The sequence below is a fragment of the Staurois parvus genome, unplaced genomic scaffold, assembly GCF_062004578.1.
Source record: "Staurois parvus isolate SC_StPar_1 unplaced genomic scaffold, SC_StPar_1.0 ptg001284l, whole genome shotgun sequence".
Lineage (NCBI taxonomy): Eukaryota > Metazoa > Chordata > Amphibia > Anura > Ranidae > Staurois > Staurois parvus.
Genome location: NW_028319080.1, coordinates 196 through 144,374, shown reverse-complemented (window position 1 = coordinate 144,374; position 144,179 = coordinate 196). Strand labels below are relative to the sequence as shown.

Sequence of the window (144,179 nt, the reverse complement as noted above, 5' to 3'; positions counted from 1 at the left end):
AGCTGTATTGGGATGGCTGATTTCCTTTGGAAATGTATAACTTACCCAACTCACAAACCATCTTATATTTTATAACTTCATGATCTTCAGTTGAGTGGTATGCAGTACCCAACTTTGTTGAATAGATCTTGGTGTGTGGGTATATTGGAAAAAAGAAGGGGGTAGCCACCTAACATGACACGTAAATATGTATCATATGGATATCTCCGTCTCACTAATAATTAGTGTGGATTTATAAACCCAAAAGCTTTACATAAAACATAGCAGCATGACAAGTGCAACACTGCTCACAAAGAGTGGTTATTAGAAAATCCAAGCGGAGTAATATAATAAGTGTTTAACAAGCAAGTTTTATTTGATCACATGGATCATATTGAGGTTAGACAGAGACATGGTAAACAAATCTTTATAAAATCACTGAATTAAAAACATTCGGCGTCTCCAGATCTAATAGTATCCGGCAATCAGGAATCCACATAAGGCAATAAGGTTCCTACTAGATCAGAGGATTTCCATATTTTCCATATAATGTCTGCATGAGGGGAGCATTCTTCAAAAACTGTTTCGGTGACCACCACAATGAATCGAATGACCTCCTGAAAATGGAAAACCAGAAAAAGACCAGGAAATCCTCTGATCTAGTAGTTAGGAACCTTATTGCCTTATGTGGATTCCTGATTGCCGGATACTATTAGATTTGGAGACGCCGAATGTTTTTAATTCAGTGATTTTATAAAGATTTATTTATCATGTCTCTGTCTAACCTCAATATGATCCATGTGATCAAATAAAACTTGCTTGTTAAACACTTATTTATATTACTCCGCTTGGATTTTCTAATAACCACTCTTTGTGAGCAGTGTTGCACTTGTCATGCTGCTATGTTTTGTGTGTGGGTATATACCTTTGATAATATTTCAGTTGATATTTGCCACACTTTTCTTTTGTATCTTAACCCCTTCCCGCCGGCGCCTCCCAGCCCTTTAAGAGTTTCAGATGCTGTGAGGCGGGGCGGGTGGGGCGTGGTTTAGGAATCATATGACCGCCGTGACGCGTCATCACGGCATTCACATGATCGGGAAAGGTCCCAATCGAAAGAGCGGACCGGGACCTTTCCGTGAATATCACACGTGTGCTGGGAGCGCACAGGGCGCGCGCTCTCAGCACATATGTTTTTTGCTACATGAACGTAAATGTGCGGCCGCTCGGCGTCTAGGCCCAGAGGCCGGGAGGCCGCACATTTGTGTGCGGCCGGCGCAAAGGGGTTAAATTAACAGAGTCTCTTCTTATGCTGTTTTTTTTTACTTTCAAGGAAACCTGTCTTGCAGAAGACCCCCATCCATTGTTGGGTAACTAGGGCAAACAGACTGGACTGGAGTTTAACCTCAGTATTCAGAAGCTGATTGTGATAGTTCAGAGGATTTGTTTGGGGATCACACACCTTCCAAGGTTTTTGGGAGAGCTATAGACAACAAGGTCTTAGTCCCATGATTGTCAGTTATGGTGCTGTGTTTGGTCATCTGCAGAAATACAAATGGTGCTGTTTAATCGTATTGTCTTTTAAACAAGTCTCTTCCACTCATTGGTTATGGTAGCTTGCTGGAAGGTCACCTGAAATCAACCATTTAACCCATGACAGTCAGCTTTTCAGATGTTCTTTTCGGTAATATCATTTTCCTTAATAAATAGTACAAAAGTCATCACAACTCTGATTGATCTCAAGAAGGGCTCTGATTGGCTGATCTCACGCTGCTCTATGATTGGCTGATCTCACGCTGGTCTATTGTTCTGCCCATATTGTTGAATTAAATGTATGTAATATACTGTAATGTTATGTGATGGTGCTGCCATCTAGTGGTTTGAGTTATTATGTCTAGTTATAGCCGGATTTCTAGGAAGTGGTAATTTTCACATACAGTAACCTTCAACCTGGAAGTTCCTGTCCTCCATTCGGTGACTACTTCTAGTTCTAACAAGCAGCATACAGTGAGCTCTGAGCTATTCCTGGACTTATGGTGGAATTGTCCGTGAGTACACTCACTGATGGGATGAAGCTGTACAATGTTTAATGTACTGACACATATGTTTTGTTTGTGCTTATGTTGTAGTTTTACAGAACAAAGAATACATCCAGATCTGATGTCTCGCGTTTCTTGACTTCTGAATTATTGTTAGACTGTCTGACTAGTGTTATCCAACAGTTCAATAACACGAAACACAGCATCTCTGATTGGCTGATGTCACGCTGCGCTCTGATTGGCTGATGTCACGCTGGTCTCTGATTGACTGATGTCACGCTGGTCTCTGATTGGCTGATCTCACGCTGGTCTCTGATTGGCTGATCTCACGCTGGGCTCTGATTGGTTGATCTCACACGGGGCTCTGATTGGCTGATCTCAAGCTGAATTCTGATTGGCTGATGTCACGCTAGACTCTGATTGGCTGATCTCACGGTGGGCTCTGATTGGCTGATCTCACGCTGGACTCTGATTGGCTGATCTCACGCTGGATTCTGATTGGCTGATCTCATGGTGGGCTCTGATTGGCTGATCTCATGCTGGGTTCTGATTTGCTGATCCCATAGAGTGCTCTGATTGGCTGATCTCACGGTGCGCTCTGATTGGCTGATCTCACGCTGTGCTCTGATTGGCTGAACTCACGTTGCTTTCTGATTGGCAGATCTCACGCTGGGCTCTGATTGGCTGATCTCACACTGGACTCTGACTGGCTGATCTCACGCTGGGCTCTGATTGGCTGATCTCATGGAGTGTGCTGATTGGCTGATCTCACGCTGCGCTCTGATTGGCTGATCTCACGCTGCTCTCTGATTTTCTAATCTCACGCTGGGCTCTGATTGGCAGATCTCACACTGGGCTCTGATTGGCTGAGGGGTTTCCTATACTTTCTGCATAGCGCTCATAGTGTCACCAGCTATCTAGCGGAGTGCTCTGATTGGCTGAGGGCTGCGTTACACTTGGTGTGTTTCTTATGATAGTCCGCTCCATCTAGTGGCCGTATTGATGTACTTTCCTGTTTGTTGTATTTCAGGAGAATTCCGCATTGTGTCCTCTAGATGGGGCTGGCGATCACAATACACAACAAGTGTATCTCAGCCCTCAGCCAATCAGAGCTTTCTGCGATATCGCTGGTGACACAATGAGCACCATGCAGAAAGTATAGGAAATCCCTCAGCCAATAATAGCCCAGCGTGAGATTAGCAAACTACAAAACAAGTCCCCGCTGTGTAATGGAGGTGATGAGGGGGGGTCCTAATCTGGATGACACCACTGCTGATCCATGGATAGAGTACAGTTAGAGTTACCAGCCGAGGACAGGAAGTGTGTTGCTGGTGGGATCACTGGGTGAAAATGGAAAAAAAAAAAACTAATGCAGCCGCCACATCTAGGGACTGCGGAGCTGCAATGCCGGACATCTGGGGTTTAGATAAACTTGAAACGTGTCCAGTCTGTGTATGTCCTGTGATCTCACACTGCTCTATGATTGGCTGATCTCACGCTGCGTTCTGATTGGCTGGCAGAATTCACGCTGGGCTCTGATTGGCTGATCTTAGACTGGGCTCTGATTGGCTGACCTCAAACTTGGCTCTGATTGGCTAATCTCACGCTGAGCTCTGATTGGCTGATCTCACACTGCGCTCTGATTGGCTGATCTCACACTGCGCTCTGATTGGCTGATCTCACACTGCGCTCTGATTGGCTGATCTCATACTGCGCTCTGATTGGCTGATCTCATGGAGTGCTCTGATTGGCTGATCTTACGCTGCGCTTTGATTGGCTGATCTCACGCTGTGCTCTGATTGGCTGATCTCATGGAGTGTGCTGATTGGCTGATCTCACGCTGGGCTCTGATTAGCTAATCTCATGCTGCTCTTTGATTGGCAGATCTCACGTTGGGTTCTGATTGGCAGATCTCATGCTGGGCTCTGATTGGCAGATCTCACACTGGGCTCTGATTGGCTGAGTGTTTTCCTATACTTTCTTCCTAGCGCTCATAGTGCCATCAGCGATCTCGCGGAGTGCTCTGATTGGCTGATGGCTGCATTACATTTGGTGTGTTTCCTATGATAGTCGGCTCCATCTAGTGGTCGTATTGATGTACTTTCCTGTTTGTTGTATTTCATGAGAATTCCGAATTGTGTCCTCTAGATGGGGCTGGTGATCAAAATACACAACAAGTGTAACTCAGCCCTCAGCCAATCAGAGCTTTCTGCGAGATCGCTGGTGACACAATGAGCACCATGCAGAAAGTATAGGAAATCCCTCAGCCAATCAGAGCCCAGCGTGAGATCAGCAAACTACAAAACAAGTCCCCGCTGTATAATGGAGGTGATGGGGGGGGGTCCTAATCTGGGTGACACAGCTGCTGATCCATGGATAGAGTACAGTTACAGTTGTCACCCGAGGACAGGAAGTGTGTCTGGTGGGATCACTGGATGAAAATGGGAAAAAAGAAAACTAATGCAGCCGCCACATCTAGGGACTGCGAAGCTGCAATGCCGGACTTCTAGGGTTTAGATAAACTTGAAACGTGTCCAGTCTGTGTATGTGCTGTGATCTCACGCTGCGCTCTGATTGGCTGACCTCAAACTTGGCTCTGATTGGCATATCTCAGGCTGGGCTCTGATTGGCTGATCTCAGGCTGGGCTCTTACTGGCTGATCTCACGCTGGACTCTGATTGGCTCATCTCACACTACGCTCTGATTGGCTGATTTCATGCAGGACTCTGATTGACTAATCTCAAGCTGGTCTCTGATTTTCTGATCTTACACTGAACTCTGATTGCCTGATCTCATCCTGCGCTCTGATTGGCTGATCTCATGCTGGAGTCTGATTGGCTGATCTCATGCTGGGCTCTGATTGGCTGATTTCATGGAGTGCTCTGATTGGCTGATCTCATGCTTGACTCTGATTGGCTGATCTCACGCTGGTCTCTGATTGGCTTATCTCACGCTGAACTCTGATTGGCTGATCTCACACAGGGCTCTGATTGGCTGATCTCATGTTGCGCTCTAATTGGCGGATCTTACGCTGGACTCTGATTGGCTGATCTCACGCTGAACTCTGATTGGCTGTTCTCATGCTGGACTTTGGCTGATCTCACGCAGGGCTCTAATTGGCTGATCTCACGGTAGGGTGATTGGCTGATCCAAAGCTGGGCTCTGATTTGCTGATTTCACGCTGGGCAATGATTGGCTGGTTTCATTTAGTGCGCTGATTGGCTGATCTCACACTGTTCTCTGATTTGCTAATCTCACGATGGACTCTGACAGGCAGCTCTCACGCTGGGCTCTGATTGGCAGATATCACAATGAGCTCTGATTGGCTGAGGGATTTCCTATACTTTCTGCATAGCGCTCATAGTGCCACCAGCGATCTCTTGCTTCACTCTGATTGGCTGATCTCACGCTGGACTCTGATAAGCTGATCTCACAGTGGGTTCTGATTGGCAGAACTCACGCTAGGCACTGATTGGCAGATCTCACGCTGTTCTCTGATTGGCAGATCTCACGCTGCTCTCTGATTTGCTGATCTCACGCTGCTCTCTGATTTGCTGATCTCACGCTGGGCTCTGATTGGCCGATCTCACGCTATCTTCTGATTGTCAGATATCACACTGGGCTCTGATTGGTTGAATGATTTCCTATACTTTCTGCATAGCGCTCATAGTCCCACCAGCGATCTCGCGGAGTGCTCTGATTGGCTTTACATTTGGTATGTTTCCTATGATAGTCGGCTCCATCTAGTGGCCGTATTGATTTACTTTCCTGTTTTTTATTTCAGGAGAATTCCGCATTGTGTCCTATAGATGGGGCTGGCGATCACAATACACAACAAGTGTAACTCAGCCCTCAGCCAATCAGAGCACTCCTCGAGATTGCTGGTGACACAATGAGCACCATGTAGAAAGTATAGAAATCCCTCAGCCAATCAGAGCCTAGCGTGATATCAGCGAACTACAAAACAAGTCCCCGCTGTGTAATGGATGTGATGAGGGGGGGTCCTAATCTGGGTGACACCGCTGCTGATCCATGGATAGAGTACCGTTAGAGTGTTCACCCGAGGACAGGAAGTGTGTTACTGGCGGGATCACTGGGTGAAAATGTAAAAAGAAAAGAAAACTAATGCAGCCGCCACATCTAGGCACTGCGAAGCTGCAATGCCGGACTTCTGGGGTTTAGATAAACTTGATACATTTCCAGTCTGTGTATGTCCTGTGATCTCACGCTGAGCTCTGATTGGCTGAATTCATGCTGGGCTCTGATTGGCTGATCTCTCACTGTGCCCTGATTGGCTGATGTCACGCTGGACTCTGATTGGCTGTTCTCACGCTTGACTCTGATTGGCTGATGTCATGCTGCGCTCTGATTGGCTGATATCAAGCTGGGCTTTGATTGGTTGATCTCAGGGTGGGCTCTGTTTGGCTGATCTCACGCTATGCTCTGTTTGGCTGATATCAAGCTGGGCTCTGATTGGCTTATCTCATGAGTGCTCTGATTGGCTGATCTCACGCTGTCTCTGATTTGCTGATCTGATGCTGGGCTCTGATTAACAGATCTCACACTGGGCTCTGATTGGCTGCAAGTTTTCCAATACTTTCTTCCTAGCGCTCATAGTGCCATCAGCGATCTTGCGGAGTGCCAACGTAAGATCAGCCAATTAGAACACAGCGTGAGATCACGGGACATACACAGATTGGACACGTTTCAAGTTCATCTAAACCCCAGAAGTCCAGCATTGCAGCTTCACAGTCCCTAGATGTGGCGGCTGCATTAGTTTTCTTTTTTTCTCCATTTTCACCCAGTGATCCCACCAGCAATACTCTTCCTGTCCTCGGGTGGCATCTCGAACTGTACTCTATCCATGGATCAGCAGAGGTCACACCCAGATTAGGACCCCCCCCCATCACCTCCATTACACAGCGCGGACTTGTTTTGTAGTTTGCTGATTGGCTGAGGTATTTGCTTTACTTTCTGCATGGTGCTCATTGTGTCACCAGCGATCTCGCAGAGTGCTCTGATTGGCTGAGGGCTGAGTTACACTTGTTGTGTATTATGATCACCAGCCCCATCTAGAGGACACAATGCGGAATTCTGTTGAAATGCAACAAACAGGAAAGTACATCAATACGGCCACTAGATGGAGCCAACTATCATAGGAAACACACCAAGTGTAACGCAGCCCTCAGCCAATCAGAGCACTCCACGAGATTGCTGGTGGAACTATGAGCGCTATGCAGAAAGTATAGGAAATCCCTCAGCCAATCAGAGCCCAGCGTGAGATCAGTGAACTACAGAACAAGTCCCCGCTATGTAATGGAGGTGATGAGGGGGGGGGTCCTAATGTGGGTGACACCGCTGCTGATCCATGGATAGAGTACAGTTAGAGTTGCCACCCGAGGACAGGAAGTGTGTTGCTGGTGTGATCACTGGGTGAAAATAGAAAAAAAAGAAAAATAATGCAGCCGCCACATCTAGGGACTGCGAAGCTGCAATGCCGGACTTCTGGGGTTTAGATAAACTTGAAATGTTTCGATTCTGTGTATGTCCTGTGATCTCAAGCTGCGCTCTTATTGGCTGATCTTACACTCGGCTTTGATTTGCTGATCTCACACTGGGCTGTGATTGGTTGATCTCACGCTGCGCTCTGATTGGCTGATCTCACGCTGCGCTCTGATTGGCTGATATCAAGCTAGATTTTGATTGGCTAATCTCACGCTGGGCTCTGATTGGCAGATCTCACACTGGGCTCTGATTGGCTGAGGGATTTCCTATACTTTCTGCATAGCGCTCATAGTGCCAACTGCAATCTCGAGGAGTGCTCTGATTGGCTGAGGGCCGCGTTACACTTGGTGTGTTTCCTATGATTGTCGGCTCCATCTAGTGGCTGTATTGATGTACTTTCCTGTTTTTTGTATTTCAGGAGAATTCCGCATTGTGTCCTCCAGATGGGGCTGGCGATCACAATACACAACAAGTGTAACTCAGCCACATTGAGCACCATGCAGAAAGTATAGGAATTCCCTCAGCCAATCAGAGCCCAGCGTGAGATCAGCGAACTACAGAACAAGTTCCCGCTATGTAATGGAGGTGATGAGGGGGGGGTCCTAATGTGGGTGACACCGCTGCTGATCCATGGATAGAGTACAGTTAGAGTGTTCACCCGAGGATAGGAAGTGTGTTGCTGGTGGGATCACTGGGTGAAAATGGGGAAAAAAAGAAAACTAATGCAGCCGCCACATCTAGGGACTGCGAAGCTGCAATGCTGGACTTCTGGGGTTTAGATAAACTTGAAATGTTTTGATTCTGTGTATGTCCTGTGATCTTACGCTGCGCTCTGATTGGCTGATCTCACGCTGCGCTCTGATTGGCTGATCTCACGCTGCGCTCTGATTGGCTGATCTCACGCTGGGCTCTGATTGGCTAATCTCACGGTGGGCTCTGATTGGCTGATCTCACGGTGGGCTCTGATTGGCTGACCTCACGCTGGACTCTGATTGACTGACCTCACGCTGGGCTCTGATTGGCTGACCTTACGCTGGGCTCTGATTGGCTGATCTCAGGCTGAGCACTGATTGGCTGATCTGAGGCTTAGCTCTGATTGGTTGATCTCAGACTGGGCTCTGCTTGGCTGATCTCACGCTGGGCTCTGATTGACTGATCTCACACTGGACTCTGATTGGCTGATCTCACGGTGGGCTCTGATTGGCTGATCTCACACTGGGCTCTTATTGGCTGATCTCACACTGGGCTCTTATTGGCTGAACTCTGATTGGCTAATCTCAAGCTGTACTCTGATTGGCTGATCATAAACTGCGCTCTGATTGGCTGATCTCACACTGCACTCTAATTGGCTAATCTCACGGTGGACTCTGATTGGCTGATGTCACACTGGACTCTGATTGCCTAATCTCACTCTGGGCTCTGATTGGCTGATCTCAAGTTGTACTCTGATTGGCTGATCTCAAGCTGCTCTCTGATTGGCTGACCTTAAATTTGGCTCTGATTGCCTGATCTCACGCTGGGCTCTGATTGGCTGATGTCACACTGGACTCTGATTGCCTGATCTCACGCTGGGCTCTGATTGGCTGATCTCAAGCTGCGCTCTGATTGGCTGACCTTAAATTTGGCTCTGATTGGCTGATCTCACACTGGACTCTGATTGGCTGTTCTCACACTGGGCTCTGATTGGCTGATCTCACACTGGGTTCTGATTGGCTATTCTCAAGCTGTACTCTGATTGGCTGATCATAAGCTGCGCTCTGATTGGCTTATCTCATGCTGGACTCTGATTGGCTGATCTCACGCCGGACTCTGATTAGTTGATCTCACACTGGGCTCTAATTGGCTAATCTCTCACTGGACTCTGATTGCCTGATCTCAAGCTGTACTCTGATTGGCTGATCTCAAGCTGCGCTCTGATTGTCTGACCTTAAATTTGGCTCTGATTGGCTGATCTCAGGGTGGGCTCTGATTGGCTGATCTCAGGGTGGGCTCTGATTGGCTGATCTCAGGGTGGGCTCTGATTGACTGATCTCAGGGTGGGCTCTAATTGGCTGATCTCATGGTGGGAGCTGATTGGTTGATCTCACACTGGGCTCTAATTGGCTAATCTCACTGTGGACTCTGATTGGCTGATGTCACACTGGACTCTGATTGCCTGATGTCACACTGGACTCTGATTGCCTGATCTCACGCTGGGCTCTGATTAGCTGATCTCACACTGGGCTCTGATTGGCTGATATCATGCTGGGCTTTGATTGGCTGATCACAAGCTGGACTCTGATTGGCTGATCTCAAGCTGTGCTTTGATTGGCTGATCTCAAGCTGCGCTCTGATTGGCTGATCTCACTCTGGGCTCTAATTGGCTTATCTCAGACTGGGCTCTGATTGGCTGACCTGAAATTTGGCTCTGACTGGCTGATCTCACACTGCGCTCTAATTGGCTGATCTCTTGCTGGACTCTGATTGGTTGATCTCACGCTGGACTCTGATTGGCTGATCTCACGCTGGACTCTGATTGGCTGATCTCACGCTGGACTCTGATTGGCTGATCTCACGCTGGACTCTGATTGGCTGATCTCACGGTGGACTCTGATTGGCTGATCTCACGCTGGTCTCTGATTGGCAGATCTTATTGAGTGCGCTGATTGGCTGATCTCATGCTGCGCTTTGATTGGCAGATCTAATGCTGCTCTCTGATTGGTTGATCTCATGCTGGACTCTGATTGGCAGTTCTCCCGCTGGGCATTGATTGGCAGATCTCACGCTGGGCTCTTATTGGCAGATCTGACGCTGGGCTCTGATTGGCTGATTTCATTGAGTGCGCTGATTGGCTGATCTCACGCTGCTCTCTGATTGGTTGATCTCATGCTGGGCTCTGATTGGCAGATGTCACGCTGGGCTCTGATTGGCAGATCTCACACTGGGCTCTGATTAGCTTAGAATTTTCCTAGACTTTCTGCATAGCGCTCATAGTGCCACCAGCGATCTCGCGGAGTACTCTGATTGGCTGAGGGCTGCTTTACACTTGGGTGTGTTTCCTATGATCGTTGGCTCCATCTAGTGGTCGTATTGATGTACTTTCCTGTTTGTTGTATTTCATGAGAATTCCGCATTGTGTCCTCTAGATGGGGCTGGCGATCACAATACACAACAAGTGTAACTCAGCCCTCAGCTAATCAGAGCTTTCTGCGATATCGCTGGTGACACAAAGAGCACCATGCAGAAAGTATAGGAAATTCCTCAGCCAATCAGAGCCCAGCGTGAGATTAGCAAACTACAAAACAAGTCCCCGCTGTGTAATGGAGGTGGTGGGGAGGTCCTAATCAGGATGACACCGCTGCTGATCCATGGATAGAGTACAGTTATCACCTGAAGACAGGAATTGTGTTACTGGCGGGATCACTGGCTGAAAATGGAAAAAAAAAGGAAACTAATGCAGCCGCCACATCTATGGACTGCGAAGCTGCAATGCCGGACTTCTGGGGATTAGATAACCTTGAAACGTGTCCAGCCTGTGTATGTCCTGTGATCTCACGCTGCGCTCTGATTGGCTGATCTCACGCTGCGCTCTGATTGGCTGAATTCACGCTGGGCTCTGATTGGCTGATCTCAGACTTGGCTCTGATTGGCTGATCTCACACTGGACTCTGATTTGATGATCTGACGCTGGGCTCTGACTGGCTGATCTCACGATGGGCTCTGATTGGCTAATCTCACACTGGGCTCTGATTGGGTGAGCTCTGATTGGCAGATCTCATGCTAGGCTCTGATTGACAAATCTCACACTGGGCTCTGATTGGCTGAGGGATTTGCTATACTTTCTGCATTGCGCTCATAGTGCCACCAGCTATCTCGTGCTCTGATTGGTTGAGGGCTGCGTTACACTTGGTGTGTTTCCTATGATAGTCGGGTCCATCTAGTGGCCGTATTGATGTATTTTCCTGTTTGTTGTAATTCAGGAGAATTCCGCATTGTGTCCTCTAGATGGGGCTGGCGATCACAATACACAACAAGTATAATTCAGCCCACAGCCAATCAGAGCACTTCGGGAGATCGCTGGTGACACAATCAGCACCATGCAGAAAGTATAGGAAATCCCTCTGCCAATCAGAGCCCAGCGAGAGATCAGCAAACTACAAAACAAGTCCCCACTGTGTAATGGAGGTGATGGGGGGGGGGTCCTAATCTGGGTGAAACCGCTGCTGATCCATGGATAGAGTACAGTTAGAGTTGCCACCCGAGGACAGGAAGTGTGTTGATGGCAGGATCACTGGGTGAAAATGGAAAAAAAGAAAACTAATGCAGCCGCCACATCTAGGGACTGCAAAGCTGCAATGCCGGACTTCTGGGGTTTAGATAAACTTGAAACGTTTTGAATACGTGTATGTCCTGTGATCTCACGCTGGGCTCTGATTGGCTGATCTCACGCTGGACTCTGATTGGCTGATGTCAAGCTGGGTTCTGATTGGCTGATGTCTTGCTGGGCTCTGATTGGCTGATCTCAAGCTTGACACTTTTTGGCTGATCTCACACTAGGCTGTGATTGGTTGATCTCACACTGGACTCTGACTGGCTGATCTCATAGAGTGAACTGATTGGCAGATCTCATGCTGGGCACTGATTGGCAGCTCTCACACTGGGCTCTGATTGGCTGAGGGATTTCCTATACTTTCTGCATAGCGCTCACAGTGCCACCAGCGGTCTCGCGGAGTGCTCTGATTGGCTGAGGGCTGCTTTTCACTTGGTGTGTTTCCTATGATAGTCGGCTCCATCTAGTGGCTGTATTGATGTACTTTCCTGTTTGTTGTATTTCAAGAGAATTCCGCATTGTGTCCTCTAGATGGGGCTGGCGATCACAATACACAACAAGTGTAACTCAGCCCTCAGCCAATCAAAGCACACCGCAAGATCAGCGAAATACAAAACACGTCTCCGCTGTGTAATGGAGATGATGGGGGGGGGTTCTAATCTGGGTGACACCGCTGCTGATCCATGGATGGATAGAGTACAGTTAGAGTTGCCACCCGAGGACAGGAAGTGTGTTGCTGGCGGGATCACTGGGTGAAAATAGAAAAAAAAGAAAACTAATGCAGCCGCCACATCTAGGGACTGCGAAGCTGCAATGCTGGACTTTTGGGGATTAGATAAACTTGTAATGTTTCCAGTCTGTGTATGTCCTGTGATCTCACGCTGCGCTCTGATTGGCTGATCTCACGGTGGGCTCTGGTTGGCTGATCTCATATTGCGCTCTGATTGGCTGATCTCATTCTGGACTCTGATTGGCTGATCTCATGCTGGACTTTGATTGGCTGATCTCACGGTGGGCTCTGATTGGCTGATCTCATGGAGTTTGCTGATTGGCTAATCTCACACTGCTCTCTGATTGCTGATCTTACGGTGGGCTCTGATTGGCTGATCTCACTGTGGGCTTGGATTGGCTGACCTCACACTGGGCTCTGATTGGCTGTCCTCAGGCTGTGCTCTGATTGGCTGATCCCAGATTGGGCTCTGCTTGGCTGATCTCACGCTGGGCTGTGATTGGCTGATCTCACGCTGGGCTGTGATTGGCTGATCTCACACTGCGCTCTAATTGGCTGATCCAATGCTGGACTCTGATTGGCTGATCTCACGGTGGGCTCTGATTGGCTAATCTCACACTGCTCTCTGATTGGCTGATCTCACGGTGGGCTCTGATTGGCTGATCTCACTGTGGGCTGGGATTGGCTGACCTCACACTGGGCTCTGATTAGCTGATCTCAGGCTGTGCTCTGATTGGCTGATCCCAGATTGGGCTCTGCTTGGCTGATCTCACGCTGGGTTCTGATTGGCTGATCTCACACTGCGCTCTAATTGGCTGATCTAACGCTGGACTCTGATTGGCTGATCTCACGGTGGGCTCTGATTGGTTGATCTCACGGTGGGATCTTATTGGCTGATCTCACACTGGGCTCTGATTGGCTGAACTCACACTGGGCTCTGATTGGCTGATCTCACACTGGGCTCTGATTGGCTGATCTCACACTGCGCTCTAATTGGCTGATCCAACACTGGACTCTGATTGGCTGATCTCATGGTGGGCTCTGATTGGCTAATCTCACACTGCTCTCTGATTGGCTGATCTCACGGTGGGCTCTGATTGGCTGATCTCACACTGGGCTCTGATTGGCTGATCTCAAGCTGCGCTCTGATTGTCTGACCTTAAATTTGGCTCTGTTTGGCTGATCTCACACTGCATTCTAATGGGCTGATCTCACGCTGGACTCTGATTGGCTGATCTCACGCTGGATTCTGATTGGCTGATCTCATGGTGGGAGCTGATTGGTTGATCTCACACTGGGCTGTAATTGGCTAATCTTACGGTGGACTCTGATTGGCTGATCTCACGCTGGGCTCTGATTTGCTGATATCACTCTGGGCTCTGATTGGCTGATCTCAGACTGGGCTCTGATTGGCTGACCTGAAATTTTGCTCTGATTGGCTGATCTCACACTGCGCTCTAATTGGCTGATCTCACGCTGGACTCTGATTGGCTGATATAATGCTGGAATCTGATTGGCTGATCTCATGGGGGGCTCTGATTGGCTGATCTCATGCTGCGCTCTGAATGGCTGATCTCACGCTTCGCTCTTATTGGCAGATCTCATTGAGTGCGCTGATTGGCTGATCTCATGCTGCGCTTTGATTGGCTGATCTCACGCTGCTCTCTGATTGGTTGATCTCAGACTGCTCTCTGATTGGTTGATCCCATGCTGCTCTCTGATTGGTTGATCTCCCGCTGGGCTCTGATTTGCAGATCTCACACTGGGCTCTGATTAGCTTAGCGATTTCCTATACTTTCTGCATTGCGCTCATAGTGCCACCAGCGATCTCCCGGAGTGCTCTGATTGGCTGAGGGCTGCGTTACACTTGTTGTGTTTCCTATAATAGTCGGCTCCATCTAGTGGCCGTATTGATGTACTTTCCTGTTTGTTGTATTTCATGAGAATTCCGCATTGTGTCCTCCTAGATGGGGCTGGCGATCACAATACACAACAAGTGTAACTCAGCCCTCAGCCAATCAGAGTCGGTGACACAAAGAGCACCATGCAGAAAGTATAGGAAATCCCTCAGCCAATCAGAGCCCAGCGTGAGATCAGCAAACTACAAAACAAGTCCCCGCTGTGTAATGTAGGTGATGAGGGGGGGTCCTAATCTGGATGACACCGCTGCTGATCCATGGATAGAGTACAGTTAGAGTGTTCACCCGAGGATAGGAAGTGTGTTACTGGTGGGATCACTGGGTGAAAATGGGAATAAAAAAGGAAACGAATGCAGCCGCCACATCTAGGGACTGCGAAGCTGCAATGCCGGACTTCTGGGGTTTAGATAACCTTGAAACGTGTCCAGCCTGTGTATGTCCTGTGATCTCACGCTGCGCTCTAATTGGCTGATCTCACGCTGGGCTCTGATTGGCTGATCTCGCGGTGGGCTCTTATTGGCTGATCTCACAGTGGGCTCTGATTGGCTGATCTCACTGTGGGCACTGATTGGCTGATCGGCTGATCTAACGCTGGGCTCTGATTGGCTGATCTCATACTGGGCACTGATTGGCTGATCTCACAGTGGGCTCTGATAGGCTGATCTCATGCTGGGTACTGATTGGCTGATCTCATGCTGGGCACTGATTGGCTGATCTCATGGAGTGCTCTGATCTCACAGAGTGCTCTGATTGGCTGATCTCAAGCTGGGCTCTGATTGGCTAATCTCAAGCTGGGCTCTGATTGGCTGATCTCACAGTGGGCTCTGATAGGCTGATCTCATGCTGGGCACTGATTGGCTGATCTCATGGAGTGCTCTGATTTGCTGATCTCAAGGAGTGCTCTGATTGGCTGATCTCAAGGAGTGCTCTGATTGGCTGATCTCAAGCTGGGCTCTGATTGGCTGATCTCATGCTGGACTCTGATTGGCTGATCTCATGCTGTCTCTGATTGGCTGATCTCACGCTGGACTCTGATTGGCTGATCTCACGCTGGACTCTGATTTGCTGATCTCACAGTGGGCTCTGATTGGCTAATCTCACGGTCGGCTCTGATTGGCTGATCTCATGCTGTGGTCTGATTGGCTGATCTCAGAGTGCTCTGATTGGCTGATCTCATAGAGTGCTCCGATTGGCTGATCTCATGTTGCGCTCTGATTGGCTGATCTCATGCTGCGCTCTTATTGGCTGATCTCAAGCTGCTCTCTGATTGGCTGATCTCACGCTGGGCTCTGATTGGCAGATTTCATGCTGAGCTCTGATTGGCTGAGGGATTTCCTATACTTTCTGCATCGCGCTAACAGTGCCATTAGCGATCTCGCGGAGTGCCCTGATTGGCTGAGGGCTGCGATACACTTGGTGTGTTTCTTATGATAGTCGGCTCCATCTAGTGGCCGTATTGATGTACTTTCCTGTTTGTTGTATTTCAGGAGAATTCCACATTCTGTCCTCTAGATGGGGATGGCGATCACAATACACAACAAGTGGCCCTCAGCCAATCAGAGCTCAGCGTGAGATCAGCAAACTACAAAACAAGTCCCCACTGTGTAATGGAGGTGATGAGGGGGGTCCTAATCTGGGTGACACCGCTGCTGATCCATGGATAGAGTACAGTTAGAGTTGCCACCCGAGGACAGGAAGTGTTTTACTGGTGGGATCACTGGCTGAAAATGGGAAAAAAAAAAGGAAACTAATGCAGCCGCCACATCTAGGGACTGTGAAGCTGCAATGCCGGACTTCTGGGGTTTCGATAACCTTGAAACGTGTCCAGCCTGTGTATGTCCTGTGATCTCACGCTGCGCTCTGATTGGCTGATCTCACGCTGGGCTCTGATTGGCTGATCTCGTGGTGGGTTCTTATTGGCTGATCTCACAGTGGGCTCTGATTGGCTGATCTCACAGTGGGCTCTGATTGGCTGATCTCATGGAGTGCTCTGATTGGTTGATCTAACGCTGGGCTCTGATTGGCTGATCTAACGCTGGGCTCTGATTGACTGATCTCATACTGGGCACTGATTGGCTGATCTCATGGAGTGCTCTGATCTCACAGAGTGCTCTAATTGGCTGATCTCAAGGAGTGCTCTGGTTGGCTGATCTCAGGCTGGGCACTGATTGGCTGATCTCATGGAGTGCTCTGATTTGCTGATCTCAAGCTGGGCTCTGATTGGCTGATCTCATGGTGGGCTCTGATTGGCTGATCTCATGCTGGACTCTGTTTTGCTGATCTCACAGAGTGCTCTGATTGGCTGATCTCACGGTCGGCTCTGATTGGCTGATCTCATGCTGTGGTCTGATTGGCTGATCTCACAGAGTGCTCTGATTGGCTGATCTCATAGAGTGCTCTGATTGGCTGATCTCATGTTGCGCTTTGATTGGCTGATCTCATGCTGCGCTCTTATTGGCTGATCTCAAGCTGCTCTCTGATTGGCTGATCTCACGCTGGGCTCTGATTGGCAGATTTCATGCTGAGCTCTGATTGGCTGAGGGATTTCCTATACTTTCTGCATCGCGCTAACAGTGCCATTAGCGATCTCGCGGAGTGCTCTGATTGGCTGTGGGCTGCGATACACTTGGCTATCACAATACACAACAAGTGGCCCTCAGCCAATCATAGCTCAGCGTGAGATCAGCAAACTACAAAACAAGTCCCCACTGTGTAATGGAGGTGATGAGGAGGGTCCTAATCTGGGTGACACCGCTGCTGATCCATGGATAGAGTACAGTTAGAGTTATCACCCGAGGACAGGAAGAGTGTTGCTGGCGGGATCACTGGGTGAAAATTGAAAAAAAAGAAAACCAATGCAGCCGCCACATCTAGGGACTGCAAAGCTGCAATGCCGGACTTCTGGGGTTTAGATAAACTTGAAATATGTCCAGTCTGTGTATGTCCTGTTATCTCACGCTGCGATCTGATTGGCTGATCTCTAACTGCGCTCTGATTGACAGATCTCACGCTGAACTCTTATTGGCTGATCTCATGCTGGACTTTGATTGGCTGATCTCATGCTGGACTCTGATTGGCTCATCTCACGCTGGGCTCGGATTGGCTGATCTCATGGAGGGCTCTGATTGGCTGATCTCATGGAGTGCTCTGATTGGGTGATCTTACGGAGTGCTCTGATTGGCTGATCTCATGGAGTGCTCTGATTTGCTGATCTCACAGAGTGCTCTAATTGGCTGATCTCAAGGAGTGCTCTGATTGGCTGATCTCAAGCTGGGCTCTGATTGGCTGATCCTACGGTGGGCTCTGATTGGCTGATCCTACGGTGGGCTCTGATTGGCTGATCTCATGCTGGACTCTGATTGGCTGATCTCACGCTGGACTCTTATTGGCTGATCTCACAGTGGGCCCTGATTGGCTGATCTCACGGTTGGCTCTGATTGGCTGATCTCACGCTGTGGTTTGATCGGCTGATCTCACAGAGTGCTCTGATTGGCTGATCTCACGCTGCGCTCTGATTGGCTGATCTCACGCTGGGCTCTGATTGGCAGATCTCATGCTGGGCTCTGATTGGCTGAGGGGTTTCCTATACTTTCTGCATAGTTCTAAAAGTGCCAGGAGCGATCTCGTGGATTGCTCTTATTGGCTGAGGGCTGCGTTACACTTGGTATGTTTCCTATGATAGTTGGGTCCATCTAGTGGTCATATTGATGTACTTTCCTGTTTGTTGTATTTCAAGAGAATTCTGAATTGTCCTCTAGATGGGGCTGGCGATCACAATACACAACAAGTGTAACTCAGCCCTCAGCCAATCAGAGCACTCCGCGAGATCATTGGTGACACAATGAGCACCATGCAGAAAGTATAGGAAATCCCTCAGCCAATCAGAGCACACCGCGAGATCAGCGAAATACAAAACAAGTCCCCACTGTGTAATGGAGGTGATGAAGGGGGGGTCCTAATCTGGGTGACACCGCTGCTGATCCATGGATAGAGTACCTTGCTGGCGGGATCACTGGGTGAAAATGGAAATAAAAGAAAACTAATGCAGCCGCCACATCTAGGGACTGAGAAGCTGCAATGCCGGACTTCTTGGGTTTAGATAAACTTGAAACGTTTTGAATCTTTGTATGTCCTGTGATCTCACGCTGCGCTCTGATTGGCTGATCTCACGGTTGGCTCTGTTTGGCTGATCTCACATTGGGCTCTGATTGGCCGATCTCATGTTTGGCTCTGATTGGCTAATCTCATGGATTGCGCTGATTGGCTAATCTCACGCTGCGCTCTGATTGGCTGATCTCATGCTGCTCTCTGATTGGCAGATCTCATTCTGCTCTCTGATTTGCTGATCTCAAGCTGGGCTCTGATTGGCTGATCTCAAGCTGGGCTCTGATTGGCTGATCTCAAGCTGGGCTCTGATTGGCTGATCTCAAGCTGGACTGTTTGGCTGATCTCACGCTGGACACTGATTGGCTGATCTCACAGTGGGCTTTGATTGGCTGATCTCACGCTGCGCTCTGTTTGGCTGATCTCACGTTGCGCTCTGATTGGCTGATCTCATGCTGCTCTCCGATTGGCTGATCTCACGCTGGGCTCTGATTGGCTGAAGGATTTCCTATACTTTCTGCATAGCGCTCATTGTGCCATCTGCGATTTCGCAGAGTTCTCTGATTGGCTGAGGGCTGCGTTATACTTGGTGTGTTTCCTATGATAGTCGGCTCCATCTAGTGGCCGTATTGATGTACTTTCCTGTTTTTCTCTGATTGGATGATCTCACGCTGGGCTCTGATTGGCTGATCTCACGGTGGGCTCGGATTGGCTGACCTCACACTGGGCTCTGATTGGCTGACCTCACGCTGGGCTCTGATTAGCTTATCTCAGGCTTGGCTCTGCTTGGCTGATCTCAGACTGGGCTCTGCTGGGCTGATCTCACGCTGGGCTCTGATTGACTGATCTCACTCTGCGCTCTGATTGGCTGATCTCACGCTGGACTCTGATTGGCTGATCTCACGGTGGGCTCTGATTGGCTGACCTCACACTGGGCTCTGATTGGCTGACCTGACGCTGGGCTCTGATTGGCTGATCTCAGGCTGAGCTCTGATTGGCTGATCTGAGGCTTGGCTCTGATTGGCTGATCTCAGACTGGGCTCTGATTGGCTGATCTCACGGTGGGATCTTATTGGCTGATCTCACACTGGGCTCTGATTGGCTGATCTCACGCTGGGCTCTGATTGGCTGATCTGAGGCTTGGCTCTGATTGGCTGATCTCAGGCTGGGCTCTGATTGGCTGATCTCACGGTGGGATCTTATTGGCTGATCTCACACTGGGCTCTGATTTGCTGATCTCACACTGGGCTATGATTGGCTGAGCTCACGCTGTATTCTGATTGGCTGATCTCATGGTGGGAGCTGATTGGTTGATCTCACACTGGGCTATAATTGGCTAATCTCACGGTGGGCTCTGATTTGCTGATCTCACACTGGGCTCTGATTGGCTGAGCTCTGATTGGCTGATCTCACGGTGGACTCTGATTGGCTGATATCACTCTGGGCTCTGATTGGCTGATCTCAGACTGGGCTCTGATTGGCTGACCTGAAATTTTGCTCCTATTGGCTGATCTCACAGTGCGCTTTAATTGGCTAATCTCACGCTGGACTCTGATTGGCTGATATGCTGGAATCTGATTGGCTGATCTCATGGGGGGCTCTGATTGGCTGATCTCACGCTGCGCTCTGATTGGCTGATCTCACGCTTCGCTCTTATTGGCAGATCTCATTAAGTGCGCTGATTGGCTGATCTCATGCTGCGTTTTGATTGGCTGATCTCACGCTGCTCTCTGATTGGTTGATCTCATACTGCTCTCTGATTGGTTGAACCCATGCTGCTCTCTGATTGGTTGATCTCCCGCTGGGCTCTGATTTGCAGATCTCACACTGGGCTCTGATTAGCTTAGCGATTTCCTATACTTTCTGCATTGCGCTCATAGTGCCACCAGCGATCTCCCGGAGTGCTCTGATTGGCTGAGGGCTGCGTTACACTTGGTGTGTTTCCTATAATAGTCGGCTCCATCTAGTGGCCGTATTGATGTACTTTCCTGTTTGTTGTATTTCATGAGAATTCCGCATTGTGTCCTCTAGATGGGGCTGGCGATCACAATACACAACAAGTGTAACTCAGCCCTCAGCCAATCAGAGCTGGTGACAAAAAGAGCACCATGCAGAAAGTATAGGAAATCCCTCAGCCAATCAGAGCACAGCGTGAGATCAGCAAACTACAAAACAAGTCCCCGCTGTGTAATGGAGGTGATGAGGGGGGGGGGGTCCTAATCTGGATGACACCGCTGCTGATCCATGGATAGAGTACAGTTAGCGTTGCCACCCGAGGACAGGAAGTGTGTTACTGGTGGGATCACTGGCTGAAAATGGGAAAAGGAAACTAATGCAGCCGCCACATGTAGGGACTGCGAAACTGCAATGCCGGACTTCTGGGGTTTCGATAACCTTGAAACGTGTCCAGCCTGTGTATGTCCTATGATCTCACGCTGCGCACTGATTGGCTGATCTCACGCTGGGCACTGATTGGCTGATCTCGCGGTGGGCTCTTATTGGCTGATCTCACAGTGGGCTCTGATTGGCTGATCTCACAGTGGGCTCTGATTGGCTGATCTCACAGTGGGCTCTGATTGGCTGATCTCATGGAGTGCTCTGATTGGCTGATCTAACGCTGGGCTCTGATTGGCTGATCTTAAGCTGAGCTCTGATTGGCTGATCTCATACTGGGCACTTATTGGCTGATCTCATGGAGTGCTCTGATCTCACAGAGTGCTCTATTTGGCTGATCTCAAGGAGTGCTCGGATTGGCTAATCTCAAGCTGGGCTCTGATTGGCTGATCTCATGCTGGGCACTGATTGGCTGATATCATGGAGTGCTCTGATTTGCTGATCTCAAATAGTGCTCTGATTGGCTGATCTCAAGCTGGGCTCTGATTGGCTGATCTCATGGTGGGCTCTGATTGGCTGATCTCATGCTGGACTCTGATTGGCTGATCTCACGCTGGACTCTGATTTGCTGATCTCACAGTGGGCTCTGATTGGCTAATCTCACGGTCGGCTCTGATTGGCTGATCTCACAGAGTGCTCTGATTGGCTGATCTCATGTTGCGCTCTGATTGGCTGATCTCATGCTGCGCTCTTATTGGCTGATCTCAAGCTGCTCTCTGATTGGCTGATCTCACGCTGGGCTCTGATTGGCAGATTTCATGCTGAGCTCTGATTGGCTGAGGGATTTCCTATACTTTCTGCATCGCGCTAACAGTGCCATTAGCGATCTCGCGGAGTGCTCTGATTCTTATGATAGTCGGCTTCATCTAGTGGCCGTATTGATGTACTTTCCTGTTTGTTGTATTTCAGGAGAATTCCACATTCTGTCCTCTAGATGGGGCTGGCGATCACAATACACAACAAGTGGCCCTCAGCCAATCAGAGCTCAGCGTGAGATCAGCAAACTACAAAACAAGTCCCCACTGTGTAATGGAGGTGATGAGGGGGGTCCTAATCTGGGTGACACCGCTGCTGATCCATGGATAGAGTACAGTTAGAGTTGCCACCCGAGGACAGGAAGTGTGTTGCTGGCGGGATCACTGGGTGAAAATTGAAAAAAAAGAAAACCAATGCAGCCGCCACATCTAGGCACTGCGAAGCTGCAATACCGGACTTCTGGAGTTTAGATAAACTTGAAACATGTCCAGTCTGTGTATGTCCTGTTATCTCTCGCTGTGATCTGATTGGCTGATCTGCTGCTTGGCTGTGATTAGTTGATCTCAAGCTTGACTCTGATTGGCTGATCTCTAACTGCGCTCTGATTGACAGATCTCACGCTGGACTCTTATTGGCTGATCTCATGCTGGACTCTGATTGGCTGATCTCACGCTGGGCTCGGATTGGCTGATCTCATGGAGGGCTCTGATTGGCTGATCTCATGGAGTGCTCTGATTGGGTGATCTTACGGAGTGCTCTGATTGGCTGATCTCATGGAGTGCTCTGATTTGCTGATCTCACAGAGTGCTCTAATTGGCTGATCTCAAGGAGTGCTCTGATTGGCTGATCTCAAGCTGGTCTCTGATTGGCTGATCCTACTGTGGGCTCTGATTGGCTGATCTCATGCTGGACTCTGATTGGCTGATCTCACAGTGGGCCCTGATTGGCTGATCTCACGGTTGGCTCTGATTGGTTGATCTCACGCTGTGGTTTGATTGGCTGATCTCACAGAGTGCTCTGATTGGCTGATCTCATGCTGCGCTCTGATTGGCTGATCTCACGCTGGGCTCTGATTGGCAGATCTCATGCTGGGCTCTGATTGGCTGAGGGATTTCCTATACTTTCTGCATAGTTCTAAAAGTGCCAGGAGCGATCTCGCGGATTGCTCTTATTGGCTGAGGGCTGCGTTACACTTGGTGTGTTTCCTATGATAGTCGGCTCCATCTAGTGGTCGTATTGATGTACTTTCCTGTTTGTTGTATTTCAAGAGAATTCTGAATTGTGTCCTCTAGATGGGGCTGGTGATCACAATACACAACGAGTGTAACTCAGCCCTCAGCCAATCAGAGCACTCCGCGAGATCACTGGTGACACAATGAGCACCATGCAGAAAGTATAGGAAATCCCTCAGCCAATCAGAGCACACCGCGAAATCAGCGAAATACAAAACAATCCCCCGCTGTGTAATGGAGGTGATGAGGGGGGGGGGGTCCTAATCTGGGTGACACCGCTGCTGATCCATGGATAGAGTACAGTTAGAATTATCACCCGAGGACAGGAAGTGTGTTGCTGGCGGGATCACTGGGTGAAAATGGAAATAAAAGAAAACTAATGCAGCCGCCACATCTAGGGACTGCGAAGCTGCAATGCCGGACTTCTGGGGTTTAGATAAACTTGAAACGTTTTGAATCTTTGTATGTCCTGTGATCTCACGCTGCGCTCTGATTGGCTGATCTCACGCTGGGCTCTTATTGGCTGATCTCACGCTAGGCTCTGTTTGGCTGATCTCATGTTTGGCTCTGATTGGCTAATCTCATGGAGGGCGCTGATTGGCTAATCTCACGCTGCGCTCTGATTGGCTGATCTCATGCTGCTCTCTGATTGGCAGATCTCATTCTGCTCTCTGATTTGCTGATCTCAAGCTGGGCTCTGATTGGCTGATCTCAAGCTGGACTCTGATTGGCTGATCTCATGCTGGACTCTGTTTGGCTGATCTCACGCTGGACACTGATTGGCTAATCTCACAGTGGGCTTTGATTGGCTGATATCATGCTGCGCTTTGATTGGCTGATCTCACGTTGCGCTCTGATTGGCTGATCTCATGCTGCTCTCCGATTGGCTGATCTCACGCTGGGCTCTGATTGGCTGATCTCACGCTGGGCTCTGATTGGCTGAAGGATTTCCTATACTTTCTGCATAGCGCTCATGGTGCCATCTGCGATTTCGCGGAGTGCTCTGATTGGCTGAGGGCTGCGTTCCACTTGGTGTGTTTCCTATGATAGTCGGCTCCATCTAGTGGCCGTATTGATGTACTTTCCTGTTTGTTGTATTTCATGAGAATTCCGCATTGTGTCCTCTAGATGGGGCTGGCGATCACAATACACAACAAGTGTAACTCAGCCCTCAGCCAATCAGAGCTGGTGACAAAAAGAGCACCATGCATGTACTTTCCTGTTTTTCTCTGATTGGCTGATCTCACGCTGGGCTCTGATTGGCTGATCTCACGGTGGGCTCGGATTGGCTGACCTCACACTGGGCTCTGATTGGCTTACCTCACGCTGGGCTCTGATTGGCTGATCTCACGCTGGGCTCTGATTGGCTGATCTCACGGTGGGCTCTGATTGGCTGACCTCACGCTTGGCTCTGATTGGCTGACCTCACGCTGGGCTCTGCTTGGCTGATCTCAGGCTGGGCTCTGCTTGGCTGATCTCACGCTGGGCTCTGATTGACTGATCTCACGCTGGACTCTGATTGGCTGATCTCACTCTGGGCTCTGATTGGCTGATCTCACACTGCGCTCTGATTGGCTGATCTCACGCTGGACTCTGATTGGCTGATCTCACGCTTGACTCTGATTGGCTGATGTCACGGTGGGCTCTGATTGGCTGAACTCACACTGGGCTCTGATTGGCTGATCTCACAGAGTGCTCTTATTGGCTGAACTCTGATTGGCTAATCTCAAGCTGTACTCTGATTGGCTGATCATAAACTGCGCTCTTATTGGCTGACCTTAAATTTGGCTCTGATTGGCTGAACTCACACTGGACTCTCATTGCCTGATATCACGCTGGGCTTTGATTGGCTGATCTCAAGCTGGACTCTGATTGGCTGATCTGAAGCTGCGCTCTGATTGGCTGATCTCACTCTGGGCTCTAATTGGCTTATCTCAGACTGGGCTCTGATTGGCTGACCTGAAATTTGGCTCTGATTGGCTGATCTCACACTGTGCTCTACTTGGCTGATCTCTTTCTGGACTCTGATTGGCTGATCTCATGCTGGACTCTGATTGGCTGATCTCATGGCGTGCTCTGATTGGCTGATCTCACGCTGCGATCTGATTGGCTGACCTCACGCTGGTCTCTGATTGGCAGTTCTCCCGCTGGGCATTGATTGGCAGATCTCATGCTGGGCTCTGATTGGCAGATCTGACGCTGGGCTCTGATTGGCTGATCTCATGCTGCTCTTTGATTGGCTGATCTCACGCTGCTCTCTGATTGGTTGATCTCACGCTGCTCTGATTGGTTGATCTCACGCTGCTCTCTGATTGGTTGATCTCATGCTGGTCTCTGATTGGCAGATGTCACGCTGGGCTCTGATTGGCAGATCTCACTCTGGGCTCTGATTAGCTTAGCATTTTCCTATACTTTCTGCATAGCGCTCATAGTGCCACCAGCGATGTCGCGGAGTGCTCTCATTGGCTGAGGGCTGCGTTACACTTGAGTGTGTTTCCTATGATCGTTGGCTCCATCTAGTGGTCGTATTGATGTACTTTCCTGTTTGTTGTATTTCATGAGAATTCCGCATTGTGTCCTCTAGATGGGGCTGGCGATCACAATACACAACAAGTGTAACTCAGCCCTCAGCCAATCAGAGCTTTCTGCGATATCGCTGGTGACACAATGAGCACCATGCAGAAAGTATAGGAAATTCCTCAGCCAATCAGAGCCCAGCAAGAGATCAGCAAACTACAAAACAAGTCCCCACTGTGTAATGGAGGTGATGGGGGGTCCTAATCTGGGTGACACCGCTGCTGATCCATGGATAGAGTACAGTTAGAGTTGCCACCCGAGGACAGGAAGTGTGTTGATGGCGGGATCACTGGGTGAAAATGGAAAAAAGAAAACTAATGCAACCGCCACATCTAGGGACTGCGAAGCTGCAATGCTGGACTTCTGGGGTTTAGATAAACTTGAAACATTTTTAATATGTGTATGTCCTGTGATCTCACGCTGGGCTCTGATTGGCTGATGTCAAGCTTGACACTTTTTGGCTGATCTCACACTAGGCTGTGATTGGTTGATCTCACACTGGACTCTGACTGGCTGATCTCATAGAGTGCTCTGATTGGCTGATCTCACGCTGGGAACTGATTGGCAGATCTCATGCTTGGCACTGATTGGCAGCTCTCACACTGGGCTCTGATTGGCTGAGGGATTTCCTATACTTTCTGCATAGCGCTCACAGTGCCACCCGCGATCTCGCGGAGTGCTCTGATTGGCTGAGGGCTGCTTTTCACTTGGTGTGTTTCCTATGATAGTCGGCTCCATCTAGTGGCTGTATTGATGTACTTTCCTGTTTGTTGTATTTCAAGAGAATTCCACATTGTGTCCTCTAGATGGGGCTGGCGATCACAATACACAACAAGTGTAACTCAGCCCTCAGCCAATCAGAGCACCCCTCGAGATTGCTGGTGACACAATGAGCACCATGCAGAAAGTATAGAAATCCCTCAGCCAATCAGAGCCCAGTGTGAGATCAGCGAACTACAAAACAAGTCCCCGCTGTGTAATGGACGTGATGAGGGGGGTCCTAATCTGGGTGACGCTGCTGCTGATCCATGGATAGAGTACCGTTAGAGTGTTCACCCGAGGACAGGAAGTGTGTTGCTGGCGGGATCACTGGGTGAAAATGTAAAAAGAAAAGAAAACTAATGCAGCCGCCACATCTAGGGACTGCAAAGCTGCAATGCCGGACTTCTGGGGTTTAGATAAACTTGATACATTTCCAGTCTGTGTATGTCCTGTGATCTCACGCTGAGCTCTGATTGGCTGAATTCATGCTGGGCTCTGATTGGCTGATCTCTCACTGCGCCCTGATTGGCTGATCTCATGCTGGACTCTGGCTGTTCTCATGCTGGACTCTGATTGGCTGTTCTCACGCTTGACTCTGATTGGCTGATGTCATGCTGCGCTCTGATTGGCTGTTTTCAAGCTGGGCTTTGATTGGTTGATCTCAGGGTGGGCTCTGATTGGCTGATCTCACGCTATGCTCTGTTTGGCTGATATCAAGCTGGGCTCTGATTGGCTTATCTCATGAGTGCTCTGATCTGATGCTGGGCTCTGATTAACAGATCTCACACTGGGCTCTGATTGGCTGCAAGTTTTCCAATACTTTCTTCCTAGTGCTCATAGTGCCATCAGCGATCTTGCGGAGTGCCAACGTAAGATCAGCCAATCAGAGCGCAGCGTGAGATCACAGGACATACACAGATTGGACACGTTTCAAGTTCATCTAAACCCCAGAAGTCCAGCATTGCAGCTTCGCAGTCCCTTGATGTGGCGGCTTCATTAGTTTTCTTTTTTTCTCCATTTTCACCCAGTGATCCCACCAGCAATACTCTTCCTGTCCTCGGGTGGTAACTCGAACTGTACTCTATCCATGGATCAGCAGAGGTCACACCCAGATTAGGACCCCCCCCCCATCACCTCCATTACACAGCGCGGACTTGTTTTGTAGTTTGCTGATTGGCTGAGGTATTTGCTTTACTTTCTGCATGGTGCTCATTGTGTCACCAGCGATCTCGCAGAGTGCTCTGATTGGCTGAGGGCTGAATTACACTTGTTGTGTATTGTGATCGCCAGCCCCATCTAGAGGACACAATGCGGAATTCTCTTGAAATACAAAAACAGGAAAGTACATCAATACGGCCACTAGATGGAGCCAACTATCATAGGAAACACACCAACTGTAACGCAGCCCTCAGCCAATCAGAGCACTTCGCGAGATTGCTGGTGGGACTATGAGCGCTATGCAGAAAGTATAGGAAATCCCTCAGCCAATCAGAGCCCAGCGTGAGATCAGTCAACTACAGAACAAGTCCCCGCTATGTAATGGAGGTGATGAGGGGGGGGGTCCTAATGTGGGTGACACCGCTGCTGATCCATGGATAGAGTACAGTTAGAGTTATCACCCGAGGACAGGAAGTGTGTTGCTGGCGGGATCACTGGATGAAAATGGGGAAAAAAAGAAAACGAATGCAGCCGCCACATCTAGGGACTGCGAAGCTGCAATGCCGGACTTCTGGGGTTTAGATAAACTTGAAATGTTTCGATTCTGTGTATGTCCTGTGATCTCACGCTGTGCTCTGATTGGCTGATCTCATGCTGCGCTCTGATTGGCTGATCTCACGGTGGGCTCTGATTGGCTGATCTCACGGTGGGCTCGGATTGGCTGACCTCACAGTGGGCTCTGATTGGCTGACCTCACGCTGGGCTCTGATTGGCTGATCTCAGGCTGAGCTCTGATTGGCTGATCTGAGGCTTGGCTCTGATTGGCTGATCTCACGCTGGACTCTGATTGGCTGATCTCACGGTGGGCTCTGATTGGCTGATCTCACACTGGGCTCTTATTGGCTGAACTCTGATTGGCTAATCTCAGGCTGTACTCTGATTGGCTGATCATAAACTGCGCGCTGATTGGCTGACCTTAAATTTGGCTCTGATTGGCTTATCTCACGCTGGACTCTGATTGGCTGATCTCACGCTGGACTCTGATTGGCTGATCTCATGGTGGGAGCTAATTGGTTGATCTCACACTGGGCTCTAATTGGCTAATCTCACGGTGGACTCTGATTGGCTGATGTCACACTGGACTCTGATTGCCTGCTCTCACTCTGGGCTCTGATTGGCTGATCTCAAGTTGTACTCTGATTGGCTGATCTCAAGCTGCTCTCTGATTGGCTGACCTTAAATTTGGCTCTGATTGGCTGATCTCACACTGGACTCTGATTGGCTGATCTCAGGGTGGGCTCTGATTGGCTGATCTCACGGTGGGCTCTGATTGGCTGATCTCACAGTGGGATCTGATTGGTTGATCTCACACTTTACTCTGATTGGCTGAATTAACACTGGGCTCTGATTGGCTGATCTCAGACTGGGCTCTGATTGGCTGACCTGAAATTTGGCTCTAATTGGCTGATCTCTTGCTGGACTCTGATTGGTTGATCTCACGCTGGACTCTGATTGGCTGATCTCATGGAGTGCTCTGATTGGCTGATCTCACGCTGCGATCTGATTGGCTGATCTCATGCTGCTCTCTGATTGATTGATCTCACGCTGCTCTCTGATTGGTTGATCTCATGCTGGACTCTCATTGGCAGTTCTCCCGCTGGGCATTGATTGGCAGATCTCACGCTGGGCTCTGATTGGCAGATCTGACGCTGGGCTCTGATTGGCTGATCTCATTGAGTGCGCTGATTGGCTGATCTCATGCTGCGCTTTGATTGGCTGATCTCACGCTGCTCTCTGATTGGTTGATTTCACGCTGCTCTCTGATTGGTTGATCTCATGCTGGGCTCTGATTGGCAGATGTCACGCTGGGCTCTGATTGGCAGATGTCACGCTGGGCTCTGATTGGCAGATCTCACACTGGGCTCTGATTAGCTTAGCATTTTCCTATACTTTCTGCATAGCGCTCATAGTGCCACCAGCGATCTCGCGGAGTGCTCTGATTGGCTGAGGGCTGCTTTTCACTTGGTGTGTTTCCTATGATAGTCGGCTCCATCTAGTGGCTGTATTGATGTACTTTCCTGTTTGTTGTATTTCAAGAGAATTCCACATTGTGTCCTCTAGATGGGGCTGGCGATCACAATACACTGTGTAACTCAGCCCTCAGCCAATCAGAGCACACCTCAAGATCAGCGAAATACAAAACAAGTCTCTGCTGTGTAATGGAGGTGATGAGGGGGGGTTCTAATCTGGGTGACACCGCTGCTGATCCATGGATAGAGTACAGTTAGAGTTGCCACCCGAGGACAGGAAGTGTGTTGCTGGCGGGATCACTGGGTGAAAATAGAAAAAAAAGAAAACCAATGCAGCCGCCACATCTAGGGACTGCGAAGCTGCAATGCCGGACTTCTGGGGATTAGATAAACTTGTAACGTTTCCAGTCTGTGTATGTCCTGTGATCTCACGCTGCGCTCTGATTGGCTGATCTCAGACTGGGCTCTGATTGGCTGATCTCACGGTGGGCTCTGATTGGCTGATCTCACGGTGGGATCTGATTGGCTGATCTCACACTGGGCTCTGATTGGCTGAACTCACACTGGGCTCTGATTGTCTGATCTCAAGCTGCGCTCTGATTGGCTGACCTTAAATTTGGCTCTGTTTGGCTGATCTCACACTGCGCTCTAATTGGCTGATCTCACGCTGGACTCTGATTGGCTGATCTCACGCTGGATTCTGATTGGCTGATCTCATGGTGGGAGCTGATTGGTTGATCTCACACTGGGCTCTAATTGGCTAACCTCACAGTGGGCTCTGATTGGCTGATCTCAGACTGGGCTCTGATTGGCTGACCTGAAATTTTGCTCTGATTGGCAGATCTCACACTGCGCTCTAATTGGCTGATCTCATGCTGCTCTCTGATTGGTTGATCCCATGCTGCTCTCTGATTGGTTGATCTCCCGCTGGGCTCTGATTTGCAGATCTCACACTGGGCTCTGATTAGCTTAGCGATTTCCTATACTTTCTGCATTGCGCTCATAGTGCCACCAGCGATCTCCTGGAGTGCTCTGATTGGCTGAGGGCTGCTTTACACTTGGTGTGTTTGCTATAATAGTCGGCTCCATCTAGTGGGCGTATTGATGTACTTTCCTGTTTGTTGTATTTCATGAGAATTCCGCATTGTGTCCTCTAGATGGGGCTGGCGATCACAATACACAACAAGTCTAACTCAGCCCTCAGCCAATCAGAGCTGGTGATACAAAGAGCACCATGCAGAAAGTATAGGAAATCCCTCAGCCAATCAGAGCCCAGCGTGAGATCAGCAAACTACAAAACAAGTCCCCGCTGTGTAATGGAGGTGATGAGGGGGGGGGTCCTAATCTGGATGACACCGCTGCTGATCCATGGATAGAGTACAGTTAGCGTTGCCACCCGAGGACAGGAAGTGTGTTACTGGCGGGATCACTGGCTGAAAATGGGAAAAAAAAAAGGAAACTAATGCAGCCGCCACATCTAGGGACTGCAATGCTGGACTTCTGGGGTTTCGATAACCTTGAAACGTGTCCAGCCTGTGTATGTCCTGTGATCTCCCGCTGGGCTCTGATTGGCTGATCTCCCGCTGGGCTCTGATTGGCTGATCTCACAGTGGGCTCTGATTGGCTGATCTCAAGGAGTGCTCTGATTGGCTGATCTCAAGCTGGGCTCTGATTGGCTGATCTCATGGTGGGCTCTGATTGGCTGATCTCATGCTGGACTCTGATTGGCTGATCTCACGCTGGACTCTGATTTGCTGATCTCACAGTGGGCTCTGATTGGCTGATCTCATGCTGTGGTCTGATTGGCTGATCTCATAGAGTGCTCTGATTGGCTGATCTCATGCTGCGCTCTTATTGGCTGATCTCAAGCTGCTCTCTGATTGGCTGATCTCACACTGGGCTCTGATTGGCAGATTTCATGCTGAGCTCTGATTGGCTGAGGGATTTCCTATACTTTCTGCATCGCGCTAACAGTGCCATTAGCGATCTCGCGGAGTGCTCTGATTCGCTGAGGGCTGCGATACACTTGGTGTGTTTCTTATGATAGTCGGCTCCATCTAGTGGCCGTATTGATGTACTTTCCTGTTTGTTGTATTTCAGGAGAATTCCACATTCTGTACTCTAGATGGGGCTGGCGATCACAATACAAAACAAGTGGCCCTCAGCCAATCAGAGCTCAGCGTGAGATCAGCAAACTACAAAACAAGTCCCCACTGTGTAATGGAGGTGATGAGGGGGGTCCTTATCTGGGTGACACCGCTGCTGATCCATGGATAGAGTACAGTTAGAGTTGCCACCCGAGGACAGGAAGTGTGTTGCTGGCGGGATCACTGGGTGAAAATTGAAAAAAAAGAAAACCAATGCAGCCGCCACATCTAGGGACTGCGAAGCTGCAATGCCGGACTTCTGGGGTTTAGATAAACTTGAAACATGTCCAGTCTGTGTATGTCCTGTTATCTCACGCTGCGATCTGATTGGCTGATCTGCTGCTTGGCTCTGATTGGCTGATCTCAAGCTTGACTCTGATTGGCTGATCTCTGACTGCGCTCTGATTGACAGATCTCACGCTGGACTCTTATTGGCTGATCTCATGCTGGACTCTAATTGGCTTATCTCACGCTGGGCTCTGATTGGTTGATCTCATGGAGGGCTCTGATTGGTTGATCTCATGGAGTGCTCTGATTTGCTGATCTCACAGAGTGCTCTAATTGGCTGATCTCAAGCAGGGCTCTGATTGGCTGATCCTACGGTGGGCTCTGATTGGCTGATTTCATGCTGGACTCTGATTGGCTGATCTCACGGTTGGCTCTGATTGGCTGATCTCATGCTGCGCTCTGATTGGCTGAGGGATTTCCTATACTTTCTGCATAGTTCTAAAAGTGCCAGGAGCGATCTCGCGGAGTGCTCTTATTGGCTGAGGGCTGCGTTACACTTGGTATGTTTCCTATGATAGTCGGCTCCATCTAGTGGCCATATTGATGTACTTTCCTGTTTGTTGTATTTCAAGAGAATTCTGCATTGTGTCCTCTTGATGGGGCTGGCAATCACAATACACAACAAGTGTAACTCAGCCCTCAGCCAATCAGAGCCCTCCGCGTGATCGCTGGTGACACAATGAGCACCATGCAGAAAGTATAGGAAATCCCTCAGCCAATCAGAGCACACCGCGAGATCAGCGAAATACAAAACAAGCCCCCGCTTTGTAATGGAGGTGATGAAGGGGGGGGTCCTAATCTGGGTGACACCGCTGCTGATCCATGGATAGAGTACCGTTAGAGTGTTCACCCGAGGACAGGAAGTGTGTTGCTGGTGGGATCACTGGGTGAAAATGGAAATAAAAGAAAACGAATGCAGCCGCCACATCTAGGGACAGCGAAGCTGCAATGCCGGACTTTTGGGGTTTAGATAAACTTGAAACGTTTTGAATCTGTGTATGTCCTGTGATCTCACGCTGCGCTCTGATTGGCTGATCTCACGCTGCGCTCTGATTGGCTGATCTCACGCTGGGCTCTGTTTGGCTGATCTCACATTGGGCTCTGATTGGCCGATCTCATGTTTGGCTCTGATTGCCTAATCTCATGGAGTGCGCTGATTGGCTAATCTCACGCTGCACTCTGATTGGCTGATCTCATGCTGCTCTCCGATTGGCTGATCTCACGCTGGGCTCTGATTGGCTGAAGGATTTCATATACTTTCTGCATAGCGCTCATAGTGCCATCTGCGATTTCGCGGAGTGCTCTGATTGGCTGAGGGCTGCGTTACACTTGGTGTGTTTCCTATGATAGTCGGCTCCATCTAGTGGCCGTATTGATGTACTTTCCTTTTTTTTGTATTTCAGGAGAATTCCGCATTGTGTGCTCTAGATAGGGCTGGCGATCACAATACACAACAAGTGTAACTCAGCCCTCAGCCAATCAGAGCTTTCTGCGAGATCGCTGGTGACACAATGAGCACAATGCAGAATGTATAGGAAATCCCTCAGCCAATCAGAGCCCAGCGTGAGATCAGCAAACTACAAAACAAGTCCCCGCTGTGTAATGGAGGTGATGAGGGGGGGCCCTAATCTGGGTGACACCGCTGCTGATCCATTGATAGAGTACAGTTAGAGTTATCACCCAAAGACAGGAAGTGTGTTGCTGGCGAGATCATTGGGTGAAAATGGAAAAAAAAGGAAACTAATGCAGCCGCCACATCTAGGGACTTAGAAGCAGCAATGCCGGACTTCTGGGGATTAGATAAACTTGAAACCTTGTCGAATCTGTGTATATCCTCTGATCTCACGCTGGGCTCTGATTAGCTGATCTCACGCTGCGCTCCTATTGTCTGATCTCACGCTGGAATCTGATTGGCTGATCTCATGCTGGACTCTGATTGGCTGATCTCATGCTGGGCTCTTATTGGCTGATCTCACGCTGGGCACTGATTGGCAGATTTCACGCTGAGTACTGATTGGCAGATCTCATGGTGGGCTCTGATTGGCTGATCTCACGATGGGCTCTAATTTGCTGATCTCACATTGGGCACATTGGGGTATAGATCAGTAGCGGTGTCACCTAGATTAGGACCCCCCCTTCACCTCCATTACACAGCGGGGACTTGTTTTGTAGTTCGCTGATCCCACGCTGGGCTCTGATTGGCTGAGGGATTTCTTATACTTTCTGCATGGTGCTCATTGTGTCATTGAGATCTTGCGGAGTGCTCTGATTGGCTGAGGGCTGAGTTACACTCGTTGTGTATTGTGATCACCAGCCCCATCTAGAGGACACAATGTGGAATTCTCCTGAAACACAACAAACAGGAAAGTACATCAATACGGCCACTAGATGGAGCCGACTATCATAGGAAATACACCAAGTGTAACGCAGCCCTCAGCCAATCAGAGCCTCCGCGAGATCACTGGAGGCACTATGAGCGCTATGCAGAAAGTATAGGAAATCCCTCAGCCAATCAGAGCCCAATGTGAGATCTGTTAATCAGAGCGCAGTGTGAGATCAGCCAATCAGAGCGCAGGATGAGATCAGACAATCAGAGCACTCCATGAGATCAGTCAATCAGAGCCCAGAGTGACATCAGCCAATCAGAGCGCAGCGTGACATCAGCCAATCAGAGCGCAGCGTGAGATCACAGGGCATACACAGACTGGACACGTTTCAAGTTCATCTAAACCCCAGAAACCGGCATTGCAGCTTCACAGTCTTTAGATGTGGGGGCTGCATTCGTTTTCTTTTTTTTTCCATTTTCAACCAGTGATCCTTTCTTTGGTCACATGACATTTAAACCCACAAAGGAAATGCTGGATGACTTTTCTCTACTTGATGCTGTGATCATAGGTATAAATGGGAGCAGGTAGCTGCATAATGCACAACATGTGTCAATTGATTGCCGGCCCTGCTATAATCAATGTCCTAGTGCAGCCTTTTTCAGCTAGGGTGCCCTGGCATCCTGGGGTGCCTTCAGGTTTCTTCAGGGGTGCCTTGGCAAAACTCCTAAAATTGCCCCAAAATTGTATACATGACATTGAGTGGATCACGCCCGGCTCCTCTCCATCAGCAGTGGGGTCACAAGGGAAAAAAACATTGCAAGGAGTATTTCCTTTGGAAGATTAAGTCACCTCCAATGTTGGGTGCCCTACATGTGTGGCTGTCACTGCATTATGTAATACTTTTGATTTCGTTTTTTAAATTTTATAATGAAGTGCCTCAAGATTGTGCATACTTTTTACAGGGTGCCTTGACTCCAAAAAGGCTGAGAAACACTGTCCTAGTGGTAAAGTATCTCCACTCAGGGCTATCACCTAGATCACATGGTCTCTGGCTACCAATCCTTACAACATTGCCTTGTACTGCACTGAATCTCTGTGTTGAAGAAGCCATCTTGGTAGGGGCAGGGCTTTGCTTCCACATGGCAGAGCCTCCAGCAAGCAGAACAGTGAGCACCACTGTAGTGGCATCACTTCAAATCTCTTGAGACCAGCAGAGGCAGCAGATCTCACACTGCAGATATACAGCTATAAGACCGTAGGGTCTGGAGTTCCAAGACTGGCAGGGAACTGCTTCGGCACAATTGAAATGTATAGATGTTCCCTATAACATAGCAAATCTTTACTTTTGAGTTCAGGTCTTTAATACAACATCAGTTCATCCAGCTGCATTGGAATCAGGGCCCAGCAGACTTCTTGTAGGACTTACAGATGGATATGAGATAGCAAACCAAGACCTCCTGGTTATATAGACCAAAATGGCAGTCCTAAACTGAAAAATATTGTTCGCCTTCTATGTTCCTGAAACGGGAAGGATGAGTGTTTGCACCGCACATTCTCCATTTGTTCTGTGTCCTGTAAAGACGGGAGAAATGTATACTTTATTAGAGATACTATAGCTAGTTCCATTCTACACAGATACAAATACAATGCTCTCTATAAAAGGTAACTTAGGAAATATGAGTCTACCTGGAGCTCTCTACCAGTCATAGTTCCAGAACTAAAACCAAAAGCTGAAAAGGTGATTGCAATAAGGTGAGTGGCCAGACCTGATCTAGTAGCTCTCCAGTTGGTGTCTGTCTGCCCCATGTTGGTATTGTGTCCACTGTAGCATTTGAATTTTGCAGAACACGTTAGGGATTGGCCATAGAGGGATTGCTCTGATGCAGTTGGCCAACTTAAACATGTATTGCAATATATGAGAGCTATAAATCCCTGTCCTATATTGTGTAGTACCCTCCAGTGTGCTACTAGTGTTAGTGGAGGTACATTTATGGTGGTGTGACTCATGCTGTGTGAGTCTGTAATATATATATATATTTTATGCTGTGTATAGCAAGTAGACTACCCTGAGACAGTACCCGGGTAGCAGCCAATCTCTGGTTCTACATGCTACACATACCTGATACTATTTCACATACCTGAGAATTTCTTCCATAGGATGAGTCCAAGAACACCAATAAATACCGCAGCAACAACAAGCCCGACAATGAGGCCAATATTAGGATAGCTGTCACCATGAGAGCCGTGATCCTTATGTACTTTGTACCCTACGGAAAATGCAAAATAACAGGACATATGATTGAAGAGTACCCGAAGGGGTTTTGCATTTTTCCAAACACAAAGAGTGAAACATCCTTAAGCCTATGGATGGAGGCAGGAGGAATAGAATGAAACTTTTCAGAATGATGAAAATCACTTTATTAGAAATGTCTCCATCAACAGGGGTATCACAATGCACCTAAGTACCTGCATTTGTGTTTTTAAGGGCCAGTCTTCCTATAGAGCACAGGTGTCAAACACAAGGCCCGCGGGCTGAATCCGGCCCTCCAGGGCATTTCATGTGGCCCTCGTACCTCTCCTGTAGCTGTGGCACCCCCATCATTTCCACGTTCTCCTTGTCTCAGTAGTCGGAGGCAGAGAGGTGTACAAAACTCCTTCTACAGAACCTGCACCTCTCTGTGCAACCACAGAACCCCCTCATCCCTGCCTCCCCTGGTCTCAGCATTGAGCAGACTCTGGCAGCTGTCTCCAGCCCTCCTCTGGTCCTCCTGCAGACCCTGCACTTTCTGCTTCCCAGCTTCACCCCCAGCTTCTTCCCAGCTGCGGAAACAGGTAAGGGAGGGTGGGGTACTTTTGACTTCTGATGGAGGGGGGGTGCTCTTGACATCTGATGTAAGACTGGTGGGGTGTCCTGGACATCTGCTTATAATTGTGAGAATACTACAACTCTATGCCTGTTGAAAAGGACGCACACCATGGGTGTCATCCACAAGAAGCTTTATTAGAGACAACTCAGACAGAACACCATAGCAGAACCATTTTCTGTCTCTGCAATCTCCAATAAAATTCCTTGTAGATGATACCAGCGGTGTGCGACCCTCCTTTTCAGACTGGCATCATCTGCTACAGGACCGGGAGTGGGAGCGGGCTCCATGCTGGTCTGTACCCGCCTCCTTCACAGCTTAAGTCTGAAGTCACCCACTTCCGTAACAAGATTGACGATATCCGTAAGGACATTGTCAACTCGCAAATCTACCTCCCCACCCCCGTCACCCCTTCTTCTCCCCCCTCCTCTGCCCTCACAACCGCACTGCCCTCCACCTCTCCCAATGCCCTGCCCACCGTAACCCCCCCCCTGCACTGCACTCCCTCAGCCCTGTCACTACTGAGGAAGTCGTCAAGGTCCTCTCAGAAGCCCGCCTCACTACCTGCCCCCTGGACCCTATCCCCTCTCAACTCCTCCGGTCACCCCCCTCTTCCCTCATCCGCTCCCTCACCCACATCTTCAATCTCTCCCTCTCTACTGGCGCATTCCCCTCCCCCCTAAAACACGCACATATCACCCCCATCCTCAAAAAGCCCTCCCTGGATCCCGCTGACCCCAACAACCTCAGACCCATCTCCCTGCTGCCACTCACCTACAAGCTCCTTGAGTGCATAGTCTACGATCGCCTAAGCGCCAAACTTATTGACAATAACCTCCTTGACCCATTACAGTCCGGCTTCCGTCCCCCTACACTCCACCGAAACTGCCCTCCTCAAAATCACTAACGACCTCCTAAACACCAAAGCCAAGGGCGACTACTCTGTCTTCCTTCTCCTGGACCTCTCTGCGGCCTTCGACACAGTCGAACACCCCCTCCTCCTTAATAAACTACTCTCCCTTGGCATCAGAGATACCGCTCTCTCCTGGTTCTCATCCTACCTATCCCGACGCTCCTTCAGCGTCACCTACAATGGCACCACCTCCCCCTCCCTCCCCCTCTCTGTTGGGGTCCCTCAAGGCTCTGTCCTTGGACCCCTTCTCTTCTCCATCTATACCTCCTCCCTGGGCACACTCATACACTCCCATGGCTTCAATTATCACCTCTATGCTGATGACACCCAAATTTACCTCTCCACCCCTCTCCTCACCCCCACTATCTCCGCCCACATCACTCACCTCCTAAACGACATCTCAGACTGGATGTCGCTCCATTTCCTCAAGCTCAACCTCTCCAAAACCGAACTCCTCGTCTTTCCCCCTGCCCACACCCCCCCCCCCATCCTATCCATCACCACCACCAACACCACTATCATTCCCGCCCCGCAAGCCAAAGCCCTTGGCGTCATTCTTGACTCGAACCTCTCCTTCCTGCCTCATGTCAAATCACTTACAAACACCTGCAGGCTCCATCTCCGCAATATTGCCAAGATACGTGCCTTCCTCACCCCAGACACCACCAAACTTCTAGTATACTCCCTCATCATCTCACGCCTTGACTACTGTAATTCTCTTCTCACTGGCCTACCCAAGTGCAGGCTCTCCCCGCTCCAGACCATCCTGAACTCAGCGGCCAGACTCATCCACCTCACCACCCGCTCCACCTCTGCCACCCCCCTCTGCCTCTCCCTCCACTGGCTCCCGATTGCCCAACGCATCAAATTTAAACTTCTAATCCTGACCTACAAAGCCATTCATAACACTGCCCCTGACTACCTCACCAACCTGATCCCCAAGTACCACCCTACCCGTACCCTTCGCTCCTCACAGGACCTCCTTCTATCCTGCTCCCTGGTCTCCTCCTCCCATGCACAATTGCAGGACTTCTCCAGATCCTCCCCTATCCTCTGGAACTCACTGCCCCAATCCATCCGACTGTCGCCTTCCCTCCCCACATTCAGGCGCTCCCTCAAAACCCATCTCTTCAGGGAAGCCTACCCCACCCTCACCTAATGGCCATTCTCCCTCATTCCTCCCACCACTTCATCCCCCTCAGCCACTTCATTCCCCTCAGCCACTTCCTATTGTTCCACTACCCCCTCCCTCCTAGATTGTAAGCTTGAAAGAGTAGGGCCCTCTTACCCCTCGTACGCTGTCTGTTTTTGTTGTACTGTTTCATGTATTGTCCCCCTATTGTACAGCGCTGAGCAAACCCTTTGGCGCTATATAAACCCGATGTAATAATAATAATAATAATAAGTCATTACTATAACCAATAATAATGGAATGCAGAGGAAAGTATTTAATATGTTAAAGAAGAGACACATTTATATAGTCTCACAGATACAACCGGCCCTTTCAGGGCAACCACAATGCTGATGCAGCCGGCGATAAAAAAATGGAGTTTGACACCCCTGCTATAAAGGAATGTGCCTGTGTATTAAACAGAGGAGCTCCGTATAGACAGGAGGAATTGTCATTCTCAATATTCCACTGAATCCGCTTCAGTAAAAGTCTGGTTTATTCAGAGCACCATGAAATGCTTAGAACAGGCTTGTCCAACCTACAGCCCAAGGGCCCCATGCGGTCCAAGATGGCTATGAATGCGTTTTTTTTTTAAAGAATTCTTTGTAAAAATGCATTTACACTTTGTAAACACATGTGGCCGAAGAAACATTTGACAGTGTCAATCCCCCTAAAATTCTCCCACTCCTCACAATCACGCCTCATTCATGTCATCAGTGTTCAGCAGCACCGATATTTGTGAGCAACTCTCTCTCCCCCCTTTCCTGAGCAGGCCATTTTTTGCGATACAGCGCTGTTCTACTTTAACGGACAATTGCGTGGTCATGCAACGCTGCACCCAAATGAAACTTACGTCCTTTTCCCCCCACAAATAGAGCTTTCTTTCAGTGGTATTTGATCGCCTGTGTGCTTTTTTTTTTTTTTTGCGCTATAAAAAAAAAAAACAAAAAAAAAAAAACGACAATTTTGAGAAAAAAAAAAACACAGTATTTTTGATATTTGTTATTAAACATATCCAGTAAAAAAAAATTAAAATCTAATTTCACCATAAATTTAGAGCAAAATGTATTCTGCTACAAAAAATCCCAATACATGTAAATTAATTGGTTTACATGAAAGTTATAGCGTTTACAAATGGCGGTATAGATACTGGGATTTTTTTTTTTTTACTAGTAATGGTGGCGATCAATGATTTATAGCAGGACTGCGGTGAGCACTCTGACACTGGGGGGAACTGACTTGGTGTCACTGACATCCCCAGTAACACCAATACGTGATCAGTGCTTAAAAAAACCCACTGACACTGTACTAATGGCACTGGGCAGGAAGGGGTTAACATGAGGGTCAATCAAAGGGTTAACTGTGTGCTGGGAGTGTTTTACTAGGGAGCAGTGTGTGTGGGCTTCACTGTAATCACATTTGCATCCATGTCCCGGCCGCAAGAAGAGGCATCGGATAGTGCGGCATCGCTTCTGGGTCGTTACCAAAAAATGGGAGAGGAGAGCAGTGCAGGCAGAGTGCATTCCGGGAAGAAGCGGTGCTTTGGCATGGATATGTACTCCCCTTCTCCACCCTGCTGGAATCTGTTCTCTGCGCAGGCGCACTGCAGCGAGAGGCGTGGCCACGGCTGGCTGATGTGATGGTCAGGTGACTGGCCAGCGCCATATTATTATTATTATACAGTATTTATAAAGCGCCAATAGTTCGCTCAGCGCTGTACATTACAAATTAAAAAATCTAAAGATGCCAATACAATTGTGCCTCCATTCTGCAGGGCACAGGAAGACTTCAATATAGAGTCAGCGGCAGCGATGACAGAAATGGAGGCGACAAATGAATGTGATGATCTGGGACCTGGTCGTCCCCAATAGGTAACGGACACGCGGCACATCCCTTTGGTCGCTTCTGAGACACAGGTGACACCATGGGAACATCTGATACAGGTGAGCTACAAAATGTAACGGTCCTAATCAGGGGTGGACTGACAACTCATGGGGCTCCCAGGCAATAGGGGATCATGGGGTCCTGTGTCCTTGCCCACACTCAAACAACACCCAAAAAAGACTATGAAAAAGGTACCAGGGGCTTCTCATGGGGCCCCCTACTGACCCCGGGCCCTCAGGCAGTGCCAGAGTTCCCAAATGGTCAGTCCGCCCCTGGTCCTAATGGACGTTACTGCTACATTGGTTGGCTACTTCAGGGTTCAACTAAACAGTCAAATGTTAATCATGTAGATAATGCTAATAGGAATATTGCTGATACTGCTGCAGGTGTTTGGTCGCCATCTAGTGGATCTTTTTCTAATGACGGTTGTACTATTGATCACACTGCAACTGTATCAGTATTTCCCAAACCTAATGTACCTAAATCTTGTTTAAAAGAATCTTTGCCATGATTTATTTCACCGCTTGGTTTTCATCTAGCTAGTGGAGTTAAAGACAAAATATGGCAGGGTGATTTTGTTGATACCCTTTCCCTTCTTCCATGTTCTAAGGTATATCTTAAAAAATGTGAGTTAGGGACCTTAGATTGTACACCCCTTGAGGGTTAGGGACTGATGTGAATGTTCAATTAATATGTAAAAGCGCTGCGTAAATTGATGGTGCTATATAAGTACCTGAAATAAATAATAAATAAATCAGAAGAGAAAAAAAGGACAGATCAGAAGAGTACCGCAGGAGGCCGGTGGCTCGTTCTTTTAACAATTGGCTTCAGGCATTTTACATTTTTTTCTAGTGTGATGTGCGAAACGTATCCAGATAGGAGTTCTGGTCTTTTTCACCACATTGATATTATTCTGGAAGCATATAAAAATTTTAGCGGAATTTCTTGGTTTGTGTATGACGAATCTTTTTGAAAGAAATTGGCGGTTCACCCTTCCTTGCAGTGGGGTACTAAAGATGTGAGTTTGTGGCTTAATCTTTTTTCTACCCCAACGATCAACCTTTGCGAAACCACAGCCTACAAACCCCCCGCAACCAATACCCCTTACAGAAAAGGAATTTGTTTTTCCTACAATGATGCAATATTCAAATGGACAGCTTCATGCAAATATCGACATGAGTGTGCCTTTTGTTACAGAGCACATCCCATTGCCAAATGTTTCAAAAAACTAGTCAATAATCCACACCAATTGGGAAGGGAAATCTTTTGTAAAGGCAATGTCCCCGGTGAAACTGGATGCACTCACCGGGGTAGGTTGTACTTTAGTGCCAAATATAAAATCTGTGGACAGTTTGCATAATATTGTACGCAAAAAATTGTTTAAAGAATTACACGCAGATAGGTTGGCTGGCCAGTTTTCTCCGCCTTTTCGCGATTTTAGAATATCTCCGCTATGTATTAGCCCAAAAAAGGAACCGAATGAATATAGGTTAATTCACCATCTGTCTTTTCCAAAAGGGTATTCCTTAAATGATCAGATTTGTTCGGAGATTGTTTCAGTGTGTTATGCTTCTTTCCAGAAAACTTTAAAGAAACTTAGGCAATTAGGTCCAGGGGCACTTTTAGCTAAAGCGGACATCAAATCTGCATTTAGATTGTTGCCGGAACACCCTAGTTGTTTTAATTCTTTAATTATTTTCTTTGAAGAATTCTTTTATTTTGATAAATGCCTCCCAATTAGTTGTTCTATCTCCTGTTTTTCTTTTGAGGCTTTCTACTTTCTTGGAATGGGTCATGTCTCAGGTGTTGGGTTCTGATTCATTGATCCATTAACTTGATGATTTCCTTTTTTTGGGCCCGGCGGGGACTGAAGGCTGCAGTAAATTATTAACTGATTTTCTCTATGTTTGTGATCATTTTGGAATTCCTCTTGAGCATGAAAAAAAGTTTTTTCCATCGTGTTGTTTGGATTTTCTCGGTATCACTATTGATACTTTGCATATGGAATTCAGGCTCCCAGCTGAAAAAATATGGAAAATCAAATATTTACTAATTATCTTGATTCATAAAAAGAAAGTAACCTTGAAAGAATTGCAGTCTGTTCTGGGCCTCTTGGCTTTTGCCACAAGGGTTTTGCCTGTCAGGAGAATTTTCTCTTGCAGACTTAATCTGGCTGTCAGACACCTCCTGGCGGTATCTCTAGCAACCCACAGCGCGAGGTTCCTCAGGGCGCGGGGTCTAAGTCCCAATCTGCTTATTCACCAGGACCCCTGATGGTGGGGATGGACTTGGAGAAGACTGAGACCAGGTCGCGACCCCTGAGTACGTCCGGCAGTGGTAGAGAGCACCGACAGAGGCGTGTGGGAAATAGAGCCTAATGTGAAGAGGCTGGCAGGCCTAGCAGCATGGAATGATCCGTGCGGGATGGATGGACAGTCAGAGTAATGTAAGGCGTAGTCAGGCAGGCCGGGTCAGCAACGTGCGGGCAGCGAGGTACTAGAAGAGCAGACAGAGATTGGTCAGGGTCACGAGCCAGGTTCAACAACTAAGGGCAGGAAGGTACCGGAGGAGCAGGCAGAAGAATGGTCGGGTCAAGCAGGAGACAATCAGCAGGGTCAGGATCAAGCAGAGGTCGGCAACAGGAAGCTTCACAAATCAGATCACAGGAACAGGACAATAAGACCAAACAGCAATGAACATACCTTCTGTCCCATTTAAATAGCACGCCCTGCGCTGTCATTGGCGCCAGGCGCGTGTCCGCAATCGTGAGTGCGCATAAGGGGCTGCTGCGATCGCCCAAGTCCCGCTGCCCGCTGGCTAGAGCGTATAGGTGTTCTGCGCATGCGCTGCCCGGTGTATCGCGGCAGAACACCCGATCCCTGACAGTGGCTATGTCCAGCTTGAAATCTCGTCCTCCCATGTTAGGGTGTCCCATGACATGCGAGAAGACATGTTGGCATGGTATCAATTTTTAGACCACTTTAATGGAAGGACAGTCTGGCAACAAGATTTTGTTTTTGATGCAGACATGCAGCTTTTCTCGGATGCTGCTGGGTCTCTTGGTTTTGCAGCCATTTGGCGTACGCATTGGTGTGCTGAATTCTGGCATTTTACATGGAGATTGACGGGTTAAAGAATATAGTCCTTCTTGAACTTTTCCCTGTTGTTGTTGCGATCAAGTTATTGGGGTCCTTTTTTTAAGAACAGGCATATTTTTCTGAGTTCTGATAATAAGGGCGTTATGTATGCTATAAATTGTCTCTCTTCTAAATCCCCACCAGTTATCGTCTTAATGCGCTATTTAATTTTCAAGTGTCTTAGTTTGAATATTTGGTTAAACGACAAACATGGTGCAAGTAAGAGTAATGTTATGGCGGATTCTTTGTCTCGCTTTCAGATGACAGAATTCTTCAAATTATTTCCAGAAGCAGATGCAGTCGGAATAGCTTATCCTCATTTGTGGGATCTCATTTAGCTGGCATTAATAACTATATTAAACATTCATTGGCTCCTTCAACAATGGCTGGATATGAGTCGGCCTGGCTCGGAAACCTGGGAGGCATCTTTGTGGTGCGACCTCCCACCCGCCCCTTTCCATCGCGGCCAATTATTATTGGTAAGTATCATATTTGATGATGGTAAAATACATAAGTATGTAAATTGAACAAAGTTGTATTGTTAATGAGTATGGCTGATAAGTGTTGTGTTAATAAGTACAGCTTGAGTCGTAGTGACTAATCTGGGGGTTTGAGTAAGATTAATTCAAGTAAAAATGTTTTACAATTATTAGTAAGCTAAATATGTAAAAAATAAAGTGTTATAAAGAATGATATTTAACCACTTGAGCTCCAGAGGATTTACCCCCCTTAATGACCAGGCCTCTTTTTGCAACTCGGCGCTGCACTAATTCAACTGATAATTGCGCGGTCATGCAATGCTGTACCCAAACGAAATTTACGTCCTTTTTTTCACACAAATAGAGCTTTCTTTCGGTGGTATTTGATCATCTGTGCGCTTTTTATTTTTCACGCTATAAACAAAAAAAGGCCAAAAATTTTTAAGAAAAACAATATTTTTTAATTTCAGTTATAAAAAATATATAGTAAGCTCAAAGTTGGTTATAAATTTAGGCCAAAATGTATTCTGCTACATGTTTTTGGTAAAAAAAATCCCAATAAGTGTATATTGATTGCTTTGTGTGGAAGTTATAGTGTCTACAAACTATGGTATAGATACTGCAATTTACGCCATTTTTTTGCTATACAGCGCTGCGCTAGTTTAACGGACAATTGCGCGGTCATGCAATACGGTACATAAATGAAATTTACATCCTTTTTTTTTCCCACAAATTGAGCTTTCTTTCGGTGGTATTTGATCGCCTGTGCGGTTTTTATTTTTTGCGCTATAAAAAAAAAGGCTGACAATTTTGTTGGAAAAAAAACAATATTTTGGACTTTTTGCTATAAAACATGTCCAGTAAAAAAAAATTTAAAAATCAAATTTAGTCATAAATTTCTGCCAAAATGCATTCTGCGACATGTCTTTGCTAAAAAAAAAACCAATACGTGTAAATTAATTGGTTTACGTGAAAGTTATAGCATTTACAAATGGCGGGAAAGATACTGGGATTTTTAGGTTTTTTTTATACTAATAATGGCGGCAATCAGGGACTTATGGCGGCAATCAGCGACTTATGGCGGGACTGCTGGACTGCGGCGGACATTCTGACACTGGGGGGGTACTGACTTGGGGTCAATGACATCCCCAGTGACACCAATATAGTGATCAGTGCAAAAAAAAAATACTGACACTGTACTAATGGCAATGGGGAGGAAGGGGTTAATTTATTTTTCAGGGAAGGGTTATCTGTGTGAGGGGAGTGTTACTAGGGGGCGGGGGTGTGTGCTGGATGGGGACAGGCTGATCGGGAGAGAGAAACTCTTCTGTCCTGATCAGCTTGTCCTCGAGCTGTCAGGGAAGTGACAGAAATCACAGCTACTGCAGCTGTGCTCTCTGTCACTGATTGCCGCCGATCGCTGGGAGATAGCCGGTAAGGACCGGCTGTGACCCGGCTACTGACATCCGCGGCTGTGATTGGCGGGACAGGTAGGGCGGCGGCGCGCCTCGCGTGCGCCGCCCTACCTGTTTACAAAACACACATTTTAAAACGTGGTTTTGCCTGCCCGTGTCGCCCTGCTGCCGTATTTCTACAGTGGCTGGGCGGCAAGTGGTTAAACCAATAATAAACCGGCTGCGGCCAAGTTAGCACCAAAACAATAAGAGTTGTGGTCTTTATTGTATAGAATAAAGAATACTGCCTACAGTCCCATAAAAACAGCTAGAAAGTGATGATGTCACTGGGTCCCAAAAGCGGTGTATTTACATTTTAATTTCTTAAATGTTGATTGGGAACAGGGATAGAGGGAACAAGGGAAGGTATGCATACACTGCACTCAAGCTCAATGGTTTTCCTCTTTAAAATCTCAAATAGAAAGCCTAGAAAGTGAGTGTTCTTCTCTACAGCATCACTTTCCTTTACTGTGCCCCTTGAATCTATTGGCAGCATTTTACATGAGACTTTAATTGGGCTTTAAAGCTGAATTCCAGGTATGGATAGTATAGCATAGTTACATTCCTCCACTTTGGACCAATGTACATATATGCCATACCTGTGGGATCCTTGTGGAAGCTGGAAATCTTTAGTGATCACCTTTGTATTCCGGGTTCCATTCACAGATATTCACATTCAAACACTGAAAGATGTTACTTGGTTGCAAAAAAAACCCAAAAAACAAACCAAACAACAACATGATTTTGCAGTAGTTTAGGTCTGGATTAAACTCACCCCAGAGAATAACGACTGTCTCCTGCAGGCTGCTGTGATCCACATGACAGGAGTAAGTGTCCGGCTCCCTGATCTGCACATCAGTGCTAACTGTGGTCTGATAGGTGCCATCAGGGTTGGGAAGGATAGGATTGGTCTGATTTCCAATCATTGTATCGATTCCATTCTTTATCCATTTTACAGTCACAGCTTGGGGATAGAATCCATACACCTGACAGTGAAGCTTGGTGACGTCACCCAACTTACGTCCTGAGACCTTTACCATTGGTGGGACTGGAAGAATCGGAGAGAAAAACATTAAAACATTGGCTAAATAGTGTCAGAGTGTGAGTACACAATACAGTATCTACCCGAAGTGAGTCCACCCCTCACATTTTTGTAAATATTTGATTCTATCTTTTCATGTGACAACACTGAAGAAATGCCACTTTGCTACAATGTGACGTAGTCAGTGTACAGCTTGTATAACATGTAAATTTGCTGTCCCCGCAAAATAACTCAACACACAGCCATTAATGTCTAAACCACTGGCAACAAAAGTGAGTCCACCCCTAAGGCTGGCCATACACTATACAATTTTCTGGAGAATTTTGCTTTAGATTTACCAAAAAATATATGAGGTTAATCCTAAATGACACTTTCAATTGTATCCAATCAGACAGGACCTTGCACTACATAGTTGAAGGTAATTCTAACAGAAATTGGGCAGAAAACTGTATAGTGTATGGCCAGCCTAAGTGAAAATGTCCAAATTGGGCCCAAAGTGTCAATGTTTTGTGTGGTCACCATTATTTTCCAGCACTGCCTTAACCCTCTTGGGCATGGAGTTCACCAGAGCTTCACAGGTTGCCACTGGAGTCCTTTTCCACTCCTCCATGACGACATCACGGAGCTGGTGGATGTTAGAGACCTTGCGCCCCTCCAACTTCCGTTTGAGGATGCCCCACAGATGATCAATAGGGTTTAGGTCTGGAGACATGCTTGGCCAGTCCATCACCTTTACCCTCAGCTGCTTTATCAAGGCAGTGGTCATCTTAGAGGTGTGTTTGGGGTGGTTATGTTGGAATACTGCCCTGCGGCCCAGTCTCCGAAGGGAAGGGATCATGCTGATTCAGTATGTCACAGTACATGTTGGCATTCATGGTTCCCTCAATGAACTGTAGCTCCCCAGTACCGGCAGCACTCATGCAGCCCCAGACCATGACACTCCCACCACCATGCTTGACTGTAGGCAAGACACACTTGTTTTTGTACTCCTCACCTGGTTGCCACCACACGTGGCAGCGTTGACAGCATGAAGAAAGTACTGCAGATAACCAGCAATTGTTAGAGAACAGATTTGCACTGATGATCAGTACCCAAATGTGCCACCCACTTGTGCCCATCAGTGCCACCCATCAGTGCTGCCCATCAGTGCCCAACAGTGCTGCCAGTCAGTGCCCAGTGCTGCCCATCAGTACCGTCTATCAGTGATGGCTAACAGAGCCCATCTTTGCTGCATATCCGTGCAGCATCATCAGTGCCGCCTATCAGTTCCCATCAGTGCTGGCTAACAGTGCCCATCTTTGCTGCATATCAGTGCCAGCTCATCAGTGCCGCCTATCAGTGCCCATCAGTTCTACCTATCTGTGCCCATGAATGCTGTCTATCAGTGTAGCCCTATCATCACACATCAGTGAAGGAGAAAAATTACCTGTTTGCAAAATTTTATAATAGAAACAAAAAAAAAACTTTTAAATATAGTGCAAAAAATAAAAACATCCAGCGGTGATTAAATACCAAAAGAGAGCTCTATTTGTGAGAAAAAAAATGATAAAAATTTAATATGGATACAATGTTGCATGACTGCGCAATTTTCATTCAAAGTGCAGCAGCGCTGAAAACCAGCCTGGGCAGGAATGGGGTATTAGTGCCCGGTAGGCGAGGGGTAAAGCACTCACCCGGGCTACATAATCTACATTTTGATAACAGTAATGCAGTAAATAATATTTCCAGTGGTGGGCTGTGTGATGCTATGCGTCACTGTGAGGGCCAGTGTTCACATATCTTCACCAGTATCATTTTTATTTCCTGTACATAGATTTTATTTCACATTCGTTACAGACCTACAAAAATTCCCCGACTGCTCCATGCCCCGAGGGCCTACAAATGCCAATAGCCATTAGCTGACAGGCTGAGCAGGCCATTTTTCAGAAGGCATGGGAAGAGATCTATGATGTAGGCGGCACCAGTAGACACGTCCATCCAGGCTTGGCAAAGTATTTGCTCTCTTATTATCCCTTGATTGCTGGGGGGTTCTGCAGTGCCCCTCTGCCACCTCCCTCCATAAATGCAAACAGTCAAGCAATGGGGTTGATTTACTAAAACAGGAGAGTGTAAAACCTGGTGCAGCCGGTGCAAGGTAGCCAATCAGCTTCTAACTTCAGCTTGTTCAATTAACCCCTCGCCCTCCACAGGGTTTACCCCTTTCCTGACCAGGACATTTTTTGCGATGCAATGCTGTGTTACTTTAACTGACAATTGGGCGGTCATGCAACGCTGCACACAAATGAAATTTATGCCCTTTTTTCCCCAAAAGTAGAGCTTTCTTTTGGTGGTATTTGATCACCTCTGCGGTGTTTAATTTTTTGCACTATAAACAAAAAACACTGACAATTTTGAGAAAACAATACTTTTGACTTTTTGCTGTTAAACATGTCCAATAAAAAAAAAAATTTAAAAATAAAATTTCGTCATAAGGTAAAAATGTATTCTGCTTCATGTCTTTGCTAAAAAAAATCCCAATACGTGTCAATTAATTGGTTTACGTGAAAGTTATAGCGTTTACAAATGGCGGTATATATAATTGAATTTTAATTTTTTTTTTACTAGTAATTGCGGCGACTAGCGACTTATAGCGGGACTGCGGCGGGCATTCTGACACTGGGGGGGGGGGGAACTGACTTGGTGTCACTGACATCCCCAGTGACACCAAGACAGTGATCAGTGCTACTAAAAAGCACTGACACTTTACTAATGGCACTGGGCAGGAAGGGGTTAACATGTGGAGTGAACAAAGGGTTAACTGTGTGCTGTTTCACTATGGGGGGCTGTGTGTGTGTTTCACTGTAAGCACACTGCTATGCAGAGCCGTACAAAGCAGTGTGCAGGAGCTGGCCGGGGGAGAGATCTGTGTAGTTTATACACAGGTCTCTCCCCCATCAGCAATCACCAGGTGTTGGTGAGTAATCACTGGCTGGCGCCCGGTAACTGACAGCCGAGGCCGCGAACGGCGGCGCGCCCCCCCTACCTGGAACTGCAAAATCGCATATATAATACATGATTTTGCGCACCCGTGCCGCCCTGTAGCAACATTTCTGTATAGGGCAGCTCAGAGGCGATTAAGTTTTGACAAACATCCTGGAAGCTGATTGGTTTCTATGCAGAGCTGCACCAGATTTTGCACTCTCCAGTTTTAGTAAATCATCCCCAATCTGTCCCCGTATGTTCAGACACGGGTCAGCTGGCACACATTTTGGGTTTGGCCTTTGGGTGAATAGTTCATGACTGGACATCCAACCTCCCTCTAATATCTATGGTTACTGGAAGTGACTGAATACAATGAAAGGAATGGTTTAGTTTCTTCTCAGTCTACATAATTGTCAATGAATTTCTCTGATTTCTCATATCAAGTCCATGTGTGACCGACTTTAGTATGTAAAGTAGTTTATATCTATGGAAAATTATTTTTTCTCTAATTTTGGAAATAAAATAGGGAAGGCTGAGAAGTGATTGTTTTTTGCTGTCTGAGTCCCATTGGACTTTTCTGTACTTTTAGTTCCAGAGGTGCAGCAGGAAGTGAGGAAATCTCTCCAGTGTGCAAGAAAAAACCCACTTATGCAGGCCATACATGGGTCGAATTCTGAACTAATTATCTTTAGAAAATCAGAAATTTTGTGCATTTTGTAATCCAATGGCGCCACCATTGATTTTGAAATTTGACCATCCAAGCCTTCAATTTCACCTCCTGTTGATACAGAAAGAATTTTCGTGGCCAAGAATTTTCTTTTCTTTCCAGGTAGCAGCTCACACTCATTTCTTTTTCAGTTACATTTCTCACACGATTCTCCCATCATTAATTAGAAATTTGTTCGCCTTTCAAAAAATTTCCAAAATGCCCGATCACTCAAATTCGATGGTCACACGAAAATTGGCCATTTCTGTAACCCAGTAATGGTGCGAAATTCAAACGACAATTCTTAGAAAAGATTTTCGAAAGAAAATTCTTTCGGAATTTGACCCGTGTATGGCCGGCTTTAGGCTGGCCATACATTATACAATTTTGAGAATTTTGCTTTAGATTGACCAAAAACATAATGAGGTTAAACCTAAAAACATTTTCAATTGTATCCAACCAGGCAGGCCCTTGCACTACACAGTTGAAGGTAAATCTAAAGGAAATTAGGCAGAAATTTGTTAGAAAATGGTATAGTGTATGGCCAGCCTTATGCAGGCCATAGATGGGAAGAAAACCGGCCGATTTTATCTTTAAAAAAATGAAAAATCGGTCGTTCAAGCGACCAACGTTACCGGGAATGGTAAAAAAAAAACCCGGCCGATTTTCATCCCGTCTACAGCCGGCAAAAAGCGTCCCTGCAGAGAGCTCCGCTATTTCTTTGACATTTATAGCGGTTGCAACAATGTATCTATTTGTATCCATTTAGGATACAGATGTTTTTATTCGGAAACAAATAGATACAATGTTGCAACCGCTATAAATGTCAAAGAAATAGCGGTGCTCTCTGCAGGGACACTTTTTGCCGGACTGGAATTCTTCTTCTTCATCCTCTTCTTCATCTTCATCCTCTTCTTCATCCTCTTCTTCATCTTCTTCTCTTTATCCTCTTCTTCATCCTCTTCTTCATCCTCTTCTTCTTCATCCTCTTCTTCTTCCTCTTCTTCTTCTTCTTCATCCTCTTCTTCTTCTTTTTGTCTTCCTCTTGCAGGTCACTGCTCATGCGCAGATTTTTTTATCGGTAAAAAGATCAGCCAATTTGCCCATAATTGCCGCGAAAATCGGCCGATCTTTTTCCAACTTTACCGCTGAAAAAAAAATATCGCCCAAAATACCGAAAAACGGCCGACCTATTAACCCACTAACGATCCGAAAATCAGCCGATTTTATTTTTAGCCGAAAAATCGGCCGATTTTCAACCCATCTATGGCCTGCATTAGTGTCCTAGTAAAAAGGACAAAGAAATATTAAAGCTTCCCAGTGGGGCCGCATACAGCAATAAACATTTAGCAGCCTGCTCTATCCAGAACTAAAAGCATTTATTCTACAAGTGGCAATACTTTGATATGACATCTATTATGTATGTAATGCAGTCACCTGAGCTTTTCATATAAAGTCTCCCAAGTCTGAGGAACGTCTTCAGAGTCTCAATACATTCATTCTCCAGGTATTTCTTGTTCTTGTTTCCTTGACTCTCCTCCGGACTGTTCCATCTCTGTGTAGTGATCTCAGCTTCATACCTGGCCGGGATCCAGATCCCTCTCTGTGTGTCCAGATACATGAAATATCTGCCATCATATCCGATCTGTTCATACCCCAAGACAGTGCCGTCATCACTCAGCATGCAGCCGTGCATTGACTGGAGGATGTGGATCCCTGTGTACAGCATGGAACATGTTACGTCTTGTATGTTTTCTGTGTAAGAGGTTATGATAGGTTTAGCAGGCTGAATAATGGGTCCCAGTTACAAGGTGTGCCTAAAGTCATTCCATCCCAATCTAATACTTCAGTTAAGGCCGGAAGGAAGACCACCAAATCACCCATTTTATTTCTGTCTTTCTGGTCATCTGGGTGCTGCATCTCCCCAACTCTACTTCTCCTTTGTGGACTCCCAATACTCCAGCCACATTCTTCACACCAGAAAAGGGAAGTCAAAAACAGCAGTGTGAGCTTCTTATAATATGAATAAAAATATATTAACCAGAGGATTTCCCCCCCTTCCTGACCAGGCCATTTTGGCGATACGGCACTGCGCTACTTTAACCGTCAATTGTGCGGTCATGCAACGCTGCGCGCAAATTAAATTTACTTCCTTTTTTCCCCATGTATAGAACTTTTTTTTTTACGGTGGTATGTCTGTTTTTTATTTTTTGCGCTATAAACAAAAAAATGGGCCAAAATGTATTCTGCTCCATGTCTTTGCTAAAAAAAAAAATCCCAATATGTGTAAATTAATTGGTGAAAGTTATAGCGTTTACAAATGGCTGTATATATACACCGGAATTTTTATTTTCCTTTTTACTAGTAATGGTGACAATCAGCAACTTTTAGTGGGATTGAGGCGGGCATTTTGACACTGGGGGAAACTGACTTGGTGTCACTGTCCCCAGTGACACCAATACAGTGATCAGTGCTAATAAAAAGCACTGACACTGTACTAATGGCATTGAGCAGAAAGGGGTTAACATGTGGGGTGACCAAAGGGTTAACTGTGTGCTGTTGTACTGTGGGCTGTGTGCAGGGGCGGACTGACAACTCATGGGGCCCCCGGGCAATAGGGGATTATGGGGCCCCTGTGTCCTTGCCCAAACTCAAAAAAGCCTATAAAAAAGGTACCAGGGGCATCTCATCGGGCCTACAAAAAAGGAGGGTTGTGAAAAGAGATTCACAGGAAAGCGGCTACATAATGAACAGAACGTGACACTTAGGAAATAATTTCCAAAAATTATGCTTTATTACACATATATAAATATGACATATGGGCATTTGCCCTGGTTTACCATCACCTCAGTATGAGACAATACACACAGACCTAAAACCATTAAAAATGACACCAAAACCGGTCTAAATGTATGTGCAACAGGGAAAATGGCTACATGAGTCTAGTGTCCCTGTAGCACAAACACACAGGTGAACACTTCCCTAGGGAGGTGTATCCAAAAATTATGCCATGGGCATACCATAATAGAGGATGTAAGGGATTAAGCAATAGCCATAATGGCAAATCCCTATCAAGAAATCCAAAAATTATGCTATAAATGTGTATCACATGTATGCAATAGAGCAAGCACAATATGCGTCAAAAAGGAGAGTAGCAGGCCTCAGGCCTGTATGAAGGAAGACATAAATGTCAAATATTTTACACAATACATTTCTGTGCCGGCACAAGTGGTTGGGGCCCATTCATCTGTAATAAAGATAGCTGTTTCCTAGAGCTCTTAGATGGGAATATACCCCATTTATTTCCAGGATGGAGGAAAAGATGCACACAGCAGCACTCTGCTTGAAATGGTTTCTTCACCACTACATGTGGACTATACACCACTTTTGTAGGAAAAAACAAGACACATCCCAAAGATTCTTCTGCCTGTTGAAATATATATGGTGGTATATCTTGTTTCCTATACAAGGCACCATGATGTCCCCATCCTGTAGTGAAACAAACTGACGAAGCTGAGTGAGATACGCCCATCGGCGAAACGCGTTGACGTCATACGTCAGATACGTCACTTCCGGTCATGCGCACTAGGTGGAACGCACGCTGACCCATAAGGAGGAAGCCATCTTCACAAGCCATGAGGCAAGCCTAAGCAGCACAAGCGCCGAGAAGGGGCTGGAACCCGCGGTATATCGGCGGATGTCAGCGGTGGTTCCTTGGCCGCCTTGGCCCTGTATGGCAGTACCTATGAAGGACTTCTCTTTCATTCCTGTTATCCATAGCACAGGTGGTGAGTGGATCGTTACAGGACATTAGATATATGGTCCTCTGTGATCTATATGACCTATATATCTTCCATAGAGTGTCAGCTCTGTCAGTGACTTCCCACATATTGTTTGTTTCACTACAGGATGGGGACATCATGGTGCCTTGTATAGGAAACAAGATATACCACCATATATATTTCAACAGGCAGAAGAATCTTTGGGATGTGTCTTGTTTTTTCCTACAAAAGTGGTGTATAGTCCACATGTAGTGGTGAAGAAACCATTTCAAGCAGAGTGCTGCTGTGTGCATCTTTTCCTCCATCCTGGAAATAAATGGGGTATATTCCCATCTAAGAGCTCTAGGAAACAGCTATCTTTATTACAGATGAATGGGCCCCAACCACTTGTGCCGGCACAGAAATGTATTGTGTAAAATATTTGACATTTATGTCTTCCTTCATACAGGCCTGAGGCCTGCTACTCTCCTTTTTGACGCATATTGTGCTTGCTCTATTGCATACATGTGATACACATTTATAGCATAATTTTTGGATTTCTTGATAGGGATTTGCCATTATGGCTATTGCTTAATCCCTTACATCCTCTATTATGGTATGCCCATGGCATAATTTTTGGATACACCACCCTAGGGAAGTGTTCACCTGTGTGTTTGTGCTACAGGGACACTAGACTCATGTAGCCATTTTCCCTGTTGCACATACATTTAGACCGGTTTTGGTGTCATTTTTAATGGTTTTAGGTCTGTGTGTATTGTCTCATACTGAGGTGATGGTAAACCAGGGCGAATGCCCATATGTCATATTTATATATGTGTAATAAAGCATAATTTTTGGAAATTATTTCCTAAGTGTCACGTTCTGTTCATTATGTAGCCGCTTTCCTGTGAATCTCTTTTCACAACCCTCCTTTTTTGTATGCCTCTTTTGGCTATTGAATGGAGACCATACATTGGGTGACACGTTAATTTATCTAACAACCTCTTAAATAACTATCTTAGTGCATCTCATCGGGCCCCCTACTGACCCCGGGCCCTCAGGGGGTGCCCGAGTTTTCCAAATGGTCAGTCCGCCCCTGGCTGTGTGCATGCTTTCCACTATAAGCACACTGCTTTGTATGGCTCTGCTATGCAGAACCATACAAAACAGTGTGCACAAGCTGATAGGGGAGAGATCTGTGTTGTTTATACACAGGTCTCTCCCCCGTTGGTAACACTTGGCGATCACAGGGGAGCGGCGAGGAATCACCGGCCGGGACCTGGTGAATGACAGCCAAGGCCACAAACGGCGGCATGGGTAGGGTGCGCACGCGTCCCCTACCTGAAACTGCAAAATCACGTATATATATGGGGTTTTGTGCACCCGTGCTGCCCTGTAACAGTATTTCTGCTATAGAGCGATGCAGAAGTGGTTAAAGCAGAACTAAACCTATAGTTTAAATCAGCTAAATACATGTCAAGTGCCTCAAAACAAAAAGGTGTTCAAAGTCTTACCTGGATTTCATTAGAAAGCAGCCACAGCCTTGGTAGAAAAGCCTGTCGCCTTGCCAGATGCCATAGAGTGGAACCCTTGCCCTTGGTGTGGAAGCAGTGGTGTCTTTGAAGAGGTCTGACACACGTCCTGCTAAGTCAGATGAGTCCCCTTCAATCAGCAGGAGGCATGAGATTTGCTGATTGGAGAGCTCTAGCTCTTATTCAACCACGTTGGACCTCTGCTGAGAGACCACTGCTTCCACACAGAGACCAATGGTCCCACATTGCTGACAGGGGACAGGATTTTCTACTAAATATGAGCCTGCATTCCAAAGAAAGCAAATTGTAGATGTAGCACCCTTCTAGTTAGACTGCTGGGAACATTTAGTTTTTGGCTCTTTCTGTAATCAGAGGAGCAGTGATGGTTTAGTCTGGTTTGTTCAGGGCTGCACAGATTAGGAGTTTGATTGCTTCCCTCTGCCTCTAGAAGAATATTCTAGAGCAGTGGTTCTCAACCTGTGGGTCGCGACCCCTTTGGGGGTCGAACGACCCTTTCACAGGGGTCGCCTAAGACCATCGGAAAACACATATTTCTGATGTGTAAAGAGCAGCTACTGTGTAGAAAGCAGCTGCTGTGTTGAAAGCAGCTACTCTGTTAAAAGCAGCTACTGTGCTGAAAGCAGCAGTGTTGGAGGTAAAACGACACTTCATGAATTATAATTAATGGGTAAACAATTTTATGGCTGGGGGTCACCACAACATGAGGAACTGTATTAAAGGGTCACGGCATTAGGAAGCTTGAGAACCACTGTTCTAGAGTTTAGGGAGGTAGAATTCAACTGACCAGCATAAATGTTGAGTGGAGCCTAGCCAATCCCTGGGGAGGTGTGCCCAGATGGTGGCTGGGATGCTGTTAAATTGTCTGGAACCCTAGAGCGATGGCCCTCTTCCCCTGTTTTGGAATGGAGCTTCAGAGGGCTGTTTGCCCCGGGGGCTTCTCTGGACTGGTTGCTGGACTACAAGGAACTGAACCTATGGACTCATCCTGCCTCAGGACTTGTGAGTAGAGCTTTTATTTGTGCTACAAGCTAACTTCATGGTCCCCAGCTGTGAAGCTATAGACCAGGGATGTCAAACTGGCAGCCCTCCAGTTACAAAACTACAAGTCCCATCATGCTTCTGCCTTTGGGAGTCATTCTTATAACTGTCGATCTTGTCAATGCCTCATGGGACTTGTAGTTTAGCAACAGCTGGAGAGCCACCAGTGTGACACTTGTGCTATAGACTGTTCCAGTCTACCACTGCTTGCCTAGCTCCCTTGCTTCAGCTTCTAGAAGAATTTGCTCTTGCTCATAGGAAGTAAATAAAAAAACAAGACAAAGGAGACCCGCGTTATACCATATTGGGTTTTGAAATACTACATCGTTGGCCTTCAAAAGTGAAAATAAAGTCATAGGTAACCTTCGGTCTGGTTGAATCTGCTCATTGCTATCTGCACATTTTGCTTGAAGATAGGCTCCTGTTTTTGATTCAGAGTTGTGCCTCTGTCCCAATATTCAGGTTCCAGATTCTTCATCCAGTCAACTTTGGGAAGATACTGACGGGTGTCACTGTTATAATTCTCTATCTCTAGGTCATCCAAGTATCCAACCACAGAGTAAACAGGCAGTCCGGATCCCGGAGCAGAGACTCCAGTGATATAATACTTGAGTGAGTGACTTTCTGAGGGATAAAGAGAAGACATTTTATGATGTGAGATAGAAGGCTATAAAATATGAAAATATTAAAAACTACAATTTCTTTGTTCACAAATATGGAGAGAAGTTAATGCTATTTAGGCTCTATGCACACTGGCTTAATAAAGCTCCCAGTGGAGTTTAGTGTTTTGCCTGTAGAAGCAACTCATGTTATCCTATGTGTCCATGCACATTAGGTAGTCTTGAGGCATTTTTTGAGCCCAGAGTTTAGAGGGAGAAAAAAAATCTTCTATTTTGTGTTTCTGAGAGCGTTTTTCTGGCAGAATGTTTACATAGGCAAAGCTGTGTTCTGTCATTCTCCTCGCAGATCAGTGGGTGCCGGCGCTCATCCATTGGCTGGCACCTGTTGATCGGCTTCTGTGACAAATCACAGCAGAAGCAGCATGTCGGGGGTAAGCGTGCGCCCCTCCCTCCACACTAGGAAGTGCAAAATCAGGTTTCCATATGTGATTTTGCACAGAATGGCTCCCCTCTAGCAGTAAATCTGCTATAGGGCAGTCCTAAACTGGTTATTTATAGCTTTATTATCTTTGGCCGTGAGCAACATAGGTTTTATTTTTAGTCTTTTAAGCTTATTGCTTATGGGAATATATTTTGCAGTGTGTTTGCATACGGTAGTTTTGAAGAATTCCCATTTCTGTTCAGTGTTCATCGATGCCGATATTTCCTCGCAGTCTAAGTCTTGGAGAGCAGCTCTCAGCCTTGAAAATTTTGCTCTCTTAATGTTGAGAGTTTTTATCTTCCCATATGTGCTTGCTGTTTACAGCTAACAATGAATGAAATAATTGTATGGTCACTGCTACTCAGATGTTCTTTTATATGAACATCTTTATATTAGTAATAAGCTCTGCATTGTTTGAGATCACCAGGTCCAGCAGAGCATCATTCCTAGCTGGGGCCTCTATGAACTGTACCATAAAATTGTCCTGTAGTAGGTTTATACATTTTTGCCCTTTAACTGTTCCTGCAGTGCCATTACTCCAGTCAATTTCCGGGTAGTTAAATCCCCCATTATCATCACTGTCCCAGCCCTTGCAGCCCTTTCTATCTGTGCAAGGAGCTGAGTCTCCACCTCATTAACACTGGGAGGCCTATAACAAACTCCAGTGATTACCTTACGCACCCCCATGTGCAGTTCCATCCATAATGCTTCAGCCTCATCACACTCTCCATCTACTAGGTCCTCTTTCACACTCGCTCTGAGATCACTTTTCACATAGAGACAGACACCACCACTTTTCCTATTTACTCGGTCTCTCAGAAAGAGAACATAGCCAGGAATATTAATGGCTCAGTCATGTGAAGAATGAAGCCACGATTCAGCAATACCAATTAAATCATAGTTCTCTTCATGCACCAACCTTTCAACTCACCTATGTTGCTTGGCAGACTTCTGGCATTGGTGAACGAACACTTTAATTCATGGTCACATTTTGAATGCAAATTTTCCTTTTTTTTATTTTAGTACAAATGGTACCAATTCCAATGGTTGTTTGTAACATGGGAACCTTCTTATCACCTTCCATAGCCCTCCACCCATCTTTCCCCATTCCACCCACCAATAAATACTGACCCCTGTCTGATCTGTCTACCCCATTATAATCTAATTCTCCCTCCCCCCTCGATCCTAGTTTAAATACTCCTCCAGCCTCCCCATAAACCTCTCCCCCAGCACAGCAGACCCCCTTCCATTTAGGTGCAAACCATCTCTAGCATATAGGTTGCACCCCAATGAAAGGTCAACCCAGTGCTCTAGAAACCCAAATCCTTCCCTCTTACACCAGGTCTTCAGCCATGCATTGAGTTCTCTAATCTCCCCGTCTTTCCTGAGTTGCGCATGGCACAGGTAATATTTCAGAGAATATCACCTTGGAGGTCATTCCCTTCAACTTGCAGCCTAGTTCTTTAAATTGATTCTTAAGGAGCCTCCACCTTCCATGTATTCTGTCATTGGTTCCAACATGGACCAAGACAGCTGGGTCATGCCCACCCCACCCAGTAATTTATCAATCCGGTCCACCACATGCCGAAACCTGACATCAGGGAGACAGCAAACCATTCGGTTGAGGCAATCCTGGCAACAAATTATTCTATCAGTCCTTCTGATTATAGAATCCCCTACTACCTCCGGCTGTCTAGGCCTTCCAGCACTACCCTCACCACCCCTCCCAGATGGTCTGCCCTCCCGGCTGTCAGGGAGAGCAGTGACATCCAGGGCTGCCACCCCTGAACTTGCCACCCCCACATCTTCACCCAACTTGGCAAATTTGTTTGGGTGCTGAAACCCAGGGCCGGCCTTCCTTTTCTGTGAGCCCCTACCACTCCCTCTCGTTACAGGAACCCATCTTCCTACCTGATAATCCTGATTAGCTCCTGCGCCCTCCACATCAATCCCATAACTACCTGCTCAGTAAGCAGAAGACCCCTTTCAAGGTTGTCGGTTCTGCCCAGTGTTGCAGCTTGCTCCTCCAGATCTCTAATGTGACCGAGCAAAAGGAGGATGAGCATGCTCAGAATGAGTTCTACAGAAAGTTATATAGTACCTGGAGCACCTGTGAACAATTACCCCCTCTGCTTAATTAGCAGACCATTGTGGTGTGGTAAAAAACACCTGTTTTTCCTTGGTTCTTGACAATCCTAAGCTTTCCCACTTCACCCCTTCCTGAGGCCTTCGCCCACTGCTGTGGGAAAGCTTAGGATTGTCAAGAACCAAGGAAAAACAGAGGAGTCTTTTACACTCAATGAAGAGCAGGCCAGCCTTCAGGATATAGGAATCAAACCAGCGCCATCCTTTGTTACTGCGCCAAGGGAGCATCCTTTTCAGTTACAGAGTGTAGGGGGGGGGGGGGGGGGGGCAGACACTGACAGTATTTACTGAGAGCTTAACAGAGCCACCAGGGAAGGTAGTTGAGAGGTGCTTCATCTTATCGGATGATCCAAAGGGAACCCCAGATGGACAGAGGTGCCCAGAGATGTTAGACAAGTCCATAAGAGGATTCCATTTGAGACCTTGAGATGTGAAGAAGTCTTCTATATGCATATTGGAATTATGCATCTGGTAAGTTTATAATTCGAATATTTGATCACCGGAAGACACACGAAGGATCACTATATCATACATTTAATACATAGACTTTGGCACTTTTTTCTGACACTAACCAGTCACCCATATATGCACTTTTATTACTGTTGTCTTGTTTATCTGATATCATTTATTAAATAGGTTTATGCTCATATTTATCTTTTTGAATATATTATTTCGGCACTATTTGCTTTTAGCGCTGCGCCTTTTTGATCTATTTGTGGACATCTGACCATCACACAACGGCTGGGTTCCCACACTTTTCTTTTGTGCGTTTTGGGGGGTTTCTGCTTGTTGCACACAGTGCAGCTCTTCTACTTGAATGGTGTGACAAGTTCCCCAAAGAAGCTCCAAATCTGTTGTTGGAGCAGAGTGGGATGCGTTTTCTTCACTGCACATTTTGCTGCATTTGTAGAATGATCAGCAATTTACAGATGTGAACAGGACCTCAAGCTAGACATACACTGATTGAGATGTGTCCAGTTCAGCAGGGACCAGACCAATGTCGATCGGTTTGTAGGCATCCTAAGCAGAATTCAAACATTCGATCAACCTCTGTCAAAGGGACCTGCTTGAAATCTTTTCATTGATCAGTGGCTGCCTCAGTGGTCCTTTTGTCAGAATACAATGCTCAGGCATGGGGGTTTCCTCCATCTCATTTGTGTGAATGGAGGAAACTGCCAGTTGTTTTTCACTCAGCCCACTAGCTGAACAAAACACTATCAATCTACAGTCAGGTCCATAAATATTGAGACATGGACACAATTCTAAAATTTTTGGCTCTATACACCACCACAATGGATTTGAAATGAAACGAACAAGATGTGCTTTAACTGCAGACTGTCAGCTTTAATTTGAGGGTATTTACATCCAAATCAGGTGAACGGTGTAGGAATTACAATAGTTTGCATATGTGCCTCCCACTTGTTAAGGGACCAAAAGTAATGGGACAATTGGCTTCTCAGCTGTTCCATGACCAGGTGTGTGTTATTCCCTCATTATCCCAATTACAATGAGCACATAAAAGGTCCAGAGTTCATTTCAAGTGTGCTATTTGCATTTGAAATCTGTTGCTGTCAACTCTCAAGATGAGATCCAAAGAGCTGTCACTATCAGTGAAGCAAGCCATCATTAGGTTGAAAAAACAAAACAAACCCATCAGAGAGATAGCAAAAACATTAGGCGTGGCCAAAACAACTGTTTGGAACATTCTTAAAAAGAAGGAATGCACCGGTGAGCTCAGCAACACCAAAAGACCCGGAAGCCCACGGAAAACAACTGTGGTGGATGACTGAAGAATTCTTTCCCTGATGAAGAAAACACCCTTCACAACAGTTGGCCAGATCAAGAACACTCTCCAGGAGGAAGGTGTATGTGTGTCAAAGTCAACAATCAAGAGAAGACTTCACCAGAGTGAATACAGAGGGTTCACCACAAGATAGAAACCATTGGTGAGCCTCAAAAACAGGAAGGCCAGATTAGAGTTTGCCAAAGGACATCTAAAAAAGCCTTCACAGTTCTGGAACAACATCCTATGGACAGATGAGACCGAAATCAACTTGTACCAGAGTGATGGGAAGAGAAGAGTATGGAGAAGGAAAGGAACTGCTCATGATCCTAAGCATACCACCTCATCAGTGAAGCATGGTGGTGGTAGTGTCATGGCGTGGGCATGTATGGCTGCCAATGGAACTGGTTCTCTTGTATTTATTGATGATGTGACTGCTGAAAAAAGCAGCAGGATGAATACTGAAGTGTTTCGGGAATATTATCTGCTCATATTCAGCCAAATGCTTCACAACTCATTGGATGCCGCTTCACAGTGCAGATGGACAATGACCCAAAGCATACTGCAAAAGCAACCAAAGAGTTTTTTAAGGGAAAGAAGTGGAATGTTATGCAATGGCCAAGTCAATCACCTGACCTGAATCCGATTGAGCATGCATTTCACTTGCTGAAGACAAAACTGAAGGGAAAATGCCCCAAGAACAAGCAGGAACTGAAGACAGTTGCAGTAGAGGCCTGGCAGAGCATCACCAGGGATGAAACCCAGCGTCTGGTGATGTCTATGCGTTCCAGACTTCAGGCTGTAATTGACTGCAAAGGATTTGCAACCAAGTATTAAAAAGTGAAAGTTTGATTTATGATTATTATTCTATCAGTGAAAATGTGTTTTTATATAATTTATCCAAAAAATAAAATATAACTCGTGAATTTAATTCCTACATATATCATCCAATATTCATCTTAATCCCTCAATGTTTTTATGAAAATTGTTAAATAGTCCACTACTAAATAAAAGTCCAAAAAAAATATAAATCAATAAAAATCCACTCAAAAAATCAGGCCAATTCTTCCACCAAATCCACCTCAAAAAAAAGAAAATTCATATAGTGCATTACCTTTTAAAAAATAAAATTATCAGCTTCATATAAAGAGAAACCGTGAAAAAACGTGAAAAAAACGTGATTAGGCAGTGAAAATAAAGTGTATATAACACTCTTTAGTGCCACACCAAAACCAATTCAAACAGGTGTACACTTCTATTTGCTGTAAGGGTACCCTTACCAACCATCCACATAAAGTATGCCTATCACATTCCAGGGACTGCACAAACTAGACCTCATATATATCCTGTTGCCACGACACTCTCTGGGCTCCTCAGACACTCTGCTCTCAATGTCTCCAAAAAAACATATAGGACAACATAGTGTAATACCGCCAATCAAATTTGTAATCTGAATTTTTATTCCAAACTGCTCACATGGTAAAACTTTAAAAACCGCTTTAGGGAAATAGAAGGAATCTCACAGCCATCCAGGAAAACGTCCCAATGCGCTTACACGTTCTTTTCCCTTCTCCAAAATGGCCACTAGTCGACTTCCGGTTCCGGTATACGTCTTGACGTCACTTTCCCTTGACGCGTTTCGTCATCGACTTAATCATGATAAGTAATGCACTATATGAATTTCCTTTTTTTTGAGGTGGATTCGGTGGAAGAATTGGCCTGATTTTTTGAGTGGATTTTATTGATTTATATTATTTTTGGACTTTTATTTAGTAGTGGACTATTTAACAATTTTCATAAAAACATTGAGGGATTAAGATGAATATTGGATGATATATGTAGGAATTAAATTCACGAGTTATATTTTATTTTTCGGATAAATTATATAAAAACACATTTTCACTGATATAATTTTGTACACCTTTAGGGAAGGGTGTTGATTTGTGTTGTAGGGGAGTCACAGTAATTGGAGGTGATTATTATTCTGTCCCATTACTTTTGGTCCTTTAACAAGTGGGAGGCACGTATGCAAACTGTTGTAATTCCTACACCGTTCACCTGATTTGGATGTAAATACCCTCAAATTAAAGCTGACAGTCTGCAGTTAAAGCACATCTTGTTCATTTCAAATCCATTGTGGTGGTGTATAGAGCCAAAAATGTTAGAATTGTGTCGATGTCCCAATATTTATGGACCTGACTGTATGTCCAGTTTTACTATATCTGGATACCCCTCCAAACTAAGGAGTTGAGTGAAGGATGCTTGGTAGTGCTGCAGCATACAAAGACACTATAGACAATTGTCCACTTGTTTGGAGTTCTTTCCTTCATAAGGTGATTTTATAATGTTTGCAATATTATTATACAGGATTTATTATTATACAGGACAATATATATTATATACCAGATTTAAAGAATAATAATGATTTACACCTGTATAATTTAGTAACCATAATAGATTTTCTGTGACTCAAGAGCAGAATATTACATACAAAAGCTGTTAAGTCACCTTAGGCCCTAGAGGGAATATACACAAATTCCGTGTTGCTGGGCGGTGACCAATAATTATGTTGAATGTAAGACATTTAGCCCCACAACAACAAAAAAAAACATCCTAGATACAATTGGGCACTCCCTATCTTGTGACAACAGTTTGGGGGAGGTCCGTTTCTATCCCAGCATGACTTTTTTTATATTTGAAGGTTTTATGATGGTATTTAATAAAGATGTATATTAACTTTTAATTTACTGGTGCCGGTTAAGTCCCTTTCTATTGGGGGGTTTCTCCATATATCGCTTTCTATTCCAGCATGAATGTATTCCTGAACTCAGCGGCTAGACTCATCCACCTCACCAACCGCTCCACCTCTGCCACCCCCCTCTGCCCATCCCTCCACTGGCTCCCGATTGCCCAACGCATCAAATTTAAACTTCTAACCCTGACCTACAAAGCCATTCACAACACTGCCCCTGACTACCTCATAAACCTGATCCCCAAGTACCGCCCTACCCGTACCCTTCGCTCCTCACAGGACCTCCTTCTATCCTGCTCCCTGGTCTCCTCCTCCCACGCACGACTGCAAGACTTCTCCAGGTCCTCTCCCATCCTCTGGAACTCACTGCCCCAATCCATCAGACTGTCACCTTCCCTCCTCACATTCAGGCGCTCCCTCAAAACCCATCTCTTCAGGGAAGCCTACCCCACCCTCACCTAACGGCCATTCTCCCTCATTCCTCCCACCACTCCATTCCCCACAGCCACTTCCTCCTGTACCACTACCCCCTCCCTCCTAGATTGTAAGCCCGAAAGAGTAGGGCCCTCTTACCCCTCATGCGTTGTTTGGTATTGTTGTACTGTGCCATGTATTGTTCCCCCCTCTATTGTACAGCGCTGAGCAAATCCTTTGGCGCTATATAAACTCGATGTAATAATAATAATAATGCAAAACCAGCTCCATAAAGACAAGGTATGATTATGGAGGTTTGCTTTGGAGGAACTCAAGTGGTCTACATGGATCCCTGGCCTCATCCTTACTGAACACCAATGGAATGAACTGGAATATCAGTTGAAAGTCAGGTCTTCTTATCCAACATCAGTACCTGATCTTACAAATGTTCTTTTGGCTGAATGGGCACATATTCCCACAGACAAACTCCAAAATCTTGTGGAAATCCTTCCCTGAAGGGAGGAGACTGTTAGGCCCCTTTCACATTAGAGGTTTGATTGGGTCCAGATTTCTGTCTTTTAACAGGACCTGATTGGATTCTCCATTCTCCTCTATGGGGAGTCGGATGTAAATGGACCCGTGTCCTCTGGGTCCAATCCAATGCAGCAAAAACAGGAAGGAGATCTGTTCCCGTCTATGTGGACCGATCGGATCAGATGGTAGTTGGATGTAAACAGACAGCCGGTCTGTTTACATCTGACTGCCCATAGAGCAGAGCGGGCTGTGTCTGTGTCCGCTTTGCATAAGGAGGATAGACAAGGACCCGTCGTCCGGCCACTCCTATCAGCTCAGCAGGGGATCAACGGACGGATCCCCTGCTGAGAAAAAAAACAGATCCGGCCCGTGTGAAAGAGGCTTTTAAGTCTCAAACAGCAACCAACTCCATATTAAAGGCTAAAATTACAATGACATAAAATAACTAACAATGAGGTTCTATAACTTCTTCAGCTACGTGATCTGTCCTTATATTGTTCTTTTTACATTTTATTGAGTTGTTAAAACATTTGAGGCACTCACCAGAACATACAGCTGTCACTTCTAAAATTAGGAGTAGAATCATCTTCATCCTTCTGCAGGGAAGTTCCTGTGTGAACCTTACACAGCGTCCTCAGTGCTTTGAAATCCCCTAATTCCAGGAGGGTCTGATGTAGATATAAAAATCCAACCAAGGCAGGCCCAGCAATACAAGAAGAGCTGTAATTTCTGTGCTTAGCCAGCAATATAACTCATGAAGTGTAAAACAGCCCGATTTTGGAAGTTATTAAAAATGTAAAATAAACAGTCCCAGTTAATATTCCTAAATTTAAATGCATTGAGTTCTTCTTTTCCAAGATAAATAGTAGAATAATGTCCAAGAACAAATGTTCTTCTCTTTCTCAGTCCTGTCGTATGGCTCAAAAAAACGTCTTTAAAGCAGAAATAGGGAAATGTGTTTTATATTTCAGCACCATGGAACCCGTCTAACTGGAGAAGCAGGAATCAGCTTTACTCAGGGCAGTCATACAGTTCGGTTACTAATTACCTTCACACAGAAGGGAAATTCTCTGCTGTAGACTATGGACCAATAAATAAATAAATAAAAAGCAGGCCATCATCAGCTGCCAAGCAGGAAATATAAACACTAAGAAGTTTAGGAAAAAGGTGACAGTGACACTTTTTTCCATTAAAAAAAAAAATATCTTAGTATGAATTCACTAAAATTCAACACATACAAAATGCCATTGCTTTGTGTTATTTGTGCAACTGAAATAATTTTTAATTCCTTCCAATGCATTGATCTACTTTGGGAAGATTTATTTGACACATGAATTATTATTACGTACATAAACTTAGATCCTGCTTACTGTATATCACCGAACTTGTCATCAATCAGCCCCTTCATAGTAGACTACAATCCTTGCAGCTCTATTGACGCATCCAAGGGAATGTGTAACTTGTTTTGATGCAATGGGGGAGATGTACTAAAACTGGAGAGCACGGAAGTGGGTGCAGCTGCACATCGCAACCAATCAGCTTCCAGGTTTTGTCAGAGCCTAAGGCTGGGTTCACACTGATGCGGTGCAGCACATCGCATGTGATTCGCATTGGAACCGCATCGCATTCCTGTGCAAATCACATGTGAATTCTGTGCGGTGTGATTTGAATCGGGTAGAAGGGGCGTGTGCCCTACCCGCGCCACCATTGACGGCCTCAGCTGTCGATCACTGGGTCCCGGCTGGCACGCGGCGATCGCCGAGTATCACTAATGGGGGAGAGACCTGTATGTAAACAATACAGATCTCTCCCGTCAGCTCCTGCACATTGCTTTCTATGACTCTGCATTGCAGAGCTATACAAAGCAATGTGCTGACATAGTAAAGCGCACACACAACACACTGTAAAACAGCGCACAGTTAACCCTTTGATCACCCCTCATGTTAACCCCTTCCTGCCCAGTGTCATTAGTACAGTGTCAGTGCTTTTTATTAGCACTGATCACTGTATTAGTGTCACTGGGGATGTCAGTGGCAGTTAGTTCCCCCCCCAGTGTCAGAATGCCTGCCGCAGTCCCGCCATAAGTCACTGATTGCCGCCATTACTAGTATATATAAATAAAAAAAATTCCAGTATATATACGGCTATTTGTAGACTCTATGCCTTTCACGGAAACCAATTAATTTACACGTATTGGAATTTGTTTTTTTGCAAAAACATTTTGGCCTAAATTTATGACAAAATTAGATTTTTTAAATTTTCTTACTGGACATGTTTAATAGCAAAAAGTCAAAAATATTGTTTTTTTTTTCTCAAAAATATTGTTTTTTTTTTTCTCAAAAAAAACCTCAACTTCCCTAATACCATGGCAGACAAGTTCACTTGAAGACTCGCAGAGATTTCACACATCGGTCCTTCCACTGCCCCACTATAGGACCCTTCTCAGCACAGACTGACTATACTGGAATGTGATTGGTCGATAGAGATTACTGCATGGCGTCCTTTCTCTAAGTGGTGCCTTACTGAACAAACCCAGTGTAGTTATTTGTGCCACCAGGGACCCCATCCCACAAATCAGAAAAATATACAAACTTGTTTAGAAAAGATTTGACAGTGCAAATATGTAAAAAGGACATTTGCAATCATCTAAACATATCAATGTATTAATATACAATTTATCTTGATAACATTACAAATTTCTGCATAGATAACTACCAGATTCACAAAACAGTTTTTTTTTTGTTTTTTTTTGCAGGAAAGTAACGATGTTTACAAATAAAAACTGTCAAATTATTTTATAGAAATCTGTACTTGTAACTTGTTCATGCAGATTTGGCAATATATCTGTGAAGGGTGAAATGTATCCAGGTCATGGTATATCTAGCGGGGGTTAGCCTAGGTTCCCACTATGGATCACACAGGGAAGCACACTGCATTCTGTACAATTCACGTGATTCAGTGCAGTGCAAGCTGACCAGTTCATTTTGAATCCGCTCAAATGACACCGAAGTTCTGCACCAAGTCTGGAAATGCACTGCAACCAGATCACGTGGTCATGTTGTACCCTGCAATCTGGCGCAGGATACGCACTGCATTTGTGACCTGTGTTTGTGGTGTCATCAACATTGCACTAACCCCCCTGCAGATCACAAGGGCAGTGCAGGTAGAATGCGGTGTGGGGAACCCACATGGATGGCGGATTTCCTGCACCTCATTCTAGTGTGAACCGGGCCTTAGTCACATGTAACCAGACTTGTTCTGTAATGTTTACATTTTACAGCCATCCAAGCAGCGTCTCACATTGAGCAAAATGTAACTTAAAGAAGAATGATCACTTTTTTATACTAACGAGTTCCTGATGAGACAAAGTAAATGCAGCATTTTCCCATCTCCTTAGGTGTCCTGTAACACGAGCAGTGATGATGGGAAGGATGCCCCCCCTTGGCACACAGCTGCCCAACAACACCACTAGCAAGGAGACGGCTGCTTTCCCTACGACTGTCTCCAGATCCCAGCTCTTGTCTGAGGCAAGCACCAGCAATAACAATGCCGAGGGAAGGGAGGCGACACACATCACCTTCTGCATTCCTCTTGCCTGTGCTTGCCTTGGACATGTGCTGTTAGTGGGAGGCAGGTGCTTGCTATCAAAGCAGTCATCTCCTTGCTCGCTGTGTTGTGGGGCAGCCATGCACTAAGGGGGGGAGGGGCACCCTGTCTAACATCACGGCTAGTGTTCTGGGGCACCAAGGATGATGGGACACAGGACTACATGGACTCTGCCCTAACAGGAACTCCGTACTGTAAAAGATAGTGATAACTCTTCTTCATATGATGTGGAAACGGCAGCAAATTCAGCACTCCTGACCACCAAAGACATGCACCCCTCAGGGCTGTACACGTCACAGCCGCAATGTCAATGGTGACCCATGCAAAGGAATGGGGCTGTGCTGCACCTGCCCTGCAGCCGTGTGCGATGCATGTAGTTGCAGGGAAGTGATTAGCCATTTTCAGGGTTAAAACAGGCAGAGAGGAGGTGACATATCCCATCCCAGCCGCCTGTCACTGCTTTTCAGAGGAGCAGCAAGCGCTGCCACATGTCCGGTCAAGTCCTAATAAGGCCGCTCTGTAATGTATACATCATACCCTCCTATATCTATGTCTGCTCCTTAGAAGGTACATCTGCTTCAGGACAGGAGAAGGTTTGGGTAGACATGACAGTGAAATGATTCGGAGCTTCACAAATTATTTTTATTCCAAACCCAATAAATCCTCACAACATGTTCATGGTTTAGGCTCCGGATTGCTGTTGTCTAACGGGTGTCATCATAGAAGAGAAAACCTGCTGAACAATATGAGGGTTTAATATATTCAGGGCAGAAGGATGTTAGGCTGGGGGGGGGGATGGACGTCTTCATCCAATCACAATACATATAATGCTGACACATTTTTATATTTGGGGTCTCAAACACCCTGCTATCAGATATGATATAGACTGCATTCAGAGTTCAGGGCGAAGTGACAGGGTCTCTTTAAAGCTCACTCCCCCAACTCATTTACACTTCCCTTTGCAGTGATACCCCACTCTGTTGAAGCCCCCCCAAAAATACCTGGGTGTGGGACAGGATGTGACATCCTCCCAGAATGCAGTGCTTGGGGATGAGCGACCAGCCAGAACCCTGACAAGTGAGAGAGGAGGGTGACATAACTAGCAGTAGGTTGGGTGGCCTTTAAATAGACTGTTACTTTGTTCTGAGCGGGCAAAGTCAGATTCTCTATATAGGGATCCTTTTGGCAATCAAAGTGCTGAAACATGTAGCAGTTCATTAAAGTGACATGCCCTCACCAAGCCTGCTGCTGTATGGATTGCAGGATCAGTATACATTGAAAGTGGTTGTAAATCCTTACATATACCTAGTGAAGTGACTGGCCTCAGGGGATACACAGAGATGAAACAAGTCCTCCTACATAAGTTGTACCTGTTTATCTGCAGTCATCTCTACATCTATTCACAGTGTGGAATGTTTAAAGCTTGTCTGAGAGTTCAGAAAAAGGGGACAGGGAACAGAAACTACACACTGCAGAGCTCAATGACGAGAGCTCTGAGAGTTGAATGGAGGAAACGGACACCCCCCCCCCCTCCAGACAGCATATAGGTACAGAGCTGAGGCTATCAATCTGATGGAGCTCCCTCCCCATCACCATTTTTCTCTTGGTGTCAGGAAAACTTGTCATGATGACAGCAGAGGAAGGAGGCAGCAGACAGAAATGACACTTAATGCTCTTAATTGAGACAAGCACGCACTATAGAGGGATATGCTTTGTTCACATTTCATGTCTGAGGTTTACAACCACTTTAACTGTCCACCTTGTATTTTGCAATCTTTACCCCCAGCAAATCCCCCCATACAGTCACATACCGAGCATGATCATTTCCATCTCTCCAGCCCTGATTGTACATACTCCACTCCTGCACTCTCAAGGGTGGTGAACCCCACCCAAGTACCAGACCTGACCATACAGAATATTGGCCATGATCCTTTTATTTCCCAATATTTCCCATCAGGCATTGCCTGAACTCTCCCTGTCTGCAATGTTTATTCCACTAAAGTTTTGCTTTGTAATATAAATGCTTCTTTATCACATAAAAATGACTTAAAAAATAAACTGAGTATAAATATGGACACAGTAAAGGACAAACACAACCCCATTGCAAAAGAAATTATTGATAGCAAAATGCTTGTAGAATAGAAATCAGAGATCTTTAACAAAACCAACACCATACTGTATCAGCTGAACCCTTAAAGGGAACCTGTCATTATGAGCAGAAATCTAAAACATATTAAATGAAGGGTCTCTTTTCCAGTGAAAGGGGTGGGATCTGTTATATTCTGAGCTCCTCTGCATTCCTCTGACATTTCCCACCCATCCTCCATATTTTGTTTGTCACAGCTACATTGATGACTTTTTACCAGATCATCTGCATAGATTTTGCTCAATTGTTAGTGTCACAGATCTGGGTTCCAAAAGTGCAGCAATGAGGGAGGTCGGCTGACATGCAAGGTATCACCGTCCATCACACATCTCTAAAAACCAACCAATAGGCTGGAAGATTGCTGCAAGAACCTCAAGTTCTCCAGTCCAGACACGAGTGATAGCTGAACAAACACAAGCATGCTCTAATATCCCTCAGCTGACATCATGGGGTTTATTTACTAAAGCTGGAGAGTCCAAAATCAGACTCCCTTCTGCATAGAAACCAATCAGCTTCTAACCTCAGCTTGTTCAATGAAGCTTTGGCAATGAAACCTGGAAGCTGATTGGTTTCTATGCAGAAGGGAGTCTGATTTTGGACTCTCCAGCTTTAGTAAATAAACCCCCAGATGTCAGACACCAACCTGCTAGGAATAGTAACTGAGGGGAGGACCTTGCTTGTTGTGGGAAGGAATGAGAGCAGAACTTGATTTGGGCAGCTAGAATACAGATTTCACAGCCTGTAATATCTTTGGCAACCACTAGAGGAATATTTTACCAAAATGCAATTGTCTGGCTACACGGGGTAGACCCAAATCTTCCATGCAGGACATTCTCTAACTGGCACCAGTGCTGAGCGAATGACCCCCTGAGGTTAGTACACAGAAGGGAGACACTCAGCACTGGACCCAGAAGACTGCTGATATCACTGTAGTAGCAGCAACAGCAACTACTACAGCAATTTCCAGTGTTATACAGGGAGCGGTGAGGTATGTGATATACATACATACATTGATCTAAGCCAGGCCAATGTAACTGTGCAAGAAACAGCAAACCTAGTATTCAACTTAATAATAAAATAGGATTTGTTCATTCTTCCCATCTACTCTGCAATACACAGATCTGATTTCACATATGGCAAGATCAGTTTAACAGAAATACTTTCATTAAACACTTTTTTTATTATAGACAAAGTAGGGAAGAGTTGGGACTATAAAATTGTTATTGCTGTGTGGACCCTGTCTGGGAAATTTCCCTCCAATCCCTTTCTTTTGAAGAGTGTCAGACAGAACAGGAAGTATGATAAAATCATTCAATCAGGTAATAGACACTGTCACGGTCCACCCGCACGCCACGCCCACAGCGATTAGCTAACTGAGGCGCGGCCATGACTTGGGGTTAGAGGGAATAAGGGGGACTTAACTTTGAATATATAAAAGACAGGCCGTGATACACTTTCAGAGCCCACACTACCTCTTGGCCACCACTGGAGGGAGACTCCAATCCAGCCGGCCGACCACACACTGGCAGATACAAATCTTACATACAATCTGAAGCACTAACTAGGGTTGAGGAGCAGCCCAGCAATCACACAACCTTCTAGGATTCCTCCAGCTATCCTACAAGCCAGAACCCCGGTGTTAATCACTCTTCAACTGTCCACACACCCCCCCACCACAAACGGTAGCTTGCCACCACCCAACAGTTTATCCGCAGAACGGTCTGCTGGGACACCTCACACACACAGATCTCCATCTGGCAGACCTGTCACCTTTATAATCTGCACGCAATCTGCCAACACACAGTGCAATTGCATACAGATAGGCAATGAACTTGACCGAGCATTTAAAGACATTGAAATACGATACAATCTAATCTCTCCGGAGATATGAGCCCGAGCTTAAATACCCAGAAGTCACTGATTAATTTTATGATTTAATATCCCAAAGTGGGCAGTGCATAAAATATGTACAAAATATAAAAAGTTACAGAAAATACAAGAACTACAAGAAGACACACAATTGGCTATTCACTATCAAATAAAAGGGAATAAAAAACAGAAATAAAACTTTTACCAAGAGTTATCCTGCGACTGGAGCAAGTCAGAAAAAGTCCGCAATCCGTCAGTCAATAGAACCAGCTCCGTACGAATCAGGTCCATACCCCAGGGTCCTCAATTTATGGGAATATGGACGTGGGCTGAACATTAGTCCTTGGCCAATTGACTCTGGGCGGTGTTCCTGTACCAGCCCACAGGATGTTCTGGGTGCTGAAATGTCCAAAGTCAATTGGACCAGGAACGATTTGAATCACCAAGTCAGGGATTGAATTTCCGACACCAGCGCATCAGTCCAATCGCGGCAGTACCAATCACTGTTCAGTTTTCGCCATCAGGCGCAATATAACCATTTTCTGCATTTTTCTGGCATTCTACATAAGCTACAAATACGGTTTTTACATGCAGATGTAGCCCACAGAGTGCCCAATCAGAAGGAAGTATTTCACCTCTCTGCAACTAATATTTTAGCTTTTATGAGAGATGAAATCTATTCCTTTGATCTGTGATATACTTTAAAGCTCCCTAGACACATCGGAGCCCCCCTGGTGTCATGAAGCCGAAACGTCTGAGTTCTTCTTTTATACTTCAGGAAGGTGGCAAAGTCTGATTATTAATAAATCTTATTGGTACCCAGGTGTCACTTCCAGCCTGGAAGCTGCTCTGTCTTTTCAGATGCTAAAGGCTGAGCACAGGTCTCTGAATACCTATGACTGAATATTTCTTTAATGACAAGGAATGAAAATAAATCTACAGTGTCCTATTTTCTACAGGTCACATCTCAGCTATTCAAATCTTACATCTACGTTACAGACACCAATAAAAATTCATCCATCCAAAATTAATACAGGCAGGGATGGTTCTTAAACAGAATGCTAAAAATAAATTTATATCTAAAAATGATTCTTCATTCCAAACATCCTGAACAAAGTGCTCATTATTCAATAGAAGACGGGTCCACCTGAAAGTAGAGAATAAACGCTAAAACAAGCCGGCAGATTGAAAGCAGAATGGCTCCATATCTTCAGTCTCCTTGTTGATGATCTTCAGACAATTGTCATCCTGTAAAGACAGAGATTTTTATCTTTGGTTGTAAATTTAATTTGGGTGCAGTGTTGCATGACCGTGCAATTGTCAGTTAAAATAATGCAGCATCGTATCGCAAAAAAATGGCCTGGTCAAGAAGGGGGGTAAATCCTCTGGAGGGCAAGTGGTTAACATTTCACATTTTTCTGTTTGCTGCACCATATTTCCAGCCCTGCAATATACTGTATATTGTACAGTAAGTCCCTGGGTGACAGGCTTGTAGACGGTGGATACAGTATGTGTCACGTTGGGTTTTCGCCTACACATGGTGAGGGGCTCCAGGGTTTGTGTCTAATATGAAGAAAACAAACTTGTTTTCTCAGATCTTAAAATAAGTTCTATTGTCACACATATTCACTCTGCCCTGTTCATAGGCACTGCTGTGTCACACATTTCACAGAGCCTGCCTTCTGAACTGGGTGCTGGGAGGAGGAGTCTCAGGAGGCGGAGTCAGTACAAGAATCACTGCTTGCAGGCAGCAAGGTGCCATGGGATATGTAGTCCTTAGAAATGGAAAGCAAACAGCAGGGGAGACGCTGCAGAGCATGCTGGGAATCCAGGAAGTTGTGGAAATTGAGGGCCAGCAGTCAGGCAGCACTCATAACAAGAAAGGAGATGTTTGAAGTACACTTATATTGGATTGTGAAGAGTAACAGTTGGTTGTATTGTTATTACAATGCTGATGTTATAAAATGAACGTTGTGACTATAGAACTCATCTAGATCTGATGATTCCATTATATTATCTGACATCTTCTATTACAGTATGAGATCCCCCCAAATGGATGTTTCAGTATTAGATATGGGAAGATGTCAAACTACTAATTCCTGATCTGGTGGCATACAGTAGGTGGACGGGTCCTCACACCTGGTGTATCTAATAGAAAGGTCTCATTCTCCCTGTAGGACAGACTTTTTCAATCTTTTCTATAGATGAACCTCTTGACACAACTCTCCGATCTCAGGGAACCCCCGCTAAAAATTCTATATCTACAACTCGTGATACATTCGTGTGATGGTCAGTGGGAAGAATGCTCCTTACATTTGTGGTCATTGGGAGGAATTAGCCCCTTATAGATCGCTATGAAGATCAATGGTGTCAGTGGGAACTTATCTGAGAGGCACATTGCTCATTGATCAAGGAACCCCTAACCACCTCTGGAGGAACCTTTGTTGGGAAACCCCGCTGTAGGATCCTATTTATATTCTGCACAGAGAGTGTTCATGCAGCTCTCAGACTCTATGGGAAGGGAGGTGAAGCTGTGAGCTCCAGCCCACCAATCACATCTGGGTGGAGTGACCCTTTGGCAGCCATTGATAAAATATTTTGCTCCTTCACATGAAAATGGCATTAGACTCAAATCAAAAAAGGTGAAACACTAGAGCTAGATTTTATGCATTTATGCTTATTTTGATAGTATTTTGTTTAGTTCATACATCACAAAACTTACCACAGACATGAAAATGTACTGAACACGGCACAATTCACTAAGCGGTATCTTACCTCATCCGAGTATGCAGTAGGATACCGCATAGCATTAAAAAAAAAAAAAAAGTTTGAATTCACAAAAAAAAAAAAACGCTACTAAAATACCGCATGAGTTATTTTATCAAGTCAGTTAATGTTTCAACTGTCAGAGAGAGTGTTCCCCACTGACAGCTGAATGTAAAAGAAAAAAGAATTGCTGGCAAGTAACAAAATTAAAAAAATGGCATGGGGTCTCCCTCCATCCATACCAAGCCCTTCAGGTCTGGTATGGATTTTGAGGGGAACCCCCATGACATTTCTAAAAAAACGGCATGGGGTCCCCCTAAAATCCATAACAGACACGTATCCGAGTATGCAGCTTGAAACGTCAGAAAAAGGGGGGGTGGGGGACGAGCGAGCGCCCCCCTCCCCGAACCATACCAGGCCACGTGTCCTCATTATGGGTGGTGCCCCCCCAAAGCACCTTGTCAAAGGGACAAGGGTCTTTTCCCACAACCCTGGCCGGTGGTTGTGGTGGTCTGCAGGCAGGGGGCTTATCGGGATCTGGAAGCTCCCTTTAGCAATGTGAATGAGTATGCAGTGCATGATATCACTACCCATTCACAAAATACAAACAAACAAAAAAAACAACACTAGAGTGAAAAATGACAAGAGACAGTCTTTGACAAGTCATTTATTATACAAAGAAAAATAAAAGAATGTCCCCCTAAGTAGATTCAAGGTCAATCACAATGCCCACCGCTGCTACCCGAAAAAAGAGAAGAAAAAAAAAGGGGTTTGCTCCTGCGTCTGACTGCTCCGCAGGCTTGACAGTTCTTAAATATGTAAGGGGTGGGGCCAACTAGTGACATATATATGATCCCTCCCCCTTGTGACATCATCCACCCCTTACATATTTAAGATCTGTCAAGCCAGACCCCCACAACCACCGGGCGGGGTTGTGAGGAAGAGGCCCTTGTTGAGGGAATATGGCCTGGTATGGTTAAGGAGGGATGTGGGGGATGTTAACTTTGGCATGGGGGTTCCCCTCAAAACCCATACCTGACCAGAAGGGCTGGGTATGGATGTAGGGGGATGTATAATTATTAATTGCCGGCAAATTTTTTTTTTTTTTATATTCAGCTGTCAATGGGGAACCTCGCTGACAGGTGATGACTCTTAGGTTGTTAAGGAATGGGGAGCCGCGGACTCCTCGACAACCCATGACAGTACTGACAGATACCAGTACATACCGCATGCCTGGACCACTACTAAATTACTGCATGTATTTAATTATTTATTTCCTGTTTTGAATTGACTTTAAAGGTCTTTTATGCTGTATTTACAGAGTGTTTTTGTGGTATATACCACATATTAGCAATAGTGACATTTTCAGTATCACATGTGATATGTGGTCATGTGACTGACTTAACTCATGTGATAAGCTTTAGTGAATTGTGCCCACACTATTTTAGGGATTTTTATGGTATTTTATGGTATTCATAAAGAATATCATATGGAGTTTTTTCTCCTCAAAATATTATTATTATACAGTGTTTATATAGCGCCAAAGGGTTTACACAGCGCTGTACAATAGCAAGGGGGACAGAACATGAGACAAGACAGTAACAATACAATACACGAGGGGTTCAAGGGCCCTGTTCTTTTGAGCTTACAATCTAGGAGGGAGGGGATAGTGGTACAGGAGGAAATGGCTGTGGGGGATGGAGTGGTAGGAGGAGTGGAGGTCGTCAGTTGTTAGGTGAGGGTGGGGTAGGCTTCCCTGAAGAGGAGGGTTTTCAGGGTGCGCCTGAAGGTGAGGAGGGTAGGTGACAGTCTGATGGATTAGGGTAGGGAGTTCCAGAGGATGGGGGAAGTCCTGGAAAAGTCCTGCAATCGGGCGTGGGAGGAGGAGACCAGGGAGCTAGAGAGTAGGAGGTCCTGTGAGGAGCGGAGGGCACGGGTAGGGTGGAATTTGGGTATCAGTTCGGTTAGGTAGTTTGGGGCGGCGTTGTGAATTGCTTTGTAGGTCAGAGTTAGCAGTTTGAATTTGATGCACTGGGCAATCGGGAGCCAGTGAAGGGATTGGCAGAGGGGGTGGCGGATGTGGAGCGGTTGGTGAGGTGGATGAGTCTCGCCGCTGAGTTCAGGAACGACTGGAGTGGGGAATCTTGTTCTGGAAATGATTGGCAATCTCGTGGGCGGTGAGTGAGGTACTGAGTGGAGGTGGGGGGGAGAGAGCAGGGATTTGAAAGTGGAGAAGAGCCGGCGAGGGCAGGTGGAGAGGGTGTTGATAAGGGTTACGAAATAGGCTTGCTTGGCGGCATGGAGGGAGGTGGTGTAGGTGAGGAAGGCAGCTTTGTAGAGGGAAAACGCTACAGGGGATCTGGTTTTGCACCATAAGCACTCTAGCGCACGACTGCGTCGTTTGAGACATTTCGTGTTGTCGTTTTGCCAGGGTTGAAGCGGTCGGGGTCTGGTGTTACATGTGGTTAGGGGTGCCAGGGAGTCGAGGGCAGCCGACAGTGAGTCGTTGTAAACAGTAGTGGCCAGGTCGGGGCATGACAGATGGAGGATACTGTCATACAGACGGTCAGTAGAGATGGGTCGGGTTCAGGTTGCGGAGGTTACGGGAGGTGGTAAGATGCTTTGGGGGGGGGGGAGGGGGGAGTTAAGGAAGGGGGAGATGGAGAATGTGAGGAGATGGTGGTCAGAGAGGGGGAAGGGGGTGTTAGTGAAGTCGTGGGGGGTGCAGAGGTGGGAGAAAACAAGGTCCAGTGTGTTTCCATTGGTGTGGGTGGTGGACCGTGTGTGCTGTGTGAGCGCGAAGGAGGAGGTTAGGAGGAGGAGTTGGGAAGTAGCCGGGTTCTTGGTGTTGATGGGGATGTTGAAGTCCCCTAGAATGATGGACGGTAGCTTGGAGGAGAGGAAGAAGGGAAGCCAGGCGGCAAAGTCGTCTAGGAAGAGGGAGGCAGAACCAGGAGGCCGATAGATTACCGCAATCCTCAGGGGGGTGGGAGAGAAGAGCCGGATGCAGTGGGCCTTGAAGGAGGAGAAGGATAGGCAGGGGGGGTTAGGGAGGACCTGAAGGTGCTCAACGGTGGCAGGAGCATACTGACCCCACCGCCTCTGCGGCCGCTCGATCTGGGTGAGTGGGTCCAGACGAGGCCTCCATAGGAGAGTGCTGCAGGGGAGGTGGAGTCAGTGGCTTGGATCCAGGTTTCAGTGACCGCTAGGAGATTGAGGGAGTGGGAGACAAAGAGGTCATGGATGGCGGTGAGCTTGTTGCAAACCGAAAGGGCGTTCAGGAGTGCAACCGAGAGAGGAGGGGTGGATGCGGGGAGGAGGGGGACAGATATGAGGTTGAGGGTGTTGCGGCGGCTGGCGGGAGCAGGGGGGTGCCGAGAGGGGGAGTGGGGAGGTGGGGGGCCAGGGTTCGGGGAGATGTATCCGGCGGTTAGGAGAAGGGTGAGGAAGGTGGCATGGGAACAGGATGTGCAGGAGCATGTGGGTCTGTTGGTGGTAGCGTGTGGGTCGGCGCGGGAGTGGAGTATCAGGAGGAGGTGGTGAGAGCCATAGAGGGGAGAAGGAAGAAGTGAGGGTGCAATGTAGAGCTGTTTTGGGGGAGTAGGGGGGTAGAGGGAGGCAAGTTTGGGAATGGAGGAGAGGAGAACGAGGAGGAGGAGTGCGGATGACATGCTAGGGTGAGCGGAGTGCTGGTCGGGTCAGGTAGGAGGGGGTTTCAGTCAGGGAGTGAGGATGGAGAGACTCCGTTATGCCATGATGGAGTTCATCAGTGTCCAATTGTAGGAAGGGAGTGAGAGTGGTGGGCGGCTGGGTCCGCAGCTGGCTGGTTGCAGTCTGTGGGTGCTGTAGGCCGGCGTCGGTGGGTACAGTGGTTTGGCGACTAGACGAGTCGTGGGGCGCGGTGTTTGGGGGTGCTGGAGGCCTGGCGTCGGGAGGTGCTGAGGGCCCGGCGTCGGGAGGTGCTGAGGGCCCAGCGCCAGGGGTGCTGAAGGCCCGGCGTCAGGAGGTGCTAGAGGCCTGGTGGCAGGAGGTGGTGTAGGCCGACATCTGGAGGTGGTGTGGGCCGATGTCCGGAGGTGGAGTGGGCTAGGCGTTGGTGGGTGCCTCCGCCGGATGGAGCGGGGCTCAGAGCTGCGCGGTGGCAGGGGCACGACTGAGTGGAGCACGGCGGGGAGCAGATGTGGCAGCGGTGGTTTACCCACACGGGGCCGATGGCGGCTTACCCTCTCCGTGCCAGTGGGGGTGGTTGCTGCTTCCTGTTGTCTGCGGAGCCCGGGGCGGGGCATCTCAGTGGCGATCCTCGGCCCTCCGCGGTCTGCCGCGGCATCAGGGGTTGTGGTAGGCCGCGAGTCGTCGGGTCTCTGCCAGAGGGACGGCACGCCGAAGGGCGGGGTGGTGGACTTACGGTCCCTGGTGGGGTGGTGGGCTTACGGTCCCTGGTGGGGTGGTGGGCTTGCGATCCTTGGTGGGATGGTGGGCTAGTAATCCCTGGTGGTATGGTGGGCTAGTGATCCCTGGTGGGATAGTGGTCTATAGTCCCTGGTGGTGGTTTGCAGTCCCTGGTGGGTAGTGGGTGCCCGTTAGTGTCCCTGGTGGCTAGCAGCGTGATGGCGGCTGGGCTCCCTGGTGGGTAGTAGGTGCCCCTGATTGTGTACCTGGTGTCCCGGTTTGTCAGGATGGTAGTGGACCCCTCCTGGGTGTTGGTAGGGCCGGTAGGGATGGTGGCAGCTTTCCCTGACCTTGGGGAGGAGCGGAGGCGACCCACCGTGGCCACGATCCTCGCCGCGATTCCGGCCGCGGCCGGCAGGAAACACCACGGCTTCGGGTGCCGTGGTAGGCCTCGACCTGCTTCGACCCGCCGGAGCTCCGTCGGAGGGACAGAGTGTCCAGGGCCCCTTCAGGGTTTTGGTGGGGACCTCGGCAGCAGCTCAGGGGCCCGAGTGGTGGCGGATGGAGTGCGGGGGTGCCGGAGCTGGCAGTCATGCGGCTGCTCCGGGCGCCATCTTGCCTACTTGTATGTAGGCAAAATATCATTCAGGTTGGCAATAGATGTGAGTTTCAATGAGATGTCTACTGAGAAGAGCAGGGAGAAAATCTGTTCAAGGTGGTGATAAGGGAACATATGAAATAATATAGGGTGGTAATTAAATAAACAGGTAATGTTCAATTCATGAGGATAAAGAAAGATGTCAGAGCAATGTGATAATCAGTGACATAGAATACAAACATGCGTACTACTGTACATAACTAGACAGGAGACAAACGTATAATAGTAATACAAAGCAGACAGCTGGGTAATGACATTCAGGGACTCACATTCAGTTGCTGGAGGAGTTAGAAGAATTCTCTTCATTGTCTGCAGATAGAATGTGTTGGTAACTATGGTTAGTTTCAGCCTACAGAAATATGAATGCCTGCCCTCAGACAGCCTCTTGCACACAGATAGTTTGACCCATCAGTACCAATTCCCACAGGAATCCTGTGATCGGGGCATACGTCCACCCACCATTGCATTTTACCTGCCATAGATCTGACCGGCTGCTGGCAGCAGAGGAGGATGCTGCACCTATGCCTCCCGGGAGTCCAAAAAAACAGTTCTGATGCTGATGGGCCAAAGCACCTGTGTGCATGTAGCCTGACCAAACAGAGAAAATTCTGAAGAAAGCAGGTAAGTCATTGATCTCTATCACACCATGTATGTATGAATTGGCAATTAGGAAATATATATCAAAACAGGTGAAGGGACGGCCAAAATCACATTTGCACTACTTCATGCTGAATGAAACATTCCCTTTCTTCCCCCACAATGTCTATCTCACCCATCACTCTACACTTAACAACAGTCACTGTCACTGAACCCGGCCATGGACGGAGCGATTTTCTTTCCTGCAAAGAAAGTCGCTTGATTCTGCTGGGGGGTTGTTGCGGGGGAAGCCATCCCTGCCAGAAGAACACAGTAGTTACTGCTAAAATCTGACAGCCGGATTGTACTCAGGTTGATCGATCGATTAACTTGGGTACGTTCAGCCCGCTCATACATGGTTCAAATCTCGGCTGGTTTAGCAGGGACCGGCTGAGATTTGAACCGACAATGGTCAGCTTTACTCATAGTATCTTTAAAGATGCCAAACCTGCAGAGAAGCAAAGGAAGGCTCACAGTAACTCTCCTACTACCTGCAGCTTTTCCTGCTTCCTCCTCATGATCACAAACATCACTACTGTATACTGTAATGAGTAGAAGAGGTAAGTGTTCCTTTCTTTTCTGCAGGTATGGCATTTGTAATCATACTTTGTGTAAACGAAATCCGTTTACCCCCCCGAGGTGATCAGTCCATCTACATGTACTGTATGTACAAAATATCATTCACAGAGCACCAATAGAGAAGGATGAATGAAAGACAATGAAGAATAAATGGATCTCACTTCTATCCACACTGCAGGTCCCAGTGAATTGGGATGTATAGGAAACCTCTGGTGGATGGAGATCTCGGTGTGTTCCTACATGGGGGGTACCAAGCAGGGACTCACTTTGTAAAGAGGTTCCAATAGGATTTGTAGGACATCAGAAGTGCCCCACTATGCCCACCTGGCTATTTCTATCTGTACTGCAGCTTATATGAATGAAAAAGATGTATGAATGGAGGGAGCAGACCATTCGATCACCAGCCTGTCCTCTATTCACATATCACACTTCATTCATAGAAGCCATAATATGTCTTTTATAAAGGATGGGCATAGTCAGCACTCTTCATTAGTATGATAAACCCCTACTGAGTCAGACCTATTAGTCTGCAATCAACAAAGCTCAAGTTCCTCTGCGGATTGGAGAGGTCTGGGTGTGACTCAGCAAGTTGAATTTAGACTAAGTTCACATCTGTGTGGGTGGTGCCGCTGCGGATCTGCACAGAAATCCGTGCAACCTCGCAACCCGCACAGAGGAAGGTGGACCCGCGGGCGGGTGCCATTAATTCTAATGGCACGCCGCCCGCACTGCAAATCACATTTGTACAGGGAACTGAGGTTCCCGTGCCGGCTGCGTTTTCCGAAGAAGTGCAGAGACTTCTTACCTGCGTGTCGCAGGGTACAGGAGTCCATTCAAATGAATGGGCTCTTGTGCCTGCCCAAAACGCGGCCCGCAGAAACGCGGATATGTGAACCAGGGGTTAAAACTGAACATTCCGTTAGCCTTTAAAAAAATTTGAAAACCCAAAATCTCATATTCCTGATATGTGCCTGTTGTACCATGTACTTGCATGAATGAGGATCTGGTTCTCTTTGTATTGCTTCCTTTGTGTGAAATCCCTGGTGTTCCTGCCAGTCCCTCTGCTTTCCTATCAAAAATTGACCACATTAGGCATGAGAGCACAGTGTAGTCAGTTCTATAGCTGTGCTGGGAACTCAGCCTGCTCTCCTCTAATGATCACATTTGTCCTTCCCACTGGGAAGTTCAGTGTTCTGTTGTTTCTCCTGACGCTTGTAAAAGTATTTAACACTTTTACAAGCTTCTATAAGCGTCAAGCGCTTGGGCATTAATTTCATTGTCCAGAATGAGAATTCATTTCAACGGCCAGAATAAATTAACGCTCAAGTGTTAAAAGCGCCCATCATTAAGACACATTTACCCGCGTCAAGCGTTCTTTCTGCCAAAACGCTGCTGCTCCTGGAATCACTGGTCCTGGGTTTCTTTTTCCTGCTGCTAAACGCTACTGCTACTAAAAGTCTATGTGTGCATGGATACATAGGATAACATGGAGGGCTGTTTTGAAGACGTAAAAAAAAAAAAAAGAAAAAAAAACCTGACGCCCCTGAACGTGGCTGTAAAAACACCTTGTGTGCATGAGGCCTTATAACAAAAGGAGAAAAAAAAGCCCCACAAAACTGTATTTATAATGATCTTTATATCTATAAACAAATGTTTTGCCTTTCATTTCTATTTTAAACTGAATGGGCTGTTTTACAAGGTGAGGATTCACATATACTTTAATGAACTGGAAAATAGATCATCACAGAATGAACTTGCAGCATGTTTCTAGATCCTTTTCACTCCAGCCCCCAGTGCGATCTCTGTAAACACTGTTGCCTCTAGTTTTAAAATTTGGCTTTACTGCCTCTTTAATTAAAATAAAATCTTACTTTATAGGAGGAATATCAACCATACATCCACCATAGCCTCAATATCAGATCAATATGCATCACTCTACAGCTCAGCCCCCATAATATAACACTGCAGAGGGGACAGAACACATAATAATGTTACTTACTGGGAGCCGGAACATAAATATTGCGATCAGCAGGCGTCTTTCCTAAAGTAACACAGAATTTGATACATTAGAAAATTGTTTTTTAAAACCTTCATATATAATAAGTCACGCAAATATCTCCAACTAATTATCACCATTTGAAAAGTATACATCTCTATTCTGTACTTTGTTTTTAATGAAGTGGAGACCTTCGGATGGTTTTCACTGATGCTGGTTGGTAAGATTTCCTGTTCCAAATGACATCAATGGTCTTCCAAAATTGCCCTAAACTTTTGGAGATAATCCTGAACAATATCTGTACAATATCTGTTCCAGCCGTTTGCCTGTGTTACCGGAGCCACCCTGGACTTCACTGTGAGGGACGCGGTTTATGAGGATAATAGTAAGAAGCTGTTCTTGTTGTGAACTGTTTACTGAAGTGATGATTCTCAGCCAGACTTCTAATAGAGACCATACTATACAGCCACATGTTACCATGACTGAGCCACATAGACATTGCTGGGAGGACTCCATGTTAGTGCAGCTTTCATCATCTATTGTGTATTATTCTGCAGTGTATTCATGCTTTCCCCATTCTGGACCTGTCTTGCATTATAGATTCTAACATTGTACCTGTTTAGGATGGCCATACATTATACAATTTTCCTTTAGATTTACCAAAACCATATCATATGAGGTCAAAACTAAACACTTTCAATTTGTATGTAATCCGGCAGGCCCTTGTACTACATAGGTGAAGGTAGATCTAAAGGAAATTGAACAAGAAAACTGTATAATGTATGGCGAGATTTAGTGAACTGCAAGTTACAGTCACCGTCTGGCCAATTACCAATTCTGTTACAACTTTAAAATCTAACATATTGAACTAGGGACTGTAATTGGAGAGCTTGCTTTTAGAAATGTTTAATAACAGAACCATATGAAGGCCTTTAAAAGGGATACTAAAAAGGTTTTTTTTTTTTTTTTTATAAAATAACAAACATGTTATACTTACCTGCTGTGTGTAGTGGTTTTGCACAGAGCAACCTGGATCTTCCTCTTCTTGGGTCCCCTGCAGGCGCTCCTCCTTTCTGTTGGGTGCCCCCATAGCAAGCAGCTTTCTATGGGGGCACCCAAGCAGGTGTGTTCCCAAGCCATTGCTCCGTGTGTCCATTCACACATGGAGCCCCCCCTCATTGGCTGACTTGCTATGATTGACAGCAGTGGGAGCCAATGGCTCCCATTTGCTGTCTCAGCCAATGAGGAGGCAGAGACCCGGGACAGCCAAGGCTGTTGTGAACATTGATGGCTCTCGATGGGGTTCAGGCAAGTAATGAGGGCGCTGGGGGCATTGTTGCACACAAGTTTTTTCCCTTCATGCATAGAATGCATGAAAGTAAAAAAATCCTTGAGCCTTTACAACCACTATAAATATCCCTCTGTGCTGACACATCATTTTCTTTGTTGTCCATATACAAGGGCTTCCTGCTGATCAGTGTGTAGGACTCATGTCTGGTTCTCCTATATGATGAATAGAGCTCTGGTGTGTAATGTGCAGTAATCTCACCTGAAACGGAGCGTTTCCTGTATATGACGACTCCAATAACGGCCCCGATAATCAGCGCTACAGCAACGACCACAACAGCCCCGATAATTATAGGAATATTGTCCTTAGGGGGATCTGGGGGAAACACAGAAGTAACATGATGTGAGATCTACTGACAGTCTTGTGTATTTAGTCCCAGAATCAGCTGATTGCAGGTCATAGAAGCACATTGTTCCTGCATTGTTCCATCATATCATTACAAGTGCACATTATAATTCACTAAATGAGATATAATGGTCTATAATGAAGAAACAGACTCACACATGGATGATGTCAGTGCCAGGAGGATGGATTTCAGCACAGCCAGGTCCACAGAGATTTGGGTTTCTGGAATGTGTAGAATAGACCTGACACTTCATAAACATGTGTGCTGTGTTGGGGGGGAACATGAAGGATAACAATCACCAGTCCACCATAAATAACACAGTGCAGTCAGCAGGCATTAGTGTGATCATCGTGGAAGGAACACCTCGGGAAGGGTGCAAATTCTTCCAAATCATTTACAAAGAGAAGGTGTGCTAAAGAGGTTCTATATACAGAATAATGTTTGTGTACAGCGCAGTGCACTGGTATGGTACAGCAACTAATAGTAGAAGCAGATAACTGGGGCCCATTCTCACTGTAACAGAGCTTTCTGAATGGACCATCAATGCACCTCATTGCACAAAAAAAGTCCTGCTCCATTACTATAAACCCCAGCTACAGGAATTAGTCAAAATCTACCCTTGTAGTGGGAGTAGGTCTAGGGGGTAGAATCAAACAATATGATTTACCCTCACCCCCAGTCCAGTGTTGTCCTCTTCTCCACCCAAAGCTCCAGCCTATGTGTGGTCCTTTCACTATTAACTCTCCATGGAGGAGGCAAGAGTGCGACCACGGCCATGAGCAGCTTAGCCACTTCTGGACTTTCTGGTGGTTGTACCGGAGTGATTCCAGCAGCTGCAGGCATCACCCCGATACAGTTTTTTAGAGATGGCGGTCGGCTCTCTTGTACAAGCAATCGGAGCGGCTAACTAGCAGCTCAATTGCTTGCACAAGCAGCAGGAGAGGAGCACCCCCCCTCCCACAGCTCTCTTGGGGTCTCCCATCCCACCGGGAGTAATAAGCAACCAGCCGGTGTGTCCGACATTTACTTGGCTGTCATGCTGACCTTCTGGTTTCATTATTTTCTATGTCACTGACCTGGAATAAATATGCAAATCAACTAAATCAGAGTAAAATTTGGACTCTTTATTTGTATACCTGTTCTAGGTTTGTGAAGCCAAAAGGGTCAATTATCAACCAGTCAGCAATGGCAGGCTCTATGGCCTCCTTTAAAGTGTTACTAAACCTAGGACCCCGCATTCACTATATCTGGTCTCCCTGGACCATGCATTCACTATATCCACTCTCCCCGGACCCTGTATTCACTATATCCAGTCTCCCCGGGCCCTGCATTCACTATATCTGGTCTCCCCGGACCCTGCATTCACTAAATCTGGTCTCCCCAGACCCTGCATTCATTATATCTGGTCTCCCCGGACCCCACATTCACTATATCTGGTCTCCCCGGACCCCGCATTCACTATAGCTGGTCTCCCACAGTACACAGAACATGGAAATGCAAATATAAACTGCTTAATACCTTTTCTCACCAGCAGTATGTAGTCTTGTGACTTCTATCAGTGTCTGGTCGAGCACTGGCTACTCTTGTAGGAGGAGTTTTCATTCTCCTCTGACTATCCTACAAGGCTGCATAACCCCTGACCCTCTGTCTGGACAGCGCTGATTAGCCCTGCGCTGATCACATGCACTCTCCCAAAAGAAAAGAAAAAGAAAAAACACACCTATTAATACACAGTAAACAGAGCATGTGTAGACTTGCCATTGTTGCTCTAACTATGGCTGATGGATTGGGGACAGCAAAAGAAGGGCAGGATCAGAGAAAACAGGATCAAACAGCCTTTTTTACACAAGGCAGAGGATTACCCTCTTAAGTTCCACAGTGAGTATAATAAGTATGATTTACAACATATACAGACTGATTTTACTGTTGTGGGTTTAGTAACACTTTATCTGTAAATTCTCAGTTATGTATGAACTAACCCTTTAAATCCAGAGTTACCGAGGTACAAAAGAAGAACAAATCCCTCCATTGGCAATGTTACAGAACAGAACATGGGAGAAATACTGTTGCAAATTATTAATATATCAAGAACAATATATCTTATATATGTGACAGTGATCATTGGTACAATATGAAATGATGACATGCCAATGACATGGAGATTCTGGAATTTTCTACAGATAACCATACAAAGGCAGATCCTCCATTGTAAATGGATTTCAAATCTGAACAAATCACCGACCAGCCACAGTGCTGGGAAATACTACCCCAGATACTGCTGTGTACGGTCTGAATGCTATTTATGTATTTCAGTAGTTTGTTTTGTTCCTCGGTTGCACTCGTTCTCATTCATTTAGTGACACAAACACAGCCGGCTTATTACAAAGGATGTTTCCATTTTAGCATTACTTGTGATAAACACACAGGGGGAGATTTACTAAAACCGGAGCACTCAGAATCTGGTGCAGCTGTGCATGGCAGCCAATCAGCTTCTAACTTCAGCTTGTTCAGTTAAGCTTTGACAATAAAACCTGGAAGCGGATTGGTTTCTATACAGAGCTGCACCAGATTTTAGTAAATAACCCCGTGGTGTATGGACAGATAGCAGAAGTCCTACTTACTCACCCCATTTCACACTGAGAGTCTCATCCCCCAGGCTGGTGTGGTCCACATGACAGAAGTAAGTGTCTCCCTCCTTGGTTGGCACTTCCACACTGACTCTGATCTGATAGGTGCCATCAGGATGGGGGAGAATTGGAGTCATTTCATCTGAAGGAACATGGTCCTCCCCATTCCTCATCCACTTCACATCCACAGGTCGGGGGTGAAACCCGTACACCAGGCAATGAAATCTGGTCACATCATCCGACTGACGGCGGCCCCACACCTTCACCTCTGGACGCACTGAGAGGGAGAAAACAAGGTATGTGATCTACTGACAAATGTAATCTATGTTCTCCTATGAGATGAATGTGGACACATACAGTATGATGATCTCCAGCATAGAACTATGAGGCCACAGTCCCCACCATTCACTCTAATAGAAGGTGAGCTGTCAGTGATGTCAGTGGGGTGTAGATCTATCAACACAGAGCAGTCCTGAGGACATCCCTTCAGAAGACGATCCATCATGCATCTCATTGACAGGAAGCGGCCTGTCTGACCCCCAGGATGGCTCACACTGATCAGCGCTTTTGTCTTTTAACCACTTGTCCTCCAGAGGATTTACCCCCCTTCCTGACCAGGCCATTATTTGCAATACGGCACTGCTTTACTTTAACTGACAATTGCGCGGTCATGCAACACTGCACCAAAATGAAATGTATGTACTTTTTGCACTATAAACAAAAAAAAGTGACAATTTTTTTTTTAAAAAATGTATTTTCTGCTTTAAAACATATCTAATAAAAAATCAAATTTCTTCATAAAATTTAGACCAAAATGTATTCTGCTACATATTTTTGTAAAAGAAATCCCAGCAAGTGTATATTGATTAGTTTGCACAAAAGTTACAGCATCTACAAACTATGGTACATATAATGGAATTTTTTTTTTCATACTAGTAATGGCGGAGATCAGCAGCTTATAGCGGGACTGCGATATTGCGGTGGACATTTTTACACTAACTGACATTTTGTGGGAACCAATGACACTAATACAGTGATAAGTGCTAAAAATATGCACCAACACTGTACTAATGACACTGGCTGGGAAGGGGTTAACATCTAGGGTGATCAAAGGGTTAAGTGTGTGCCTAGCTATGTGCTTGGTGTACACTAGGTGGTGCTTTTACTAGGGGAAGTGATGGATCGTGTTCTCAGCTCTGCAGAGAGACATGATTAGAGCCGTCTTTAACCTGTTCCCGTCCGGCCAATAGCAGAATGATGGCCGAGTGGGACTCTCATCGATCTGAGTGGGCGTCATGACGTCCTTCCGAGATCGAACTGCACTGTGGTGAAATCTGTCACTGGCCGAGTACCTTCGACCCAGCCAATGACAGATCTGTGTACCGGCCCATTGCCAGTACCATGTGACCTGGTCACATGATAATTGTAAACAATGGATGGCTTCCATTCATGCCATCCATTATACACAATTGTGTCACTAGCTGTGATTGGTCACATGTACAGACTGGGCCAATCACAGCCCATCTGTGTCATGTGATTAGCTGTGGCCAATGACAACAAAAAAACCTGAATTAAATCAGGTGTATTATGTGTAATATGAAAAAAAAAATCTTAAAAAAAAAAAAAAACGTAATAAAAAAAATATTGAAACACATTATTTTTTCTTCATACTGTCACCAGGCAGTGTCCCCGATCACCGCCACACCAGTTATATGATGCTGCTGCACTGCAATGGTGACAGTATGTAAAAAACCTACATTTTGAAAAATAAATTTAAAATTTCTTTATTTTCCAAACAATTATGAAGAAAAAATTACAACTTAACCATTAGCCGCCCGGCCAATGGCCGTTTGGCGGCTTCAGATGTGTCTCTGCATTCTGGGTGCACGCCATTTGGCGTGCTCCCGCACATGCGCCGTTTGCGCTAGTGCAGAGCGGCGCAGCAGTGCGATCTGTCACCGGCCGTGCACCTCGGACACGGCCGATGACAGATCCGAGTACCGGCTCCCGTTGCTGGTACCATGTGACCTGCTGTGACCAATCACAGCAGGTCACATGACAGTTGTATACAATGGATGGCTTCATTCATGATGCCATCCATTGTATACTAGTGCCTAGCTGTGAATGGTCACAGCTAATCACATGCACATGTCATGTGATTAGCTGTGGCCAAATCACAGCTAAGCACAAAAAAAAAAAAAAAGCCTGAATGAATCGATGTCATTCAGGTAAATGCTTGCTTATAGCAAAGTAATTCTTTGCTATAAGCAAATTGTGTAAAAAAAAAAAAAAAAAAACTGATCACTTCCCCAAAGTAGTACAATGTTACTATGGTAACATTGTACTATTTTGGTCATAGTAAAATATGAAAAAAAATCTTAAAAAAATAAAAAAAAATGTAATAAAAAATTAAATATAATAAAAAAATTAAAAAAATTAAAAAAATATATATTTTTTTTTTTTCATACTGTCACCAGTCAGTGTCCCTAATCAGCAGTTATATGAAGATGCTGTACTGCACTGGTGACAGCATGTAAAAAAATAAAATAGTGAAAATAATTTTTTTCATTTTTTCATTTTCCGAAAAATTATGACAAAAAAATACAACTTCAAAAAACTCGCCATGCCTCTTATGAAGTATGTCGGACTGTCTACTCTGCAAAAAGGGGTCATTTGGGGGATATCTGTACTATTCTGACATTCTTGGACCTCAAGAAATTAGATTGGCTGTCAGTACTTCAGGATTGATCAATATTCAGATCTATACCATAGTTTGTGAACTCTATAACTTTCCTACAAACTAAAAAATACATCCTAATTTGGGTTATTTTCACCAAAGACATGTAGCAGAATACATCTCGGCCTAAATTTATGAAGAACAATTATTTATTTGCAAACTTTTATAACAGAAACAAAGAAAAATGTGGGTTTTTTTCAACATTTTTGGTCTTTTTTTGTTAATTTAGCAAAAAATAAAAACCCAAGCGGTGATTAAATACCACCAAAAGAAAGCTCTAGTTGTGTGAAGAAAATGATAAAATTTTAGTTTGGGTACAATGTTGTATGACCGCGCAATTGTCATTCAAAAATGTGAGAGCGCTGAAACCTGAAAAATGGCCTGGGCAGGAAGGTGTAAAATTGCCCGGTATGGAAATGGTTAAAAAACACTCGCCATGCCTCTTACTAAAAACCTCGGACTGTCTACTTTAAAAAAAAAGGGGTCATCTGTACTGTTGACATTATTAAGAAATTAGATTGGCCATCAGTACATCAGGACTGATCGATTTTCAGATATAGAACATAGTTTGTGGCCTTGATAACGTTAACTTTCCTACAGACTAAATAATTGTAAAGGAAATTTGTAAATTCTGCATTTTATTTTGTGTGCTTTGCCTATGTATTGTACACGGCACTCATTGTGCACACGGCACTAATAATCTTCTCATTACATGTTTGCCTTCTCTCAAGTCCTGATTAGAAATCAGCCTGCCTATGTAACGCCCCTCGTTACCATAAAGTACAACTGTAATATTAATGTGATCCCTACATAATCATGTGTATAAAATACTTCAAATACAAATAAACAGAACAGTTATTTGGAAAGATGCCGAGTGTAAGGTTTGTGTCTGTTCCCCATTGCAGTAGTTAGTAATTTGGAACCACTAATCAATAGGAGGTTAGGAGTTCCCTATAACATTTTCAGTATTAATGTCCAGAACAATAATAAACACTGATTTGGGTGATTTTCACCAAAAAAATGTAGCAGAATACATCTTGGCCTAAATTTATGAAGAACATTTATTTATTTGCAAATTTTTATAACAGAAACAAAGCGAAATGTTTTCCTTTCTTTTTTCCTTTATTTAGCAAAAAATAAAAACCCCAGTGGTGATCAAGTACCACCACATGAAAGCTCTAGTTGTGTGAACAAAATGCTAAAAATTTAGTTTGGGTACAGAGTTGCATGACTGCGCAATTGTCATTCAAACTGCAAGAGAGCTGAAAGCTGAAAATTGGCCTGGGCAGGAAGGGGGTGACAGTCCCCGGTATTGAAGTGGTGAAGTCTGGGCTCTGACCCGGCCATGCAAGGACTGTCACCCATTTCTCCCCCAACCACTGTGGGGTCTTTTTTGCTGTGTGCTTTGGGTCATTGCCATGTTGGACTTTCTGGCAGAGGGCAGATGATTTTCCTCAGAATTTTGATGGCATTTCTCCTTCTCCAAGTGCTCCAGTCCCTGCTGCAGAGAACCCCCCATACCAGGATATTCCCCCCTCCATGCTTTACTGTAGGAATGGTGGGATTTGGATGGTGAGATGGATTGGATTTCTGCCAGACATATCGTTTAGTGTTGAGGCCAAGTCATCCCATTTTAGTCCTTTCTGACCAGAACACCTTTTTCTATGTGGTCTCAGAATCTTCAAGGTGCGTTTTGGCAAATCTCAGTCATGACTACATGTGGCCTTTCTTGAGTAGCGGCTTTTTTCTTGCACCCTCCCATACAAGCCACATTTGTGGAGGATTTGTGATATTGTTGTCACATGCACACAATGACCACTCTTTGTCATAGATTCCTGCAACTGCTTCTGAATTGCTGTAGGCCTCTTGGTAGCCTCTCTGACCAGTTTCCTCCTGGCTCTTTCATCCAGTTTGGAGCGACGACTGATCCAGGGAGGGTCTGTGTTGTACCAAATACCCTCCACTCCTAAATAATAGACTTCACTGTGCTTCTAGGCATTGATAAATCATTTGACATTTTTGTTTGTATCCTTATCCCGACTTGTGCCTGTCCACAACTTTATCCCAGAGATCTTTAGATAGTGCCTTGCCGTCCATAATTGATAGTTTTCTACAGTTTCACTACCAGGGACTGAAATGCTCCAGGAAAGCTCTTTTTATGCTGAGCTAATCAAAATGACCACAGCTGATCACAGTAGAAAATCAAATGGCTTTGTGTGCCATTGAGAAGGTGATTAGCTACACCTGATTGAGTTTACAAGTCATTGTTAGGAGGGGGGGTGATCCTTTTTCCAACTCCAGTGATTTTGAATTTAAAAAAAACAAAACAAAAAACAATTCTGACATGTTGGTGTTATATCTTTCACCCGGATGTTATAAGTTGCACTGAGTGAATCCAGCGGGATAAAACAAAAACTGTGTGTCTTCATTTCAGGCTGCAAAGCAACAAAATGTAATTATTTTAAAGGGGGGGGGGGGGTTGATTATTTTCTATACCCACTGTATGTACCATGGGTTGTAGACGCTATAACCAATTAATATACACGTTGGGATTTTTTTTGTTTTATAATTTATGAAGAAATTTGATTTTACTGGATATGTCCTATAACAGAAAGTAGAAAATATTGTGTTTTTTTGGGTTTGGTCTTTTTTCATTTACATAATAAAAAATAAATTCAGTGATGATCAAATATCACCAAAATAAAGCTCCAAAAATAAAATTAGTTTTTCATGGCACAATTGTGCAGATTGAGCTTTTCTGTGACCTTAGATCCTTAGGCCTTGTTCACATGGATGTACTTAGAGTGGTTCTAAAGGCTCAAGGTTTTTTACCTTCATGCATTCTATGCATGAAGGTAAAAAAACCTGTGTGCAGCACCCCCCCAATACTCACCCAGCCCCCTCTCGCTTCAGTGATGTGCACTGGAGTCTCGGCTATCCCGAGTCTCCCTCTTCTTATTGGCTGAGACAGAAGCAGGAGCTATTAGCTCCCAATGCTGTCAATCACAGCCAGTGAGCCAATAAGCAGAGAGGGGGCGGGGCCAAGCCACAGCTCAATGTGCGAATACAAAAATGGAGCAGTGGGGGCCTCCATAGCAATAGGCTGCTTTCGCACTGAGCTGTTTTTGCAGAACTTTTGAGTAAAGAAAGAAAAAAAAAAGGCACAGGAAAAGCTCATGAATAAAAAAAAAGAAAAATGCATCCCTTTAAATTCAATGTATGTCTTCACACTGGTCTGTTGGGCTTCCCTTGTGTTGTACTTGGTGTTAAATCCTGCTTGCCGCATTTTGGGCGCACCAAAAATGCACCTCCCCACTGAGGCCTGACTACCATCAATGCGTTTTTTATGGCTTTTTTTGCAGAAACGCACTACAGTCCATTAAACATGACTTTCTATGGGTCACATTCACATCTATGCTTTTTTGAGCTGCTGCATTTTTGGAAAGGGTCAGGGACTTTTTTAAATGCAAAACAGTGCGGTTTTGGTGAAACAGAAATCAATAAATGCAAAAAACGCATGTAGTGCATTTTTGACGCATTTTCACAAGTTTTGCTTTTTTAATCTGCCCTGCAACAAATTGGCCAAAAAAATTAAATAAAAAGTAAAAAACCGTAAACCGCATAAAAAAGGTGTCAAAAACGTGCGTGCATAAAACACAATATGAACTGCAAAAAGGACAAAACGCAAACTGCATTGGTGTGAAGCAGGCTGGAAATGCACTGAAAACAGCAAAAATGTGTCAAAAAATCATGTGTTTAGTTTTTGATGCATTTTTAATCTGCCCAGCAACAAGTTGCCCGCCCCCCAAAAAAAAAGCTTTAAAAAGAACATCAAAAACACACCTGAAAAAAAAAATGCGCTGAAAAAGAACTGAAAAACAGACAAAACACAACCTGTATTGGTATGAAACAGGGCTGAAATGCACTGCAAACTGCAAAAATGCGTCAAAAACTCATGTGTTTAGTTTTTGATGCATTTTGCGTTTTTAATCTGCCCGGTAACATGTTGACCAAAAAAAAGAAAAAAATGTACAAAACACACAAAAAAAAGTCAAAAAACGCACATGCAAAACAGACAAAACACAAACTGCTGGTGTGAACCAAGCCTGAAATGCACGGTTTTTGAGTCGCATGACTATGAAAACCGCACCATAATCATGGTAAAATTGTGGCTAAATTGCACATTTTCAGCAGCCATTATCGGCTCCTTTTTTCCTATTGGCAAAGTGCTAACAGTATTTTCGGCTGATACATTTTGACCGCTGGTATATTGGTGCGTCCCAGGTATACAGTGTATAGCGCGTACACAGTGTGTACAGGGTGTAGAGTGTATACAGGGTATATAGGGTGTAGAGTGTATACAGGGTATATAGGGTGTAGAGTGTATACAGGGTATAAAGGGTGTAGAGTGTATACAGGGTATATAGGGTGTAGAGTGTATACAGGGTATATAGGGTGTAGAGTGTATACAGGGTATATAGGGTGTAGAGTGTATACAGGGTATATAGGGTGTAGAGTGTATACAGGGTATATAGGGTGTAGAGTGTATACAGGGTATAAAGGGTGTAGAGTGTATACAGGGTATACAGTGTATAGCGCGTACACAGTGTGTACAGGGTGTAGAGTGTATACAGGGTATATAGGGTGTAGAGTGTATACAGGGTATATAGGGTGTAGAGTGTATACAGGGTATATAGGGTGTAGAGTGTATACAGGGTATAAAGGGTGTAGAGTGTATACAGGGTGTAGAGTGTATACAGGGTATATAGGGTGTAGAGTGTATACAGGGTATATAGGGTGTAGAGTGTATACAGGGTATATAGGGTGTAGAGTGTATACAGGGTATATAGGGTGTAGTGTGTATACAGGGTATATAGGGTGTAGAGTGTATACAGGGTATATAGGGTGTAGAGCGTATACAGGGTATATAGGGTGTAGAGCGTATACAGGGTATATAGGGTGTAGAGCGTATACAGGGTATATAGGGTGTAGAGTGTATACCGGGTATATAGGGTGTCGAGTGTATACAGGGTATAAAATGTATACAGGGTGTAGTGTGTATAAAGGGTATATAGGGTGTAGAGCGTATACAGGGTATATAGGGTGTAGAGCGTATACAGGATATATAGGGTGTAGAGCGTATACAGGATATATAGGGTGTAGAGTGTATACCGGGTATATAGGGTGTAGAGTGTATACAGGGTATATAGGGTGTAGCGTGCATACTGGGTATATAGGGTGTAGAGTGTATACAGGGTATATAGGGTGTAGTTCATACAGGGTATACAGGGTGTACAGTGTATACAGGGTATATAGGGTGTAGCTCATACAGGGTATATAGGGTGTAGCCTGAAATGCATTGAAAGCATATATAAAAAAACAAACACGTGTTGCCTTTTTGATGCGTTTTTAATCTGTCCAGCACTAAGTTGGCCAAAAAAAGGAAAAAAAAACACCATACAAAAAACATAAACCGCATCAAAAAAATTTGTCAAAAACATGCGTGTAAAACACAAAACGCACTGCAAAAAGGACAAAACCGCAAACTGCATTGGTGTGAAACAGGCCAGAAATGTACTGAAAACAGCAAAAATGGAAAACCCACCTTGTATTTAGTTTTTGATGCATTTTGTGTTTTTAATCTGCCCAGCAACAAGTTGGTCAAAATAAAAAAATTAAAAATGCTAAATGCATTTAAAAAAAGTGTAAAAAACGCACATGCAAAACAGACAAAAAGGCAAACTGCTGGTGTGATCCAGGCCTGAAATGCATTGAAAATGCACACGTTGCATTTTGATGCTTTTTTTGAGTCACATGACTATGCAAAACACACCCTAATCGCTGTAAAATTGCACGTTTTCAGTGGCCATTATCAGCTCCTTTTTCCCATCGGCAAAACGTTAACAATATTTGCGGCTGATACATTCTGGCCGCTTGTATATTGGTGCATCCCTGGTATAGTGTATATATAATGTATATAGGGTGGAGCGTGTATATAGGGTGTAGCGTGTATATATTGTGTGGAGATAATAAACATGTATACAGTCACCTCTCCTCTCTAGATCTTCTCTCCCGTACTCTATGAATTGCTTGAGCTCCTCCAGACAGATATTCTCCAGATAATTCTTGTATCGCTCCCCCAGTCTCTCCTCCGGACTGTTCCAGCTCTGTGTGGTGATCTGAGCCTCATACATGGTCGGGATATAGATCCATCTCTGTGTGTCCAGAGACACAAAATCTCTCCCATCATATCTGTACTGATTATACCCCGCAGAGGTGCCGTCATCTCTCAGCTCACAGCCGTACATCCTCTGGTAGATATGGATCCCTGCAGAGAGAAGAGGGAGATGTGAGCCGGGATCAAAGGGTGTCATGTGTGTGATATGTAGGAGGTGACGGTATAGGGAGGAGATATGTACGGGGATGGAGGTGTGTGATACATGATGTAGGAGGTGACGGTATAGGGAGGAGATATGTACAGGGATGGAGGTGTGTGCTACGTGATGATGTAGGAGGTGACGGTATAGGGAGGAGATATGTACAGGGATGGAGGTGTGTGATATGTAGGAGGTGACAGTATGGAGGGGTGGGGGATGTATACATACATATACACACACACATTATATATATACATATTAGTATAAAACATGATCTCTATGTGTAATATATGACTCCTGTGCGCTCCTCTCTGTCCTATCACCTTCCCTGATGTCTGTCATGTGACCTCAAACCTCCTCCCAGATCAGCAAGAGAGGACGTCCCAACAGCAGCCATACTACAGCATAGGACCCATAAAATCCATACAAATGACCCAACATCACATTCCCCGGACAAGCTCCTGAGAAGCGCCCATTCCACCATGACACCCATAACCCATCATCCTCCCCTCCCCTCCCCCTCTATACACAGTATGCTGGTTGCAGTGTTCCTCTTTATTGTGTAGCACCGGGGGGGGGGGGGGGGGGGGGAGGTTTCCATCCCCTGAACCGGGCAAAGTACATTTCCTGGGTGTTCTTCTCAGAACCACCCGGACTGACAAAAGCTGAATTTTCAATCTGTATTTATCAAAGAAGCCACGTGGAGAATTGTTGGCTGAACATCCGTCCATCCTGCATCCAATCAGATGAAGGCATTGTTGGTGTATATTTGGGCCCCCCAGCAGGTGATTCTGGTAGAGAAATCAACCCGAAGGCTGAACTAAAGAGATCTTCACATGTATGGCCAGCTGAGGATAGGAGCCTTGTACTGTGCTCCTCCCTGGATCAGTCCATTGTACACGACTCACCATCATCACTTACAATTGAGAGGTTTTCATGGAGTAACTGGCTTTATCCTATATTTATCCACTTGTCCTCCAGAAGATTTACCCCCCCCCCCCCCCCCCCCCCTCCTTACCAGGCCATGGTTTGCTATTCAGCACTGCACTATTTCAACTGGTAATTGCACAGTCATGCAACACTGTACCCAAACTAAATTTATGTCCTTTGTTTCCACACAAACAGAGCTCTCTTTTGGTGGTATTTGATCACTGGGTGATCAATGGATTATTTTTTTTGTTTTTTTTTTTTTAAATCACAAAAAATTACAGAATTTTGGAAGAAAAAAAACCTCAACGTTTTCTACATTCTGATATGAAAAATATCCAAATAAACTCAAATTTAGTCATAAAATTCTGACAATATGTATTCTGCTACATGTCTTTGGTGGAAAAAAAAATCCCAGTACGTGTATAAAAAAATGGTTTTCTGTGAAAGTTAGTCTACAAACTATGGTATATATACCGGAATTTATGCAGCTTTTACTGTCTGCGTATCACATTTCTTGGAGGTACCAGGGCAGTACAAAACCCCCACAAATGGCCACTTTTTGGAAAGTAGACACCCCAAGGAATTGCTTGAGAGGCATGGAAGAGTCCATGGAAGTTTTTTTTTTGGCCACAAGTTTTTATATTTTTTTAAATTTGTTTTTACACACAAAGTTGTCACTTACCATGATCTATTGCTCACGTATGCCATGGCTATTTGCAGAATAACACCCCAAAACACATTCTGCTACTTCTGAGAGACTTTTTGGCAGCCTACCCACATACAGGTCCCCAAAACCCAATGACCACCTTCAGGCTTTCAAAGGGCATATTTAATTCCTCACTACCTATCAAAGTTTGAGGCCCTAAAATGCCAGGATAGTACAAACACCTACCCCCCTCCAAATGACCCCTTTTTAGAAAGAAGACACCCCAAAGAATTTGATAAGAGGCATAGTGAGTATTTTGCAGATCTCATTTTTTATCACAGGGTTTTGAAACATTTTTGTTTTCTTTCTTAATTTTCCAAAAATACTCACCATGTACCTTAGCAAATACCTTGGACTATCTACTTTTCAAAAAGGGGTCATGGGGGGGGATGGCACTTCTACTATCCTGGCATTTCAGGGCCAACATAAAAGCTTATGCCACACACCACCCACTCCCATAACCACTTGAAGAACAATTTTTTTTATTTTTACACTGTCCCTTTCTATTTTTTTTGTTATTACAGGGAATATAAATATCTCGTTACAGGTATTCTTTTCTGAGAAATCAGGGGTCTATTCGACGTTAGATCTCTCTCGCTTTCCCAATTTAAAAATGGCGCTGATAATATCCGGCAAAATGGAAATAATGAAATACTCATACTGTAGCTTCCAGTTTCTTAGACCATAGACATGATTGGAGCCATTCCGGTCTCTGATCAGCTCTATGGTCAGCAGGCAGAACTGCAAACTGAATTCTCGGATCCTCCTGTGGGACGGGAGAGCAAAAAAAAAAAAAAAAACACTCAAAGTCCAGCAATGTACCAGTACATTGCTGGTCCATGTTGGGCATATATGGAACAGCAGAGAACATGGCCATATGATGAGTGACCACAAATCATTATTTTATGTAATGCCCATGTTGAGGGTTAGGCCCAAAAAAAAGTTTTAAACTCAGAAACTGATAGGTTTCCATCCAAATTGTCTGGCACAAGCTGAATTTGGGAGGGCGGCGATGTATTGTGCATATAAATTGCTTTAGCCCACAATCAATTGGTACAAATCTTCCATGAAAAACAGCGGACAGGCTAAACGCTAGTGCTGGCAGCGAATGGGGCTGATCCTGCTAACTCTGCATTTCTGGGGACACTATACAAAGAAGGCCATAGTATAGCTCTATTAGTGATCAATATATTGATCCATACAAACACTATACTAGTAATGGCGGTGATCAGCGACCTATAGTGTGAGTGCGATAGTGTGCGGGCAATCTAATGCTAGCTGACTCAAGCTGAGTGGGGCGCTATCTGATCCTGACGCTATCTGATGTCGCTAGTGACAGTAATACAGCGATCACTGAAAAATTCTATATACTGACACTGTACTAATGGCACTGGCTGGGTGACGGGGGTGATTAAAGGGTTAAATGTGCTCATCTAGCTAAGTTTCCTAAAGCCATTGCAGAAGTGCAGGGAGCTGTTGGGCTTTGGTAAAGCGACTCTTCAATGACATCAAGCATTCTTTTCACTTCGGACACTGCCTTTCTATGGGCTTCTGGGATACGATATGGCTTTAACCACTTGCCTACTGGGCACTTATACCCCCTTCCTGCCCAGGCCAATTTTCAGCGCTGTTGCACTTTGAATGACAATAGCGCAGTCATGCAACACTGTACCCATATGACATTTTTATCATTTTTTTCACACAAATAAAGCTTTCTTTTGGTGGTATTTAATTCACCGCTGTTTGTGTTATTTTTTGCGCTATAAACAAAAAAACTGAGCAAAAAAATTTGAAAAAAAAAAAAGTTTGTTTCTATTATAAAATTTTTCAAACAGGTAATTTTTGTCCTTCACTGATGTGCGTTGATGAGGAGGCACTGATAGGCAGCACTGATGGGCACAGGTGGGTGGCACTGCTGGGCACTGATCATCAGTGCCCTGAAGATCGGTGCCGATCCGTCCTCTGATAAATGCCGGTTATCGGCAATACTTTCTTCACGCTGTGACAGCGTGAGGAAATTGCAGCCGATGACCAGCAACTGTATTTACCGGTGATCTGCTTTGTCATTGGACACGGCTGATCATGTGGTAAAAGGCTGCTGTGATTGATCCTTTACCACATCACGTGATCAGCTGTGTCCATAGGACACAGCGATCACGGAGATCGCTGGGTGCGCGCCCCCGGGGGACACAGGAGAGCGCGTTCTGGAAGAACGCCATATGACGCCCTCCCAGAACTGGATAACCGCGCTGTAGCCATCATTCGGCTATAGCACGGTTGGCAAGTGGTTAAACAGATCTTTACATTGGGCTCTGTTACAATATCATGCTCAGTGAAGTTGGGGAGACAGGCAAACCTGAAAACATTTCTCTATTTTTCTGCAAAACCGCTTTTGCTTGTTGGGTTTGTGGCTTAGACAGGGTACCAGCTACCTGCACCCAATCAACTCCCGCAGGTTCCCCTGAATTGACACTTACCCCAGCGGACATCTGTTCTCTATCTCTCCAGAGTTTTAACAAGTTTACATGATGCATTTGGTTTGGCTCTCTTTTAACTGCCGGGTGTACCTTGTAGTTCACATCACCCACATTTTCCACTACATCAATCGGCCCCTGAAAATTGGCAAAAAACTTGCTCTCCACCGTTGGTATCAGAAAAGCCACCCAAGTCTCCTATTTGAAACTGTCTGACTTTAGCTGACCATTTATACACCCTTCTTTGGACATCCTGAGCCTTCTGGAGATGTTCCCTCACTAACTGCATCACTCTAGTCGCTCTCTCTTGCATTTGGGGGATATGCTCTACTACTGTTTTGTGTGGTGAGATTTCACTTTCCCTCATCTCCTTTACTAGATCAAGCAGCCCCCAGGGTCTTCGCCCGTACACTATCTCGAACAGTGAGAATCCTGTGGATGTTAGTGGAACCTCCCAAATGGCAAACAACAAGGCAGGGAGCAACATATTCCAATCCTTCCCGTCCTTCTGAACCACTCTTTTTACCATTGATTTCAGGGTTTTATTAAACCTGTCAATGAGGCCATCTGTCTGCGGATGATAAATGGACGTCCGTAACTGCTTAATCTGAAACAGTCTGCACAAGTCCACCATCACCCCCGACATAAAAGGGGTACCCTGGTCTGTTACATCTTTGGGGAACCTAGTTCGTGAAAGCATTTGAAATACCTGGGCAATGGCTTTAGAATAAGTTTTCCTTAACCATCTCCCGCCCAATAGTAATATGAGGGACGCAAGGTGGTTCTCTCATTCTGGGAGGACGGCATATGACGTCCTCCCATACTCACCGCGCATGCGCGGCTCAGGGAGCGCGCAGTGCGGCGTTCGGCGGTGCGCTGTGTCCCTCGGACACAGCGGATCACCAATCACGGAAAGAGCCGAAGATGTCAGCTTGGTCATGTGATCAGCTGTGTCCAATCACAGCTAATCACATGTAAACAGGGAAATGCCGGTTATCGGCATTTCTTTCCTCATGAGCTGTCACACTGACAGAGGAGAGGAGAGGATGAAAGGATCTAGATAACTTCCATTTTGTATAATGTATGCCATTTTAAGTATTAAGTTAGCTTTTTGCAAATATATTAGAAGTTTAATGAAACTGTTTTAGTTGTTCAAGGATGTATCAACAGAAGCTAACATGACCCTGACAATGTCTTTATCTGGTTGTTTCTCAGAAAGTTAGCCAAAACAATTTGCACCAAGAAATGTATATGTTATGTTTCATGTAGTTAGCTCATGATGGAAATTTACAAGTTACAGTTTTGAAACTCGCTCCCCCCCGCCCCCCCTTATTATTATCTGTAGTCTATATAATCTTATTAATGTCTAATAAACTTTGAACATCTCTGAACATAAGCTGCCGTTATTTCCGTGTTCAAGGGGTGTTCCCAGAATTCTGCTGATAAACCAGGAATCTCTCCACAGACCGGGAGTCTCTGAGGGGAAAAGAAAATCATTCCTTTCAGCTGGGGGCTCGTCCGGGATGACCACCCACCTCACTTGGTAAGTAAACCTTTTGTCTTTTTATGACTAAAAGCTCTTTCTTGCCCTGTGTTGAGGGAAGGTCTTGAATCATTCTGTATTGTCTATATAGACCCGTGATAACATGTAGCTGCTTTTGGTAAGCAGACTTAACTCTTCGGTAGAGTTATAAAATAGTGCACTATAAAAAAAAAAAAAGGAGTGTTTTTGGTAAACACAGATTGTTCTCTGGTAGAACACACTGTGTTTTGGTAAAACAGTGAAGAGATAACTTTTGGGAAGTTATCAAAAGGTTAATAAGTCTGTGGAGCAGATTCTGGTTTATCTGTCTTTTGCTTTTTCTTTCTGTTGCGTAGAAGTATAAGATAATTTGTTGTGTAGAACAAAATAAGATTTTAAGGTAAAATTGTCTTATCCACTGTCTAAATATGGGTCAAGGAGGTAGTTACCCACCAGGTCCCCCAGAAAAGGGAGAAAATTGTAAGGATTATGTTGCTAGAGTTTGTGGAACGGACTATTATTTAATAAATCCCTGGGTGGATTGTATGGCAGGCTGGACAGAAGCTATGGGGAGTACAGACCCATTCCCAAGAAAGGGGGCAAATGATCCTTTTCATACAGATATGGTTAAGGGATTATGTTTGGGGGACAAACAAGCCTTTCCTTGGTATGAGGGGGACCCACAATGGGAACAAGTTTATATGAAGAAAGGGGGAGAAAACTGGTTAAAATGGTCACCGTATTGGGTTGATAATAGCAAGGGAAAGTTCAATTTGATTTTCTCTTTAAAACAAAAGAGGAAGTTGAAATTGGATACATTAAAAATATGCCAGGAAAAAGCATCAATCTGAAAAGACATGCAGACCCAAGATTGGACTGAAAACAGTTCAGACACCAATCCCACCCCCTCCGTATAATATATATCCTTCATTAAGTGGTTTTAAAAATGCTGCTGATGATGATTTTTTGATCAGTTTGGGGATGATTACTCCCCAGCCTAATGCCCCTCCAGCCCCTGCCCCTGTCCCTCCGCCACTTCCCGTCCTGGATCTACAACCAATACAGCCAGGCCCCTCCACTAGACCCAAACAGATTATTAGTATAAAATCACCAGAAGAGGGTAGCCAAGTTCAAGGCATCCTTACGGAAAATAATGACAACGAAGGAGAGTTGGAATACGAAGAACAGGGACAGGTAAATATAATAAAATTACAGAAAAAGGATGGTCAATGGAGAAGAAGTGACACCAGTCATAGAAAGGGCAGAGATGTGGAGGAATCTAGAATGCAGCTTAGATCCATGGATAAGAAACAAGAGGGAAAAAGAAAAGATGAGGGGGCCGTAGGAGGAAAGGAGTTGGCTATATTGACACTACCTTTTCTCACAGCAGGAGAACTAATTCTAAAAAAACCCATAGAATTAGAAGATATTAATAAGATTGTTAAACATTGTCCCAAGCCTACAGTATCTACTGGAGGTACACTTGCTTATTTAAAAAAGGCATGTTTGGGAAGAAATTACACGCAGGAAGATATGAGATTGATCATTGATGGTATTCTGGGAAATAATCCAGCTTGGGATTGGATAAATGTAAAAAGCATTAGTCACATAGAACCAAGTAATACACAGGCTACTGCCTATAAACTAAATACCACAGAAGGGAGAGAAACTATGTGGGGGGAGCTTGACACAGAATTAAAAAGGGTTTTCAAGAATAAGGCTTCCCTCCCTATTGCTACAGCATGTAAACAGAAGGTAGGAGAAACTGTATTAGAATTCTGGAAAAGGTTCAAGGATGTCTGGACACAAGAAGCAGGACTGGCTCTAACTGGAGAGTTAAGTCCATTGATGATTCAGACATTCATAACAGGTCTTAAGCCAGAAGCAGGATTAGCCGTGAAGCAGCAGGTCTCTGACTGGGCAACTAAAACTGTTGTTGAGTTTCAGACCTCTCTTCACGAGAAGGAGGCAGCGGGATGTTTAGATATTGTAAGAAAAGAGAAGGTTAATAGTAGTAATTTCCAAAGTGACTTACAACAGGGAAATCAAGGGCAAGGACAAAGAGGAAGAGGGTGGTATAGAGGCAGAGGTAGGGGAGGATTTGGCAGGGGAAGAAGTAACTCTGAACCCCGCCAAATCCCTGGAAGAACTGGATGTTTTAACTGTGGAGGACAGGATCACTGGAGATATAACTGTCCATATGAACCTTCCTCCTCCCAGGGACAGCCACAACAGCGCAAACAGAGATACCAACCACCTAATGCCACCACCACCCCCCAAACACCACAGGCACAACCCCAAGATAATAAATATCCAATTCAGTGGGGGCCACAGCAGAACAGAGACAATAGGGATGCCCGGAAGGCATTTCCCTTGGTTTCTTCATCATACAGGCAGCAGCCCCTCATTTCTTTACAAGTAGGGGGCGCTGAAGTTCCATTTTTAATTGACTCAGGCGCGGCATGCAGCAGTCTGAGTGAGGAAATGTATCATGGAGAAACTACAAATGCTGAACCTTCTATGGGAATAAATGGGATACTAACAAAAACCCTCAAAACTCCCCCCTTGCCCGTTTCAGCTCTCACATGGGATGAGGCCATCACTTGTCACAGTTTCAGAATCATTCCAAATTGCCCTGTAAATTTGTTGGGAAGAGTTCTTATGGGAATTTTAGGGATTTCTCTGAGAGTAACATCAGAAGGAGGTATTGTTGCCAGATCCTCCAAAGTACCCATTATACCCACCTATTTCAATGATGAGAGTCATCCCTCACACATTACACCCCCTCCTGATACACATCCAGTTTGGGCCACAAATTCTATGGATGTAGGATTAATTTCATGTACACCATACACAGTCACACTCAAGGAAGGGGCATTGCCCTACAAACAGAGGCAATACAAATTGTCGCCAGAGAAGGAGGAAGGGATTGCTCCTCTAGTGGAAAGATTTTTAGAAACAGGTATTTTAGAAGAAACTTTTTCTCCTTACAACACACCTATCAATCCTGTTAAGAAGCCGGATGGCTCTTACAGGTTTGTACAAGATTTGAGAGCCATAAATAATTTGGTGGTTCCATTAGCCCCAATAGTGCCTGATGTGCCATCACTCCTCACCTCCATTCCGTCCGATGCAGAATATTTTACAGTGATTGATTTAACAAATGCATTTTTTTCGGTTCCTGTGGACCACCAGACGAGGGCGCTATTTGCATTTACGTTCCGTAACCGTCAGATGACCTGGTGTAGAATGCCCCAGGGCTATGTAGATTCGCCTGCAGTCTACTCACTTGCCCTCCAGACCACACTGAGGTCCTGGACCCCTCCCAATGGTTCGGTCCTCATTATATATGTGGATGACCTATTGATTTGTAGTTCAAGTCAGGAGGCCAGTCAGGAGGATAGTTGGTCTCTGTTAGAATGGTTGTCAGGGAATGGTCACAAAGCATCTAAAAAGAAATTGCAATGGTGCCAAAAACAGGTTGAATCCCTTGGTTTTACTCTAAGTCATGGTGAGAGCAATGTCAGTCACAAAAGAGCTGCGGCTCTCGTGGGTCTGCCCCGCCCACAAACAAAAAAGGACATGCTAACTTTTCTTGGTATGATTGGTTACTGCCGCCAATGGATACCTGATTGTTCATTCTATGATCATACTCTGAGGTCTGCCACACTTTCAGAATCACCTGACATTCTCACATGGTCAAATGAAATGGTTGATGCCTTTGTGTACCTGAAGAATGCTATGGTAACGGCCCCTGGTCTTGGACTACCTGATTATAAGAAAATGTTTCATCTGTATGCTAGGGAAAATTGTACAACCATGGCGGGGGTCCTGGCTCAGGAACATGGAGGCAAGCTCCGCCCTGTAGCTTTTTTTTCCAAAGTAGTGCCAACTCAGGTTCAGGGCATGCCTGTTTGTCTGAGAGTTTTTGCATTCTGCGTGATGGTGGTAGAGATGGCTATTTCTTTCACATTGGGACATGAAACTACCCTACACACCACACATCAAGTGTCCTTACTACTGAAAAACATACACACTCAACACATGTCAGCACAAAGGTTGAGCGGATATGAAGTGATTCTTCTATCTGATCCCAACTTGATTATTAAATATTCTTCAGCAAATTCAGGTCCTGCTCCAATTTTGAATGCCCTATTGGGGCTAAAGGGGGAACAGGATGAAGTTGCACCAGAACACAACTGTATAACCCACATAGAGCAAGACACTTCCCCTAGGTCTGACATGTCAGCTGTGGTTCTTGATGGGGCCCCAGATGTGTTTGTAGATGGCTCATGTTCTAGGCCAAATGATAATACTTACCATGCAGGATACGGCATTGTGCAACTTCCTGACAAAATACTGGAGGCAAAGCCAATCCCATATCAGTCAGCCCAAGCAGCTGAACTGATTGCCCTTACAAGAGCATGTCAATTATTTGCAGGACAGGATGTCAACATTTACACAGACTCCAAGTACGCCCATGGTGCGGGTCATTTGGGAGAGAAGAGGATTCATTGCTGCTGATGGCAAAACCATATCTCACTCTTCTTTGATATCTGATCTACTCAAAGCCATACAGTTACCAAAAACATTAGCCATTCTTCATTGCAGGGCACATACAAATTGCAGAGATCATATTGCCAAAGGAAATGCATTAGCAGATAAGGTAGCAAAGGAAGCTGCATTACAACAGGTGGCCAGTGAGCAGATGCCTATGCTCACTTCAGGTGTCACAACCACCCCACATGACCAGATGTATGCAGATTTACAAAAATTTGCTACAAAAATCGATTTAGCAGACTGGAATGGTTCTGGAGCACAACTAGATCCAGCTTCTGGTCTAGTGTGCTTAGAGGGGAAACCATGCATTCCCATGTCAAGTGCCCCATTGTTCATTGCACAGTACCACGGTCTAGGACATAGAGGATGGAAAACGACATGTGAAACATTATTGCAGGATTTTTACATTACAGGTTTATCTAGGTTGGTGAAAGAATATGTTTCCAGGTGCATTACATGTATAAGGAACAATCCACAGAACCCAAAGAAATCACAACACCAACATCTAGTGTACCCAACTACACCTTTCACCCATTTACAAATAGATTTTACCCACATGCCAAAAACAGAACAGAGGCAAGAGTTTTTGTTGGTAATGGTGGATATGTTCAGCAGATGGGTGGAAGCATTTGTCACTAATAAAGAAGATGCACAAACTGTAGTCAGAATTCTTACACAGGAGATAATACCCAGATGGGGATGTCCGCTGCAGATAAATTCTGATAACGGACCAGCTTTTGTGGCCAAGGTATGTCAAGACCTGGTAAAAGTACTTAAGATAGATTGGAAATGTCATATTCCCTATCACCCTCAAAGTTTGGGTATAGTAGAAAGGATGAACAGGACAATTAAGGATAAGTTGAGGAAGGCCACTGGAGGAACCTATACCCACTGGAAGAAGATGTTACCTGCAATTCTAGCAGAGGTAAGAATGACACCTAATAAGACTACAGGGTTATCTCCTTTTGAAATATTAATGGGAAGACCGTTCCCCACTCCTTGGGCTAGACAGCCACTTATGTTAGAAAGAGGGGACCTTGACCTGGTACAACAAGAATATGTGAGAAAATTGATTCAGACTTTAGATCAGATTGAAAGAAATGTTGCTCGCACCTCTCCTTTATCTTTTCAGGAACCAACACACCTTTTCCAAGTGGGAGATGTCGTAGTGGTCCGCCAACTCGCTAAAGACAAGAAGCAAGGCTACCCCTTTGGACCACCTACTACAGTGATAGCGGTTACCAGAACGGCTGTTCTGGTGGAGAATTCCCAGTCCTGGATCCATGCTAGTCGAGAGAAGAAGGTGAACCAAACACCTGAGAAACACGAGATGGAAAAAGGAGGTGAAGTATGAGAGGAAAATCCTCGAAGAGCGGGTGAAGTAAGTGAAAAAGGCCCTGAAGATGACATTATTTACTGCCCCTCATGGTGTTTTGAAGCTCTGGGTCCTATTGGGCACACTGACTGTGCTCTTTTTCCTGCCAGTATGGATCCTAACTAACTGTATTTATCACCCTGAGGACTTGGGCCTAATAAAAAGGTATCTGTGGTCAAGGACTAGTTTTAAATGAGACCCAGATAACCAAAAGTGAAAGAAAGTCAAAAAGAAGTTTTGAAGAGAACAATCCTTTTTCAGGAAAAATGTTGATGATGCAGTTTAAATATGCTTATGTTCAAAAGTCAGGTTCTGATAAATGTTGGATATGTAGTAAGTTACATCTTAGCACATATGAAATTCCTCTTCTGGCCGCTCCAGTCAAAATATTTTTGTTAATAAAAGGGAATGTAAGTATTGGTTTGACCAATATTACTTCTAATGCCACCATATCTTTTCCAACTCTGGGAGTCACTCAACTCCCCGATTGGTGTTTTAGACTGGGGAATACTTCCCACAAGGGAAAGGGAATGTGCTCTCAGTCCATATTAAATATATCTGATCCTGGAAGGAGGGATGGAACTTCTTCTGTGAAACTCTGGCAAGTAAATGGTAAAACCCTGAATGAAAGTTTAGAAGGGATACAAGATAATGTGGGGAAAACTATGTTTGGAAAACTTCTTTTTTATTTTACACTTGTTGTCACCCCTGAATTTCATTCTGCAATACAAAAATTGCCAATTTCCTTTGGAAACAATACCTATATCTGTTGTGGTAAGATCTGTTACCCTTGGATACCGAGTAATGTCCAGGGCTGGTGCTATGTAGCCCAATTAGTGCCAATCATGGCAGCTATAGACCAAAAGGAACACCAGGTAAAAGCCAGTACATACCCAAAACACCAACTAACTCTGAGACAGAGAAGGGAAACCAAACAAGAAAAGGTAGATCTATTCTCTACAGGCGATAAGGTTTGGTCATGGTTTCCTACTTACACGGGATGGGGAATAACACTCATGAACAAAATAAATAATTACACAAACATTATTGATGATATACTGGAGAGGAACTCTAAGGACATAGGGTTGCTAAATACCGAGACCAGAGCTATTAGAAAACAGCTGGAGATGCAAGAATTAGCTATTGAAAGCATGAGTGCTGCTCTGACAGGTCTGTGTGAGATGACAGAGGATTATGAATGTTGTACTTGGATATATAATACCACAATGACTGTTCCAGATTATTATGAAATAATAAAGCAACACAGGGAACAGGTAGATGGTTTAATGGAAGAAGCTAGAGCTATAGGAAAAGATGGATGGACTCCTTTTGATTGGTTAGGATCAGGATTTGGTTCCATCTTTTCATGGATGAAAGGTATCGCTGTAAGCATAGTCATGATATTGTTTTTTGTTTTATCTTTATATCTATGTTTTAAATGCTCATTATATTGCATTGCTAGAGCTACTAAGCCGCAAAATACAAGTGAAGGTTATCTGGCTATGTACAAAAAGATGAATGAAGTAAAGAATTGAGATCATGTTCATGATCTCAGAGGGGATTGAAAGGATCTAGATAACCTCCATTGTGTTGATGTACGCCATTTTAAGTATTAAGTTAGCTTTTTGCAGATATATTAGAAGTTTAATTAAACTGTTTTAGTTGATCAAGGATGTATAAACAGAAGCTAACATGACCCTGACAATGTCTTTGTCTGGTTGTTTCTCAGAAAGTTAGCCAAAACAATTTGTACCAAGAAATGTATATGTTATGTTTCACGTAGTTAGCTCATGATGGAAATTTACAAGTTACAGTTTTGAAACTCGCTCCCCCCCCCCTTATTATTTCTGTAGTCTATATAATCTTATTAATGTCTAATAAACTTTGAACATCTCTGAACATAAGCTGCCGTTATTTCTGTGTTCAAGGGGTGTTCCCAGAATTCTGCTGATAAACCAGGAATCTCTCCACAGACCGGGGGTCTCTGAGGGGAAAAGAAAATCATTCCTTTCAGAGGAGAGCCGGTAATCGGCTTTCCGAGAAAGGGGACATCTACACTGATCATCAGTGTGCCCTGATGATCAGTGTAGCCCCAGCAGTGCCACCTGTCAGTGTCCATCAGTGCCTTGTGTCAGTGCTCATCAGTGCCACCTGCCAGTGCCCATCAGTGCCACATCAATGCCACACATCAGTGCCCATCTGAGCTGCATTTCAGTGTCACTCATCAGTGTCTGTCAGTGCCACCTATCAATGCCAATCAGTGCCAGTCAGTGCCGCCTATCAGTGCCAGTTGGTGCCATCTAACAGTGCCAGTCAGTGCCACCTATCAGTGCCATGTATCAGTGCTGCCTTTCAGTGCCCATCGGTGATGCCTGGCAATGCCCATCAGTGCCACCTACCAGTGCCACCTATCAGTGTCCATCAGTGCCCATCACTGCAGCCTCATTAGCGCACATCAGTGAAGGAGAAAAATCACTTATGTATAAAATTTTATAACAAAAACAGAAAAAATGTTTGTTTTTTTAAAAATTTTTAGTGGTTTTTGGTTTAAGAAAAAATAAAACACCCAGAGGTGATTAAAGGGACTGCTACTGGATACCTAATTGCGTAATCCAGGACTACTAATATATATTGGTGTCCCCTTGCTGACTTCACTAAAGGGCCCCACAAGATCCATAGCAATCCTTTCAAATGTCACATCAATTATAGGCAAGGGTACCAGGGGGTTTTTGTAGTGTGACACCGGGGCAGGATACACAGTACCTTTTCCCCTAAGTCTTCGCCCCTGGCCAGTAAAACCGGTTGTTTATTCTGGCCCCTGTTTTTTCAGCCCCCAGGTGACCTCCCAGTGCGTTGTTATAGGCTATATCAAGGAGCATCTGCCTATAAGGGTGGGGAACCAGCAATTGCTCTAGTTTCCCCCTCGACTTGCAACTACTCGATAAAGCAAGTCCCCATTCAACGCAAAATGAGGAAACCTTTGATCTGCACCAGGCACTTGTGGTACTCCATTAACCGAAATCTACTCTCGAGCCGAGCATTGACCAAAGTAGGATTGTCACCTATATATAATCAGACTTTACCACCTTCTTGAAGCTTGAAAGAGGGACGCCAGACATTTCGGCTGCAGGAGACCAGGAGGGCTCCGATCTGTCTGGGAGCTACAAATTATATCAGTAGATCAAAGGATTATGTTTCATCTCTCATAAAAACTAAAATACTAGTTGCAGAGAGATGAAAATACTTCCTTCTGATTGGACACTCTGTAGGCTACATCTGCATGTAAAACTGTAAAAATGTAAAAATTGTCCAAAGTAGGATCCTGTAACTTGGCGTTGCCGAGCGCACCCCTGGATATGTCCAGGTCTGGGTATACTGGTCTCATGGTAGTTTACCCTTCACCTCCTCAACCAGGAGCTGCAATAGGGAAAGTTCCTCTTCATCCTCCCCCAGCATGACCTGTAACGGAGAAATTTCCCCCTCCTCTCAGAGGTCAACTTGGTCTTGAGACCTAAACCAAGAACATTATCACAACATGCTGGGGAGTTTACTGGCTGTAGAAAAAAAAACCCAAAACAGTCACTGTAAAAACATCCAGTGTGCATGAGGACTAAAGAGAACATAAAACATAAAGTTCATAGATAGGATTTACCCCAAGTTTAGCCCAGTCCAGCTCTGGCTACTTGGCAGCTCCCAGCACACAGGCAACACTCCAACAAGTCTCTCTCAACACTCCTACTTCCCACATCTGATATTCAGAGCTTCTTGTTTTATGTACTGCATCCTGGAGGCTGCTTAAACCCTTAGAGAGTGGAGTCCTGTAGTCAGAAATGGGTGTTCTTTTCACAACCAAAAGTCACTCCAAACCTCCAAAATTCCAGGTTCCCGAATACATCTCTGCTAATACAGAGAGAACTGTGAGTCAGTCCTCTCCTTTAAATAGCTAACCTGGAGTACACACACCTTTTTTGCCTTAAAAGGGTCCATAATCTGCGCCACACAGCACCCATCCAGGATGGATGGATGGAAAGATAGATAGATAGATACGCTTTTTTTCATTGGTAGTGTCATTAGTTTTGTCTGGACATTTCTATTCTCTTTTGCTACATTGCCTTCACACCCAGTGACTTTCTATACACTTACTACATTCTGCCCCTCTACATGAGCACATTGCCCTCCTGTAGGTAGTCAGTTCAGGTGATTGCAGCCGGTTCTGTCATGTTATTGGTGTCTGAACTCAGGCAACATCAAGCGTACTGCAAATGCATTCCCAAAAATACCGCACTATTCAAGGTTACCTGTACCATCAGTTATTAATGTAGCACTACCCCTTAGGATTTGCTGAAGTTTTGGGTCCCCCCTATAGTCCTGCACTGCCAGGCAATACGCATTTCCTTCACACAGACTTGCATCCAGGAGGCAGTAACTAGTCCTTGAGATTGTTTTTTAGGTTTTATTAGGGGATTGTAACTTGAATGGGGTAAGAGGTGTATAGGATGCTCAAGGTTTTAGCAACTGAGGACAATGTCTTGGACTATGTACAAGTCTCTCTAACATCGGAATTCTCTTCTTGGAGAGTTAGCCAGATTCTCCTGTGCACCACCCCAGACCCCAGTTATTCCTTTATCCATTTGTACTGGGTGAATCCCTGGGCAGAGGATCCAGTGCCTGTCGCTCCAAAGGCTAGACAATCCTGGGCTAAAAGCTAATCCAGTTTCCCACTAGTGTGCTTGTGACAAAAATGTACAGATTTGAGTAGCTGAGATGTGATCAGTAGCAATATGTAATTGTAAATTTAGTTTTATTCCTTGTTATTAAAGATGTATTCAGTCATAGGTATTCAGAGACATGTGCTCACCCATTAGCATCTGAAAAGAGACAGAATTTCCTCAGGCTGGAAATGACACCTGGGTGCCAATAAGATTTGTCACCTATATATAATCAGACTTTGCCAGCTTCTTGAAGCTTGAAAGAGGGACACCAGACATTTCGGCTGCAGGAGACCAGGAGGGCTCCGATCTGTCTGGGAGCTACAAATTATATCAGTAGATCAAAGGAATATGTTTCATCTCTCATAAAAGCTAAAATATTAGTTGCAGAGAGATGAATATACTTTCTTCTGATTGGACACTCTGTAGGCTACATCTGCATGTAAAACTGTATTTGTGGCCTATGTGGGGTCTCAGAGAAAGGCACAAAATGGTTATATTGCGCCTGATGGCGACAGCTGAACAGTGATTGGTACTGTCGCGATCGGACTGATGCGCTGGTGTCGGTAATTCAATCCCTGACTTGGTGATTGAAACCGTTCCTGGTCCAATCGACTTTGGGCATTTCAGGACCTTCTTGGAAAAAGTTTTATTTCTGTTTTTTATTCCCTTTTATTTTATAGTGAATAGCCAATTGTGTGTCTTCTTGTATTTTCTGTAACTTTTTATACTTTGTACATATTTTATGCACTGCCTACTTTCGGAATATTGAAATCATAAAATTAATCAGTGACTTCTGGGTACTTAAGCTCGGGCTCATATCTCCGGAGAGATCAGATTGTATTTTATTTTAGTGTCTTTATATGCTCGGTCTTTGTATGCAATTGCACTGCGTGTTGGCAGATTGCGTGCAGATTGTAAGGGTGACAGGTCTGCCAGACGGAGATCTGTGTATGTGTGTGGTGTCCCAGCAGACCGTTCTGCAGATAAACTGTTGGGTGGTGGCAAGCTACCGTTTGTGGTGTGTCTGGTGTGGGGGTGTGTGGACAGTGGAAGAGTGATTAACACTGGGGTTCTAGCTTGTAGGACGGCTGGAGGAATCCTAGAAGGGTGTGTCAATTGCTAGGCTGCTCCTCAACCCTAATTAGTGCACCAGATTGTATGTAAGATTTGGGTCTACCTGTGTGTGTGGTCAGCCAGCTAGATTGGAGTGGAGTCTCCCTCTAGTGGTGGCCGGAGGTAGCACGGGCTGTGAAAGTATATCACGGACGATCTTATATACGTATATATACAAGTTAAGTCCCCCTTATTCCCTCTTATCCCAAGTCACGGCCGCACATGCACGCCTCGGTTAGCTAGTCGCTGTGGGCATGTGGGTTTGATCCGTGACAGTGCTCCTTCCCCTTACTGGCCCAGGGGGTGCAGGTCTACTTACTCAGTCCTCAGTCTGTGGGCTGATTGGTCGGTGGCTGCTCTCAGGCCTTCTAGCTGGGCCACTCCTTCCCAACTACACAGGTGGTCCTCTCTGGGAGCCGGTGAGGTCCCAAGCTTTCCTCCTTCTAAGCTTGCCTGTCAATGAGTCCCTTCCAATCTGGGCTCCCTCCCAAACTTCTGCTCTCCAGCCTCACTTCTCCATCTTCCACCTGAACTCTCCATGCTACTGAGCAGGCTCAAACATTCTTAAGAGCTTTCCTGGCCCCTTGCCAAGCCTCCTGTAGGGGAACTTTCTCCAAAATTCTAGAACAGAGGGAAGTCACAGACAGCTAGTCTGCAGAGCCTGGCAGCCCTAACTGAAATTTGACCCCTTCTGATTATTAGGCCCCATGTACACAGGACACTTCTGAATGATGGAAACTGACTGCTGGAAAACGTAGGTTAAAAAACGTCTGTATAGCCGCATTTATGAGCATTTGCGTTTATAAGCAGTTTTTAAAGAATCTCAAGAGAACTTCCAAAATGCCCTGAAAAACAGTAAAAAAATTTACTGTTTCAGACATTTTGAGAGAAATAGTGAGAACAGAAGCAGAGAGAGCAGTATTTGTTGAGATTAGCTGTCTTTTTTTTTTTGTGGTGTTTGGATGTGTTCCAGCTCATTTCTGTGCAGAAATGATTGCAGCAGTGTCTAACATATTTTCTTTCATGCAAAACCTCAAAGTATGGTGTGCTATGTACATTTGGGTACCGGGAAACGCTTTACATGCATTTTTCATGATGAAAAAAGGCTCTGGACAGCATCTGGAAATGGAAGAGTTAAAAAATTGTTTCAAACGCTTATAAATGCGGTTAGCTGCATTTAGCGTTTGAAACGCTTATAAAATCTACTCCTGAATGCAAGTTTGGTGCGTTCAAAAAAACAACTGTAAACTCAACTGCCTGTAAACGAAGATGTGTACATGGACACATAGGAAAACATTAGGGAGAGTTCAGCAGCTGCTGAAAAAAACACTGAACAGCTCCTAAACGTGAGTTTTTCAGCTGCAGTGTACATGAGCCCTTACACCTGAACTGCTACTCAGTCCATATCTAACAATAACCTCTAGCTCCCCCTAGCTATCTAGGAGGGTACTACATTAATATATGACTTTCAGTAAAATCTGTCACAGGAACCAAGTGACTTTATTCAACACAGATTCAATCTTTTACATGATTAGTTCTTTATTTCCTTCTGCATGTACAATACTCTATTAGGCCTCATTCACACGGGTGTACTAAAATACTCTGATCTACGCTGGATCTTTCTGCCAGGAGCTGCCAGCATGAAAAATGCTCATTTTGGTGTGTAATTTGTGCACATTTTAGGGATGTTTGATTCCTATCACTGGACACCCGGGACATTTAGTTCTGGGTGCTGGACAAGTATTTTTTTTCCTCCTTTAGCCCAGCTACAGGCAAGCAGTGGGCTCACCTGTCAGGTGAAGCAATCGGCGGCGGCACTGTGTCAGCCTTTCCGCGTTCCCGGCATGAGGTTTCTCGGGCTCCGCTTACCCATCTGCGGGCCTGGCTTGCCGTCAGCTAGAGGGGAAGGAGAAGAGCGGACAAGTCCACTCCCCTCCCCTTCTTGTGCTGACCGGGAAGTGACGTTACAATGTCACTTCCGGGTCCCCGAAGGGAGATTGCAATAGAGGGGAGGGGAGACATGCAGGGTTGTTTAGACCGTGGATGTCTCAAAGAGAACCTGTTACCAAAAAACATCACATAGGGGGCTTTGTCCCCTATGTGATGTGAAAAAAAAAGTTTTGTTTATTTTTATTGTAAAAAATGAAAGTTACACCCAGGCACATACCATCCCCCCCCCAAAAAAAAAATATTGAGGCCCCCACCTCCACATAAATGCACGTACAAACGTAAAAGCACATACTGGGGCATCTACGCATGAAACCACTGATTGCGATACTCATGTCACATATCGCCACACACGCCAGGATGAGAGCAATAATTCTAGCACCAGACCTCCTCTGTTTACTATACTGGTGACCTATAAGGAGCACTAAAAGTGTTGACCTATAGAAAATATAGGGTATTGAAGTTCGTCACCATTTCACGAGCGTGCACAAATTTAAGGTTTGACAAGTTGGATATCTACTTACTCGCTGCAACCTCATCTTTTACAAAAAAATAGGGTAATTAATTGCTTGTTTGTGCCCTAAAATTAACTTGCTTGTATTTTTTACTAAATTTCTCTGGTAAAATCATGCAACATAAAAAATTGAAACTACCACTATTTTATTCTCTAGGGTCTCTGCTTTCATAAAATATATCATATTTGGGGGTTTTATGCAAGCTTCAGGCCTAAAATAATTTTTTAAGTGTGTACAAAAAATGCAAACATGGCTCTGGCAGCGAAAATTCAAAAAATTACTCTGGCAGTGAAAGGGATAAAGCATAAGTCCTAACCCCTCCCTCCCCTTCCTGATGAGCAGCCAATCGGTGCTCATTACACTGCAAGGTCTCTCTCCTCTATGCTAGTCCCCGGGCGCTGTGCTGGAGACAGCTAAGGAGGGGAGGAGGAGATAAACAGTGCAATGTTAAAAATAATACACATTTAAGTCGCAATAAAGCCCTTTTTAAAAAAGCCTAAAATCACCTCCAATTTAAATACGGTTTTGGTTAAAAAAAAATTTTTTATCAGGACAAGTAGATTGTCATGAGGGACAATAAGATTTGGGCTCCAATTTAGTCCCTGGACAAGTAGTTTTTTAAAAAATGTCCACACCCCTGACATTTACAGGCATAAGGGGTTTAGAAGTATATTGACCTAAACTCATTCTATCTGCATTTTTCTGCCCATGTACATGAGGCCAGACGGTGCTAATAGATATCAGATACTTTTATCTAACAACTTTAATAAATGGGTTCATATGTGAGGCTCAGTATTGTACAAATTGTATCTCATGTATATAAGGACAATTAGTAATTAGAGACTATTTTAACATCTTTGATTTCAGGATACAGAATGTTTGTCCTTTATGTACAGTTTTGTCCTTGTAACTTTTATACAGTTAGGTCATATATATTTGGACACAGGCACAATTTTCATACTTTTGGCCACCAGAATAAATTAAAACAAAACAATCCAAATGAATTTGAAGTGCAAACTTTCAGCTTTAATTCAAGGGGTTGAACATAACTATCAAGTACAAATTTTAGGAACTGCAACCATTTTTATACACAGTCCCTCTATTTTCAGGGACTCAAATGTAATAGGACAAATGAATATTAGAGATGAGCGAATTATTCAAAAATTCGATTCGGCTGATTCGCCGAATTTCAGGAAGAAATTTGATTCGATGCGAATTTATTCGCTACGAAGTTAACTTATAAAAAGGGTTTCTAGGCTTCAGAGAGCCTTTAAATTAGTGCAGAACACTGTACCTTTAATTTAAATGCCCTTGGAGATGAGGAAGGAGAAGGAGGAGGAGAAGGAGAAGGATGAGAAGAAGGAGAAGGATGAGAAGAAGGAGAAGGATGAGAAGAAGGAGAAGGATGAAAAGATGGAGAAGGAGAAGGATGAGAAGAAGAAGAAGGAGAAGGAGAAGGATGAGAAGAAGGAGAAGGATGAGAAGAAGGAGAAGGATGAGAAGAAGGAGAAGGATGAGAAGAAGGAGAAGGATGAGAAGAAGGAGAAGGATGAGAAGAAGGAGAAGGATGAGAAGAAGGAGAAGGATGAGAAGAAGGAGAAGGATGAGAAGAAGGATGAGAAGAAGGAGAAGGATGAGAAGAAGGATGAGAAGAAGGAGAAGGATGAGAAGAAGAAGGATGAGAAGAAGGAGAAGGATGAGAAGAAGAAGAAGGATGAGAAGAAGGAGAAGGATGAGAAGAAGGATGAGAAGAAGGAGAAGGATGAGAAGAAGAAGAAGGATGAGAAGAAGAAGAAGGATGAGAAGAAGAAGGATGAGAAGAAGGAGAATTCCAAGCCGGCAAAAAGTGTATCTGCAGAGCTCCGCTATTTCTTAGCGGAGCTCTGCAGATACACTTAGCGGAGCTCTGCAGATACACTTTTTGCCGGCTTGGAATTCTTCTTATTTTCATCCTACTTCTTCTTCTTCTTCATCCTCATCCTCAGAAGAAGAAGAAGAGGATGAGGATGAAGAGGAAGAAGAAGAAGTAGGATGAAAATAAGAAGAATTCCAAGCTGGCAAAAAGTGTATCTGCAGAGCTCCTCTATTCTGCAGATACACTTAGAGGAGCTCTGCAGATACACTTTTTGCCGGCTTGGAATTATTCTTATTTTCATCCTACTTCTTCTTCTTCTTCTTCATCCTCTTCTTCTGAGGATGAGGATGAGGATGAAGAAGAAAAAGAAGAAGTAGGATGAAAATAAGAATTCCAAACCGGCAAAAAGTGTATCTGCAGAGCTCCTCTATTTCTGACAGTTCTCTGACAGCTCCTTCACATGTACAGCGGTTGAAACATTGTATCTGTTTCCGAATAAAAACATCTGTATCCTAAATGGAAACAAATAGATACAATGTTTCAACCGCTGTACATGTGAAGGAAATGTCAGAGAACTGTCAGAAATAGCGGAGCTCTCTGCAGGGACACTTTTGCCGGCTGATCGGGAAAAATCCGATTCGCGCACCCGAATTATGCAAATATTCGGATTCGACGCGAATCAAATTTTTCCTGAAATTCGTATCGAATTCCACTTCGCCTGGTTCGATTCGCTCATCTCTAATGAATATAATCACAAATAAAATGTTCATTTTTAATATTTCGTTGAGAATCCTTTACTGGCAATGACTGGCTGAAGTCTGGAACCCATGGACATTACCAAAGACTGGGCTTCCTCCTTTCTAATGCTTTGCTAGGTTCTAACTGCAGCTGTCTTCAGTTGTTCTTTGTTTGTGGGTCTGTCTTTAGTTTTGCATTCAGCAAGTGAAATGCATGCTCAATTGGGTTGAGATCAAGTGATTGACTCGGACATTACAGAATATTCCACTTCTTTTCCTACAAATGCTCCTGGGTTGCTTTTGCAGTGTGTTTTGGATTATTGTCCATCTATACTGCGAAGTGCCGCCCAATCAATTTGCTGCATTTGGCTGAATCTGGGCTGACAGTATATCTCTAAACACTGCAGAAATCATCCGGCTGCTTCTATCACATCATCAATAAACACCAATGACCCAGTGCCACTGGAAGCCATGCATGCCCATGCCATCATACTGCCTCCACCATGTTTTACAGATGACGTTGTGTGCTTTGGATCATGAGCTGTTCCAAGTTCCGCAGTTTTTTCTTCCTTTGATTCTGGTACAGATTAATCTTAGTTCCATCCGTCCACAGAATGCTTTTCCAGAACTGGTCTCGCTTTTTTAGATGTTATTTTGGCAAAGTCTAATCTGGCTTTTCTATTCCTCAGGCTTATGAATGGTTTGCACCTTGTGGTGAACCCTCTGTATTTGCTCTCGTGAAGTCTTCTCTTGGTTGTAGACTTTGACAATGATACCCCCACCTCCTGGAGAGTGTCCTTCACTTGTCTGGATTTGTGAATGTGTTTTTCTTTACCACAGGGGATCCTACGATCATCCACCACTGTTGTCTTCCATGGACGTCAATGCCTTTTTATGTTGCTGACCTCACCAGTACGTTCTTCTTTCCTCAGAATGTAGCAAACTGTTGGTTTGGCCACTTCTAATGTTGCTGCTATCTCTCTGATGGATTTGTTTAATTTTTGAAGCCTTACAAATGGCCTGTTTCACTTGCATGGATATCTCCTTTGAACGCATGATGTAGGTTCGCAGCAATAGATTTCAAATGCAAATACCACACTTAGAATCAAATCCAGACATTTTACCTGCTTAATTGATGAAGACATACAGTGGGGCAAAAAAGTATTTAGTCAGCCACCAATTGTGCAAATTCTCCCACTTAAAAAGATGAGAGAGGCCTGTAATTGGCATCATAGGTAGACCTCAACTATGAGAGACAAAATGAGGAAAAAAAAATCCAGACAATCACATTGGCTGATTGGGAAAGCATTTATTTTCAAATTATGGTGGAAAATAAGTATTTGGTCAATATCAAAGTTAATCTCAATACTTTGTTATATATCCTTTGTTGGCAATGACAGAGGTCAAACGTTTCCTGTAAGTCTTCACAAGGTTGGCACACACTGTTGCTGGTATGTTGGCCCATCCTCCATGCAGATCTCCTCTAGAGCAGTGATGTTTTGGGGCTGTCACTGGGCAACACGGACTTTCAACTCCCTCCAAAGGTTTTCTATGGGGTTGAGATCTGGAGACTGGCTAGGCCACTCCAGGACCTTGAAATGCTTCTTACGAAGCCACTCCTTCGTTGCCCGGGCGGTATGTTTGGGATCATTGTCATGTTGGAAGACCCAGCCACATTTCATCTTCAATGCCCTTGCTGATGGAAGGAGGTTTGCACTCAAAATCTCACGATTCATGGCCCCATTCATTCTGTCCTGTACATGGATCAGTCGTCCTGGTCCCTTTGCGGAGAAACAGCCCCAAAGCATGATGTTGCCACCCCCATGCTTCACAGTAGGTATGGTGTTCTTTGGATGCAACTCAGCATTCTCTCTCCTCCAAACACGACGAGTTGTGTTTCTACCAAACAGTTCTATTTTGGTTTCATCTGACCATATGACATTCTCCCAATCCTCTTCTGGATCATCCAAATGCTCTCTAGCAAACGTCAGACGGGCCCGGACATGTACTGGCTTAAGCAGGGGGACACGTCTGGCACTGCAGGATCTGAGTCCCTGGAGGCGTAGTGTGTTACTGATGGTAGCCTTTGTTACGTTGTTCCCAGCTCTCTGCAGGTTATTCACTAGGTCCCCCCCGTGTGGCCCTGGGATTTTTGCTCACCGTTCTTGTGATCATTTTGACCCCATAGAGTGAGATCTTGCGTGGAGCCCCAGATCGAGGGAGATTATCAGTGGTCTTGTATGTCTTCCATTTTCTAATTATTGCTCCCGCAGTTGATTTGTTCACACCAAGCTGCTTGCCTATTGCAGATTCAGTCTTCCCAGCCTGGTGCAGGTCTACAATTTTGTTTCTGATGTCCTTCGACAGCTCTCTGGTCTTCACCATAGTGGAGTTTGGAGTGTGACTGTTTGAGGTTGTGGACAGGTGTCTTTTATACTGACAAGTTCAAACAGGTGCCATTGATACAGGTAATGAGTGCAGGACAGAGGAGCCTCTTAAAGAAGAAGGTACAGGTTTGTGAAAGCCAGAAATCTTGCTTGTTTGTAGGTGACCAAATACTTATTTTCCACCATAATTTGCAAATAAATTCTTTCCAAATCAGCCAATGTGATTGTCTGGATTTTTTTTCTCATTTTGTCTCTCATAGTTGAGGTCTACCTATGATGCCAATTACAGGCCTCTCTCATCTTTTTAAGTGGGAGAACTTGCACAATTGGTGGCTGACTAAATACTTTTTTGCCCCACTGTAATAATGAAGGTGTAGCCCACACTTGGCCATGAAACAGCTTTTGATTCAATTGTCCAATTACTTTTTGTCCCTTGAAAAATGGGGGACGGCTACTCCTAAGAGCTGTAATTCCTAAACCATTCCTCCAATTTGGATGTACATACACTCAAATTAACCTCTTCCATACAGGGCACTTTTACCCCCTTCCTGCCCAGGCCAATTTTCAGGTTTCAGCGCTCTCACACTTTGCGCGGCCATACAACATTGTACCCAAACTAAAATTTTATCATTTTCTTCACACAACTAGAGCTTTCTTTTAGTGGTATTTAATCACCACTGGGGTTTTTATTTATTGCTAAATTAACAAAAAAAGACCAAATTTTTTTTCTAAAAAACACATTTTTCTTTGTTTCTGTTATAAAAGTTTGCAAATAAATACCGTGTATACTCGAGTATAAGCCGACCCGAATATAAGCCGAGGTACCTAATTTTACCACAAAAAACTGGGAAAAACTATTGACTCGAGTATAAGCCGAGGGTGGGAACACCAGTGGGAAGAATCGTGCCTCATCATTGGTGTCAGTGGGAGGAATAGTACCCTATCATTGGTGTCAGTGGGAGGAATAGTGCCCCATCATTGGTGTCAGTGGGAGGAATAGTGCCCCATCATTGGTGTCAGTAGGAGGAATAGTGCCCTATCATTGGTATCAGTGGGAGGAATAGTGCCCCATCATTGGTATCAGTGGGAGGAATAGTGTCCCATCATTGGTATCAGTGGGAGGAATAGTGCCCCATCATTGGTATCAGTGGGAGGAATAGTGTCCCATCATTGGTATCAGTGGGAGGAATAGTGCCCCATCATTGGTATCAGTGGGAGGAATAGTGCCCCATCATTGGTATCAGTGGGAGGAATAGTGCCCCATAATTGGTGTCAGTGGGAGGAATAGCGCCCCATCATTGGTGTCAGTGGGAGGAATAGTGCCCCATCATTGGTATCAGTGGCAGGAATAGTGCCCCATCATTAGCATCAGTGGGGGGAATAGCACCCCATTATTGGTGTCAGTGGAATAGTGCCCCATCTTTGGTGTCAGTGGGAGGAATAGTGTCCCATCATTGGTGTCAGTGGGAGGAATAGTGTCCCAACATTGGTGTCAGTGGGAGGAATAGTATCCCATCATTGGTGTCAGTGGGGGGTGTAGGGAAATATGAGCTAGGGCTACTGATTCAGGTATACCATTTTGTATTCATTATGCTTGCATTGTGATAAGAGTTAGAGTGATGCTTTAAGTAGATGATATTATTATGTCTTAAGTAAATGTTATAAGACATGCCAGCATTATTTTCGAGCTTATATGGAAAATTTTAAATGGTATATGTATGTAACAAGTACAACCACAAAGTGACAGGATGGACGCCTAGACTGCAGGTGTCTGCAAAATATCGTACAAAACATAGATAGATGTTCAGATAAGAGATCTGGGAACACAGCCAAAAATGGCAGGATGTACTGACTGAGGTTAACATTTTAACAGTTTAAGTAAAAGGTGCACCTTGTCTAGTATCTGGGTAGAAGTTAAAGGTACGCTTTACTATTGGATAAGTTAAGTTTGTCTTACTATTGGATAATTTGGGTTTGTGGTTTTTGCCTTTATAAGCTGTAATGTACGTAATAAACTTTGCAATCTTCCTGTATCCTACTTGAGTGTTGGTTATGTTGATTGCCCGATCACGATCGAGCCCGTGCCACACCCAGACGCTGCGCAGCACAGAGATAATATAGAAATAAGAATATAAGGATTCCAGGAAAGGGGGAATTTCTTACAGCTGGTACCAGAAGTGGGGTCCCGCTAATCCAGGTGAGTAATATCGTTTCAATATACCTTTGATATATTATGATATTGCTTTCTCTGGATACGGTGACGTCTCACGAGTTAATGTAGTGAAACTGAAAGTAGTTTAGTGTTTTATGATGGAGGGGTTCTGTTCTCGCTCCAATAGTGTAGTTTAGTGTTTTATGATGGAGGGGTTCTGTTCTCGCTCCAATAGTATAACAGAGGTTTTGTTTTAACTGCGGGTAGGGTCAGACTCGTTCTCCGCAGGTTTATCAGTTCTGTGACAGTTTAGACTGTACAGACTGTACAGGAAATATAAAGGAAAAGAAATAAAAGAGGCAGGGAAATACAAAACGGAGCTAAGTTCCGTTTTTAGGGAAATGTCTGAGGTGTGCCGGTGCTAATTGTATATAAAAGCAACGTTGTATTGTGGATAATTATTTGTTAGACGTTTGAAGTAAGAAATCAAGCGTATTGCAAGAGTAACGCGTTACTGGTGTCCATATTGTCTGCAGTCTCATGATTTTTACTGATATATTGTATATAGAAGCTATATAATTACCCCGTGTTATTGAATGTTGATTTCATTGTGTATGTGTATATTGATGATCTGATCTATTGTATTCAATTTCTATCGAATTGTTTTCTAATTGATAAGTAGATATGGGAAATAAGTTGGGTAAGGATGAGTCTGAAGGTGAGCAGACAAAACCATGTCCTTACATGTATATGGCGGACACCTGTGGGGAATGTTACGTGGACCCATTTTGGGAATTGGTGAGGAAAAGAGCAAGCCAACTTGAAATAAGTTGTTTGGCCCCTGGCTCAAAGCAACAGTGGGGGGAGGTAAAGAAAATTTGTGGGGTACATCCAAAACATAATTACCCCCCCCCGGTGTCTGGGATGAAAATTATATGAAAAAACGTTTTAATGTTTAATGTGAAAAAGCACTGAAGGAATATAGAAATAGATTTCCCCTGACTTCCCACATATATGTGAAAAAGACGGTACCTCCAGCCTATGACAATAGTGTCCTCATACCTAACCTACCACCCCCACCTACTCCGACTGCACCCCCGCCCTACGTATTATACTCAGCGGAGAAGGAGACAGACCATGAGAAGCCTAAAACAAATGATCCGTTGACTATTTATCCGGATCTGGGTTCACTGACAACTGCAGTGGTTATTGGGACAGCAGTAGAGAAAGACGGACAGAGAAAGGAAGATGAGGAAGAGTATCAAAGGTGGTGAGAGAGAGAAGGAGAGGGAACAAACAGAAGATAAAGAAAGGGAAGCCGAGCACCAGAAATCATTAGATGAATCTAGCAGAAAGGAGAAAATTTTGACTGATCAAGGGAAGGCAGATGAAACAGTAGAACAGATAGCAGCAGAAGAAAAACTTGTAGTGGTTAAACAGAAAACAAAAATAGACCGAATATCAAACATAACACTTCGACTGATTACAGTAGGGGACACAAAGGTACAGGTACCCTTACCAGGGGGAGTGATTAAGGATCTTAAATTCTTGTGTCCTAACCCCAGATGACATACTCATTGCAAAATTAACCTTTGCAGTCCAGCCCATGTGCCCAGTTGCGTTGATGGGTAGAGAATTAATGTCTGAGCTCATGATCAGCATAACATTTGACAATCAAGGAAGACTGACAGCTAAGTCTAAGATGTGTGAACTGACTAATCCAAAGAGAAAGGACCATATAGGACTTTACATGCTTCTACCAAATGACCTGACCTCCCACCCAATTTGGGCGGAGGACAAAACTGCAGTAGGCTTTGTAAATTGCACCCCTTACAAGCCAAACTTAAAACAAGACGCGGTCCCTTGTTTTCAAAAACAGTATCCCCTGTCTGAAGAAAAGATAGAGGGTATAAGACCAGCCATACGAATTTATCTGACATGGGTGTTCTCAGACCGACAATAAGTCCCTGGAACACACCTATTAATCCAGTAAGGAAAGCAGATGGCTCATTGAGGCTAGTCCAGGATCTCAGGAAGGATCTCAGGAAGGTAAACAAGACAATTATTCTCCTACCTCCATTGGTAGCAGATATTACGGCAATTTTTGGGGCTATTCCCAGTAGCTCGCGATTCTACACTGTAATAGATCTGTCCAATGCTTTCTTTAGCATTCCGGTTGAAGTAAATGCCCAGAACATGTTTGCTTTCCAATGGGGCGGTGGTCAGTTGACCTGGTCTCGTCTTCCTCAAGGCTATGGGGATAGTCCTGCTGCTTTCTCAATGGTATTGAAGGCATCTTTAGACAGTTGGGAGCCAAAGTGGGGATCCACCTTACTCCAATATGCAGATGACCTAATGGTCAGCCATGAAGACTGTGAGGTAGACTCAAGACACTTGCTAGATTACCTAGCCGGAAAGAGCCATTTGGCCTCAAGAAAGAAGATACACTGGGTACAGGAACAGGTGGAATACCTGGGTTGCCTGATTTCAGGAGGAGACAGGTCTGTCTCCCCAGCCAGGGTAAAAGCCCTAATGTCCCTCACACTACCAACAACCAAGGCTGCAATGATGTTCTTCCTTGGGTCAATAGTGTATTGCAGGCAGTGGATACCTGACTGTTCCCACTATGATTCGATCCTCAGGGATACAACAAAACAAGAGGCCCCACAACAGATAGAGTGGACCCCGGAGAGGAAGGAAGCTTTTGGTAGACTGATCAGATCACTGACTAATGCCCCAGCCTTAGCACTACCGGACTATGAGAAGGAGTTTCAGCTTTACAGTGTAGTGTCAGCGGACGCATTTGCAGCCGTACTCACACAGGAACACGGTGGGAAAAATAGACCAGTGGATTACCTTTCTAAGAAGTTGCCTTGTGTGGTTTTGGGCATGCCTCATTGCCTTCAAGCGATGGCTGCGTGTGCAATGGCTGTAAAGGATGCAAGTAAACTGACACAGGGATCACCGACTGTGTTATACACCACACATTCAATAGCAGCGCTAGTGCACAATATGACGACACAGCACATGACAGCACAGAGACTGAGTGGATATGAAGTGATCTTACCCAGCACTGTCAACTTGCAGTTTAAGACTTGTCCCGAAACGGCTCCGGTGCTTGGGTTGCTACACATGCTACTAAATTTGGGTGAGACGGGAGGAGAAATGGTGACTATACCCCCTCTACATGACTGTGAGGAAATGGTGTTAGACAATACTTCACCCAGAGATGATCTAAAGGACATACCCCAATCGGGCAGTATAGATGTTTTTGCTGATGGCAGCTGTGTCAGACCAGATGATCATACCTACCAAACGGGTTATGCTGTAGTGATGCTACCAGACATAATCATTGAAGCCAAACCGCTTCATGCTAATTCAGCACAACAAGCTGAGTTAGTCGCGCTAACGCGCGCCTGTCCACTTTTTGCTGACCAAAGAGTGAACATTTACACTGACAGCAGATATGCATTTGGGGTACTACATGATTATAACATGATCCGTTAGCCAGAGGTAACAATTTAGCAGACAGAGCAGCAAAGGAAGCAGCCGCGTCATCCACACCCACACACAACATGACATTGTTTATGCAAGATTTCAAGAACTCATGAGCAGGACAATAAAAGACAGACTGAGGAAAGCCACAGGGGGAACTTTAAAGAACTGGCTGCTATATCTCCCTGCAGTTCTTTACCAAATTAGGACCACCCCTAATAAAAAGACTGGACTTTCCCCATATGAAATACTGATGGGTAGACCACCAAATGACTGCCAAACCCCAGGTGACGAAACTAACTTTTCTGCTTTACAGGAGGAATATGTAAAACATCTGGTAAGTGTGTTATCTGAAAACCAAGAAAAGGTGTCTGTCACCTGTCCTCCTCTTTCCACAGATCCCACTCATCCATTCCTGCCGGGTGACAAAGTTCTGATCAAACAACTGGCTGCAAGGAAAAAGACGGGACCCATTTGTCAAGGCCCATTTGAAGTCCTTAAAGTCGCCAGAACAGCAGTTCTAACTGACCAGACTCCACAATGGATCCATGCATCGAGGTTGAAGAAATACCTGGAGATGAAGGACTCCCCAAGAGGTTCGCCAGAACAAGAGAACACAGTTTCTATGCCCCCCGACATCCCACCCCAGAACTCTTAAAACTGAAACTGATACCCCCAGCACAACAGCACACTTTTACCTGTTGGATGAATGGATACCCCACCCCATTGCATCCCACTGACCCACAGACATTGGGTTATACATAACCGAGACTGTTAACATACATATGATCAGTATGCTAGAAGATCCATCTATTAAGACACTGAATGAACCTTCATCCACTTAGTGCACATTTTCAGTTCAAAATGAGACTTACTGATGACAAATGAAAGAATCCTATAAGACATAGACAGCTTACATCCCAAAGGCCTCAAGACCCGGAGGAAGATGAATCTCAGGACAAAGGGGATTCCGAGATAACAGAGGACCCCCTTTCTTCTGACAACCAATCAAGTAATGGAAGGTGCCGAAGTATTCGGAAGTGGTACCGGGGTATTGCAAAGATTTATAAAAAAATTAATTGCACTTTATACACTAGCACTTCTTTTTGCAATTTTTATTTATTTAAAGTTTGCTAAATGGGGAGTGGGTAAGACTATGAAGCTAGCAGTTAAGCACAAGAGCCCAGACTCCACCTCTCCAACAGACGGCTTCAGACTTGCTTTGTTTGGACACTCCAGAGAGGAGGTGTGGTATTCTGAGTGACCATGTTGAACAAAGGTTCAATATGATCAAAGAGGGGGTTGTAGGGAAATATGAGCTAGGGCTACTGATTCAGGTATACCATTTTGTATTCATTATGCTTGCATTGTGATAAGAGTTAGAGTGATGCTTTAAGTAGATGATATTATTATGTCTTAAGTAAATGTTATAAGACATGCCAGCATTATTTTCGAGCTTATATGGAAAATTTTAAATGGTATATGTATGTAACAAGTACAACCACAAAGTGACAGGATGGACGCCTAGACTGCAGGTGTCTGCAAAATATCGTACAAAACATAAATAGATGTTCAGATAAGAGATCTGGGAACACAGCCAAAAATGGCAGGATGTACTGACTGAGGTTAACATTTTAACAGTTTAAGTAAAAGGTGCACCTTGTCTGGTATCTGGGTAGAAGTTAAAGGTACGCTTTACTATTGGATAAGTTAAGTTTGTCTTACTATTGGATAATTTGGGTTTGTGGTTTTTGCCTTTATAAGCTGTAATGTACGTAATAAACTTTGCAATCTTCCTGTATCCTACTTGAGTGTTGGTTATGTGATTGCCCGATCGCGATCGAGCCCGTGCCACACCCAGACGCTGCGCAGCACAGAGATAATATAGAAATAAGAATATAAGGATTCCAGGAAAGGGGGAATTCCTTACAGGGGGGTGGAGGAATAGTGCCCCATCGTTGGTGTCAGTGGGGGGGAGGAAAAGTGCCCCATCGTTGGTGTCAGTGGGGGGGAGGAATAGTATCCCATGATTGGTGTCAGTGAGGGGTGGAATAGTGCTCCATGATTGGTGTCAGTGGGGGGTGGAATAGTGCCCCATCATTGGTGTCAGTGGGGGGGGGGGGGGGGGAGGAATAGTGCCCAATCGTTGGTGTCAGTGGGGGGGAGGAAAAGTGTCCCATCGTTGGTGTCAGTGGGAGGAATAATGCCCCATCATTGGTATCAGTGACACCAATGATGGGGCACTATTCCTCCCACTGACACTTGCTGCCCCTTGTTCCAGTATGGTGCTGCTGCAGCCAGCATATGTGGTTGCAGCAGCACCTAAGCACGGCACACTTACCTGCATCTCCTTCACTCGATTTTCGCGGGGCCGCTCAGCTCCTCCTCCTCGCCGGTGACTGGCCGCCTGTGTGCCTTTCCTGAGCTACAGTTCTGGCGGCCAATCACCGGTGAGAAGGCGGAGCCGAGCAGCCGCGCGAACATCCAGTGGACGAACCGAATGAAGGAGCAGCCGCGCTTCCTGGACCGGATCGTCGTGGGACCGGAGCCAGGTAAGAGACAGCAGCCCCCTGCAGACGTTGACTCGAGTATAAGCCGAGGGGGCCGTTTTTCAGCACAAAAAATGTGCTGAAAAACTCGGCTTATACTCGAGTATATACGGTAACTGTTCTTCATAAATTTAGGCTGAGATGTATTCTGCTACATGTCTTTGGTGAAAATAACCCAAATTAGGATGTATTTTTTAGTTTGTAGGAAAGTTATAGAGTTCACAAACTATGGTATAGATCTGAATATTGATCAATCCTGAAGTACTGACGACCAATCTAATTTCTTGAGGTCCAAGAATGTCAGAACAGTACAGATATCCTTCAAATGACCCCTTTTTGCAGAGTAGGCAGTCCGACGTATTTCATAAGAGGCATGGCGAGCTTTCTTAAGTTGTATTTTTTTTGTCATAATTTTTCGGAAAATGAAAAAATTAAAAAAATTATTTTCACTATTTTTTTTTACATATTGTCACCAGTGCAGTACAGCGTCTTCATATAACTGGCATGGTGGTGATCAGGGACACTGACTGGTGACAGTATGAAAAAAAAAATTATAATTTTTTTTATTATTTTTAATTTTTTAATTAATTTTTTTCTTTTTTTTAAAGATTTTTTTTTCATATTTCACTATGACCAAAGTAGTACAATGTTATCATAGTAACATTGTACTACTATGGGGAAGTGATCAGTATTTTTTTTTTTTTTTTTTTACACAATTTGCTTATAGCAAAGAATTACTTTGCTATAAGCAAGCATTTACCTGAATGACATCGATTCATTCAGGGTTTTTTTTTTTGTTTTTTTTCTTGTGCTTAGCCGTAATTTGGCCACGGCTAATCACATGACACAGCTGGGCTGTGATTGGCCCAGCTTGTGCATGTGATCGCTGTGACCATTCACAGCTAGACGCACTAGTATACAATGGATGGCATGAATGAAGCCATCCACTGTATACAACTGTCGTGACCTGCTGTGATTGGTCACAGCAGGTCACATGGTATCGGCAACAGGGCCGGTACTTAGATCTGTCATCGGCCGTGTCCGAGGTACACGACCAGTGACAGGTCATGCCACTGCGAGGCTCTGCAGGCGCGCAAACCCGAAAGGACGCCATATGGTGTCCACCAGGGTTAGCTGCTGTTCTGATACGTAATAAAACCATAGCACACAAAGCTTCCTCTTCAGCCTCTTCCATCCATTGTACGGACCTGACAGCGGGGGGTTCTACACACTTGTCAGATTGTATATCTAACAAGGCGACTGCTGGCTGTCAGATGGAAGAGATCTGGTGGCTTTGCAGCTGCATTATCGCTTCCAACCCCCCCTTGTAATGGCTGCCCCCCCATGTGAGTGTCCTGGGCAGGTGCTGTCATCTTCTTATTGATGACCCAGGAGAGGCAAGTATAATGTCACTTCTTGGTCCCATTTCACTGTCCCTGGCCAGTATGGCTGAGGAAGAATCTCATACAGAGTGATCTGCACTTTACTGGAGGACACGTGAGACATCCAGCGTCTTTTAGACTCTTAGTATCTCAATAAAAAGAACCTACCACAAAAAAAAAATCACCACATAGTGGACTCTTTGTCCCCTATGTGATGAAAAAATGTAAAAAAAAGGTAAAAAATTTAAATTACACCCAAGATCATAAATCCCCTCAAATGTTTGAGCCCCCACATACAGACATAAGCGTTGGACGCCTATGCACAAAAACATTGATTGCAATACACATTACAGTACATATCGCTGTGCACGCCAGACTGAGAGAAATCATTTTAGCACTGGAGCTTCTGCGTAACTCTAAACTGATGACCTATAGCGAGTTTTTAAAGCATTACCTATGGAAAATACAGGGTACTATAGGGCAGGGATTGAAAAAGCCGCTTGCCAAATGCGAGGAGAAATCCTTGTGTGGCGAGCACAAATGGAGCGGCTCCACCTGCGTTCCAAGCCTCATTGTGAAGCTGAGTTCCGATTTCCGACTTCTTCTTCGGCACCGCAATTACACTGGCAGTGCTGCTGAGGTGACAGGTGCAGGAGAGGTCCGTTCTCCTCCGCTGAGAGGAGACACCCGCTCTCCACCGCCACAGGGGACACGAGACATATTATTATGTCTCTTTTATATATAATTATATATATTATATATAATAATATACCTAATATCTAATTATATGGAAGGATATAAAAGAAACATAATATTATATATTCATCTAATTATATATAAAAGAGACATAATATCATACCTAATATATAATTATATACAAGGATATAAAAGAAACATTATATTATATATAATTCTGTAAACTAAACTTACATCTTTAAAAGAGACTTTAGTTACTAAAGATGCAGGAGATAAACAAAAAAAATACAAAATGTTTACTACAGTTTAAAGCTGGAAAACGTGATATTTTGATTGCACCCTATTGCTATTAAGCTATTGCTGTTATGTTTAAATTGATATAATAAAGCGATGTTATAATTGCAGTTTTTTTTAATATTTTGGACTCTTTATTCTAAAGAAAAATGTAATTTCATAAGCTTTAAGGGGGTGGGGGCGGACCTGGGAAAGGTTGGGTGGGGCAACTGGTGGAGAGTAAGGTTTGTGCCTGGCTAGTAGATCTAGACTGGAAATTTTAAGCCCTGCTATAAGGTGTGACCTAAAATTATCTTTAGTTTATTGTTTACTGACAGTTTGTGCCAATATTGGGTAACATATGGAATTGGAACTACCACTATTGTATTCTCTAGTGAGTCTGGTTTAAGAAAATATATAATATTTGGGGTTTTATGCAATGTTCAGGGCTAAAGTGATTATTTTAACTACTTTAGTGCCGCTCCATAGCATAAATACTGCTAAAGGGCGGCAGCGGTGCGCAAAATCACGTGTATATATACGGATTTCACATTACCGGGTACGCACGCCCTACCCACGCAACCATTCACAACCTCGGCTGTCAATCACCGGGTCCCAGCCAGTGATTACTCGCCGGTGCCCAGTGATGGCTGAGCATCTCCGACGAGGGAGGGGGTGGGGGAGAACAGTTTTTAAACAAAACAGTTCTCTCCCCTGTCAGCTCCTGCACACTGTGAAGCACAAACACTGTGAAGCAGTTATAAAGGGCACACAGTTAACCCTTTGATCTTCCCACGTTAACCCCTTCCTGCCCAGTGCCATTAGTACAGTGTCAGTGCTTTTTATTACCGCTGATCACTGTATTGGTGTCACTGGGGATGTCAGTGACACCAAGTCAGTTCCCCCCCCAGTGTCAGAATATCCGCCACAGTCCCACTATAAGTCGCTGATTTCTGCCATTACTAGTAAAAATCATTTTAAAAAAATCCCAGCATATATACCACCGATTGTAAACGCTATAACTTTCACATAAACCAATTAATTTACACAAATAAATTAAGAAACAATTTCCTGCGCTCAGAATGAGGCCCTCTCCCTATAGCTGCTGACACTTAACCTCCTACCAATGTGAGTCAAATCAATAAATAAATAAATAGTGCAGCGCTAAATACTAAAACAAACATACATATAAATAAATAAATATTCAAATCAATATATATCATATAAATGTGCAACAGTGCAAATAAAGTGTAACACGTGTATTACACCGGGAATCATCAATAGTGACCAAGTGATCAATTTTACTCAATACAGTGCAATCTGTGTATTCCCTCTACGGGAATATTCAAAGTGACCAAGTGACCTAACAAACTATATAACACAAAATACTCTAAAAGACGCCACTCTGTGTGAACATGTCCATATATATATATATATATATATATATATATATATATATATATATATATATATAGTGTATCTCATACACAATCTTCATGCAAGTGTTGTCAAGTGTCCACACTGTGTATATCCAAAATTAGCTGCAATGGCCCCTCACCTCCTTACATCGACCCCGCAGGGTCAACTCGCTTTGGAAAACAGACACCCCTCTGGTATATCACAGGATCCTCCCCAGCGATGTATGCTCTATAACCAGCTTCCTCTCTGGTTCCTCCTTATACAGATCATACAGGGACACCTCTCCTCAAGGTACAAACACCACTCTGGTGTATCTCAGGATCTTTCCAAGCGCTGTATACTCTATATTCACATTCCTCTCCGGTTCATGCATAAACAGAAGACTCCCATAGTGTAAAACCGCATTTATTGGGTAAACTATACATAGAGATATCTACTCACATGCTCCTTCATCTTTCATGTACCATGTACACATATGGCTCCTTCACCTCATGCTATGCCTGCCTTGCATGGGTAATAGATATAGGGGTTTCAAATATGGCCGCCACGCCGGAAATGACGTCACCGCGCTTCCCAGAATCCTCCTCGCGCACCGACGCGTTGCATCACGCTGATCAAGGACCCTGAGGAAGTCACGTGATCAGCGTGACGCAACGCGTCGGTGCGCGAGGATTCTGGGAAGCGTGAGAGACAGAATTAAAAAAAATTCAGGAAATCACATTGTATGATTTGTAAAGAATTTATTTGTCTTGCACTGCTGAACATAAGTATTTGAACACCTAAGAAACAGCAAGAATTCTGGCTCTCAAAGACCTGTTACTGTGCCTTTAAAAAGTCCACCTCTACTCCACTCATTAATCTAACTTAGTAGCACCTGTCTGAGCTCTTTAAAGACACCTGTCCACCCCACAGTCAGTCAGACGCCAACTACTACCATGGGCAAGACCAAAGAGCTGTCAAAAGACACCAGAGACAAAATTGTGGACATCCACAAGGCTGGAAGGGCTACGGGGCAATTGGCAAGCAGCTTGGTGAAAATAGATCAACTGTTGGAGCAATTGTTAGAAAATGGAAGAGGCTAAAGACGACTGTCAGTCTCCCTCGGACTGGGGCTCCATGCAAGATCTCACCTCGTGGGGTATCACTGATGATAAGAAAGGTGAGGAATCAGCCCAGAACTACAAGGGAGGAGCTGGTCAATGACATGAAGAGAGCTGGGACCACAGTTTCAAAGGTCACTGTCGGTAAAACACTACGCCGTCATGGTTTCAAATCATGCATTGCACGGAAGGTTCCCCTGCTCAAGTGATCACATGTCCAGGCCCGTCTGAAGTTTGCCAATGACCATCTGGATGATCCAGAGGAGGCATGGGAGAAAGTCATGTGGTCAGATGAGACCAAAGTAGAACTTTTTGGTCTAAACTTCACTCGTCGTGTTTGGAGGAAAATGAAGGATGAGTTGCACCCCAAGAACACCATCCCTACTGTGAAGCATGGGGGTGGTAACATCATGCTTTGGGGTGCTTTTCTGTGAAGGGGACAGGACGACTGTACTATATTAAGGAGAGGATGAATGGGGCCATTTATTGTGAGATTTTGAGCAACAACCTCCTTCCCTCAGTCAGAGCATTGAAGATGGGTCGTGGCTGGGTCTTCCAACATGACAACGGCCCGAAGCACACAGCCAGGATAACCAAGGAGTGGCTCCGTAAGAAGCATATCAAGGTTCTGGAGTGGCCTAGCCAGTCTCCAGACCTAAGTCCAATAGAACATCTTTGGAGGGAGCTGAAACTCTGTGTTGCTCAGCGACAGCCCCGAAACCTGACAGATCTAGAGGAGATCTGTGTGGAGGAGTGGGCCAAAATCCCTGTTGCAGGGCAAACCTGGTCAAGAGCTACAGGAAACGTTTGACCTCTGTAATTGCAAACAAAGGCTTCTGTACCAAATATTAACACTGATTTTCTCAGGTGTTCAAATACTTATGTTCAGCCGTGCAAGACAAATACATTCTTTAAAAATCATACAATGTGATTTCCTGAATTTTTTTTTTTTAAATTCTGTCTCTCAGAGTGGGAATGTACCTACAATGTGAATGTCAGACCCCTCCATGATTTCTAAGTGGGAGAACTTGCAAAATCGCAGGGTGTTCAAATACTTCTGTTCCTCACTGTATATATATTTTTTTTTTCTAGTAAAACTCTACTCTAAAGTGTACCAAATAAAAGGCATATATGTGCTTTACAAATATATAATAAATATTTAGGAAGCAACGAAGTCACAGAATTATTTCCAGTTACAGACACATAGGGGTTGATGTACTAAAACTGGACAGTATAAAATCTGGTCCAGATCTGCACAGAAACCAATCAGCTTCCAGGTTTATTGTCAAAGCTTAACAGAACAAGCTGAAGTTAGATGCTGATTGGTTTCTATGCAGAGCTGCACCAGATTTTGCACTCTCTGGTTTTAGTACATCACCCCCATACTGACACTTACCATTTCTGGCAGAATATCCACGCATCAATGATTTCTGGTTACAAACATTTTAAAGCCTAAGCGCCACTTTTGGGGACTGTCAGTCTCCGGCTCGCTGCTCTCCCCTCCAGCACTCACTGGAGTGCTGGACTGTGGAGAGGGAGGGAACGGCTGGCTCAGACTCTCAGCAGATTGCAGAGAGGCTGAGCTAGCTGCTGGTCCAGGCTTTTGGGAAGATCACGTTCAAATGGTTGGGATCTTTCCAGAGCCTGGACCAGCTCTATGACATCAGCTGACAGCGGGCTTCAGTCCGGATCACTTAAGTGTAGAACTATCTGCACTCCTCTGGTCCACAGGAGAAGTGCAGCCAAAAAAGCTTTGGTTATACTTCTCCTTTAATGGCATCTCAATGCACTTTGTCAAAGAAATGCATCAGAACACAACTAATGCGTCACCATGCACTGTGCTGTGCTACAAAATCTATGTTACATATAATATCATAATACAGAACATAAAATAACATGTACACATCTTTGCCATTTGATGCAGAAAGTAGTTGTAAATGAATCGGCTGCTTTCATGTAATGCAGAATAACTCCCAGAATAAGGCACATCAATGATTACTGCAGCACAGCAGCGTGAACCTAGACTCAGTGAGCTGTCCCAAGTGGGCCATTAACTCCGTGTTGTTACGTTTCCACATTGTAGAGTTATAATTATACAGAGTAGTTTACCATTAAAGGAGAATTAAAACCTCTCAATCAGCATTATTTGTAATCTTTATGCTGCTGACATTAGTGAATAGAGAGGAAGGTACATTAGATTTACTTTTTTAAAGCTTTTTTTTTTTTTTACATTTCTTCAGTTGCTTCCTGGTTTCTAGCCTAGGTCAAAATGATGTCAATGATCCCAGGAGTCTTCATGGACTTTTTTTTTTATCTGGAGGAGGGACTTTCTCAGCTAAGCACACTCTCCTGCCTGCATGTCTAAACTAAGGGCAGACGGATATCAGGAAGTAAATGATACATGAATCATCTGCCCTTACTCAGGATGGCTGTGGCTAAAAATGCTAGGGGGTGTTTCTTACTAAAATAAAGCATGGAGACATGGATGGATGGGGGAGGTTTTTTTTTTAATATTAAAAATGAATTAAATAGCATTTTCAGTTTGTGGTGCTCAGACACAGACTCAGTTAGGTTCTTCTTTAAGGATATTTATTATATTGCGCATGCTTAATCTATTGATTTATATCCCATTATAATGTACTTGGAATTCTTCATTTTGAAATTAAAAATTGCTTTTATTTGTAGGTTTCCATGAATCCACTTCTGTTCACCTTTGTATTAATACCGCTGGTATGGAAGGGTTAATAGCACAATAATATTCTTGTTCAACATCTAACTAGAAGGAGATTGCTGCCATCTGGAGTCTAATTCACCATAATGGGTTATACAGTATAAGCAGCGGGATGCATGACCAGACCATTTGGAACCATTTGGAACAAAATGCACAAATTCCATTTGAAACAAAACACATGGGGGCGGAGCCTGATGACATCACAGAAGGGCAGAGTCATGGTGCAAATTGGCAGCTGGATGTATCTGGTGGATGATCTGCAGCATGATAGATGGGGAGCTGACTAGGCGGACTGGTTTGCACCTTTACTAGCGCTTTATTACATAATGCTTTGCTGCACAAGACAAATGGGAGTCTATATGTAACATTTTGTGTGTTTTTAAATAATAAACATGATTTTGCACTATTGCAGTTTTGTTCTTTGTGCCTTTTATTGTTTATCTGTATGTTGGAGAAGTACAGCGGAGGGTGGAGTGGACCAAGCTGGAGGTGTGCTGCCATGGAGGTCTGATAAAACGCCTTTTACATTTCTATACCAGAAAGATAAAAGTCTGGTGAGCGTCATTCAGTTTGGAATTCTGGGATTTGTATTGTAGTTTGATCTCACATGAATAGACTGTGTGATTTCTGTGTTTATATACAATTTTGCACTGCAGTAATATCTGTAATCCAACCAACATTTATCTTCTGGCTCCCATCTCACCTGATTCACCAATCAGAACAGGAACTCTAAATCAGCCTTCAGGCTCCACCCACCCACTGAAAGCTCAAATTATATCACACAAGTGTGACATCATTATGTTTGCACAGAACCATGTGACCACAACCAGCCCCATAGGAGCTATGAGATTTTAGGCATGATCACATCTCATGATTTGGGATTGTGAGAAGAATCGCTGCGATTCCTCCTGCGATCCCAAATCATGTGGCAGCCGCAGCACAACGTAAAAACATTATCCTTCAATGACACCCCAAATGGGATGCGACTCTGACATGATTGTTGCGCAGCTATTGTGGCAAACTGCCCCCTTTAAAATTGTGTGAAGCTTGTCACCGGAAAAGGAGCAAATGTGCATAGCGCAGCCTACTCAAGTGAATGGGCTACTCTATGCAACACTCAAAAATCGTGAAAATCGCCTGCCATAATCGCATTTCTGCTACACGATGTGAATAAGGCCTCATACTCCGAGATCTCTCTAGAATTTGTTGGGTAGGAATGTTTGTTCACACCTAAGAGTTTTCCGCAGTGTTTTGCAGAAACGCAGTACAGTCCATTTAACATGATTTCCTATGGGACATATTCACATCTCCACGTTTTCACCCGGTGAGTTTTCTGGAAAGGGCCAGGGACTTTTTTGAATGCAAAGAGTTGCAGTTTTTTTGTTCTATAGACTTCAATGGAGACGCTGCAGAAAAGCATGAATTGAGTTTTTGCAGCGTTTTAAATTTGCTTAGCAACAAGACAAAAAAAAAACAACGCATCAAAAACACGGGTACAAAAACGTAAAAAGCAACGTAGAAACGGGTCATACGCAACCTGCATAGGTGTGAACGTAGCCTTACAAAGGTTTCTGCACACTTTCTGTACAGTAGTAATCTTTGTAGTATCCTCTGATTTCATGATCTGAGGTCACATGGAATGTCGGTGTACATACAGAGTACTAGAGTAAATACAGGACCAGACTAATCTAGTTTTTGGGGACCACATACAGGACTCTGGGGGTAACTACTTATCTAGTGACGTTCTCTGACTTCAGATCATTACTGTCTTTATAAGAATCCTAGTACGGTGGGGGGTCACAGCTCTCCAGCCCCGAGACAGACAGCATTGCTACAAGACATTTCTCTGGGATCGCTGTTCATGTCATCTCTCCAACTTTAGCTGTTTTGTGAAGTCACAGCAATGGGGTTCATCTACTAAAGGAAAAGACAGATCACAATGCAAAGGGAACATTCACTGAGCTTAGTAATAAGACAGAGCTCTGTTCATTGTATATAGCCAATCATGTACAAGGGAGAGGAAAGACAGGATTGTTTGCTGTCACATTGGTTTTGATAATTGAAATGAACACAACTTCACCATGTATACCGGGGGGGTAGGCAACCTTTCAGAGGATGAGGCCCCCTGGGGGGGGGGGGTTACTAGGCGGCGCAGTAGTGTTTTGTACCCACCAATGCAGTGTCCACTGCCCCCCTTCACACCACATCTATCCTGCCCCCCTTCACACCACATCTCCCCCACTGTTGTACCCTCTTCTGCCCCCCAGTAGTGCCCTGTATCTCCCCCCCCCCCAAAAACCAGTGTCTTCTGCCCTCCTTCATATCACTCCCCTCCCCCCACTGTGTAGTGTTCTCTACCTTGCCCCATAGCGGTGTTCTTCCCCCCCCACAAAGTGTCCACTGTATCCACATCCCCCAGAGCAGTGTCCCCTGTCCTTTTCTCATCAAAATCCCCCCACTGTAGTTTACTCTGCCCCCACCCCCAGTGTCTCCTATGCGGTCCTCTCACAGTCACAGAGTCTCCTGTGTCCCCCTTTCCACAGTGTCTCCTGTGTCCCCCCCTTCCACAGTGTCTCCCAACCCCCTTTCCTCCCACAGTGTCTCATGTGTCCCCCCTCCCTCCCACAGTGTATCCTGTGTCCCCCCTTTCATAGTATCTCCTAAACCCCCCTTCCTCTCAGTGTCTCCTGTCTCCCCCCTTTCACAGTGTCTCCTCTGCCCCCCTTTCCACAGTATCTCCTAAACCCCCCTTCCTCCCACAGTCTCTCCTGTGCCCCCTCCCACAGTGTCTCCTGTGCCCCCCCTCCCACAGTCTCTCCTGTGCCCCCTCCCACAGTGTCTCCTGTGCCCCCCCTCCCACAGTCTCTCTTGTGCCCCCTCCCACAGTCTCTCCTGTGCCCCCCCCTCCCACAGTCTCTCCTGTGCCCCCCCCTCCCACAGTCTCTCCTGTGCCCCCCCTCCCACAGTCTCTCCTGTGCCCCCTCCCACAGTGTTTCCTGTGACCCCCCTCCCACAGTGTTTCCTGTGACCCCCCTCCCACAGTGTCTCCTCTGCCCCCCCCAGTGTCTCCTGTGTCCCCCCCCCCCCCCCCATATCACACACGGGTAGCACTGCCTACCTATCAGTGTGTGTAGAGCAGAGCGAAGATCAGAAGACAACACAGTGCTGGGTGGAAGGTGGGAGCAGGAGCTGCGGGAGTTCACAATACCAAGCTGGTGATTGGTTTCTAGGACTGCCTAGCAACCAATCAATGAGCAGCTTCTGGCCCTTACCCCGCCCTCCATCCAGCACTATGCTGCCTCCTGCTCTGCTGATAACATGAGAGCGGCGGGGGCTGGGGGGAGGCAGAACCGCGGTCATCATCATCAACCTTTCAGCTCCCTGTAGTCGACCTTTCGATCATGATTGACAGGTTGCGACCCCCCATGTATACCATACTCACTGAGCATTCAGTAAACGGCCCCCAATCTTTTCATACATCAGACACATTTCTGGCACATTTGTATACATTTTATTCCATGTTTGTATTTGGTGTAATAAAGAAATAGAAATGTAAGAATTGTCTCACCTCCAGTCTGGTTGAATCGGTTCATCAATATCTGTACATTGTGCTTAAACACAGCCTCATTGTTCCGACCTGTTTGTGAGTTCCTCTCCCAGTAGTCAGGTTCCAGTTTCTTCATCCACTCAGTCTTGGGAAGATACTGCTGAGTGTCGCTGTTATAATTCTCTATCTCCTTATCATCCACATATCCGATCATAGAGTACACAGGGAGCCCGGATCCCGGAGAGGAGACTCCAGTGTTATAATACCGCATAGAGTGACTGTCTGATAGAGAGACATGGAGGGTATTCAGTAACACAAATAGCCAAGTTCTGAATGTAACAATCCATAGTAACCAATCAGATTTCCTCTCTCAGTCACCTGACAGCTGTAAAGTGAAATCAGATTGGTTGCCATGGGTTACTGCACTTAGCAATAATAAAAGGAATAGACAATTTTCAATCACACAGCACTTTATATATTCAGCCTAGACTGACGTCATCATGGGAGAGGAAATACAAATCCCAACACACATTTCCAGGACATCACCTGCAGGAGTGCTATGAGGATCAGTGTGATCACCCAGCAAACTATCAGACTGACAAGATTTCCAAACATATGCTGACTGCGCTACCTGTACAGCCAATGAATCACAATCAGGGTGGCCCTATACAACCGATCTGACAGGGGCCCTCTTGGGAACTCAGAGGAGAAGAAAAATGCAGCAAGCATAGTGACAACCAGGTAGCATCCATAGTGCAGGGGTCAGGAGTGTGTCATGTACACAGAGCACACCATGGGATCTAGGCTGCCCAGGCTTTGGGGAAAACAAGGGAGAAGGTTTTTTATTCTCAGCAAATTATTTTTTTTTCACTTCCGTTATAATCCCAGCCAATGATTGTGATTGTTAAGTTGGGTAAAGAGTCTGGAATGATGACAGATGGGAGGTTTTATTTCACAATTTACAATCCTGCTGAGTCCTTATTGGAGAGATTTCTCTGCACCTGTGAAGGCAAAACTCTAAGGACCCGTTCACACCATAGAAACGCAGTCCAGATGCATTTCTGCCTGCATGTTTTTGGTGCGTTTTTGATGCAATCCGGCTCATTTTATCCTCTCTCTTTTTCTTCAATTCAAATAGGGACATGTGTTCCAGTGCGTTTTTGGTGCGCTCCGGTGCGTTTTAGTTCTGTACAGAAAAAATGCAGCCTGTTCTATTTTTTTTTTCTGCAACTGGAACTGCAAGCACTGATGTGAACTATGACATTGACAACCATATAACCTACTTTCTGTGTATTTTGGATGCAGAAAAAAAATCAACTGAAAACGCTTGGAGTGTGAACTGATCCTCCAACAGGGACCCAGGAAGCAACAGAGGTCTGACAGATGATCGAACCATTAAAGTGACACTAAACTGTATCTTTTTCTCCAAAAATAATCCATTTACATCCACTACTTAAAAGTCCTGTAATCTATTTGTCATGATTTTGTTTCTGTTAATTTTCTTCCTCTGTATAATGTCCTCTGTGAGCTCCCACACCTCTCCTTTTCCTCCTCACTTCCTTTTTTATGTTTGGAATGAGCAGTGCATGTTAGTGGCAGTCATGTACACTGCTCTCTGCACACTACAAATTCCATTGTCCATAGTCCCTAGTTCATCTTAGTGCAGCAAGGATGGGTAGTCCCTACATACAGTGGGACCATAGACAACAAACATGGCTACCCTCTGACGGGAAGTTGGATCACAGCAGCAAAAAAAGGAATCTGAAGATTTGGAGGAGGCTGAGAGCAAAAGAATGGACTTTTCTGAGGGCCGGTTCACACTATAGAAATGCAGTCCAGATGTGTTCCGGATGCATGTATTTGATGGGTTCCGGTGAGTTTTTGATGCTTTCTGGTTCATTTTTTCCCTCTCTTTTCCTTCAATCTACACAGAGACATGTGTGTTCCAGTGCATTTTTGGTGCGTTTTGCTGTG

At 45.0% G+C, this 144,179-nt stretch overlaps 2 protein-coding genes and 1 long non-coding RNA gene across 5 annotated transcripts; 1 reads left to right on the top strand and 2 right to left on the bottom strand.

The window, feature by feature from the left end:
* Positions 1-35,573: 35,573 nt before the first annotated feature.
* On the bottom strand, positions 35,574-72,166 carry LOC149437505 (class I histocompatibility antigen, F10 alpha chain-like). Of its 2 annotated transcripts, XM_089660838.1 has the most exons (6): positions 66,492-66,992; positions 57,583-57,843; positions 52,305-52,583; positions 46,934-47,206; positions 36,395-36,523; positions 35,574-35,828 (listed from the first exon to the last, which is right to left on the bottom strand). In XM_089660838.1, exons 1-6 carry the CDS (start codon positions 66,538-66,540, stop codon positions 35,767-35,769), a joined length of 1,053 nt encoding a protein of 350 aa, XP_089516964.1. In that variant the 5' UTR covers positions 66,541-66,992; the 3' UTR covers positions 35,574-35,766. The 2 variants fall into 2 exon arrangements, with proteins under 2 accessions (XP_089516964.1, XP_089516965.1); XM_089660839.1 differs by lacking the exon at positions 36,395-36,523 and having other exon boundaries at positions 66,492-72,166.
* A 1,455-nt stretch (positions 72,167-73,621) lies between these two features.
* LOC149437503 (class I histocompatibility antigen, F10 alpha chain-like) lies at positions 73,622-142,511 on the bottom strand. 2 transcript variants are annotated; one of them, XM_089660836.1, is made up of 7 exons: positions 142,227-142,511; positions 97,701-97,979; positions 88,913-89,191; positions 86,143-86,256; positions 84,597-84,638; positions 81,652-81,691; positions 73,622-74,817 (listed from the first exon to the last, which is right to left on the bottom strand). In XM_089660836.1, the coding sequence occupies exons 1-6, from the start codon at positions 142,474-142,476 to the stop codon at positions 81,654-81,656; spliced, it is 1,002 nt and encodes a 333-aa protein (XP_089516962.1). In that variant the 5' UTR covers positions 142,477-142,511; the 3' UTR covers positions 73,622-74,817; positions 81,652-81,653. The 2 variants fall into 2 exon arrangements, with proteins under 2 accessions (XP_089516962.1, XP_089516963.1); XM_089660837.1 differs by lacking the exon at positions 81,652-81,691.
* Positions 124,903-130,314, top strand: LOC149437504 (uncharacterized). Its single transcript, XR_016308037.1, has 2 exons — positions 124,903-125,058; positions 128,907-130,314. It is a non-coding gene; the product is annotated as an uncharacterized LOC149437504 (long non-coding RNA).
* Positions 142,512-144,179: the final 1,668 nt, after the last annotated feature.

Coding starts and splice junctions, on each gene's coding strand:
- LOC149437505 (XM_089660838.1), bottom strand. CDS start 66,540: ATGAAGATGATTCTACTCCTAATTTTAGAAGTGACAGCTGTATGTTCT. Junction 57,844..66,491: donor AGTGACAGCTGTATGTTCTG/GTGAGTGCCTCA, acceptor TTTATCCCTCAG/AAAGTCACTCACTCAAGTAT. Junction 36,524..46,933: donor GACAGTCGTTATTCTCTGGG/GTGAGTTTAATC, acceptor CATTTTCCGTAG/GGTACAAAGTACATAAGGAT.
- LOC149437503 (XM_089660836.1), bottom strand. CDS start 142,476: ATGCGGTATTATAACACTGGAGTCTCCTCTCCGGGATCCGGGCTCCCT. Junction 86,257..88,912: donor GACTCTCAGTGTGAAATGGG/GTGAGTAAGTAG, acceptor TGTTTCCCCCAG/ATCCCCCTAAGGACAATATT. Junction 84,639..86,142: donor CAGGAAACGCTCCGTTTCAG/GTGAGATTACTG, acceptor GTGTTACTTTAG/GAAAGACGCCTGCTGATCGC.